We start from the raw sequence: 102,504 nt of genomic DNA on the forward strand, positions 1-102,504 counted from the left end.
CCCAGCACAGACATGTGGAAGAGAGGCTGTTTGGTCCTCAGCCTGCCGTGAGGATGCAAGTAAGGATAGAGAAAGAGGAGGAGGGTACCAGGGACTTCAGAACTTCTCTTCCCAACAGAAAGAGTGGCCAGAATGGAAAAATCTACTCTGTTCCAGACACCACTGTCCTTCCTAGGGTGGGGTTCTGGGATACCAAGCTAAAATTTCCCTGACAGAATACCTCTTGGAGCTAGGTCAGCGGGAGCAGGCAGAGCTTCAATCTCTGAATTCTCTCTGAATTCTTCCTGATCCTTCTTTCTAAACTTTAGCATCTACTGAGCAGTGACTCTCATAGGAATTCAATGAGAGTAGCTCTCTAGAAGAGGAAACAGATTCAGAGAGGCACAGAAACCGGGCCAGTGCTGTGGAGGGAGACTAAGGCTCTCCTCCCAGCAGGCAGGCGTGCCTCCCTCTTCCCTGAGACAGTCCCTGTCAGCTGCAGTGTCCACACCAAATGGAATGCTCAGAGGACGCTGCTGCTGTACTCCTTGGTACCCCAGTCTGATCCCTCAGGCTGCATGGAGACATCCTCAAAACTCAGGACCTTGGGGTGCCCAGCAGCTAGGATCCTGCTGTGGTGGGAACCCTAGCTTTGCAAAGCCTTGAGCTTAGATTCTGGCTCCTCCGTGTCCAGCTGGGCAATCTTGTCAGTTTCTCTAAGCTCACTGTGTGATCCTGTCCCCACACCTAAGATGGCTCTGCATGGTGACCAGGGTTGGACAGCTCACCATTGTGTACCATCTAGCTAGCATTCCTTCTGGACATCAGCCCTTGCCAGACTCCTAAGCTCATCCCGTCATGACTAGTCCTGAGAGGACGCCAAGGCTGCCCAGCCCCTGGGGAGACTGACTCCTTACCTAGCCACAGGGTTGAGCCAGGGAGGCTGGCAGCTCCTGAAAGCAGCAAGACTGGGCACCAGGCAAGTGGCAGGAGAGGAGTGAGCTGAAGGAGGAAATAGCTGTCAGCCCAGAGAGTGGGGGCGGGGACACTACATTCAAGGTCTTTCATCTCCATCCTGGCCACCAGGCCCTGGTCCGCCCCTTCTCTTCACGGAAGACTCTGTGACCCAGAGGACAGTGTAAGTCCTTGACTGCCCATACCCTGACACAAAGATTCTCTGTAGAGAGCTCCCAAAGCAGCATGGGCCCCTGTCCCCAGAGGACCAGAGGAAGCAGGGTAGGGCCATGGGAAGAGCACAGAGACCCTTGGCTAGGAGTTCAGTCGCTTCCCCTCGCTGGGTGCTGTCGACTGTGAACAGGACAAAGTCTTCTCACAGCACATGGTAAAAGCAGGATGAGGGGAGTCACAGGAGCACCTGACACGTAGTAAATGTTCACAAAAGCAGCTTCTTTCCCACCCCCAGAAAAGCTGCTATACACTGAGGGTTCTTATTGAAAATAGACCACAAGTCCAGCGTAGGAGAAGGCTGAGTCTTACCAGTTTGCATCTTATTATTCCCTAACTTGTGTGAGTGTGTGTGCAGGTATTCGTGCAGGTGAGGATGTGCATGCATGTGAAGGCCAGAGGACACCTCAGCTGTTGTCCCTCAAGGGCCATTCACCTTGGTGTGTGTGTGTGTGTGTGTGTGTGTGTGTGTGTGTGTGCATGCGCACGTGTGCATGCATGTTTGGTGGTGCACACGTGTTTGTGTGCATATGGAGACCAGAGAGCAACACCAGGTGTTTTCCTCAATCATCTCCACCTTTTCTTTCTTCGTATTTTATTTATTGTATTTTATGTGTATGGATATTTTGCCTGCAGGGGCATGTCTGTGCATCGTGTGCATGCAGAGCCTATGGAGGCCAGAAGAGGGCATGGATACCCTGAAACTGGAGTTATAGACAGTTGTGAACTGTCAAGTGGGTGCTGGGAGATTAGTCAGTGCTCTTAACCACTGAGCCATCACTCCACCTTATATATTTTTAAAAAATTTATCTGGGGGCTGGCGAGATGACTCAGAGGTTGAGAGCACTGACTGCTCTTCCAGAGGTCTTGAGTTCAATTCCCAGCAGCCACACAGTGGCTCACAACCATCAGTAATGAGATCTGGTGCCCTCTTCTGGCCTGAAGGCATAGAGGCAGGAAGAACCCTGTATACATAATTAATAAATAAGTTTTTTTTAATTATCTGTGTGTGTGTGCATGCGCACACCTGCATGAATGTGTGTGCACAGCATATATACCAGTGCCAGCAGAGACCAAAAGACAGCATCCAACACACTAGAACTGGAGTTGCAGACAGTTGTGAACTGTGTGGGAGCTGGGATCTGATTCAGGCACTTTGCAAAAGCAGTGAGTATTCTCTCTTCATCTCTGTAGCCCCTTCGTGCTTTATCTTTTAAGATAGAATTTCTCGGACTAGAGGTGGTGGTGCACACCTTTAATCCCAGCACTCAGGAGGCAGAGGCAGGGGGATCTCTGTGAATTTGAGGCAACCTGGTCTAAAGAATGAGTTCCAGGACAGGCTCCAAAGCTACACAGAGAAACCCTGTCTCGAAAAACCACACACACACACACCCCAAAAAGATTTTTCACTGAATCTAGCACTTACAAATTGGCTGGACTGTCTGGTCAGCAAACCCAGGTCCTCGTGCTTGCATGGCAAGCACTTTACCAACCAAACCCTCTAGCCCATCGCCTAAGTCCTTCTCTCCTTTGTTTCTTGGAGCCAGGGACCTTCCTTCAATTTCAACACCCCATGCCCAACAAAACATGTGACAAAATGAGTGTCCCCGGATTGTGACAAGAAGGCCTTGTTCACTGGAGGGCTGAGGTCTTGACACCCTTGTATAAGGCAGATGTCAGGGTTAGACAGTGAGGACAACGCTATGCCAGCAGGAGTGTTCCTCAGAGCGACTCAAGTCATGGGTCAGCAATGGCCTCGGTTGTCCAGACCCTTAGCCACCCCGAATATTTCCCTTCCCCTGAGTCATGGATGCTGGCAGTCCTTCCTAAGAGTGCATCATCCCATACGCTCTTGGAACAATGTTCATCTGTCCCTGCCATGGCCTGAGTCTGGTGCCCATAGGCTCGTGTTTTGATTTCCAGCTGGTTGTGTGTTTGGGAGGCTGTGGAACCGAGCAGGTGGATGTAGGACAGTAGGGGCAAAACTTTATGGTTAGACCCACCATCCGTTCTGGACTCATACTTGTTTGCTATTCCAACATGATACAAACAGCCCCCCTCCATATACTCCAGTTGCTGTGAGCTTGACCTGCTCTGCCATGCATTTCCTGCCATCATAGCTGAAACTCTCTAAAACATGGACCCAAACAAACCTTTCTTCCCTTAAGCAATCATATCATGTGTTTAGTCACAGAGATACAAACATAACTAATATGCTGCCCAACCTATACAAGCATGGACAAGGCCATAAGGCAGTATGGTGTGGTGGTTAGAGCAGGACCTTTGGGCCAGACTACCAATATTTGAATCTGGCCCTGCCAATCCCTAGCTATGTGACCTGGGGTGAATGACTCCACAGCAGTAATATATGGCTCTTAAAATGTCTTCCTGGGGCAGAGAGATACCTCAGCATCTGAGTCCGATTGCCAGCACTTGTCTGAGGAGGCTTCGAACCATCTGTAGTTTCAACTCCAGGGCTTCCAATGCCCTCTTCTGGACTCCACAGGCAACTGCACTCACACCTGTATGTGGGTGGGTACAGTGGACATATGCACATACACACATGCACATACACACATGCACATACACACATGCACATACACACATGAACATACACACATGTACATACGCTCATGCACATACGCTCATGCACATACACACATGCACATACACACATGCACATACACTCATGCACATACACACATGCACATACACTCATGCACATACACTCATGCACATACACACATGCACATACACACATGTACATACGCTCATGCACATACACTCATGCACATACACACATGCACATACACACATGAACATACACTCATGCACATACACACATGCACATACACTCATGCACATACACTCATGCACATACACACATGCACATACACACATGCACATACGCTCATGCACATACACACATGCACATACACACATGCACATACACACATGCACATACACTCATGCACATACACTCATGCACATACACACATGCACATACACACATGCACATACACTCATGCACATACACACATGTACATACACACATGTACATACACTCATGCACATACAGTCATGCACATACACACATGTACATACACACATGTACATACACTCATGCACATACACACATGTACATACACACATGCACATACACTCATGCACATACAGTCATGCACATACACACATGTACATACACTCATGCACATACACACATGTACATACACACATGCACATACACTCATGCACATACAGTCATGCACATACACACATGTACATACACACATGTACATACACTCATGCACATACACACATGTACATACACACATGCACATACACTCATGCACATACAGTCATGCACATACACACATGTACATACACACATGTACATACAGTCATGCACATACACACATGTACATACACACATGTACATACAGTCATGCACATACACACATGTACATACACACATGTACATACACTCATGCACATACAGTCATGCACATACAGTCATGCACATACAGTCATGCATATACAGTCATGCACATACAGTCATGCACATACACTCATGCACATACACACATGCACATACACACATGTACATACACTCACACTAAAAACTAAAATGAGTCCCAAGGGCTTCCTATGCCCAGTCCTAGCCTCAACAGGGGTTTGTGTGCAGCCTGCTGACTGCGCTAAGAGAGGACTCCTTCCTTCCCTATTAGACTTATCTCAGCATGAGGCCTGTACAGACTTCCCTCGGGGTCTCAGCCCACCCCTGAGTCCTCCTCCGAGTACCTTTGTACAGTGAACATCTTGTACAACTTCTGTGCCAACCATAATAAGGGAGTTTCTTTCCAGAAAAAAAAAATCCTTTCTCTTCTGACTTTTCTAGATTCTCAGTTTTGATCTTGTCGTCACTCCCATGGCTTGTTTCCCAGCCCTCCCTGAGGATGTCTTATGGCTAAATGGAAAAAAAAAAGTCCTAATAAAGTTACAAAAACAAACCATAAAAAGAATTCCCTGGAATAAAACTCTGAGGCATTTCTGAAGACGTGAAGGGCACGTACCGTCTTCCCCTTGTCCCGGAGGGCCTTGTGGGATCCTGGCTAATTGTGTCTGGCAAAAAGCAGCTTCTACGTGTGTCCTCAGAGCCAAGCTTCTCCAGCCTCTGTGGCAGAAGTGTCAGGAAAGGATGTTGGCAAGCCTCATGCTTCTTAGCCTGGAGTCTCGGGAACGGATTCAACATTGGCCACTCCAAGAGGATGAGTGTCCCTGAAGTGTGTCAGAGCATTGGGGGTACTGGTCACCAGGGTCACTGGCTGGGAGTAACAGGTCGAAGGCCTGACTGGCCAGGAGTCCTGCTTACCCTGAGTCGAGGAGGAAAAAGACCAGCCAAGGCTAGCCCTGGGGACAGGAGGTTATCAGCCTTCCCTGAGTGCAAGCATGATGACAGTGATCAGAGCCTTAGAAAGGAGTGGGCATGGCACAGACCAAAGCTCCCCAGGCTAGGGAGAAGACCCACTCTGTAAAGTGTTTTGCCACACAAACAGGAGATCATAAGTTTGGGTTTCCAGAATCCACGTGAAAAGCCCAACACTGCAGCACACATCTGTAATCCCAGCGCTGGAGAAGTGGTGACAGGGTCCCTGGAGCTCACTGGCCCTCCAGCCTAGCCAAGTTGGTGAGCTCCAGATTCACGTGACAGGCACCTCTCAGAAGACAAATATGCTATGTATTCACTTACATGAATTATTAGCTGTTACGTCGATGATAACCAAGGCAAAATACATAAGACCACAGAGGGTGGGTATAGAGTAAGGGACTAGAGGGAATGTAAGATCTCATTAGGAAAAGAAAAAGAACAGATAATTATGGAAGGATTGGGAGGGACTGGAATGGAAGGATCAAGTGCTGAAGGGTGGGGAGAGAGGGAGTCTTGGGAAGGAATATGAAAAGAGATAGCTAATATTAAGGATCATTTGAGGGGTACTATGTACCTAGTACAGTAGAAACTTTCTAAAATACATACATATATGAAGGTAATCTAAGTTAAGTTGCCAAATAATTGAGAAGATGGAGTTCCTTCAGGACATCCCTTGTCACCAAACAAAGCTTCCAGTACCAGGATTGGGTTACATATAATTGAGTTGTTGGTCAAAGGAGCCCCCTGGAATTCCTAAACAACCCAGGCTGTTGCCAAGACTGTAGGTTGCTCTCCACAAACTGGCATCAAGGCCCCACTGCCGATGACAGCACCCACACAACTCACTGAACACGGAGCTGTCAGGCTGGTGCCTACATACAGCCTTCACCCTAGGTTCCAGCATCCTTGGTACAGGAAGATGCTCTGCACACGATCAAAAAAGAGACACGAACACCAACCCAGCCACAAGCTTCTTATCTCCAATGGTGTGCTGCCTGCAAGGTATGCTTGCGTGATGGTGGCACAAAGCTGTGGAGTCTGATTGGACAGAAGGCCCACTCTACAAGATGAAGCCCACTGATGCTGCTTGGATGACCAAGAGTTGCCATAAGATGACTCCTAATGATGCTTTATCTATTCTCATAGATCAGCGCCTTGCTCAGCCAGCATCAGAGAAGCCTCCTCCTGCAGCAGACAGGAACAAATGCAGAGAGCCACCACCAGACGATATGCAGATAGTGAAAGACCTTAGAAGACTCAGCCCTAAATGGGATGTCAGATCCCTCTCCTCAGAGCTCAGGGAACCCACAGGGAGAGGAGGCAAAAAGAGCCTAAGAGCCAGAGGGGATGGAGGACACCAGGAGACCAAGGCCCTCTAAATCAATGTAGCAAAACTTCTCTGAACTCACAGAGACTGAGGCAGCATTCACGGTCCTGCACAGACCTGCAGAAGGTGATCTGAGCATACATTATGGCTTCCATTTAGTGTTTCTGTGAGATTCCTTAATGTGTGAACAAGTGAGTCTCTGATTCCTGTGTTCTCTCTTGGGCTCTTTTTCTTCTGTTGGTTTGTCTTTTTCAATGTGACAGATTTTGTTTTATTTATTTATTTATTTATTTATTTATTTATTTTTTGAGGAAGGTTTTCTCTGTGTAGCTCTGGTTTCCCTGGAACTTACTCTGTAGACCAAGCTGGTCTCAAACTCACAGAGATCTGCCTGTTTCTGCCTCCCAACTGCTAGAATTAAAGGTGTGTGCCACCACCACCTGGTCTTGTTTTATCTTCTTATATTTTATTTTGTTTTTTTTTTTAATGACTAAATGAATGAAACCTAGGCACTAGGGTAAAAGTCAGCAAATGAACTGTCATTTATCCCTACTGGGAGAGGGAAAATCAGTTTTCTCAAATGAATGACACTGTGTCTATCAAGACTTCAAGGCAGGACTGGCCTCATGTTCAAGAGTGGTTGGCCAACATATAAATGGACTCCGTAGGTTTTTTTTTCTTGTTTGTTTGTTTGTTTTGTTTTTCGAAATAGGGTTTCTCTGTGATTTTGGAGCCTGTCCGGGAACTAGCTCTTGTAGACCAGGCTGGTCTCGAACTCACAGAGATCTGCCTGCCTCTGCCTCCCGAGTGCTGGGATTAAAGGCATGCGCCACCACCACCCAGCCATCCATAGGTTTTGTGTGTGTGTGTGTGTGTGTGTGTGTGTGCACTTTTATTTGGTTGCAGTTGGTGATTTTTGTTTTGTTTTGTTTTTGAGTAGTGTTTTATTTCATTTCCTGGTTTGGGGGCATTTTGTTGTTGTATTGGGTTTTTGTTTGTTGGGTTTTGTTTTGTTGTTTTTGAGAAAGAACTTAAAGTTGGGTAAGTAAGGACAGGGAAAGGATCTGGAAGGACTTGGCGAAGGGGAATATGATCAAAATATAATTAAATTTAGAAATTGTTTTAAAAAGTAAAAAAAATAAAATTTACTTGTTAGTTCAAAGAAGAAGGGGAAGAAGAGGAAGAAGAAAGTAGGGGCTAAGCGGTGACTCTGTGGATAAGAACACTTACTCTACAAGCCTGAGGACCTGGGTTTGAATCCTTAGCCAACGGTGTGGATCTCTGTGAGTTTAAGCCTAGCTTGGTCTATAGAATGAATTCCAGAACAGTCATCAGGGCTACATAGAGAAACCCTGTCTCGAAAAACCATTAAAAAAAAAAAATCCATGCGGTGTTGGCACGTGCTTTTAATCCCAGCACTTGGAGTCAGAGGCAGGTGGGTCTCTGTGAGTTCAAGGTCAGCCTGGTCTACAGAATGAGTTCCAGGACAGCCAGAGCTACAATGAGAAAAACCAAGAAAAAAAAAAAAACAGCCAGGTGTGGTTGAGCATACCTGTAACCCCAGCACTGAGAGGCAGCGACAAATCCTGAGAGCTCTCTGGCCAACTAGCCTAAGCCGAACCCTCGAGCTTCTGATTCAGTGGGAGACCCTGTCTCGAGGCAAACCGGGTATGAGAAAGGAAGACACCAGTGTGCTGCTCAGGCTTCCACCTGTACATGGAAAGGCACGCTCATCCACATACTCATGTGCCTGAACCACACGCATACACATAAACATACATGAGTATGTGCACATGCCCATACAAACATGTACATACACCACACCATCTCACACACACACACACACACACACACACACACACACACGTTACCACTCTGGATAAAGCCAAGTATCTGGGTCTACCTTATCTGCTAGGGTGTCTGACCCAGGAGGACTTGGTGGCAGCCTGGGAATCTGCATTTGTCAAGTTGCAGGAGGGGCTGTTGCTACTGGCCAGAAGATCACACAAACCGCATAAAGGACTAAGCCATTGTAGCAAGAATGTGGGACCCCAAAGCTTGTGTAGGAGCCACATGTTAGACAATGCCACTTCTCTCTGGACCCGGGTAAAAGAGCCAAGTAAGTGCCTGGTCCCAGCCTGGTCCAAAGGGAGGACACCATGGCTTGTCTTGGTGTTGTCAAGATGAGGCACATCAGCGGGGCTCAGCCTGCCTGCTGGCATGACTGGACTGAGTGGCTATAACTGCCCTGAAAAAATGACAGATTAGCTGACAAGAATGGCTTAAGTAAGTGGCCTTGACTGGGCAGGGTTGCTGTTGTAGAGTTGGCCTAGCTTCCCTATGCAGCTCGGGGACAGGGAGGAGGAGGCCTTCAGCTCCATCATATGCCCTGTTCCATGTCTGTGATCTCTGACACCTGCAAAAAGATATTGCCCACCCTCCCACCCACTCCCTCGCCAAGTCCACCACCTCCAGTCCTGGTTCCTGAATGCAGCACTTCTTCACGGCATCCAGCTCAGTGTTACAGGAATAACAGGCAGCAGGCCAGCGGGGCCCCAGCACCCTCTTCTGCCTTGCAGAATCAGAGTCTGTGGTTTCCTAGTGCACGGGTCCCGGAGAGCTTTGTGTGAGGTGTAGTCCAGATACCTAGCAGGGGCATCCACAGCCCCTCTGAATCTAGCACTGTCTCTCCCCAGCCCCTGCATCCTGTTCTCCACACTCAACTACCCTACCCTTCTCCCTGCCTGTTGCCTTTGCCTGGAGCTTGCTGCCTGGAAAGCCCAGCCATGTTTTCACCTTCTGAAAACACCCCGTGCTTCATACTTGCAATGGGGGAAAGAGGCTAGTGAAGTCTCCCGGCAGAGCCAAACTTCCTCTCTTGGGCCCTGCATTGGGAAGCAGGTTTTATGAGTTCCTTTCTAGCCACTCTTAAAGAAGTCAACCAAAGAGGAAGTGAGAGGCAGTCAGGAAACCCTAAATCTTCTAGCCCCAGTTTGGCAGGTCCTGAAGGTGCCCAAACCCCACAGAGGAGTGGCCTGGTGGGGTTCTACATGCCATCTTGTGGGAGACTGACGGGGGCACCCAGAAGCTACTACCAACCATGGAAAGAGACTAGCACCTCACATGGTCAGTAGTTCACGCATCCCTCTGCCTTCCCCACCCCTTCTTATGAGCTCTGCTACAGAGGGATTTAAGGCCAGCCTTAGGGGAAAAGGAGGAGAAGGAGCAGGAGAAGAGGAAAAACAGCCAGGCCTGGGCTCACCCTAAGGCTGGCCTTATGGGAAAAGGAAGAGAATTTAACAGTTTAATCCTCTCCAGACCAACCCAGATATTAGTTGCTTAGTGATGTCATAACAAATCCTCACGCACTTGAGGGCTTTTGACAGTAGATATTATTCTCATGTAATCTGGTCTCTCCCAGCCACTGGTTTGAGCTGAGTAAGCTGATAAGGTGAAAGGCACAGATAAATGATTCTCAAATCTCACTGCATCCAGTTATGTTCGTTTATTATTGTTGGTTTGTTGAGACAGGATCTCATGTAGCCCAGGTTGGCCTCAAATTCACTCTGACCATCCTCCCTCCTCCTCCCAAATGCTGGGGTCACAGGCACCCACCAACACACCTCATTCTCAGTCCCACTGTGCAGGTTAGGCTACAGGAGATGGCCCCAGTACTGATCTCTCGAGGTCCCAAGTTTGATTGTCAGCACTCACGTCAGGTGGCTCACTACCACCAGTAACTCCAGCTCCATGGACTCCAACACCCTCTGCAGGGTCTGCAGGCATTGCACTCATGCCCACAAATCACACACAAACACAAGCCTATGCACACAATTAAAACCTAGGAATAAAAGAGAAAGAAAGTGAACTGCATCCCGGGTCCTTTAATCTCAGCATTGAGGAGGCAGAGACAGGAGAATCTCTATGAGTTTAAGGCCAGCCTGGTCTACATGGCCAGTTCCCAACCAACCAGGACTACATAGTAAAACTTCTTGGAGAAGAAGGAGGAAGGAGAGAAAAGAAGCAAAGTGCAGCTTTTAAAGGTAAGCACACTGTGTGCAGTGGTGCACGCCTTTAACCCCCAAGACTTGGAAGGCAGAGGCAGGCAGATCTCTGAATTTGAGGCCAGCCTGGACTACATGGTGAGTTAATTAATTAACTCATTAATTAAGATAAGAAGACAAGTATAGTGAGAGACTCCTGTAATTCCAACACTTGGAGACAGCAATAGGAGGAATATCACAAATTGGGGCTAACCTGGGCTATACAGCCAGTTCCAGCCCAGTCAGGGGTACAGAGTGAGACAAAGATACATAAATATAAATAAATAAAATTTTTATTGAAGCCTGGGCATTTTGGCTCATACCTATAATTGCAGCACTGGAGAGGCTGAGTTAGAAAAAGCCTGAGTTTAAGGCCAGCCGGTCTACAGATGAATAAAGAAAACCTCTTCCTAGCAACCCTATGAACCGAGCACTGTCACGCTCCCCATTTACAGAGGAGGGAAGCAAGTCACAGAATAGATGAGAGACATGTCCAACAGCCTCCAGTTGGCAGATTGAGCAGCTGGATCCCTGGTGCCCCAGAAGGCTTACAAGGTTTGTGGAATTGTAACCAGGATGGCTTGGTGCCATTTTCTCAAAGGCATCTGCATGAGTCTGCTCTTCATGGCTGTGATGAGGCACCTGAAAAAAGTCAACCCATGAGGAGCAAGGTTTTGCATTTTACCTCACTATTCAGAGCTATCATTCCACGGTTCATCACCCCATTGTCTTGGGGCTGCTGTGAGGCGGATCATCGTGACAACAAAACCGCTTCTCTCCTGAAGCCAAGAGGCAGAGCAAGAACAAAGACTGGGGTCCCAATGTCCTTATCAAGGTCACACCTTGAGTATCTGTCCTAACTCCCTTCTACCCTTCCCTCCCGCCTAAGGGGTCTAATACCCTCCCAACAGTGCCATAGGCTGGCAACCTGTCCTCTGAAGGACATTCAAGATCCAAACAAACAACATATGCCCGGGCAGTGAGCCAGCTATGGTTCCTTCTGCTTCCTGTTCCCAAGGGCCCACAGTCAGAAAACACCTCTCTGGGTATCACTTAATTCTACCCCGGCCACTACTATTCTCATTCTTTTTTGTCTGGAGAGGAGAGAAGAACGGTTACGTGACCTCCCTTGTCATTCTGCTCACGCATGGCAATGAACACAGACAAAACCCAGGTCTGGCCACACTTTAGTTTCTGCCTTCATTGAACCTAACCGTGAGAAGAGCGCTCATCACACAACAGGAAGGCAGTAGATGAAGGAGGGACATTGGAGCCAGAGGACCTATGCATCGACCCCGCTCCACACTTAAGACAAAAATGTCCCAGGAGGGGCAGAATATGTGCGCAATATCTCAGCATCTACTTCTAAGATTCTTGACAACTATGTAGAGCCCCGGTAACTTTCTATAGAGAAACCTAGAGGCCACTATTTAAACCCAGTGACCTGAGGAACCGAATGTAATCTGGCCAATGTCCTTATAAAGCAGGAAGCTGGGGCACCCAAAGGGACATGAGGAACTCACACATACAGGGAAGATCAATTCCAGAGCATGGCAAGAAGTTAGGCAGCTGCAGACCCAGAGGGGCCTCGGAAGGAACCAGACCCACTGCTATCTTCACCCTGGTCTTGCAGTCTCCTAAACCATGAGAAAATAAATACCTCACATAAGCATAATTGATGTAATCCAATTCCCTAGCCTAATCGGTGAAAACATCAGGCAAACTCACACAGCCAAGTAGCTGGTCCAAAAGTCAAGGGTGTGAATGACAAGACACACACACACACACACACACACACACACACAGAGAGAGAGAGAGAGAGAGAGAGAGAGAGAGAGAGAAGAGAGAGAGAGAGACTCACTTGAGTCTTTATCAGAACAAATGTTACATGATAAAGTTTATAGATTAGACAAATGAGCTTCAACCAGTAATTTCCTGATTTTGATCATTTTACTGTACATCTATCATTTTAAAAGAAAATGTTCCTTTAAGTATTTAGAGGTGTTTTGTACAGTCTGAAGTGGTCTATGATAGCTGTGCTCTTGGCTTTGAATGAGTGAGTTTAAGTGTAAACCAAAAGTAAAAGAATAAACAATGAGGAGCAGATGAAGAGCAGCAACAGATAATAAAGCACCCTCAAATCAGTCATCAGAGCATCCAGCATAGATGAGCGCAGTAGCCCAAATGAGAGAGAGAAAAACAAACGGTAAGTCATCAGATTTGGGGGTTTACAGACTTCCAGCAGGAAATGGCTGGAGAAACAGACAGCTGGAGTTCCCAATTCAAAGAGTCCGAAGCAGCACACAGAAGCCCCACCTGGTTGAAATTGCCAAAGAAAGAACCAATTAGCGGCAGATACTACCATCAAGCCAGCGCATGTGACAACAGCAGAAACCACCTGTGGAGCCCTGCTTACAGGGGTGTTAGAGCTCTGGGCAGCACACACCTCTCTGTACGCCGGCATCCACCTTCTCTTTCTCACCACAGGCGTTTTCCACTCTGTACACCAGCATCCACCTTCTCTTTCTCACCACAGGCGTTTCTATGTTATGGGGTAAGCAGTGGCAGCCTCTGCTGGAAACAGTTTACAAGCCAGCTAGTCTTCAGGGTGCCCTGTTTTTATTCCTGGGCTTTGCTCTTTTCCTTTCTCCTTGAGAGAGTTAGAGGACCAGCCTAACCCAAGTCAGGGAAGTTTGGGGGAAACTTGACATAAACGTGTTTGGGTCTAAATGGGGGTAGCTCAAACAGTACAGCATGTGACAACTTAACCAACATACATAGCTAATGTACATGACAAGACGTGAAGAGTCCATTTGCACAGCCCTACAATAGCACAGAAGAAGATGTCTGTTTGCACACATATGCGCACACAGATACTCAGAGAAAGCCAGGGCTAGACCCCTGTGGGAGAAGGCTACATGAAGTTCTCTACTATGAACGTGAAAAGCCTGAGATTATTTTTTATTTTTTTTATTTATTTTTTTTTTGTTTGTTTTTCGAAACAAGGTTTCTCTGCAGCTTTGGAGCCTGTCCTGGAACTAGCTCTTGTAGACCAGCCTGGCCTCGAACTCACAGAGATCTGCCTGCCTCTGCCTCCCAGGTGCTGAGATTAAAGGCGTGCACCACCACCGCACGACTCTGAGATTATTTTTAGTAGCTGTTTACAACTGGGGATGTGACTCTCATGGTAGAGTACTTGCCTTGCACCGAAACGATAAAGAAAAACAAAACGTCGTTCTCATGTTGCTGGCTGCTTTCCCTCTCTACATATCTCTCCATCCCCATCCTTTTCTACCACGCCCTGAATGTGTGTGTGGTTTGGGATTTTTTTTCCATTTGTTTGTTTGTTTGTGGGTTTGGGGATTTTTTAGGGGGGGGGGGGGTGTATGTGTAGTTTGTTTGGTTGTTATTTCACAGTCTTACATAACCCAGGCTGGCCTCAACCTCCTGCCTCCACCTTCAAAAAAGTGCTTGAATTACAGGTGTATACCACTGCCTCCAGTTTATTTTGTGCCAAGGATTGAACCCGGGACCTCATGCATGCTAGGCAAGCATTCAACTGAGCTACATCTCCAGACCTCAGCCCCCACCTTCTTTTTTTTAGCTTGGAAATATTTCTTTTTCCTTCATCTTTTTAAGACTGATTCATTTAGTTAATGCATATGAGCATTTTGCCTGCATCTATGTATGTGTACAAATGTGCCCGATGCCCACTGAGGGCAGAAGAGAGTACTGGGGCCACTGGAACTGGAGTGACAGGTGGCTGAGGGCCATGTGGGCCCTGGGAACTGAATCCAGGGGCTCTGCAAAAGCAACAAGTGGTCTTAACCACAGAGTCATCTCTCCTGTCCAACACCCTGTTCTTGAAGTCACCTGTCCTTCAAAAACACTTCCAGGAACTCCATTTCACCCCACCCGACTCCAGCTGGACACCCCTCCCTTCTCTGCTGGAATAGCCACCCACCCCAGCTTCCTCCAGCTCAGCCTGGCCACCAGAGCCATGCATTACGTCATTCATTAAGTTATTGCCGCATAGACTCCAGCACACCCATTATGGGGCTCTCTGAATCTTCTTGCTCACCCTGCCAGATAAGCACAATTTATTTGCAATTCTGAGGCTTGGGGAAAAAATGGCACACACCCCCCCAGGTCACAGGTGGGAAGCCATAGCAGCTAGATTGCAGCCAGCCTGTAACTACTAACCACACCGTCTCTGCAGAGCAAGGAAACTGCAAACACTAATGACCATGTTATCAGCCTTTCCTGAGCTCAGACTCTGCTGGGCTCTGGGTGAATCAGTGCCCTGAAGTGAGAATGATACTGTCGCCCAGAGAATGTGGGGAAAAGAGGAGCAGGCACAGCCTTGGTAGCCACCTCTTCATTCTTGTGTGTTCATAGATGTTATCTCTTACAGTTGTTGAAAAGAAAACTGAGATACGGTTAGGTGACTGGCAACCCCTCACCACCTTCTTTGCAATTATTGCCTTCTAAAAACATCAGCATTTATTACTGTCAAGAAGCCTGGTAGACTCAGCTCCTGAGCTTTCTCAGTGGCTATTTAGGAAGTCACATTAATTCCATTATCTATTCTTATTAGCTTATTTATTATGTTTAAGCACCCCTTATCTGAAGTGTTTGGGACTAGAAGTGTTTCATATTGTGTGTGTGTGTTTCCTCATGCATAAGTAGAAGCCAGTGGAAGATGCCTGGTACCCTGCTGTCTTACTTTAGTTTCTGCTACTAAACTAAACACCATGACCAAAAGCAAGTTGGGGTAGAAAAGGTTTATTTCATGTTATGCTTGCAGGGAAGTCTGGACAAGAAGAAACCACAGAAAAGCACTGCTTACCAGCTTGCTCCTCATATATCTCTCCCCTCGCTTTTTAGATAACCCAGGACTACCTGCCCAGGGGACGCACCACCCACAGTGGCCTGGACCATCCCACATCAATCATCAACCAAGAAAATTCCCCTCCAGGCCAATCTGATGCAGGCATCTTTTCAGCTGTGCTTTCCTCTTCCCAGATGACTCTAACTCGTGTCAAGTAGCAAAAAAAAAAAAAAAAAAAAAAAAAAAAAAAAAAAAAAAAAAAAAAAGGAACAGGCAAGCCTGCTTTATCACCCTATGCCGTAATCCCTCAGGACAGTGAACCAGGAGCTAGGCTAGCAGCCAAAGGCCCCAGTGATCCTTTTATCTCTGGTCCCAAGAGCAATGGGGTTACCGATCCCTGGCTTTTTACACAGGGGCTGGGGATTTGAACTCAGGTCCTCGTACTTGCACAGCAAGCGCTCTCGCCCACTGAGCCACCTCCCTAGCCCCCACATTTTCTATTGCTTTGGTAATGTTTATATAGTCACAATGAAATCTCCTGGGGGTGGCACCTTAAACAAACTATTCACTTATTTCCCATACATGTTTGATGCACACAGCCTGGAGGTATTCTTAGTGGCGGTGGTTTGGCTTGCTCTTGTTTTTAAGACTGAGTCTCCCTCTGTAGTCCAGGCTGGCCTCAAACTCATGATCCTCATGCCACAGCCTCCCAGGGGCTGGGTTTGTAGGCATGTACCAACACGTGGACCTAGCAACTGGAATGTGATTTATACCATTGTGTGTGCCCACGCGCAAGTGTATATGTGTATTGACTGTGACCCACCACAAGGTCAAGAACAGATTTCCTCTTTTGTTGCCATCCCGGTGATCAGAACATCTCAGATATTCGTGCATTTGGAATGTCACATTTTCAAACAGAGGATGTCCACCTGTGATAGCTAACAACGACCCGGCCTAAGCCCAGAGAACCCTGAAAGGTGTTAGCACTGGTCTGATTGCTCACCAGCCCCCACCCTGCATACTGCCAGCTCTTCTAGGAGCTGGGGTTAGATGGGGGCAGGAAGTAACCTTGCATTCAGTTCCCAGGGTCCTGAGGCCCAGGACAGGAAGGCGATCCTGGAGAGATGCATGAACAGGAAGCTCCCACACCCATGAGTGACTTTGGAGACTCCCAGCCAGTAGACTGAGGCGTTCAGGAATGGAGCTGCTGTCCTATGTTCTGCCTGTAAGCTCTTGGCTAGAAATCCCTGGGAAGTCCCAGCTGCCACAGAAAACCGGGTGAGGGATCAAGAGCAGCTTTTCTGAAGATCTCTGATACCCAGGATGGAAGGTGCCTTCTGCTGCTTCGGGAGGAAGAAGTTTCTCCATAGCCCCTTGTATCCTAAGTGGCTGCTCCTCCAGGTGGATCTCCTCTGCCCTCAGAGGCTGCCCCTTGCTACCTGATCCATATAAGGGCCATCCTCCCCTGACGTGATAGGGAGGCCCGAGGAGTTGTGGGTGTCTGTGGTGCGTGCTGGCCGGAGCCTCCATCATGACCTGGGGTTCCTTTGCAGCCCTGCTTCTGCTGCTGGTGGCAGCTCCCCTGAGATTGAGTCAGCATCTGCACCCCAAGCCTGGCCTTGGATACAGCTACGACTGCGGGGTGCAGGGTATGCAGCTGCTGGTGCTCCCCAGGCCAAACCAGACTATCCGATTCAAGGTTCTGGGTGAGTGCTGGCAGAGGCCTGTCTCAACTTCCAGCCCCAGTCCCAAGCCCAGCCTGCTGCAGGGAGGCAGCTAGAGCGCTTTTCCTGGGACAAGAGCAGGAAGAGTAGAGGCCATTCAGAGGATTGCAGGAGCCAGCCTCTTGCCCTGGCACCACCCAGAGATGGGGAGGTAACCACCAGAGCAGAATCTCCCCGGTGCCTGCGTACAGGGATCAGCTGTGAGGAAGGCAGGGACTGACTCAAATCCGCTGGGCTCTGGATCTCCAGCCCTATCCGGTGGCTGCAAAGCTCTGGGCTGGCAAACCACTCTGAATTTGATTGCCCTGAGGAATGTGATCTAATACAGAGACAGGTGTGGGGGAATCTGAGACAACTTGAAACTGTAGCTTCAGAGCCATAGCCAAAGACGACCCCCTGTTCCCCCACAACTTGCCCTGTGCACTGAAAGGGAAAGGTGGGGGGCAGGCCCACAGGATGGAGGTGGTTGGTGCCCACTGTTCTGAGAAGAGCGCCTAGCAGGATCCCTAAACAACTGCAAGAGCCAGTTAACATGACGAGCAAGCTTTGTTCTTTCACTCTGCCCTCATTCCACCCCTTATTATATGTGCCTAAGAAAGTTCTGGCTCCTGGGGATTCCTAGATGTCTCAGTCAAGAGCTGAGGATAACTAAAGGTAGACTCTCAGGTGTCCAGACCGCCTGACACACTGTAAACAGTCTTCATCCCCGCTACCAAGAACCAATGACCACTTCCCACAGAAGCCAAAACCAGAGAGGGAAAGATACTTGTCTAAGGCCTCACAGCCAAGCTAGCAAGCAAAACTAGGTCCTTGAAACAAGCCTGCCTCTGTCCAGAGATTTTCAGAGGCTCCCAGCAACCTCTTTCTCTCCAGCACTTGCTTTCCTCCCTACCCCCACCCTCCAGATGAATTTGGGAACCGGTTTGAGGTGGATAATTGCTCTATCTGCTACCACTGGGTCATCTCTGAGCCCCAGGAGCCCGCAGTATTCTCAGCTGGCTACAAAGGCTGCCACGTGCTGGAGAAGGTAAGGGCAGAGGGAGCTTGTCCTAACAGCCCCTCGGGGACAGAGAAGAACGGAGCCTGCGATGGGTGGAGGAGTGGGCAGGTGACAGATTAGGTCCTAAGACATGCCACAAATCAGCTCCCTCTCTATCAGAGCTGCTCAGTTCCCACTAATACCACAGGCACCCCGGGGGCAACCACTCCAAGGCTGGATGTACAGGTCAATAGCCTGGCTCCAGGCTCTGGCCTCTAGCCCAGCGCTCACCTGCAGTGCCAGGTGGCCACCCTCAGCTGCTCTCTAAGGCTCTCTCACCTGCAGGATGGGCGGTTCCACCTGAGGGTGTTCGTGCAAGCTGTGCTACCCAATGGTCAAGTGGATATGGCACAAGATGTCACACTGATCTGTCCCAAAGCAGACCACATTGGGACTCCGGACCCCTACCTGGCTCCCCCCACCACACCTCAGCCTTTTACACCTCAGACTTTTGACCCCCGCCCCAATTCTGGCCACACTCTTCTCAGCACATTGTACCCAGAACACAGTTTCATAAATGCAACTCCTCCTCCACCATCCCCAGGACCCGGACCTGCTGATCCCACTGTGCCGCATCCCCAGTGGGGCACCTTGGGACCCTGGGGATTACCTAAACTGGATTTTGTAGGTATGTGTGAGTTCTGTGTGCACACGCCTGTGACTGGGACCCTTGGGCTCTAAGTAGTCATTTGCTTACGGCTCTGTCACCAACCCTAGGTACACATCTACCCCAGGAGCAGTGTCAGGTAGCCTCTGGGCACATCCCCTGCATGGTAAAAAGTAGTTCCAAGGAAGCCTGTCAGCAGGCTGGCTGCTGCTATGACAACACCACAGAAGTGCCCTGTTACTACGGCAACACAGGTACAACCTCTCATCCCAAGCATGTTCCTGGCATGGCGCGGGGAGTCTCCCCTCCAACTAGCTGAACTGCCTTGCAAGCAAGCAGTTTAAGGGAAGTCCAACTCCCAAGTGCAGGCAGACACCCTCAGCGGGAAGAGCAGCTGCCCCAGGGAACTGCTAGGTTCCTCCTCACAGTCCCTGACCTTCAGACCTCAAACAGCTGCATTAGATAAGTCACATAGAAGCTTTTACAGCACTCAGCACTCCTCAGCCCTTTGTTTCAGCAGCTCATTAGGGCATTTGCTTAGGCTGACACTGGGAAGAAGAGTGTTTGGGTCCCTTGACCCCTCGCTAGTGATGAAATATCGATTGTCACCCAGGAGCCCATCCCCAGTCTCTGCACTGAGAGACTCTGAGTCCCGATGTTCTGATCTGCCTTTGTCCAGTCACTCTCCAGTGTTTCCGAGGTGGCTACTTCACTCTGGTCATGTCCCAAGAAACAGCCTTGACCCACAGGGTCATGCTGAACAATGTCCACCTGGCCTATGCCTCCAATGGATGCCCCCCTACCCAGAAGACAAGTGCTTTCATGGTCTTCCATGTCCCCCTCACCCTCTGCGGAACAACAATCCAGGTAGGAATAAACCGGAACTGGAGGTGAGTCCCACCATTTAAGAGGCCTCACCTGGTAACTACTTCTCCCTCCTCAGCTGAGGTAGGCTGCAGGCTGGAAATGAGTCCCACCACTAGGGGGTCTCACTCACTACCCCCTCCTTAGGTGGTTGGGGAGCAGCTCATCTATGAGAACCAGCTGGTGTCTAACATTGATGTCCAAAAGGGGCCGCAGGGTTCCATCACTCGAGACAGTGTCTTCCGGTGAGTGGTAGCGGGGCTGCAGACTTGGGTGTGAGGTGCGGGAGAACTCAGCACAGATTTGGAGGCATCTGGGACAAATCCTAACTCTAGTATTGCCTAGCCTTGTGACCTAAATGAGCTAGTGAATCTCTTGGAACTCCCCTACCATGCAAATGAGAGGCTAAGTCCTTCTCACTTATCTGTGTATGCGGCCCAGGCAGAGCCAATAGCAGGCTCCCAAAGAGCCCTGCCTTTATCTAAGAACTAAGGCTTCAGTACTTGATGGCATCCCTTCCAGGCTTCAGGAAGGAGCTGTGGTGGTTGCCACCAGATTGCGACACCACAGAGGACACTACACCTCAGTCTGAAGCATCTGAGGGTGCAGTGGAGGAAAGGACTGGGAGAGGAACCCTAGAGGGAGAGGCCTCCTGGACCTGTTGGCTCAGGGGCAACAACCATCCCAGCTACCTACAGTGACAGTAGGGGTGACCCTAAGGGAGCCTGCCCCTGTAATACCTGGCTTTGAGCTTTTAGGGCAAGGCAGCTAGCCAGTGTGCTCTTCCAGAAAAAGCCAGTACATCAGTCATGGGCTGTCTGGGTCCTGGGTTCTGTGCCTGGGTCCATGTGGGTGCCTGGTAGCCCCTCTCCCCCGCCACTCTATCTGCCACAGGGTTAGGGTGTGGGATTAGTGTCAGAGTAAAAAAGTCTTTTGCTTTACTACAAAGTACTTCTGGCCCAGAGATGGAGACACGAGTCTGTAGCATGCTTTAAGCTTTTGGACTCAGCACAGCACTGGGGACTTTGGGGAGAGGGAGCAGAGAAGTACAGGGGGACAGCTGGAGTCTGTCGGGATTAGGATAGAGGGGCAAAGATAGCAGAACCTTCACTAGTGCGCTTACTACAGTGGCATAACACACACAACAATCCTCACTAGAACCTCTCAGTGCTGCAAAGAGGATAAATGAGGTTTAGGCACTACGTGGTTGTTCCTGGCTCCACAATCCAGGTCTTCCCACCAGGCTTCAAAGACTTCAAGTGCCAGGATAGAGCCATGTTGTCTTGATACCGTGGTACTTGGCACCTAGACTAAGGTCTGGGATAACTATTTCAAGCTGGTGTAGAGCAGTAGGCAGAAGGGCAGGAAGGGTGAACAGTGATGTCCATGTCCCAGCGATGACTCTAGAAGCATCTCTACTCCCGCAGAGGATGCTGTCCTTGGCATCCCTTGCTGAGAAGTGAATGATTAAACTCTGAGATGTGACCTCCTCCAACCTCTCGCTCTTGGACTTCAGGCTTCATGTTCGCTGTATCTTCAATGCCAGTGACTTCCTGCCCATCCAGGCTTCTATCTTCTCGCCTCAATCACCTGCCCCTGTGACCCAGTCTGGACCCTTGCGGCTGGAGCTGAGGATTGCCAAGGGTACAGCCCCCTTCCCTAGCCCCACCCACCCACTGCTTTTTCCTCCGGACTCTAATGCCTGACACACACCGCACACCATCTGCCCTAGGCTCCTAAGTCCCTCTTCCCACAGATAAGACTTTCAGCTCCTTCTATCAGGAGAACGACTACCCCATTGTGAGACTGCTCCAGGAACCAGTCCACGTGGAGGTCCGTCTCCTGCAGAGAACAGACCCCAGCCTGGTCCTGGTGCTACACCAGTGCTGGGCCACTCCCACTGCCAGCCCCTTCCAGCAGCCCCAGTGGCCTATTCTGTCAGATGGGTGAGTGGCAGCAGGTAACTAGGCTGCACCCTGGGAGGAGGGCTTCCTGCCAGCCACACCTCCCTAAGAAGGCTTCTGGACTTCTCTTTGATCTAGGTGTCCCTTCAGAGGTGACAACTACAGAACACAAATGGTGACCTTGGACAGGACAGAGCTGCCTTTCTGGTCACACTACCAGCGGTTCACCGTGGCCACCTTCACTCTCCTTGACTCCAGTTCCCAGAATGCCCTTAGGGGACTGGTAGGAGGCCTTGTGTTCCTCGCATCCCACCCCACCTGTTCAGTGCTAGTTAGGAGGTCACTGGATCTGGCACCCTACAAGATAATACAAAGATTCCAGCACAGGGGCTGGCTTTCACCAAGTAGGGTGGACAATCCCAAGGGGTAGGAGGCAAGGGGTATTGGAGAGATAACTAACAACTTGGAAGAGAAGGAAGAAAGTAGCTGACAAGATGGATGGTTCAGCAGGGAGAGGTAACTCTTGCCAAGGCTGCTGACTTAGGTTTAGTCCCTGGATTGAGTCACATTATGGAAAGAGAGAACTGATTCCCAAAATTTTCCCTGACCTTCAAATGTGTGCCCTGGCATGCACAGTCCCCTACACATGCAAACATGTGTGAAAGAAACGTTGGAAGGAAACAGACTACAATCAACCCTAAATCTGAACCCCAGCTGTGGTGTTCTCGTGTGGCCTCACTTCTGATTCTAGAAATGATAATGTGTTCCTTGTTCTTCTGCTTTGGTTTATAACATAGCAACTTCTCCAAAAGATAAAAGCTGGATGCACTTAGGGTGTTTAAACCTTGGGTTTTTCTGTATGGTGTACAAATGGCACCGTAGGTAACACACTAGTATGGTCCAACCCGTGCTTCATCGCACATCCTGCCAGTTCCACACTGTCCACAGAGCTCTCATGTCTAAATCACTGCCCTTAACTGATCAGGTGTGGACTGGTTCCACTGGTAGGCAGAGCTGAGGGTGGCGCAGGGTGGCATCGCTCCCACCTTGTCTGTGTGCTGCCTCCCAAGCCAAGAGGCACTGGCCTGCTAATTGGAGGGTACCATGGCTGAGGTCTACGGTGCTGCCTCTGGTCACCTCCCCTGGGCTGTCCTGGGAGCAATGGTGCCTTGACTTCCCCTCTGCCTCCAGGTATTGTCTTCAGGGGTACAGAGAAGAGAGCAGACATATGTTGTCTGGCTCTGCGGCCAAACCTTACCTCCTGTGAGTGGGTGTGTGGGAAGAAAACACCCTACCTCCCAAGAGTTCTGCTCCTAGGGGCAGAGGGCAGAGGACAGGCAAAGGACTGTAGCTCTCTTGAAGGCAGCAGTTCCTGCCTTGCAGGGGATGTCTTCTGCAAGTCTGGGCTCTCAGGAAGAGGAAGATCTGAGCTCCAAATTGGGAACAGCACAATTTGCATACCCACCAGTATGAGACAGCTGTGGTCTTAGTCTGCTTGCCCATGTCTCTCCCTAACTAACACAGTCCTGCACCTGAATCCCTCCCTCACCCCTGCCTCTGTGCTGCCAGTCCAGCTGCACAAAACTAGTCCACCCCTTGACTGGCTTTCTTTGTACCAGGTCTATTTCTTCTGTAGTGCCTCTGTCTGCTACCCTGAGGGGCCCGAGGCATGCTCTACTATCTGTGACTCTGGGATGTCAAGTGAGTCTGGCTGGGGGTGGTGTTATTTGTTCTCTAATGCAACCTTAGACCTGTGGCGCTCAGACCACCGGGAGCTGGAAGCCAGACAGTTTTCCTCTTCGGCAGGGCACCGCCGATCCTCTGGTCACAATGGCACTATCCGGGCCTTGGACATTGTGAGTTCTCCAGGAGCAGTGGGCTTTGAGGATGCTGCTAAACTCGAACCTTCAGGTACCGGGGCTTGGGGTGCCCCAAAGGCCATGCCTTCTCTCTAAAAATGTTGATAAAAAACAGGAAACAGGGAAGCTCCGAGGTGGTGTAACTCCACTAGATGAGGAACTAAGATAGCCCAGCCCCTTATCTGCCTGACAGACAGCTCCAGGTGGACCTTCCCCATCCCTTCTCTGACAGGCTCCACCAGGAACTCCAGTTCAAGACCCCTGCTCTGGGTACTCCTCCTGCTGGCTATCACCCTTGTCCTGGGGGCTGGTGTCTTTGTGGGGCTGAGCTGGACCTGGGCCCAGAAACTCTGGGAAAGCACCAGATGTTAAATGGGCTTAATAAACCACTGTCTGAAAACTACTGAACACAAGTATGTAGGGAAGTTGCTTATGAAACCCAATGTATGTCTTATCCAAGGGTGTCTGTGTTTGAGGGGGAACAGGGTCTTACTCTATAGCCTAGACTGGTTTTAAACTTGGTGATTCTTCTGCCTCAGAGCTCTGGGATTACAGGGGTGAGCTACATGAGAAACTTGTTCCTTGAGGTCAGATGTGTTCTTCCAGAATCGTGAGCCCCCATTCCAGTCATGTGCCCTGTAACACTTTAATCAACAGCTTGCCACCTATAAGACAGTGTCTCTGTTAAATTATAGAGCTGAGATGCTCCTGTCACTCCTGATGCCATAGCCACTGTTAACAGTGCGATGTAGTGTCACAGATATGTACAAGTGTGGGCCGAGTGTATACTTGTGGGGCATATACATACACATGAGTGTACCCACAGCACACAATACTTGACTGTACCAGCACTGTCAACTGGCTTACCTATTTCCTATACTATTCTTTGACTTTTTTTATTACTGTACATGTGTGGGCTGCACAGGGGAGGACAGACGACCTCGTAGAGTCGGTTCTCACCTTGACAAGAGCTCTGGAGCTTGAACTCAGCTCCAGACTTGCTCAGCAGGTGTCTTTGAGTCACCTCACTGGCTTTTGCCATTATTTTAGAGTGTACTCCTGTTTGCAGAAATTGACCGTAAAATTGAACACTGCTACACCAACTGTAGCTTCCCACGTCTCACGTTCACTACATGCTTGACTGAACCAAAAGGCTGCAATGAAGCAGGGCATGGTGGCCCATGCCTTTAATCCCAGCATTTGGGGGTCAGAAGTAAGCGGATTTCTGAGTTTGAGGCCAGCTTGGTCTGCATGAATTCCCAGACAGCCAAGGCTCCTAGACCCTGTCTCAAAAAGCTGAAAAGACAGACTACGTGGAGCGATTGACATAATCTGTCTTATTACTGGCAGAGAGGTGGACACATGCAGGAGTCGGATGGCAACTGTGGGATCGGTTCTCTTCTTTGATCTTTGTAGGTGCAAGGGATGGAGCTCAGCCTGTCAGGTTTACAGAGCAGTTTTACTGGCTGAGTCACTAGTCCACACAAAGAGGATATCTGATACTGTCCTCTAAACAAGTCCTGAGAGTGTTTAACATACTTAACATGCCATAGCCTGGCATTACTCTCTCCCAGATCAGGGTCTGGGAGAGTGCCTCTAAGCAAGGGAAGGTGGTCTTCCGGGCAGGTCAGCACGAGTAGGGGAGGGTCAAAACCTGGCAGTCAGCAAATGGCAGCAGTGGGAAGTTGGTGAGCTGGCAGGAGCCTGTCTAGATGTGGATATCCTCAGAGCACCTGCAGGGAAAAGTCAGAGGTCCCAGGGACAAAAGCATCAAACCTGAACTACTCAGTCCCACTGCACCAACCAACCAAGTACCAAAGGAGGCAGGATGCACTGCCAGCTCCAGCCTCCAAAACTAGCACATGCAGAAACACCTGGCAGCATTGGATAGCGACAAGTTGGCCTTGACCCTGCCTGTCACTTGGGGATGGCCACCAGACGGGTCAAAACCAGGCTATGTTCCGGAATGTCATGTTGATCTTGGCTGGGAGGGAGGCAGGCTCAGCAAGGGGTACAAGAATTTGGAAAAACTCTGGCCCTCTGACAGGGCATGAGCTTAACTGTCACAATGGTAACAAGTCAGTGGTCTCATTTGACACAAATCCCTTCTCCACTCACGGCTCTGGCCTACTTGATTGGTCTTCAAGTTATGGCCAAACATGAAACTCCAAAGCCTGACTCTAGGAACATCTCTTTCTCCCTGGCCATGTGGCATTGCTGTGCTTTCCCAGGCCTGTTTCCACATGCTAACTGAGCCTGGTGTCTAATTCATAGGAGTAAGTTTCAACTAGCTGAAGATACGTGGCATCATGGGTGACACCAGCCAGTACTTTCTGAATGCTGTCTCATCCTCACACCCGTCTAATGCATACCTAGCATTCTGGGTTTCGTTTAGTTTTGTTTGGGTATGAAGTAAAGTGCTTTAGGCCAAGATGCAGGACTGAAAACTGCTGTCTCCAGGTTTTTCTAGAAGAGGCAGCACAACATCAAGACTGGAGACCCAGACACCAGCCATACAGGCGACTTCTCTTCCTGGGCTGTCTCCCAGCTGTGGCTGGCGATGGCATGACACAGACGGTGTATCCCATATTCGTGAAGCCCAGCGTGGCTGGGTTAGAAAGCCGAGTCCACCAGCTCTTCCTCCTGAGGTGGAATCAACATCCGTGCTGTTTAAATAAAGCATTACCCCGCAGGTGCCAACTCACGTCACGCGGCCACTCTCAAGTTTTTAAAAACCTTGCATCATTCTTTTATTTGGTTTCCTGCTCCAAGATTGTGTATGACTAGAGGGCGATGCGTGAGCACGCATGGGATCCGCGTGGAGGCCGGAGAATAACTGAGTCACTTCTCTCCACCCCAGTATGGATTCCAGGGATCAAATCCAGGCTGGCAGGCTACCATATCACTTTACCCACTGAAGCATCTTGCTGACCCATGCCCCCTTAATTTTTTGCTTTTGAGGTAATCACTCCTCCAACCCTGCCCATATACACTTCCATAGCCTGTGTGTGTGTGTGTGTGTGTGTGTGTGTGTGTGTGTGTGTGTGTATTCCTAGATATATAAATACAGCCTGCTCAGTCCATATGTTATGTATAATGTATGTTTGGAGAGTTCAGTCATCACTTTGCTAAACCAGCATCATCCCTAACTACATTGAGTATTTTTATCCTTATATTCCTTTGTTTTTTGAGACAGGGTCTGATATAACCCAGACTGACCTGATGACCCTGAACTTCATGATCCCCAGGCTGGGATTACAGTCATGGGCCACCATGCCAGTTTTACTCAGTACTGGGTGCAAGAAAGCTCTTTCCCAGCCGAGTGAGCTATGTTCCCTGCCCCAGTGCCCCATTTTGTATCATTTTAAACATCTGTGTTGTCTAGCTTTCTGTTGAACTAGGGCACATCTGATCTACCGAAGGAAACCGAGCCTCGCACATCAGATACCAAGTGCTGAATGCAGTTACGTAAGAGTGGGCTTCCTTGTGTGCTGCTTTCTACGTAGAACTCCTGGGTCAGATAGCAAACCGCATCTCTTACGTCTGTGGGCTGAGCCTGTCCTCCTCACCCCTTCAGATCATTCTAGAACTTTGCCCATCTGAGTAAGCAGAGGCAGCCACTACTGTGTCTTGAAGTGATTCTGTTGCTTTTCAAACTTTAACTTTCACTTTATGTGCATTGGTGTGAAGGTGTCAGCTCCCCTGGAACTGGAGTTACAGATAGTTGTGAGCTGTCAAGTCAGTGCTGGGAATTGAACCCAGGTCCTCTGGAGGAACAGCCAGTGTGCTCTTAACTGCTGAGTCATCTCTCCAGCCCCTGGTTCTGTTGTTAGAAGCTACAAATTTTCATAGTTGCTTGCATCTTATGTTGTTTTTCCTCTCCATTTCTTCTTGTCCAAAGAGCAGTCACAAACCCAAGGGGCAACCTCCTCATAGTTCCCAGCAACTGGTCATAGGCTTTTCTTCATGTGTTTCAGCTCTCTGAAAAAATTATATAGCCACAGCTTTTCCCCTCACATTTTTACCTTTGGATATGGCAAAGACCTTCCCCTGTAACCATAAACATACCCATTTGCCCTTTGGGGCTGTTACTTTGCCAATGCAATGGTTGCCCTTACTTTCAAGTTACATGAGCATGTGATTTTCACAGAGAACTCTGTAATGATTACTGAAATAGTATATAGGTTCTGCCAATACTTCTGTGAAAGGGAGTCTATGGACAAAACACATAGTAAACACAAACAACAACAAAGCTCTCTACAACACTACCTTCCTACGCTCTCAATGGCAGGAAGCATTTGGTTTCCAGGAAGGTATATTCCTAGATACCAAAATCTCACATGAATTGTGTTCATATGCATACCTTTAATTCCAGCAAGAGAGGGAGAAGAGGGGGAAGGAAGAAAGAAGGAAAGGGGAAGACAGGAAGGAAGAAGAAAACAGTTCATTTCTACCTGCTGGCCTGAACAGGCACTGGAACCTCTGACAGGCTATATCAGACCCAATGGGGAGGCAGGCAATCCAGCCTTCCTGACCAGAAAGCGGGGCTGCTTGAGCCCATTAGATTTCCTCTTCCTGCCTTTGGGTCACAGTTACCAGAGACCCAAGGGGTTTCCTGCCTCTCCACACTCCCCACTAGACACTAAGAGCAAATTATTTCCATGTGCTTTGACTTACAGAAGTGAGGGCTGACCAGACAGCTCAGTGGCTCAGAGGGTAAACAAATTTGCTACCAAGATAGCCGGCCTGAGTTTGGGCCCTAGGACCCATGTGGCAGAAGACAATCAACCCCTGCAAGCTGTGCTGACTTCCACATGTAAGGGCACAAGTCACACACGAGATAAAAAGAATATTTCAGAGTTGACAGCTATCTTTCAAGGTGTACTTCACACATGGCTCCTATTCAGGCATTCCTGCAGGAACATTTATGCAAAAGGGCCTTTTCTGTTCCAATAATGGGAGATTCCAGACCAGCCTTTAGAAGTAAACAACAAAATGCCAAATTAAAAATATTTTTATATGTACTTAAGTCACTGTTGAACTAGTGGGGGGGGGTCAAAGATGGGATTAAAATAAAAACAAAAGTCTGGGAAGTAAAAACAGCTTCTATTTTGGGAACTTCTACAGAATCCCGACAATGCTGACATGCTGGCTAGATGAGAACAGAGACCACAAATGAAGCTCAGAGCCTGCCAAAGGCAGGATGTAGGCTCCCAAGGAAGGAGACTGGAGAGGCTCAACGCAGAGCAAGGCAAGGGGGAGGACAGACCAGTGCACTGAGGTGGGCAAAGAGGACTCTTGCCTATCTTGGGGCTGATGAATACAAGAAAACAACAACCTGTCCCAGTAACAAGAAGTATAAGTCTCTCTTTCCAATGTGTGCCATCCAAATTCTTAGTATGGGGGTGGAGGGGCAGAGGAATCGTTCATATTTCAGTCTTGGATGTATTCTGCTTTATCTTGCCTCCCTGCCTGGATTGATGAGCTTTTGTTCTTTTTGTTTATTGGAGACAGGGTTTCTCTGTGTAACCCTGGCTGTCCCAGAACTTGCTTTTTAAACCAGGCTGGCCTAGAACTCAGAGATCCTTGCTGGGATTAAAGGTGTGCACCACCATAGCCAGCTGGGTTGATGAGCTTTAATATCAGGCTTAAGGATGGGAAAGTTAGGCCAAACTTTAACACCATAGGTGTCAAGCACTGTAACCGTGTCATTGGCAGCCATCATAAAGCAGGGAAGCAGTATGTAGTTACCGAGGGCCACCCTGTATTCACTTAGCACTCACAGCCCTACCAGGTAGACACCACAAACTGACAGACTCACTGTAAAAAGATAGAGCTGGGAGCCAAACCTGGGCTTGAAGTGAGAGCTGATACTAATCATGACTCCCAGAGACCTGAGGAGTTCATTAGCTGTCCACTGTTGCCTCAGCTCTGTCTCTGAAACTAGGTTTAAAAATCCCAGTTCATGGGATGCCTTAGGACAAGATGGTTCTCTAACACTCTCACCTGCAGAACGGTAATAGCACCACCTGCTGGCCAGGGGCGCGACATGCAGGAGCTCCACCAAGGCGCCAGCTTAGTTGGGAGCCAGAGTTAACTTCACTGCACCAAAGAGACCTCCTTGGTTGGTGCTCCAAGTTCAAGCACAATATAGACTCCCTGTCAGCTGCAGAGCAAAAAGGACATGGCTTTGAACATCCAGAGACTCAAAAACTCATAGAGTACAGTAAGCATCAATCCATTTAATAGCAAACACAGTTTCTTTGGTCACCAGACCCAGTGAGGCTCCTAGAACTTAAATACTAGAAGGGTGGAGTCCATTAGGATTCATCAAGCCTGCTTTTACATCAGAGCAGCTGCATCTACTAGTTAGGGACCCTCACGACTGGGCCTGCTGACTCAATGTTCTCATACTAGTGGGCGGAGAGCCATTGGAGACGCTTGCTCCAGTGCCTCCTGGCCATCTGTACATAATTCCGCCTTAACTGCACACGATCTCACTGTACTAAGTACTATGCAAACTGGTACAGTATAAAGAAGGGTGGCTGTTTGCATTTCTGGTATATGCCAGGGCTCCCCGACCTGTGCACTTCACACTATTTCTGGCTTTTACCTATTAGGTGCTGAGGCTAGAAGTCAGTGCCACGTGCTTGCCTAGCAAGCACTTTACCAACTGAGCTATCTCCCAGGCCGCTTAACAGCTGACTGGGCCCACGTCCAGGGAGCAGCAGGCTGCACAGTAACTACAACAGATGCTTGTCTACTGTGAGCTTCCATTCTGGCAGATAAGGTAAGTCCGAATTTCCTGGACCACAGGACTGCCTGGTATCACATACCCAGAGGCTTTGTTCTGTGCTCACAGGAAGTACCACCTTGACTTGCCCACAACCTCTAGGTGACACCTCACTTCTCCGCTCTTCCTTCCTAACGGTTTCTCAACTGTACACAGCAGTTAATTTTACCCTTCCTCACCTCTTCTCTGCACACACCTAAGCTCACAGCAGGATCCCAACACCAGCATTCCATTGGGATGGCCCTAAGGCCCTCCTGGGCACACCTAATGGTAACTTACCCCAACCATACTTAACTCCTCCCACTCCACACCTCCTTCATCTCAACCTCAGAACCTACCTTCTTCTCCTCTTCCTACAACTGTCCTCTTCCCCTACAGCGCCCCCCCCCCCCCCCAGGTAACTTCCAACTGTAGAGCAGTCACAGGACCCTACATTAATCTCCTTGTATTATCATCTAAACATTTTTTTTGTTCTTTTGGTTTTTTTTTTTTTTGAAACAGGGCATCTCTGTCTAACATCCCTAGAACTCGCTCTGTAGACCAGAACTCGCTCTGTAGACCAGGATAGGCTGGCCTTGAACTCAGAGATCTGCCTGCCTCTGCCTCCTGAGTGCTGCGAATAAAGGCATTATCAGCTAACTTTTTATTTACTGTGCATTAGCTGTTTCCCCTGGGAGCAGCTGTCAATCAAGAAAGTCTCTTTAGTCAAGCCAGCTGGCAACCAGTTTGTATCACCTACAACTGAAGTACTCCTAGCAATCCTCTCCCAGAAACCCATTAGCAGGCTAAGGCTAATCTAATTCCCCACCACCTTTCAGGCTGTGAGAAGTCAAGCCAGGGGCAAGCACAGCATAAGAGGCAGAAGCACTGAAAACAAGGTCAAGGCCTGCCTGAGCATGAGAGACTTGACAAATGAAATGGCTAAGCTTTTACTTTACTTCTCGTACAGTGGAGGCATCCTGATAGCCAGTGTCCCACACCGTGCTCCCTCCCCATGACCTTCCCAACTCAGGGTCTCTCTGGCAGACAGACTCAAGGAGATGGCAATATATTTACTGTGTGGGTTTTTTTTTAATGAAACTAGATCACTGCTTACAAAAACCAGCACGAGCCCTCCTGCCCCTCCCTTCACAGTTCCCTTGGCTCACCTCCCTGTCTCAGAAGAGCTGAAACAGAGCAGGCATGGAACAGCTGCCACTACTGGGAAGAGGTGCTGGATTCCGACTCTGAGCACTTACAGGGTGACAGTTCCTCCATGTTCGTTCCCTGGGGCCTGAAGGCTGCATGGATAGCGGTGTTCCATGTGCCCTGGCTCAGACCATCATCCAGACCAGAATGAAATGATGTGAATGTCCCCCCCACCAGACCTCCCTCCTCCTAGAGTCCCCCCACCCCCCTAAATCTAACCCACTACTGAGATGAGGCCCAGAATTGTGAGAAGGCATAGGGCCTACAGACTGTAGAATTTGAGGCTCCTGTCCATGCCTGTTGAAGCGATGAACTTGGCGTGGTGCCCAAAGGCCACTCCAGTGGTCAGGCCACTATGCTCTGAGGAGAGAAAAAAGGGAACTATGAGAAGGCTGTTTCTTCTTCAGGGCTGAACAATGACTTTGGATGCCATGATCCTGGCAAAAACCCAGATGTAAGGGTCAGAATGCACCCTCCTGAGGCAGGATTCTGTTCACCACTGATTTTTAGCCAGCACTCAGCACCTGGCAGGAAGTGGCACTCAATCTTTTGTAGGACTGGGTAAATGAACAGATGAATACCAATCCCCTTTCACCTGAGCTTTCTGGGCAAGCACACAACAGCTGGAAACCTCAGTGCTCACTTGGTATGTTTGGCTTTAGCTCTTGTCCATTAGCCTGTTCTAGCTCAAAGATGTCAAAGTCCAGGGCACACAGCACAGGGCTGCATTCAGTACAGACAATGCTGAGCTATCCTCCCAGGACTCAGATAGCTGGAGACCTAGGGCAAGTTCCTTCTAGACTTTGGAAAATACCCGTGCTCCCCAACTCTCCAGAGAAAAACCCTCTGTGCTCCTAGTTGGCCTAAACTCAAGATCATTCTCTAGCTACCAAGAGTTGGCATTACAGGTGTGAGTTACTATACCCAGCAAGATACCCTAAAGTCGAAGCTATAGCTACCCAGGGCCACAGGTGAGAAAGCCTCTTGGGCAGCACTGTGTCAATCTGACTTTTCTTTATTATTCTAGTTGCCCTAAGTATTTGTGTTGGGACTTGAACACTTGCTACTGTGGGAAAGGCCCTGGACTCCATCTCTATACAAAGGAAAACAAACTACTAAACTAGCTTCCACCAGCCCTTCCTAACTTGACTACAAACCTCATCACTCACCCATGATAGACCCCAATAAAGTTCACCAAAAAAAAAAAAAAAAAAAAAAGTGCTGGCTATAGTGGTGCACGCCTTTCACCCCCACACTCAGTAGACAGAGACAGGCGGATCTCTGTAAGTTCATCGACAACCTGGTCTACAAAGTGAGTTCCAGAACAGCAAGGGCTTGTTACACAGAGGGACCCTGTCTCCGTAAAAACAAAATAAATAAAACAAACAAACAAATAATAAAAACTTCATTATTGCCCTGACTGGTTCTTATTCATTGCTCAAATCAAGACCCAATACCAAACATCCCATAAGACACTTCTGACCTACAGGTAACAGGCACTTGCATGTGAATCCTGGTATTTCCCAGAGTGTCTGAACTTTTCATTCCAATTTTTCCCTTAACACAAATTGGGGCGAGTACAGCTGATAAGTGAGTCAAAGAGACTCACAAATACTTTTCCTAGGCCACAATGCTCTACTGCCCCCAAACATAAGTAAAAGCAGCCTGGGGGTTGGACTCAGTAGAAAACTTGGCTGGTTCTGCCCCCAGGACAGCAAATGGAGAAGGGAAGAATAGTTTGGGCATATCTAGGCCAAGCCAAGCCAAGCTTCACCCTCAGTGAAATTTCTCCACTCTTCTCTAGAGCAGATGTACAAGGCCCTGGTAAGCCACAGCCAGCCTCTACCTGTAAAGTGAAGAATCTCTGTCCACTGTTTGCAGATGTAGATCTGGACATCTGTACCCCCAAGAGCCAGGTAGGTTCCACTCTGGTCAAAGATCAGTGACTTCACCTGCCAAACCCCAAAGAAAGGCAATTACACAAATGACCAAAAGCCACAGAACTGGGAACAAACAGAAGCAGCTTACATGAACTTAAACTATCGGTGAATGAGGAGAAACAACTGAAACTGGGGAAGGGCGCACCTCAAAGTTGTTGTCCAGCTGCAATGTCTTGAAGTTCTTCAGCTTGCGCAAGTCCCAGAGCTTGACTGAAGAGTCATCGGCTGCTGTGGCCAAGTAGTAGCCATTCTCAGAGAAGGCGATGCTGGTAATGGGGCCAGAGTGGCCAGGAAAGTTGGCCACATTGGTACGCTCCTACAGGTGGGAGTTGGGCAATAAAATTATCACTCACTGGTCAAAACAGGAAGAAAACTTCTGAGACGTCCTGTGCACCCAGTTACTTGGTGACATTCAGCATGCCACACAAACAGAGCCAGGCTCTCCTAGGCCCTGAGGTATCCCAGGGCCTACCACCACAACTCATCAGTTCCTTCTCCCTCTGAGTCACAGAAGAGGCCTCATTGTCCTACCTTCAAATCCCAGATCTTGATCTGGGAGTCCATGGTTCCTGTTCCAAAGATGAGTCCATCAGGGTGGAACTGCGCACAGGTAAGAGCTGAGTGAGGAAAGGGGAGAGGCATCTGGAGTCAATAGCCACTATGGCCACTATACTGGTGCCAGTGGTAGGCACTGTCTTTAGAACAGATAAACAAATGACTAGGTAAAACTTAACGACACACTGCAAGAGCTCAGTGCCTCTAAGGCCACTTACAGCAGCCGGATGTCTCATCTGTCACCTTGGTGAGCACACGCCCTGTCTGGATGTCAGAGAAGGCCCAGTACTGGAGATGAGACAAAGAAGACAATGAGAAAGTGGGTCTGGTGGCCCTAGAGAGACCCTGGTTCAGCATCTGCTGGCAAAGTTAGCTCCCACAACAGAGAAGAAACATTTTTAGAACTCTGGGAATCTGGCTGCCCCACAGCAAGATGCCCCCCCACCCTCCTAAGGGCCCTGGCTGGGACTGCACCTGATCATCAGAGGAGCTCAAGAGATAGTCTCCAGTAGCATGGAGGCTGAGGCCTGTCACTGCACTCTCATGGGCCCGAACAACCTGTACACAAGAAGTGTTTGGGACCGACCAAATCCTGATAGTGGCATCTGGGGATGCAGAAAACACCAGTTCCTGAAAGGAAAGAGACCAAGAATCAGAGCCCAGGAAGTGAAATGTATAGTCACAACTATGAGCAACTGCTTCTCCTTCTAGCCCCTGCCTAAGACAGCCAAGAGAGAATGCTGCTGAAATGGCCAGAGACCTCAAGGGCGAATGACTGTCCAAAAGACATGGGGCAGATAGAAAGCTTATTTAGTTTTCATAACAAATTATTTTGACTAATTAGGAGTAAGAGACAGAAGATAAAAGCAACTATCATCATTCATTAACACATATTCATAAAAATCAAAACACCAAAAAAAAAAGAGAAAAAAAAAACCACCAAATAAACAGAAAATAGTGCTTTCATTTTGAATTCGTTTTTCAGTTTGCTATAATTGTGGTGGTTTAAATAAAAATGGCCCCTACAGGCTCATATATTTGAATGCTTAGTCATCAGGAAGTGGCAGTATTTGAAAGGATTAGAAGTGTGGCCTTGCTGGAGGAAGTATCTCACTGGCGGTGGACTGGTTTTGAGGTTTCAAAAGCCATGACAAACCCAGAGTGTGTGTATCTGTCTCTTTCCTTGCAGATCAGGATGTGCCCTCAGCCACTGTCCTACTGCCATGCTTGCCTCCGTGCTCCCCGCCATGCTGAAAATGGACTAGCATGTGAAACTAAGCAATCCCCCAACCCCCAACGCTTCCTTTATTAAGATCTGCTGTGGAGCCGGGCAGTGGTGGCGCACGCCTTTAATCCCAGCACCAGGGAGGCAAAGTCAGGTGGATCACTTTGAGTTCGAGGCCAGTTTGGTCTACAGAGCAAGTTCTAGGACAGCCAGGACTACACAGAGAAACCCTGTCCTTTTTGTTTGTTTGTTTTTTGAGACAGGGTTTCTCTGATGCGGGAAGGTCATACGTCTATCTGTTGCTTTCACTGGTTAATTAATAAAGAAACTGCTTGGCCTGATAGGGCAGAACATAGGTGTGTGAAGTAGACAGAATAGAATGCTGGGAAGAAGGGAAGTGAGGTCAGAAACGATGGAGCCAGCCACCAGGTCAGACATGCTGAACCTTTCCCGCTAAGACACCACTTCGTGGTGCTACACAGATTATTAAAAATGGGTTAATCAAGATGTGAGAATTAGCCAGTAAGAGGCTAGAGATAATGGGCCACCAGTGTTTAAAAGAATACAGTTTCCGTGTAATTATTTCAGGGTATAAGCTAGCCAGGTGGCTGGGAGCCGGGCGGGATGAAAAGCAGGCCTGTCTGCAGCTCCTACTACATTTCTCTGTAGCTTTGGAGCCTGTCCTAGAACTAGCTCTTGTAGACCATGCCAGCCTTGAACTCACAAAGATCCGCCTGCCTCTGCCTCCCGAGTGCTGGGATTAAAGGCGTGCGCCATCTGGCTTGAGAAACCCTGTCTTAAAACACCAAAAAAAAAAAAACAAAAACAAAAACAAAAAACCCAAACAAACAAAAAGAGTTGCTGTGATCTTGGTATCATCTCTTCACAGCAACAAAACATTAAGACATATTCCTCTTATTTCTCAGTTCCTTATGTCTAAGAGAAAGACTTAACTGGGAGGCACTGCTCCAGCACCCCATGCAGCTGCACACCAAGCCACTGCACTTTTGTCTCAAGTCTTATGAGACCATTAATCTCCTCTAATGAGCAACCTTTATCCTCTAAACCAGTGGTTCTCTCCTATTTGAACTCATAATACTTTCAATAGTCAATATTAAATTTTGAGCCCAACCCTACAGGATCACGTGAACCTGGCAGTCAGGACTACATGGAGTTTTACTGTCTGTATTTATCTATAAACCCTTTAGGATGGTTGTTTTCTTTTACTAATGCAAAACTGATGTGAATATGGTTTGTTGGTTGCATTTTCTTTCTCCTTTGGTTTGAGGGCCACTGCTCTGGTGTTCTACACAGAGACCCATCAATGCCCGCTTCATCAAGACAGTGGGAGTTGGGCAATTAGCTCTGAGACTCCAAACCACTGGAACTGGACGTAGGAAAGGACGAGAGTGGCTGTGAGAGTGGCTTACCTGAGAAGGATGAAACACCACGCTGGTGACCTTCTTGGTATGGCCTTTGAGAGTGGCCAGGATCTGCTCAGTACTCTTATCAAAGACAACAACGTTTTTATCTGCTCCGCCTGGAGAAGATCCAAAAAAGACAAAAAAATGAATCACAGGATCCCTGTGCTAAAGAAGGTTTTTCTGTCCTCAAATCCATGCAGAGGATCAGGGCATGCGCCTCCCTTGCTCCTGCCACCCCTCACCTTGGCCTGTCGGGCCAGGCCCAGACTCACCAGTGAGAATCTTGTTGGTGTCTGAAGGACAGAGGTCCAGAGCAAGGATCCCAGGAATACTAGCACTGTGTAGCCCCTTTGCAGACAGATTCACACAAAACCCAGTCACAGCCAAATCAAGGCAGGCCAGAGAGCCACACAGCTCCTGCACTCCCCTTCCCCACACCCTCATATTCCTCCCTAGCCAAGGAACAAGTGGATTTTATCCCTTATCTATCTAGCTTGGCTGGCTGCCTGGATGCAGCAACTCCCTCACTGCATGGCAAGACACCATGCCAGAGGTCTGAGCAGTATTTCCCCCTGCTCTTCACACTGGCCTACCTTGCCCTAGAAACAGTAAGGGCCATCTCCAGCTACTTACCACATGGGATGCCACCTGCCGGTACTTGCTGAGCTCTTCAGGTTTCACTAGCTCCTCAGGCACAGTCTTTCCTCTCTGAGAAAAGAGAAAGCCCCCAAAGAGCAGCCATGAAAGCAGGCTTCAACTAGCCCCTCCTCCCAGAAGTCAAGTGCTCACACCAGGCATCAACTCACCTTCTTACGCTCTGTGGTTAGCACAGTAGCCTTGTCTTGAAGCTGTGGAGAACACAATTTTCTGAGACAAATGATTTTGCAAAAACGAAACAGACTGGATGCTGGTAAATCTGGTGTCACAATCATCACCAAAAAATTGCTATCTGCCACGCTATGTGCTAAAAGCTGACACATTTCCACTCCAATCTTACAAGGTGGGGTATCCATGACCTTATGGTATAGCTGAGGAAACTAAACATCAAAAGAACCCCCGTAGCACCTTTAATCCCAGCACTGGGGAGGCAGAGGTAGGTGGATCTCTGTAAGTTTGAGGCCAGCCTGGTTGATAAGGTGAATTCCAGGACAGGCTCCAAAGCCACACAGAGAAAGAGCCCCCTTGCCAAGGTCACTAAAATGACGAATGGCAGAGCTAGGCTGTTGTGCTCTGGGACCAAATATGAGAGCTCATACACTGTTGGATCCTACAAATGCAGACTATACATTCAAGAGAACCCTGGGTTGCAGTCTGGAAGTTTCAGCTCTGACTTCCAGCTTCAGATAACTTATATGTTGTAGGCAAAACCCTCAAAAACTGTAACAAAGTGGCAGAACATCAGCAAAGCGCGCACGCACACACACGCGCGCACACACACACACGCGCACACACAAAAAAACCCACCAAGAGCTAAGAGCCACCCTTATCAGTAATTACATCTTTCCTACAACAAGCCTGTGAAGTAGACGCCTCCCTTTATTCAGAAGCAAGGGAAATGAGACAGACAAGGTAGGCTACAGTAAGCCTAGTAGTCAGAGAGCTCAGTAGCAGTGCAGGCTCTTCCCACTGCTCATTGTGAGATTCTTACTCTGGCCCCAGGGCCCATGGCACTAAGGGAGGGCATGTGGCAGTCCCAACAGAACAGTGTATGACTCACCTTCTGGATAATCTCAGGGGTCATTCCCACCAGCTCACCCAAATCCATGGGTTCTCCTGCACCCTGTAGAAAAGAAAGAGAGAGTGGGAGGAGCTCACAATACCAAAGGCACCTGTGGAAGGACAGTTACTGGGCTTGGAAGGGAACACTTACCACAACACTGGGCTGTGAGCTTGGCACGGCCTGAGGTACAATAAGACCAGCCTGTGGTTTCAGAGTAGCCAGAGCTGAGAGAAAAGATTATGTTAAAAATGGGACATTACAAAGCAGGGCCAGCAAAGGTGGGGGACAGCAGGAAGAGACACCTTCTCGAGCAGCAGTGACTTCCTTGGTGAGACGGGCAATGACTCTGCAGGCAGCATCGTGTTGGTACAGAGCATGGGACAGCTCCTGGCGGGTTGTCTGCAGCTGCTGGCGAAGGGTGAAGCTGTGCAACATGACTGCATCCTGGGAGAGGGTAGGCAACTGTGAGGACTAGGGGAGAACTTGGCCAGGGAAGAGGACACCACCTCCTATTCTACACTGAAACCAACTTGAGCAGCTCAGAGACCCAAGCTATCATCCGAATGACAATCCCCTGTAAGGCATTGAAGCTCCTACAACACAAAACACCCTGGACACACAGACAGAAGTGAGAGCTAGCTCCTTCCCACCCTCATCTTTGCTAGTCACCAGCAAATCACAGGTGTTAATGCCATCACTTCTCTGAAAGGAAAGAATAACACTGCTGTGGTTGTTTACTGGCTACCCTCAGCAAGTGCAGTGTTCAGTAGTGAAGAAGAATCCCTATGTCACAACGCAAATATGTCAGTTTTATTCTACTTATGGAATTCAGACAGACAGGACTAATCAGTGTCCTAGTCAGGAAGGTCAGAGACTGAGTAGTATGCCCCATGTCACAAAGGCTGACAGTGGAGAAAACTTTGGAATCCAGGTGTGCAAGAGTTCCAACAACCAGGCTCCTCTTGTGCTGCCATCCTGCCCCACACAACGAAGTGCAGCTGGCAAGAAGTGAGGGGCTGCTCAGCAGCACAGCACTTACATTGGCCCTGTGCTCAACCCCACGAAGAGCCAGGCCTGGTGGTGGGCTCTTGTAACCCTAGGCACTAGGAGGCTAAGGAAGAAGGATCATGAGTTCCAGACCGGTCTAGGAACCGGTCCTAGCTCAAGAAAGTAAGAGGGCCTGGAGAGAAGGCCCAGGAGTTAAGAGCACTTGCTGTTCTTCCAGAGGTTCAATTCCCAGAACCACATAGTGGCTTACAACTGTCTGTAACTGCAATTCCAAGGGATCACACAACCTCTCCCTTCCTCCCAAGCACCAGGCACATAAGTGATACGCAAAAGACCCAAACATAAAATAGAATAAACAAGTTTAAAAAAAGCAAAGAGGGAGGGAGGTCCCATCTTCAATCCCAAGGTTCAGAGGTGCATTCCCTTCACAGAACTCACCCACTCATCCTGCAAGGCTTTCAGAATGGCTGGGATGCTGGTGGCAGAGGGAGGCTTGGGCCGGATTGGGTGAGCAACTGCCAAGAAAGGCAGCAAAGCAGATATGAAGAACCAGAACCCAAGGACCCTCCTCCTTCCCTCTTCTCTTCATTCATTCACAGCCACCATCTATCTTCTCCATCAGACTGGCCCCACCTCCCACTCCTGAAGGCTGCGCTGAGCTGGCCCTGGACTCAGGCTATCGGGTAGGCACCTTTGATGTCGATGAGCTGCTCCTCGGAGAGAGGCTGGTTGTTGATAGGATCTGTGCCATTCTCTGCAATGTACTTCTCAATGAGTCGCCGCTCATACACATGATTAGAGACAGGGGACACGCATGGATGCTCTGGCACTTCGTTGGAGACTATAGAGAAAGCAGGTAGTGAGCATAGGGTAAAAGGAGACCTGGGCTACAGGGACTCTTTGTTGTGTCATCCCCTAAGAAGACCCTGTCCTCGTACTCAGCTATCAGGAAGCAACGTCTGTGACAGCAAGCTAGCTGGTTCTTGGTTCTACAATGCTTGCCAACTACTTAACTAGATTCTCTAGTCTGCCAATAATAAAAGGAAATAAATAATAACTGCCCAGATCCCATGTGCCAGTCCTGTAAAGAGTGAGCAGTAAGCTCTGCCCACCTCATGTTTGAACAAAGATGACCAGGAACATGACAAAGAAGTACACACAGCACAACTCAAAGCCCTGCCATTCCTCTGGAGCCCTACATGGATCAACAGGCAGAAAAAGCAACGTAACAAGCACTGAAAAATTAAAAAAAAAAATTAAAAAAAAAAACCTTTCCATAGTGTCTGCCACTATGTGCCAAGCAATATTCTATTCTAGGCACTTGACAGAATGGTCTGTGTACCCTTGAAGATGGGCGACACAGCTGTCACTGACCTCCAGGACAATGCAGACACTAAAGTATGGGACCTGGGCATCCTGAACAACCTAAAATGAAGGCCTCAAAAGCAAGCTCAGAATCAAGGTCTCTGTGACCTTCTCAGGCCCTCACGTTTCTCTAACTTCCCCTAAGCAGGGACAATCGGTTTACCTTAGCAGACAAGTGAAAGCCACCTCCATGCTCAGACTCTCCTGAGGCCTGCTCTAAAATAATATTTACAGCTTGAGAGACTTAGCACATAACAAAACAGCTCCTATTCACCACATAGTTTTGCTCACCCTCCCAGAACCTGTGAGTCACATCCCAAGGCTTCAAGCTCTTATTCTCTTCTGTGGCACAGGTTCTGGATAAGCTTCCCTCGGAGTCACCTATTTCTGCAGGACTCCCAAGCGTATGTAATCAAGTATGGAAGGAAATAAGGCTTTCCTGTGCTATCCTGTTGGCTTATCTCGCATAATGGACACTTGAGGGAGCTTTCCCTCCCTTGCAAAAGGAAGGATGGCCCAGGGCGTGTAAGAGTGCTCTCTCAAGATTAAAAGGAAACAAATCGTTCGAAAATACTTTGTAAACTGCAATTTCTTCAGTGTGAGATTCCCTTTTCTGTCATTTCCCTCCTTCCTTTCCCTCTTTGAATTAATGGCAACGTTCTGAGACGAGAATAGAGGGAGGGGAAGCTAGTAATGTAGCAAACAACAAGAAGGTAAACACCCGCAATGCCGTAATAAAATACCCAAAGACAAGACAGTGTACAGCATGGATCCCGGCTCAAAGAACCGAGCTCCATCGCCCAACTGTGCCACGCATCCCTGGATAACCCCCATTCTTCCTAAGACTTATGACGCCCTCTCTAAATCACAGATCTTTATTTCCCTTCAGATAATTCTTGTAAGCATAAAATGAGATCATCGTTTGGAGATGCGTCGTAAATCAATACAGGTTTTCTAAACGTTCGCTGTTTTCATTAGTCATACTGCGCGAGGCTAGATGCCAGACACCTGGCTTCCAGCCCTGTCTCGAAGTCACTGCGTGTTCTGCAAAATCGCAGAAACTCCGATTCCTAAGCGACGTTTCGAGCAATACCCACTGCAACGCTTTCAATGCTGCAGATGGGGAAACTGAGGCCCAGACCGCCATAGCCCAGATCACAGTAGAAGGTGGATCGTGGGCAAGTCCTAGGATTTCCGACACCAAGAGCTGTTTTTCCCTGCACCACTCCCCCCTCGCCCTCCCCCCCTTGCTCTGTTTAGGCCTGTCTCGGCTCAGTAAAACAACGACAGTCATTCTTCCCAGCTACATGAATTGCGCAGCACTGCGCAAATGCACCCCACACGCAGGGTCGCGGGCTCCGGGTCCCGGGCCGCAGCCACGCTCCCGCCTCCCGCCGCAGCCAGCACTCACTCGAGCAGATCAGGGACATGGCGCCGTCGCAGCGCTGCCAGTCGCCTCGCAGCGGGCTCCCGGACTAGCTCTGCAGCCTCCGCGGGCCACTTCCGGTCCCCCGCGGCTTCCGGGGCGCTCGGACGCGGGTAGACAGCTGCCCGGCGTGGCGATGCTCGCACAACTGCTTCACGTGGGGAGGTGGCCGGTGGCGCGCCACAGCCTTCAGCAGCTAACGGAAACTGCCCTTTCCCAGCATGCAATCGAGCAGGAAAAGGCCCGCCTCGCAACACTCGGTTGTTTCCGCATTGGCTCGGCTCCTTCCGGCGAGCTCTCCAAAAGGTCAGAGGCGGGAAGGCCAGCCGAAACTACATTTCCCATGAGGCGGCGGGAACCTTAAACCCAGGAATTTGGCGAAGGCGGTTTTTGACTTGCTGCTGTCACCCAGGGCACAGTAGTCGTTGAAACGTTCGTGTACCGGACAGTTTCCTCAGGAGCTTGTAAGAATGCGGATTTCTAGAGTCTGCCTCAGAGACCCTGTTGGCATGATTCTGAGGCCTGTGTTCCTTGGCTGCCTTTTGAGAAACAATGCCAGGTGACCCTGTAAATAAATTTAGCACAATTAGTAAAGAAACTAACACTGCCCAGGTTCTGTTTCTACTCTTGCTCTGTGAATTTGTTCAAGTTATTGGCTGCGTTGCCTGTTACGTTTTAAATACAGTCTGTTTTCTACACTGGAAGGAATTTAATTCCCAGCGTCTTATGTGACTATTAAAAGAACAGAAAGTTGCTGGGCGTGTTGGTACACGCCTTTTATCTCAGCAGGCAGCCACAGAGGACCTCTGTGAGTTCAAGCCCAGCCTGGTCTACTAGTGAGTTCCAGTTCAGGACAGTCAGGGCTATGTAGACAGATATAGAGAAAGGCATGTCTCTAAATGGATGGATGGATGGATGGATGGATGGGTGGGTGGGTGGGTGGGTGGATGGATGGACGGACGGACGGACAGACAGATAAAAAGAATGGGAAGTTAGCATGACTATGGTGTTTATCGGTGGGATCTTTGGAATTAGAATAGGTCGCTAGTGTGCAGGCCTGTGCAAGGATCCTGGTGGTGACTTTATAGGGAACGTTAGAGTGACAGACACAAATCTACACCTAGACTCCCACAGTAACGTGACACCCGAAAAGAAGAGAGCCCAGCCAAAGCCTGTATCATTCTCTTTGAACTTTGTGCCTCTAGAACTTTGAGCCAAGAAAAACCCACTTTTCTTTATAAAGTAGTCTGCCTCAGATATTTTGTTATAGTAATGATTCCCTGCCTCCTACTAAGTTCCTTTGTTTTCTGTGACAAAGACCTGCTGCTGAACCTGTTACCTGAGTTCAATCTCCAAGACTCACCTGATAGAAGGAAAGAACTGGCTCCTGCATATTATCCTCCAACCTCAAGACAGACAGACAGACAGACACACACACACACACACACACACACACACACATACTAAAATAAATGGCACATTGAGACCTTGCCTCAAAAAAAAAAAGATAAATAAATTAAATTAAATCTAAAATGGAGTCCCTCAAATTGAAGTTCCATGTTATCGAATTAAAACTAACTTTCTGACCTTCTAAGAAATCAGGACGGAAAGAGGCATTGGCCAATTTCCTAGCCAGGCCGATTCCAACTAACATGATAACTACATTCTGCCTGCCTTAGTCCTTACAAAAAGCAGCCTGGAGCCCGGTGGTGGTGGTGCACACCTTTAATCCCAGCACCTGGGAGGCAGAGGCAGGAGGATCAGTTCGAGGCCTACTGGTCAACAAGTGCTAGTTTCAGGACAGGCTCCAAAGCCACAGAGAAACCCTGTCTCGAAAAACAAAACAAAACAAACAAACAAACAAAAAAGCAACCTGGAATGATCTGATCTATTAGTCAGTTGCCTCTATGTGATTCCCTCTTCCTTTCCTAACCTCACAAAGAAAGCAGATGTTCAACCATTTTCTTCTTCTTGTTGTTGTTTTATTTCTGCTTCTTTGAGTCCTTTTTTGGTGTATTGTTGTGGAATAATCTTTTTGTACATTGTGAAGATATGTCACTCCGATTGGTTTAATAAAAAGCTGAACATCCAATAGCTAGGCAGGGTTTCCAGGCACAGAGGACACTGGGAAAAATAAAGGTGGGATCTCCAAGCCAGATGAAGAAAAAGCAGCATGGTTTACAGAGAGAGTTCCAGGACAGGCTCCAAAACTACAGAGAAACCCTGTCTCAAAGAAAAAGAAAGAAAAAGAAAAAAGCCCTAAGCTATCGTAATTAATAGTAAGTCTGTGTTGTTATTGGGGAGTTGACAGTCTGATGAAAAAGTTCAACTCAGTTTATTAAATCAGAACACATTGGCCGGGCGGTGGTGGCACACACCTTTAATCCCAGCACTTGGGAGGCAGAGGCAGGAGGATCTCTGTGAATTCCAGGCCAGCCTGGTCTACAAGAGCTAGTTCCAGGACAGGCTCCAAAGCTACACAGAAACCGTGTCTCGAAAAACCAATAATAATAATAATAATAATAATAACAATAATAATAAAAATCAGAACACATTCTAGCTCATGGAATGAAGTGTTCCCCAAGTCTAGAATCACAAAATAAAGCCAATGTAAATCTTTAAATGATCTAATTGGTCTGAGGCAGAAACAAGATAAAAAAAATGCTTATGTAGATTGCAGTCTGTGGGGTGGTGGGCACATAAACAATAAGCAGAGAATTCCAAAAAGGGTTGGGTACTCTAAATACAAGATAAGTCAGAGTAGATTGAGAAGAAGATTGGGGGGAACTACTTTAGGCAGGATATGCAAAAGGTATACATCTGGGCAAGTGTAGGAGGAGTTTTTGTCAGGACCACTGGCTCCCCAATAAATGCACAGAGACTTAATATTGATTATAAATGCTTGGCCGATAGCTTAGGCTTGTCTCCAGCCAGCTCTTACAACTTAAATTAACCTGTTTCTATTCCTCTATGTGCTGCCCGAGGCTCATTTACATCATCTTTCAACTTCCCATGTTACTTCTGCATCTGGCTCAAGACTCCTCAGACTCTGCCCTTCTTCCCGGCATTCTCTCTGTCCCTAAAATCCTGCCTAGTCAATCAGCTTTTTATTAACAAAGAGAGCGACACATTTTCACAATGTACAGAAGGATTATTCCAGAGCAGGGAATTGATGATTACCTTTAGCACTTAAGATTTTTTTTTAAATTATTTTAGAGAGAGAGAGTGTGTGTGTGTGTGTGTGTGTGTGTGAGAGAGAGAGAGAGAGAGAGAGAGAGAGAGAGAGAGAGAGTCACAGCACATATGTGGAGCTCAAAGGAGAACTTGGGAGAACCGATTCACTCTTTACCATTTTACCATGTTGATCCTGGGATCAAAGTCAGGTCATCAGACTCTGCAGTACATTCCTCTCCCTAGTAAGTCACTTCACCAACCCAAAGGGCAGTGTGACATTTTTGCTGAGACCTAAACGAGGGACAGGTGTCAGTCCTGAGACCACAGGTTTCTGGTGAGCCAACCTCTTCCATAGCCTCACCTCGTCTTCTCAGACACGTTGGCACTTCGATGTCCCCAGCATACCTGCATCTGGTGGCTCAAAATGTTTACATGACCAACTTTTATCAGCTCCTCCCCCTCCCTGGCCTGTAATTATTTATTTAGAAAGTCCTTTTGGTATCTGGGTTCTCAACTACATTGTTCTCTACCGGTTCTCAAGAGTCCAAGAGTGCCACCCAGTGTCTGACACCTCTCAGGGACATTGTCACTATTGTTTATTGAATGGCAGGCTGCCTGGCAGACCTGGCATCTCAAGTATTTAGATGTATGGTAGGAAATAAATCAGTCTAGGTGGGGCCGCTGAACCCAAGGCCTAGCTTGGTCTGGCAACAAAGTAGCATTTGATTGCATTTTGAACTGGGAACTGATAACCATACTTTCAGGAGTTTCCTCTGGAAGATACATACTATGTAATTTGGAACGGGAGAGTATTGTGTATCTATTTCCTCTGAATTGAAATATTTCCTCAAGAGGGAGGGGGGCCGGCCCTAAAATTCAAGGAGCTAGCAGCAGTGACCAGGTTCAATAAATTCGGAATGTTACAAGAGTCTCTAAAGCCCCTCCTCACAGTTATAAAGGCAGCAAATGGGAGAGGAAAGAGGAAAGACTCTTAGGGGAACTGCCTGCAAGTTGACCAGGGGGCCCCAGGGAAGCAGCTTTTGCAAGTTCTCCCTCATGTTGGTGGGCTTTTTAGTCATGCAGTGACTTTGCATCACCCATGGGCCTTTAAGTGACACCTTTAAACTTACTGCTTCACCAAGCTCGGCTTGGGTGGAGTTGATTCTTTGGCCGTCTTCCCAGGAAAAGTCACACAAACAAATGGAATAAAAGCAAAGAGGCCTGGCATGTTGGAAACTTGGCCCTCAATACAGCAGTGTTGAGAGAGGGGGCCTTTGGGAAATGTCTGGGTGGTGGGAGTTCTTGTCGAGTATGGGATTAACAGGTTAGTGGGCTATTAAAGGAGTGGCTTTTTTTTTGCTAGACAGGGTTTCTCTGTGGTTTTGGAGCCTGTCCTGGAACTAGCTCTTGTAGACCAGGCTGGTCTCGAATTCACAGAGATCCGCCTGCCTCTGCCTCCCGAGTGCTGGGATTAAAGGCGTGCGCCACCACCGCCTGGTTTAAAGGAGTGTTCTGTAGAGCTGGGGGCAGAGCTCAGTGGTCAGAAGCAGGCTCAGAAAGCAAAGTCTCTTGACCTCTAGGCCCTTCTGTCTCTTGTCCTCTTTCTCTACCCCCAAGTGCTTTCTCTAAAGTACTCATATTGGCCTAAAGATTGTCACACACACACACACACACACACACACACACACACACACACAGGGTGTGGGAGGTCCTTCTGTCTATGTGTTGTTCTTACTGGTTAATGAATAAAGAACTGCTTTGAGCCTATGGCAGGGAAGAACAGAACTAGGCCAGGAAAGTTAGGCTGTATGCTGGGAGAAAGAAGGGCGGAGTGAGGGGGACGCTATGGAGTGGCGGCCAGAATCAGACATGCCGAAACTATACCGATAAGCCACTGCCACATGGCGATAGAAATGGGTTAAATTAATATATAAGAGTTAGCCAATAAGAAGCTAGAGCTAATGGGCCAAGCAGTGATTTAAATAATATAGTTTCTGTGTAATTATTTCAGGTCTAAGCTAACCGGGCAGCCGGGAACCAACAACTGACCCTTCTTACTACACACACACACACACACACACACACACACACACATAAAGGAATCCTGTTGTCATAAGCCCCTTGCCTGGGAATCCAATCAGTCTGGGAAGGTTCCCTCACAGGAAAGAAGACGTGTCAATTTAACTCTCTCCCTTTTTTTCTCCTTCCTTCCTTCCTTCCTTCCTTCTTTTCTTGTTTGTCAAGACCAGATTTCACCATGTAGCCCTGGCTGTCCTGGTATAAGACTGGCCTTGAACTCAGAGATTCAACTGCCTCAGCCTTCCAAGTGTTGAGGTTAAAGCTGTGTGCCACCCTTGCCTGGCTTCTTTCTTGGTTTTTGTTTTATTTTTTGTTTTGAGATAGGGTTTCAGACAGCTCAGGCTAGCCCCAACTCACTGTTTAGTTGAGGATGACCTCAAACTCGTTCTACTTCCACTCCAGGGCACTGAGAAGGCAGGAGTTTACTGCCAGGCCTGCTTCAGTGCTGAGGTGGTACCTGGGGTTTCATGCACACTAGAGAAGCCATTTTCTAGCTGAGCTATGTCCTCAGTCCACAATCACACTTCTGAAGCATCCTCAGAGACAACTTTTATTATCTGAGAGACTGTGTGTGTGAACCCCATGGCCTTGGTAAGAGAGGCAAGTGATCTACTCTCTGCCTCTGAGATACAGCCCCAGGGCCCCTCTCCACCATGATTTATCCCAAGTTCATTTCTCCTCTTTCTTTCTCAGTACTTATCACCAGTTCATACCCAGAGGCCCTGAGCCTTCTCCCTACTGCAGCCCAGGGTGGTATCATATCCTCATTCACCTGGCCCTTCTCTATTATATATTTTTGTGGGACTCTGATATATATATTTAAAAATTGTTTTACTCTTATTTATCTACAAGGATTTTATTTCATAGCCTTAATTTTTTTTTTTGTTTTTTTGAGACAGGGTTTCTCTGTGGTTTTGGAGCCTCTCCTGGAACTAGCTCTTGTAGACCAGGCTGGTCTCGAACTCACAGAGATCTGCCTGCCTCTGCCTCCCGAGTGCTGGGATTAAAGGCGTGCGCCACCACCGCCCGGCCCATAGCCTTAAGTATTAAGGCTTAAGAGAGTCAAAAGTTTTTCTTTTCTTTATACCCTGAATCCTTCCCATTGTTGGAGGAGCTGGCCTTCGACACTGAAAAGACTCCAAGAGGTTCCCTTTTCCCTGATTTCTGGACACCATTTATATCACAGCTATAAGCTCCGTAGTACAGACACACTTCCGATGTTGCTCATGATATCACCAATTAGTAATACACTATCTACAAGTCAATTAATCACCAGGTGTCATAGTCTGTTTTCTGTTGCTGTAACCAAATCCCAGAGACTAGTTATAAAACATTAGAGGCTTATCTAGCTCCTGTCTTTGAAGGCCAGGAAGTTTACGAACAGGGTTCCACACCTGAAGAGTGCCACAACATAAAGCACAACACAGAGAACTGCATGGTAACGCCAAGCAAGCGTGCCAGACAGCAAGATTTGTGTGCGTGTGTACATACCACTGTGAGCATGTGGCGGTCAAAGGACAACTCTGTGGAGTTGGTCCCCCCCACCCCCTTTTATGTGGGATCTGGGGATTGAACTTGGATCATCAGGCTCGGACAGCAGATGCATTTCCCTGCTGAACCATTTGTTTAGTTCAATGTACCACACAGGTTCATTAGTTGTTGCTGGTGTTGGTCATCTTGTGTAAGAGGGTCATCTGGGAAGAGTGAACCTCAATTGAGAAAGTGCCTCCATCGGATTGTCCTGCAGGCAAGTCTATCGGACATTTTGTTACTCTATGATAGAGGTAGAAGGGCCTAGCCCACTGTGGGCAGTATCATGGATAGATAGTTCTGGGTTGTGTAAGAAACCAGGTTGAGCAAGCCAGGGGAGCAAGCCAGTAAGCAGCATTCATCTATGGCCCCTGTATTTGTTCCTGCCTCCAGGTTCCTGCTTTGATTTCCTGCCCTGACTTACCTCAGTGATTGACTATGATCTAGGTATGTGAGCCAAATAAACCCTTCCCAAGTTGCTTTAGGTTATGGTGTTTATCATAGCAATAGAAAACAAACTAGACCATATGCCAAAGTGCCATACTTTGGTGAGTCATTTTTCCTGAATTCCAAAAAGGATGTTTGGGTTTAGAATAAATAAAAGAAGCCATGATGGAAAAGGTATGTGCATAACATGTTGTGAGCCACCAAAAAGGGAATTCTATGCCTTGTTCCCCCAACTTGCACCTCTCATGCAAGAGCTGCTGCTGCTACTGCTTAGGAAAAATGGGGGTACATTGGCGAAAATCCCCAAAGCATCTGTTTCTCAGGAGATTCGGTAGCCATGGGTGTGGACTAAGAGCAAAGGATTAGCTAAGGTAGCAGCTGAGACAGCTGACGGGGGTGGGGTGGGGGCGGATTAGATGAACTTGTTCCCTTTCCTTGGGTCAGTGGTAGCAGGGACTAACAGCTCCACACTGCCACCCACAAAACTTGCAGACTTCCTTTAATCTTTCAGGGATTCTGACAGGTAAAACTTCATCCCTTTTTCAACACAGAAAAGATGGCTAACTAGGATAAAGCAGAGTTGAAGTTCATTAAAGATTTATATATATATATATATATATACACACACATATATACATATATATTTACACATATACATACATATATGGAATGAGAGTTAAGAGAGTGATACACCCAGAGAAAGAATAAGGAAGGCATAACCAAATGTGTATACAGGATTCTCAAGAGAGTCATAGTTAAGTGTCATAGCATTAGCCCATACAAAGCATTCTGGTAGATCACAAGTCACACTTTAAAGGGTTACTAAGAATCTTCTTCTTTTTTTTTTTATCCTTTTCTCTCTTTCCGGTGAGTGATTTTATAGATCACTCCAGAAGTGACTAAGTTAGTAGTATAATCTACTAGGGTTGCACAGAGTTGGGGAAGATTATGACATGGCCTTCTTATTGTAAATGGGTGTTTCTAGTGAAGTTCCTAGAAACTTACAGGCTTACAGCTCAGAAGAGAGAAAGGCCCTAAGTAGTGGTTATCTGTGTTGGAATCTTGATTCTTAGCTGGTGGGATGCTTTAACCAGACCCCAGAGTGAGGGCCTCTTTCCCTTCCCGAGTTCCCAGACAGTTCCATTTCTCTGTCCTACCTCAATGTTTAGCCCTATGTTAATTTCCAAAGGTACTTGAGCCTAAAACCAAGGGTGGTAAACCACCACCACCACATCACTACCCCTAAAATCTTTTCCACTGAGACCAACTGAAACTGGAAGAAGACATTTCACAAGCAAATGTTAAGTTGCAACTATTAGAAGGCCGCGGAATGAAGGTTCTACCAGCGCCGATTCTGGAAGGAAGACTCCTAGCTGAGAGGCAGGAAGCGACCAAAGGTGCAAATGAAGATGGAGGAATCTGGGAAGCATCTGAAGGAGAAACGACTGAGTAAAGTGACTGGAAGGCTGAAACAAGGAGGGGGTGCGGCATTGTTTGTTTCGGAAGGAATTTTAACATGAAAAGGGCATGCCATTGATGGGAATTAAAAACAACAGCAACAACATTGGGCAGCTGAGATGGCACAGCAATAACGGTGCTTGTTGCCCACCCTGACAACCTGAATTCTATGCAACCCAACCCACATAGGAGAGAACTGACTCCGGTAAGTTGTCCTTGGATCTCCATAGCTGTCCGATGGTGTGCACACCCAAACATACACACAGAAAAACGAATAAATATATGTAAAATTAAAAATTTAAATCTCTGCGTCTACCCCATTCACAGTTACCTCAGTGGTTCTAAAGGGGAGGGGAAATGGGGCGTCTTCCTTTGTCTACAATTCTAAGCAAAGCTTTGGGGGTCACCTGCATAGTAGGGGTGAGGTTTCACATCCACCTGTAGAGAGAATGTGTTTCCCCAGGACAGTGCACCACTAATGCGTCCACTAAGACCTTTGCTTTTTCATTCTTGTGACTTTTTAGCGAGAAAGGTTTCTCAAGCCTCCAGGTGCTCTTCAGAACCCCGCCTAAGAATTACGCTTCCCGCAGGAGAAGCAGGCATGGCTCGGGAAATTATGCAGCACTAAATGCGTGGCAGACTCGGATCAGCACTGAAACCTGCACCAAACACCGACTCTACCCACGCCACAGCCTCGACAGATTCATTTTTTTCCCCTTTCCTGCCAAAGGCTTCGCTTCCGTTCCAGCTCCAATTTCCGACGCCATTCTTCTCTAGGAAAAGCTTGGGAGGGAAACAGACACACACAAACCATGATGGAGTGAGCAAAGCGCATGCGCCCACGGTGTCCGCTCGGGCAGCTAAGAGGCCCTCCAGTCGCCCAGCAAAATCGCCCGCGCATGCGCAGACTCTAAACCAACACCCCGGGAGTTCAGGCGCGGGTTTGCTGGCGCGTTTTTTAGCGAAGTCGCACGTGAAGGATAGCGGTGGCCGGAGCAGGGTGAGTGCGGACCGAGATCCGGGCTGTGGACGCAGCTTAAGGGAAAGATTTGCAGGCGGCAATAGGGCGGAGCCGAGAGGCCTGTGAGCCCGAGTCGGGAGGGGTCGAACGTGGAGCGTGGGATTTAGCAAGCCTGGGACCCGGATCCTCGTTGCTATGCAACCGGGGGCGTTGTTACTAAGTAACCCAGGAGGAGAGTGTTTGGAAAAGCGGGTTCGAGCACTGAGGTCCAGTAGAGGGAGCAGCTACTAGACTTGGGGATGAGGCCAGTGCTGAGCCGTACACCTCCCCTAACCCCATGGTCCCGCCTCCTGCCATCCCGGTTGGAGCCCCCCTCTGGGTACCCCGACCTCACAGGCCTTGCGACGCCACTATGAAGCGCTTGGCAGGGCATGTGCTGTTCGAAATAGCACATGCCACTGACACCCTGTCGTCGGGAGTCTGGCCTTGGGAAGGGAGCGGCGCTCCCTTTTGCAGGCACCCTGCCCCCCCATACAGTTGCTGGGTAGCAGCTGTCAGGGGTTTAGCTAGGGCTGCCTCCAACTTGCCAGAACGCTGACTTCATTCTCCTTAGTGGTGACTTCGTCTCTTTTAGGAACTTGCACCTCAGCAATGCTTCTCATATGGCTGTTGTATATTTGGATTCACTGTTCAAATAACCTACCCCCCACCACCACTTCTTCAAGTCTTTATGTCTTATACTTGTGGCTTCTTGGCGGGTTTCTGATATTCTTTTAGCAAGTATTTATTAATCATTCTATACGAGGTGCTGGTGATCCCAAGAAAGTTAGTGTCAAGTTTGACTGAGTTGTTGGGAGGCTGTGGAACAAACCCTGAACATGGTGCTTGCACAAACGGTTTAATTTCTCAAAGCCACTCTTAACCCACTTTCAACAGGATTTACAGTGGAGGAGATTGAAAGTCAGATAGGTTAAGTAACAGGTGTAATGGCGGTGACAGATAGTTTGTGATAGAATTCAGCCTATGTCCTTTGTACAGAGCCCCTTAGGACGCTTTGCTTTAAAGTGCACTTTTCTTCTCTGGGCTGCTGACCTTTGCAACTGCTGTCTGATTCTGCCACAGGAATCCTGGGGCACTTTAAAAACAACAACAACAAAAAAAAGGTTCTGAACCCCTCCCTGGGAGAGTCTGAGTGGGTTGCCTGGGTGGGGCAGACATCCTTGTTTAACAGGCTGTGCCGGCAGTCCAGATGGGCAGTCCGGAGCTGAGGACCGCTGATTCACAGGACGGGTGTTTGAGTAGTGAAGGGACTGTTGGAGCCAGCAGAGGGCACCAAGTCAGTTCCTGCCCTTGTAGTGATTTATAAGTGAGAAGTGAAAAAGAAGAGGAAGGAGCCCGAAGGGGGCTGCGTGGACAGCTCCACCCTACTCTGGCTGAGCAAACCACAGCTGAACTTATAGCGACTTCTTACCACCATAGTAAGTAAAGCAGTTTCGCCTAGCTGAGACTGCTCCTGCCCAAACCGATCTGCAGCTGTCTGAACAGGTGTGGCCAGTCTCAGCAGCGCTATCCGAGGCTGTCCCCTATCTTACCTCCTAGGTTCATAAACTGTAAACTCAGCAGGTGGGCCATCTTTTAGTGTGAGGGCTCCTCCTCTTGGGAGATTTGGGGGTCTTCTGCTTTGAGTTTGATGGTGGTCGGTGGAACTGTATGTTTCCGTGGGCAGAGAGCAGGCATTACCAAGGCAGTATTGAAGTGTGGACAATTGAAAGGGCAAGCCTGAGCTCCTGGGCTTGGGGATCAAGTCCCACCTCTGCTCTGAGCCAAATGGAGCATAATGCTAACTATAAGGTAATTACGGCTGGTGAGATGCTCCACGGGGAAAAGGCACCTGCCGCTAAGCCTGATGATTACCCTGATCCCTGGGACCCACGTAGTAGGAGAGAACCAACCTGCTCGAGTTGGTCTCACTTCCACGCATGCATCCTTGTACACACATACTGGTCTTTTGTTTTGTAGTGGTAGGGTGCTTGCCTGTCTGATAGCTCTGAGTTTTATTTGCAGCTACACACACACACACACACACACACACAGCCGTCAGAATTAAATGAGGTAGATAGTAAGCACTTGGTACGTATAAATCACTATACAAACAAAAAATTGATAGCATATACTTATTACTTATTGAGTACCGCCCGTTTGTCTGTGTAAGCAAAAAGGTTTCAGACATGCTTCCATCTTTTAGAGGCCAAGACTGTTTGGCTCTTAATGACTATAGCATCTTTGTGGATTAATAATTTGATAAGGAACTGGGCCATGGTGGTACATGTCTTTAATCCTAGCACTCAGGAGGCCGAGGAAGGTGGATCTTTGTGTTTGAGGCCAGCCTGGTCTACAGAGAAAGTTCCAGGACAACCAGGGCTACAAAGAGAAACCATGTCTCAAAAAGCCAATAATAATTTGGTGAAGGCTGGCATGTGCCTCTGTTGATAGAGTGCTTGCCTTTATTCACAAAGCCCTGGGTTCAGTCCCCAGTGTGACATATGGGAAGCACATGCTTGTAAACTCAATACTTGGGAGGAGGAAGCAGGAGGAGTTCAAAGTCATCCTCAGCTGCATAAGAAGTTCAGGTCAGCCTGGGCTACATCAGACCCCTGGCTTAAACAACAACAAAACTGTAAACTTCTTTTTTGAGGCGGGGTTTCTCTATCCTGGAACTCACTTTATAGGCCAGGATGACTTCAAATTTTCAGAGCTCCCCCTGCCTTTGCCTCCTGAGTGTTGGGATTAAAGGCATGCACCACCAACTACCTAGCAAAAAACTGTGAAATTCTTAAGAGGCATGAGGAAGCATGACGGTGGTGGTCAGATTCCTATTGCCTGGGCTTAGGAACTGGTAAAGAAAACTGGCACAGAAAACCCAGCAGGCTGCCGTGGGAGTTGCAGCTCACATCACCCTGACCTTCTAGTAGGGAAGAGGTGACACCTGATCCCTCCTGTTGGAGGTCCTTGGATATAGGATCCAACCCAAGATAGCAACCCTGCTCTTTAAGGCCCAATGTGACCCAGATAGCTCAGAAACTAGCCTACGTTTCCCACATCTCCCACCAGTGACAGGTGGGAGCCATCTGGCTCTTGGTTTGTGCCAGAGGGTAGAATGCTTTCCCAGCCTAAGGTTCGTCCCCTTGAACTCTGTGTTTTGCAACGCCACTTGACCTTACAGGCCTCGGGAGGGGTGGCGGGCAGCTGTTTCCGGGCCAGAAGTTACCCCAAATGTAGTATTTTTAGAAGTCTTTTTCTAGAGCCTTTTCTGCCCAAATGGGAACATCTTCTTTTCCCTCTCTGCTATCCAGATGGCTCTAGATTTGCGGCCAACTCCCCCAGTACCCTGGCAACCACAAACACTTCAAAACCTGGCCTTTTCTCCACCTTAGAGGCTTGCCTCTTAGCTCTGAATCACAGAAAGTCTGGAGCTGCCGGTGACTTGTTGAGCCTGAGAGAGAACAGGATTTGCTAGAGCCTTTTGACATTGCTTCAGTAGAGTTGCCAAAAAGGTGGGCCTGCAAACGTTCTTCCTGCCTGCTCCTCACCTGCTCCAATAAGTTGGTACTTGCTGAATCGTAACTCATCCGTGGCATCATATCACGGGTGAGATCAGAGCACAAAGTGCCTGGGTAAATTTTCACATAATTCCCTGAGATGGTTGGTAGATGCCAAGTGTGTTTTGGCTTACGGATAATCTATTATGTGACCTTATCAGTAACTTCTAAATTGAACACGGCACACCAGAGTGGTTGTGGACAAAGAAGGAGAGCTCTTTAGAGGCACCTGAATTCACAGCTGGGTTTTCCCACATACTGCCTATTCTTCCTGGATTTCATCATCAGGGGATAACAATGCCTACCTGGATAAGTACCTGTGAGGTTAAGATTAGTGCACACAAAACCAGTCCAGTGTCAGCTTTTCATTCACAGTAATCTTCCCTTAAGGGCTGTTCCTTAACCCTTTGCTTATTTTGGCTTTAGGAAGTTGAAGTCATTGTGTCAATGGTGTGACTTAACACACACACCAGCAGTTTACACACAGAGACACACACAGAAATATGCCCCCAACACACACACACACACACACACACACACACACACACACCCCTCCAGTTTCTTTTTCATCTACCCTTTCTGGTTCAGGGCTCACATATCCCTTGTAATTTAATACATGGGAAGATACCTTTTATCAAAATCATTAGCCTTTTGGCTTGGCTTTCTGCAATATCTTCAGAGGAGAAAGGTGAAAACAGCCCTTTCAAATATACCGTTTATGTGACTAACGCCATTTTCAGAAAGCTCTCTAGATCACCGCAGGATTGGAGTGGGGAGTTGCCAAGGGGACCAACCATGTCTTAAAGAGTTGGTGCCTCTGAAGGAAGAGTGGCTAATGATGGAGCTGATTCCAATGCCCAGAGATTTGGTTTATTACACATATATAATGAAACATCTAGAGAAATCCAGAAAAGACAGGGCTTGGCGAGCTTCCTGATCACTAAACGTACAGAGGCTTTCTGATGGTGGAATGCCCAGAGAGGGCACAGAATCTCTGCACTCCTTCCCCTACCATGTGCTGCCACCCCTTACAGCTGGTGTATGTCACTGTTCTTTATAGATACCTGGGATTATCCAGCCAGTGAACCTAACTGCTTCCCTGTACCAGTGTTTTTTTGGGGGGTAGGGGGTGACCACCAACCAGCTTCCAAATCATGACACAGAGACTTATTAGTTATGAATGCTCAGCCTTATTTTATGCTTGTCCCACTAGCTCTTATAACTTAAATTATCCTGTTTCTCTTCATCTACATTTTGCCTCGGGACTTTTTTTTTTTTTTTTTTTGTATTTTCGAGACAGGGTTTCTCCGTAGCTTTTGGTTCCTGTCCTGGAACTAGCTTTTCTAGACCAGGCTGGCCTCGAACTCACAGAGATCTGCCTGCCTCTGCCTTCCGAGTGCCTCAGGACTTTTTAACCTTTTTTTTTTCATATCTTACTTTCACTACTTCTCCATGTCTGTCTGGCAGCTGCCTAACTTCTGGCCCCGGTGGGTCCCTCTCTTTCTCTCTTGTTCTCTTCTCCTTTCTTCTCTCCTGAGCCTAGATTTCTCCTCCTACTTATTCTCTCTGTCCGCCAGCTCCACCTATCCTTTCTCTGCCTAGCTATTTAATAGAACAATTTGTAATAGAACAATTAAGAGCCTTAGGCAGGCAACATGCAAGAGCAAAACATCCTTATATAATTAAACAAATGCAGCATAAACAAATGTAACACACCTTTGCACAGTTAAAGTCCACAGCATAAACAAATGTAACACACCTTTATATAGTTAAATTTTCACATTTTCCAGAACTCTTGACTCTCCTTAGCCAATTGATGGAACCTGATAACGGGGTTGCAGGAACCTTGATTTACATCTAGACAGAGAGTGACGGCATCTGAGGTTGTGGACAGGGGTCCCTTGCTGCTCATTGCTTGAAAGCAAATACTCAGGAGAGAATTGGTGGGAAGGGAATCAGATTCACTTAGGGCCTGCCTCTGAGAAAACAGGGCACTGTAGGCCTCAAATCTCTGTCTTATGGAGTGCAGATAAGTAAAAGGGTTTTGTAAAGAGTGAAATATGGTGTGGGTGCTGCATGCTGAGTCTCTTGTGTCTTCTCATCCAGGGCATGCAGCTTCCTCTTTTTCTTCCTCTGGCCAGAACATCATGAGAGAGACCTTGGCTGCAACCTCCTGGGGCCAGGTCCTGTAATTCTTAGATAGACATTACTTGTAGGAAAGTTGGACTTCATATCCATTTATTCACATGTTTTGTATTAGTTGGAGCATGGAATTAAAGAACAAGGAAGGACAGTACACACCCTGATGTAATCCAAACATTACCAGAAGTTATGGATTCTGTAAATATAAAGAGTACTTAGCAGTTACCTAGCTACTGTTTTAGGGGTCAAGGCCATGCACATGCTAGGCAAGCCATCTGTCACTGCGCTCCCTGCCCTCAGCAACAGTTAACATCTTAATCATTAGGGAGCAGCCTCTCTTCAGTTGTTAATAAGGTGTCAGTGGGCATAAGAACAGGAAATAACCTTGGAAAGGATAACCCACTAAACAATGGTCACTCTGTGTGGACGCGTTCAGCCAAACCATTGGTCACGGGAACCAACTCCATCATTAGCCGCCTTTCTTCCTCAGAGGTTGAGGATGAAAGTCTCGTCCTTCCAAAGGCGTGGGTGGTTCCCCTGGCAACAACCTCTCTGATCCTGAGGTTATCTGGGAAGATCTCTAAAAATGGCCTCATTAATGTAAACTGTATGTTGGAAAGGGCTGTCTTTCACCCTTCATCCTCTAAAGATGTTTTAGGAAGCTGGCTAAAAGGCCATTTATTTTGACAAAAAGGTATCTTTTTTGTTCTTTCCAAACAAGTATTAAATTAGATGAGATATGTGAACTCTAAGCAAGGAAAGATAGCTGAAAAACCAAACTGCTGGTGTGTGTGTGTCTGTGTATCTCTTGTGTGTGTGCACTATATCATAACCATTGACACGGAATGACCTCAACTTCCCACTCCCAAATAGACAAAGGGATGAGACTCTGCCTCCGGGTAGGCAGTGTCAAAACCAAGTGGAATTACATGTCCAGTGCAGAATGGATTGCTTGCTTTCTGGGGATGAGGTCAGAAAAATAAAATAAATAAAAACAAAACCAAACCGCACAGCTAGTCACAGAAATCTTGCAGTGACTGTGAGTGACAGTATAGAAGGAGCAGAGTTTAGCTTTCCCTATGCTTAGAACTGTTCTCTACCTTGGATAGTTGAATCATCGAGGGCCTCATGTCCAAGACCAGGTCACAGAGAGACAATGCCATCAGTACCAGTGTGCTTGGATACAGACATTGACACTTTGTACCACTCTCAGGCAGTGCCACTGAGGAGCCCAGCTTGAGATCTGCTGAATACTTTGACCCCCAGAGAGGGTAGGCTTTGGAATCCGAGGCTTGGGTTGAAATCCTTCTAAACCCAGTGACCTTGCGCCAGTGCTGACATCTGTGCCCACGGGGACAGGGAGAAAAAGCACCTTGTGTAATGGCCCTGCAGAGATACTGCCGCAAATGCAGTCCTCCTTCTACGCTGTTAACCGAGTGCTTTATTTTACATTGGTGTACGGTGGTAATCCTACTTACAAGTTATTTTTAAGTTACTTTTTCTATCAGCTTTGGCTTTAGTACGTTGTAAGCTTTTGGGATGAAGCCTTTAGAGACTTACAATTCCCTCATGACCATGGTGCCTAAGACCTACGTAGAGACACACCTTCAGATTTTGGAACTGGAGGGATAGACTGCAGTGAGGTCTTGGCCACGTTAAGGCATGGAATAGTAATTCTAGTGAGTTGATCTGGTGGAGAATACAAAAGAGGAAGTTGTGAATCAGATGACTGTGCCTAGCTTAGATTGCAAGTCCTGGTCCATCCTTTTTCGGCACACAGCTCTTTTCCGTTTAACTGGGATGCTTGCTATGGACCAGGGGTGGAGAAGGGAAGGACAGACAGCTGGAAAGTAAAATTATCCATCAGGTCTGGTTCACTGCTTACCCTGTGGCCCTCTCTCGACAGACGCAAACATGGCAGGCTCAGACAGCAATCCATCCTGGAGCCGGCGTCTGTCCAAAGCCGTCCTAATGGTCCTCGTGGCCCTTTTCCTCGTCCACTCATCATCGTCCCAGTCCTATGGAGACTTTGTCTCACCTGGCCAAGAGAAGAGGGAGGCCTCAGCTGATCTTTTGACCCAGATTGGCCGATCTCTGAAGGAGACACTGGATTCCTGGCTGGGGCCGGAGACCATGCATGTGATTTCAGAGGTAAGGAAGGTGCCTGTCGTGGCTGTGTACTTAAACAAAAGGAGAGACATATGAACGCCACCTCCCTTGCCCCCACAACCTCTCTGTCCTAGTCCCCACTGCGGAGAGCCCCACCTTCTACAAATACAGCGCAGCAATCCTGCCTCTAGCTGGCTGATTGCCTGGTTCTTACCTTCTGGCCTTTTAGCCCCACCCCATCTTCCTCCAGCTTCTGTCCATTTGGTCAGAAAGGCTATAAAACGGCCAACTCTTCCAAACTCATGTGGGTATCCACGGAGTCTTTGATCTGAGCCAGACCTAGCTGGCGGTGCACAGAGAGTCCAAGTCTTCACCTCTGAAGGTGAGGTAGGGCTCATGAGGGCCTGTGACAGAGTCACTTTTTCCAGCCAGTGCCATTTCCAGTGTGGTGTCCCTTCTGAGAGTTAATACCAAAGTGCCCAGCCAGTGGTTTATAAAATCCACAATAGGCACTGGAAAAATGCTCAGTGGGTCAAGTGCTTACTATGCAAGTATGCAGGCATGAGTTCCAGTCTCCGGAACATATGTAAAAACTGGGCATGGTGTGCATGTTTGTAACCTTCAGCAGCGGAAAGTGGGGTGCGCAGAGACAGGTAGATTCCAGGAGCTTGCTGGCTGGCCAGTCTAGCAGGAACTAGAGCTCCAGGTTCAGTAAGAATCCTGTCTCAAAAAATAGAGAGGCTGGAGAGGCAGCTCAGAATTAAGGACACTTGCTACTCTTGCAGAGGACCAGAGTTTGGTTTCACTACCCATAGGTGATTCACAACTGATTGTAACTCCAGCCCCAGGGAATCCAACACCCTCTTCTGGCTTCTTTGATCACCCCCTCACTCCCCCACACATATTCATTCATGTATATAAACACACATGGATACATAAATAAAAATGAAATCTTTTTTAAAAAGTTACGTGGAAACTTGAGGAAGGCATTCTGATGTTAGCTGCCAGTCTCATGTGGGCCTGTGTGGGCACACATGCAGACATACATGCAAAACCATAACATAGTGCACACATGCAGACACACATGCAAATCCATAACGTAGTGCACACATGCAGACACGCATGCAAATCCATAACGTAGTGCACACATGCAGACACGCATGCAAATCCATAACACAGTGCACACATGCAGACATGCATGCAAATCCATAACATAGTGCACACATGCAGACACGCATGCAAATCCATAACGCGGTGCACACATGCAGACATGCATGCAAATCCATAACGTGGTGCACACATGCAGACACACATACAAATCCATAACGTAGTGCACACATGCAGACACGCATACAAATCCATAACGTAGTGCACACATGCAGACATGCATGCAAATCCATAACATAGTGCACACATGCAGACACGCATACAAATCCATAACACAGTGCACACATGCAGACACGCATACAAATCCATAACGCAGTGCACACATGCAGACATGCATGCAAATCCATAACGCGGTGCACACATGCAGACACGCATACAAATCCATAATGTAGTGCACACATGCAGACACGCATGCAAATCCATAACGTAGTGCACACATGCAGACACACATACAAATCCGTAACGTAGTGTAGTTGATTGGCTCCTCCTCTCTCACAAGGCCCAGCCCTGCATGGACATTCTCTCACACACCTTCCTGATTCTCTAGGAGGCTTGGAGGCCTCCAGTTTCATAGCGTGGCTACCGTGGGTAATGATAATTCACCCCCATTCACACACAACTGCACCTCCTGCCACCTCCAAAACATCTCAGCTGACCAGATGTCCTGGATTCTGGGTCAGGAAGGAGACATGGCAGAAGAGCCCCCTCACTGGACTTAGAGTCCATGAACTTTTGACCCAAACCCATCTCCACTGGGGAAGAGACTGGTCAGAGATTTCCCTACAGGTAGTATCTGGGCTGCGAGGACCAGACAGGAGAAGAGCCTCATTCATGATGAATTTGTCTCTTTCACAGACCCTGGTCCAGGTGATGTGGGCCATCTCATCAGCCATCTCTGTGGCCTGCTTTGCCCTGTCTGGGATCGCTGCCCAGTTGCTGAGTGCCCTGGGGCTGGATGGTGAGTAGCAGAGAATTAGATAGCCAGGGCTACGTCTGACCTTGTTGTCGGAGGGAGTTTATCTGTGTGGGACTAGACATTCCTCAGCTGTTTGCAGATATCCCTGGAAGTGCAGTAGAAGGGGAGGCTGGAGATTCTTACCTCTGTCCCGGGGGGTCACTTGTGTTGACATTGTGCAAAGGTGTAGTATTTCCTCTTTGGTTAACCACAGCCCTGGGAAGCAGACTGACTGTCCCCATATAATAAATAAAACTCAATGTCCACAAAGAAGTAGTCTTCCAGGAGTCCCGTGGCCAGGAAACTGGGATTCATACCTGTCTCCCAAGCCTGCAGGAGTGGCGGTGCCTCTGCAAGGCTCTCTCTCCCTCCTGCTTCGCTGGCCCTCGTCCCCCTTTGCCCTCACCACATGTCGAGATTGCTGACTCTGTCCTTTTCCTTTTCAGGTGAATATCTCACCCAGGGCTTGAAGCTCAGCCCCAACCAAGTCCAGACTCTTCTACTGTGGGGGGCAGCAGCACTGGTCATCTACTGGCTGGTGTCCCTACTCCTAGGCTTGGTCTTGGCCTTACTAGGGCGGATCCTGGGGGGTCTGAAGCTTGTCCTCTTTGTGGCTGGCTTTGTGGGCCTGGTGAGGTCTGTACCTGACCCCTCCACCCGGGCCCTGATGCTCCTGGCCTTGCTGACGCTCTTTGCCTTGCTGAGCCGGCTCACTGGCTCCAGGGGCTCAGGGGCCCACCTGGAGGCTAAGGTGAGAGGGCTGGAACGCCAGATAGACGAACTGCGTGGGAGGCAGAGGCGAGCAGCCAAGGCACCCCGGGGTATGGAGGAGGAATGACAGGGCTGTCCCACAGTGACACCCTCACCATACCAAAGAGCTGAGCTGTTTCTGGGTCTCGTGGCCCTCCTTGCAGCCCCCTGCCCTTTCCTTGCCTTGTGTCTGAACCCTTGACCCCTTGACCTCTGCACTAGCCCCTAGTCGAGAGAAGAGAACCTGCCCTCTGCAGGTGCTCAGTCAAGGGATGGCTCCCTGCCCTTTCTCTGCTCCCAGCCTGCCTCCCCCAGGACAGGCTGGAAGGGCCTCAGCTCCAGCTTCTGCACCCAGCCAGCACCACTGCCACCGATCTCCGTGATGATTAACCCGCTGTTGCCTGGCTTCCTTACAAAAGGCCATCCCAGGCTGAAGCTCCTGTTTGACTACACTCCAACTCTCTTCTTCCTACTCAGTCTCCCATCACTCCACATCCCAAGTCCCTCGAGACCCTCACCGTATTCCTCATTGCACAGCAGTGGGAAGGGGCAGGAGATGCTAGCTCTGAGGATAAGGGAAAGCAGGGTCCCTGGGGGCCTGCGCATCTGGGTTCTGTTACAAGTGCCTTAATAGGAGTCAACAGCACCCGCCCATTGCCCTTTGCCATGTAGGAAAGTGTGCTATGGCTACTTTGTGTTCAGAGAGAGGAATCCTTCGCAGAATTTCAGCTCTCCTGCAGCCAAAGCAAAGGCTAACTCTCCTGCAGCTGGGGCCCTGCAGGGACTGTCAAACGCCCTTTGGGGATTTCAGGGATTTTGAGAAGGGCAGGAGGACCCAGTGTCTTGCATTTCTCCTCCTGTCCACTCTCTGCCATCCCCAAGCAACTGTTGATCAGTGTTGTGTCCCAGCAGCTGGGAAGAGCATGACCTTGCCCTGATCTCTTCTACAGAGCCCAGGGCGAGCCTGCCACTAACCCTTTCCACCAGGGCACTTGCTCACTCTTGGCCTTGGCCTTTAGGGCCCTCGTGGAGGGAGGTGCCCTGTGCCAGGTCCAGCACAAGATGTGAAGACTAAATGCCCGTTCTTACTGATAAGGTTTGGTGTGGAATCACGGCTGCAGTGACATATATTTTTATCGCGCTTGGTTGGTTTTAAATAAAGTGCACGCTATTTTATTATCTTCTTCTGAATAAAATGTATTTACTCAAAGTCCCTCTGCTGCCAGACTCTCTTCTCTAGCAGGGAGCTGCTGGGAGGAAGGGAGACTCAGGAAGGCAAGCTGTACCTGGTACCCCTCCCTCCAGTAACTTGGAGGGAGGCCAGCACTCTTGTAAAACTTGCAGATCTGGCAGCAGGCTGGAGAACTGAAGGTACTCCTTCCATTGGGGAGCTGTGATGCCCCGCGCTGGCCTAGGGAGCCTAGGAAGACTGGCTTTCCCTCCCAGACTCAGGAATTTACCACACCAAGGGTTTCACCGTGGTTCCAGGTGGTTCTGTTTTGTGGATGGCCCAGGCATGTCTGTGCTGCTTTTTCCTCTTTAGGTTGCCTTGGAGATACCAGATCATCTTCTGAACCTCTCCCAACACTACCCGGGGGCAAGGTTGGGTGGGACCTGAAGTCAGGTCTTCTTTAGAAGGGTTGACCAGCCTGCACCCTTTACCTCTGGGACTCTCCCTGGGGTGGGGCTGACTGAGCACAAACTGTCTCTACGGAATGGCCCAGGGTTGTCGTCTGGCCCGGTTTGGCCTCTCCTTTTCTGCCCCAGAAGGTCCCTGAATTCTATCTCTGATTCTAAAGAGAAATGCCTTCACAGCTGAGATTCTTGTGGGGAGGGCATGAGGCAGAGGAAACGTTTTTCGTTTTTGGTTTTTGTTTTTTCCTTGATCGTCAGCTTCCAAGAGAAATCCCAGAAGAACTCACCTTGTGCCTCCTGGCAGAGGCCATCAGTCTGCTCAGTCTCCAGGGAGACTTCTTCCCGATCTGAGGCGCGGGTGCGCTCTGGGTCTGGGATCCGTAGGGCACTAGGACCCGGCGGGGCGGAGGGGGGGGGACAGCCCATGTGCCTGCGTTCCCTCCCACCCTACTGCTCCGGCTCCATTGTCTGGAAACTGCAGCCGCGGGCGGGCACAGGGAACTGGCTGGCTAGAGGGGCCGGCGCGGAGCAGGCGCGGGAGATGCGGGGCCGGAAAGCAGGCACCTGAGCTGAGCGCTTGGAACCCGCCTTCGACGGGAAGGATGCGCGCCTCGATGGCTGGATGCGCGGCTGCGGCCCCTCGGGGGCCCTATGGTGTCTGGCTCTGCCTCCTGGTGGCCCTCGCCCTGGAAGTCGTAAGAGGTCAGTGGGAAGGGAGGGGAGGGGTGACCCGGCTTGGCCGAGGCCGTGCGCCAGTGATGCCCTCAAGCCTTTGGGCCCTGGAATTAAAACCCAGAGTGATGTTCTGGAGAGGTCCAACCTTGGGAAACCGGTTCCCAGCCAGCTGCTCTTCTGCCTTCTTCCCTGTGCATCATCTGGATGCTCCTACCTGGGTCTAAAGTCTTCTTTCTCCCATCCGCACCTGCCTGGTCCCAACTCCTCAGCGAGCCTCCTCTCCAGTTCTAGCGTCTAACCTGCTGCACTGCTTCCCGGTGCACCCCCCAACCTGCTGTTCTAGCCCCCCACCAGCCCGCCCACCAGTCCCAGGAATGCAAAACAGCACCTTTGCCTGGGATCCGATAGATTGTGCGTTTCTCCCTGTCCCAAGGAGATCTCTGACCTTGGAGTCTTCAGGGAGAGTCCCAGCCTTGCTTTTCCGAGCTTTTGTGGGTGTACCCATCACTGGGTAAGGGTCAGCAGCTACCTCGTGCCTGACACGAGCTGGGGCTGTAAGGTGGAAGATGCTATGGGAGACTGGGAGATGGTGAAGCATTCTCTATCCTCCTGCCGCGATCAAGAGAGCTGGACTCCCAGTGATGGGAGACCATGGGAGTCCGTGGGAGTTGGGCTACTGAGCATCTTGTAATTATGGAAGCAGTGAATTAGAAGGTGGACCGTAGCCACTCCAGGGGCCAGCAGTCATTCACTTGTTACCCTTAGGGATATGGGAGTGGTGATGGCGATGCTGGGGAAGGGTGCCCCCCCACCAACCACCACCACCATCCCGGCTCAACTGTGGGGCTGAGGCAGCTGGTTCTAGAACTTCTTTCAGACACCTGCTCCCCACCCTGCAGACCCAGTGGGAGCCCTAATAACCTCTCCAGAAAGGGGAGGGAGAAAAGCTTTGTCAACCATTCCGCTCACCAACAATGTCACTTCTCGTGGGATTCTATGATTCTACACTGTGGGATTCTACCGCAGTTTACAAAGCCCTCCCCTGCTCATAGGTCATGAAATACTCCCACCCCCCTCTACTGCTGAGGATACCTCAGCTTCAAGATGTTGGTTACTGGCCAGTCTTTCATGGTGTACAGCTAGGCGAGAACGTCAGCTCCCTGGGCTCCCCGGAAGCCTCTCCAGGGAGAGATGAGGGAATTCCAGAATGAGTAATACAGATTCTGTGGTTGTCAGAAGGCTAATTCAGAAGAGGCAGCAGAACCAGGCATGTCGTCTCGTGGGTCCAGCTAGTCTGGACCATGGGAGGATTATCCCCTATCAGAACAGCAGCAGCAAGCAGAGCCTGAACAAGGAGTCTGGTGAGGGGCACAGACTGAATGACCACAGAAGGCTTCCTTGAGCAGGCAGCATTTGCTCTTGGCCCTGAAGGAGGGTGGCGGCACTGTTTAGGAGTGAGGCTCATGTGGCATAATGGTGTTGCATTGGATAGAAAGGCTGGGTAGCTTGGTGGTGAATCCCTTACTGGCCTCTCAGGTCCGTCCTGAGAGATCTTTAGGTTGGAGAACCCTCACAGATCATTTTCTAAACCCATCAAGAGAGTATGTCATAATAGAACTTAATCCACAGAGCTGTGTGAGAACAGAAAGAGTTAATACATGTAAAGTTGAATCTGTCTGGGGTTAAGTGCTTACTCTTTTGGGATTATAGGATAAATCAATACAGCCTTAGTGGGCCTTAGTGGTTTTTGTGATTGAGTATTCCATCTCCTTGGGTTTGTGGTTCCCACCGTTGGTGAGTGCCAGTAGCCTCATGGACCTCCTTGGTATCCTCCCCAAGTCTCACTACTGAACCCCAACCCCCAGCTGGGGCAGAGAAGAAGGGATCAAGTTTGGAAGTTTGGTGTGGGTGTGCCGTGGCAATAGGTGAACTTGGAGGTGATGTCCAATCAAGTACACCAAAGGACCCAGACACAACAAAAGTCCCCATTTCTACAAAGCTCAGCTCAGAACTATCTTTCACTGAATAGACCCCAGTACAGGAGTCCTGCCCTTCAAATGTGGTTTCTGAGGCAGCCAGGTAGTAGGCACATGTAGGGGAGACACTGAAAGACCTCTGATGGAGAGAGAGGCAATGTCTGTGGAAGGTAGAAGGATCGGTGGGGAAGTTTACTTTCAAATCCTGACTCTCAAACTCTGCCTTTGTGAGGCTCCCTGTACCTCAATCGCCTCATCTGTGAAATGGGATTATTCTTCTACATCCGAGAGATGGCACATTTGTACCCCATTTCTCCCTCTCCTGCCCAGCCCCACAGTGAGGATGGAACTCGGCTCAACCTCTGCTTGCTCCAAAACCATCCCTTATCTACCCCCATTCTTCTTCAGTTGGCAGTAACCAAGACACCGGGGACCCCATCTATTTGCCAGTGGCCCTGGAACTCCTGGATGCCCCTGAGCATTTCCGTGTGCAGCAGATGGGCCACTACCCACCTGCCAACTCTTCTCTGGGCTCCCGCTCTGAGACCTTTCTGCTCCTGCAGCCCTGGCCCAGGGCACAGCCACTTCTTCGGGCATCCTACCCACCTTTTGCCACTCAGCAGGTAAGGATAGGGCAGTGACGACTAGGCAAATGAGACTCATGAGTTCTTCTGTCTGGGGTTCTGGGGCTCTTCTCGTTCTTCTGTTTAAGAGTTAACCAGACCTAGTCTTGCTTAACTAATGAAATCAGGCACGATTTGGTACATCAGGGTAGTATGGCAATAGACAGCTTTACCCATTCTTCACTCGGGAAGACTGAGGCCCTTAATCTCTTTCCATGCTAAGATCCCGTCTCTGGCTATCATTGTTATCTGCCTTTCCACCCACCCTGCAGTTGAGCATCCTCGTTCTTTTCCAGGTGGTCCCTCCAAGGGTCACTGAGCCCCACCGGCGACCTGTCCCTTGGGATGTGAGGGCTGTTTCAGTGGAAGCAGCTGTGACTCCAGCAGAGCCTTATGCCCGTGTCCTCTTCCACCTTAAAGGGCAGGATTGGCCGCCAGGACCTAGCAGCTTGCCCTGCGCCCGACTGCATGCCACGCACCCTGCAGGCACTGCCCACCAAGCCTGCCGCTTCCAGGTGAGTGTTTCTGCTGCTGTGCCATACAGGTGTGCCAGGGTGGAGAGGGAAGAACTCGACTGCAGTCTGGGAAGTCTAGGGCATGAGCCCCCAGGCTCTGTTTTGGGTCCTGATAGCTCTAGGAGAGGTTCCTTTAAGAATTTCAGTCCATGGTGCATGACTTTGGGCACATAATTTAATCCCTCTGAGCCTCAGTTTTTTCTCATCTGTAAAGTAGACTAACAACAGTTCCCGCCTATTGGGAACTGGAAAAGAAATAAATGAGCCAAATGTAAGAGTCCCTGTAACAGAGCCATCAACCTTAGTGTGTGGAAACTCAAACTTTTGTGGGTTCTACTTCTACTATTGTGGAGCTAGGCCCAAAGACCCACAGGCGATCTGTTTCTTGCTCTGATATTCTGAGCTCTAGGCAGGTCCTGGATGTGGTCAAGATTGTCGCATTTTGGTACAAGTCTGTCCTGGAGATCAGAAGCATGACCTACAGAGTATTATTCTAAACCCTAGACCTGGTGGGTCCCGAGATTATTGTGGCACATGGAAAACATCCTTGGTTCTGCCTTTCATAGAGCTCTCCAGCTTAGGTTTCTCTGCAATGGGAGTGAACCTCCTTCCCACCCTGCCTTCGTTGTTTTTGCAGCCATCTCTGGGCGCTTGCGTGGTGGAACTGGAGTTCCCCTCTCACTGGTTCTCCCAAAGTGCCACCACAAGGGCTGAACTGGCCTACACGCTGGAGCCCGCGGGCGAGGGACCTGGGGCCTGTGGCCTTGGCACGGAGGAAGAACCCAGGGAGCAGGCTCTCCCAGTGGGTGGTGTGGAGCTGCACCCGGCCGACCCCCCACAGTACCAGGAGGTACCTCTGGATGAAGCAGTCACTTTGCGGGCACCCGATGTACCCATGCGGCCTGGCCAGCTTTTCACCGCCACTCTCCTGCTTCGACACAACTTCACGGCCAGTCTTCTTACCCTTCGGTGAGTGGCATGGCAATAGGTACCCTACAGTCCTCACTGGAGCTCTTGGCCTCTTTAAACCACGAGTTCTGCATAAATGTCCCCAGCAGAGAGTTGTAAGACCCTGTGATGATCACAGCCCAGAAGTGGGGAAGCTTCCCCAGGACTTTATGTCTTGTGGTAGTTGAAGTAGGAGAGGCTTGGGGCGCGAGAAGTGTAGTGTCCAGTGCTGGGCTATGCTCAAATGCTGACGAGACAGGTATCTATGGGGATCGACCACCCACAGGATCCTCTGCTTGCTACTGTTGTTGTAGGGGGCTGGCGCTTTGGACAAAGCCTACTCCTGCACATCAAAGGCCCCATTCTATACGTCCTTGTCTGTAGGACGTTAAACCAAAGCATCCTCCACCCCAAATCAGTGAAACTGACAAGGATCTGTAATGTCACTTTTCCTCTACCATAGGGTGGGCATACGGGAGTCCTACCCAACGTGTCTTCCTACCCGTCATGCCCACTCAGGCTCACTCATCCGCTGAGTCCACAGATATTACAGTACCAGTCCTGTGTCTCCACACCGGAGAGGCACAGAGGTGGAAGGCCCAGCGCTCACCTGTACCAAGGACTCAGAGAGAGGGCATGAACTAGATTGGGTTGGTTGTGTGGCTGAGGGAAGTGCCCTGAGAACTTGGGTCCGTGGGCAGAGTAAGGGAGAAAGCCATTTACTAACACCTACAAGAAATTGTGTTTGGGAAGAAAGGCAGACTAGACTATAGGTTTAGTCTGAGCAAAGGCCTGGGGTCATGACTGTGTGTTGGGCTGAGGAGGGACAACTCTTGGTGTGGCACCAGCCCAGAATATATGGAGAGATGTCGCTGCCCCTGTTGAGGCTGAGCTAGGACCTGGAGGTTCTGGAATGCCAGCTTGTGGACAGTAGAGTTGTAAGTGGCCTTTGGGTGGGTAGAGGAAGGAATGTGACGTGACCTGTCTTGAGGTGAGGTCCTTCTGAGAGAGATACGAAGAAATTCCAGGTGGAGGAAAGCCCGCCAGGAAACTGACATCTTCAGTGCTTTGTCTGCCTTTCCCCTGCAACCTGCAGCTCAGTCTTTATCCAGACCAAAACCCATCTGCTCTTTGCAGGATCAAGGTGAAGAAAGGGCTGCAGGTGACAGCTGCCCGTCCAGCCCAGCCCGCCGTCTGGACTGCTAAGTTAGACCGCTTCAAGGGGTCAAAGCACCACACCAGCCTGATCACCTGTCACCGCACTGGGCCTGCAGGACCAGATTCCAGGTGGGCACAAAAGAGAGTTCTAGGCCTAGAATGCTAGAGAACAGGTATGGGGGTCCAGTGGATGCCCCCCACCTCAGTGAGCCTTTGGGGCTCTAAATCAGTGCCTCCTGTGGCTCTTAAGAGGGGCCTGGAGGCCAGGTTGGGCTTTGTAGCCAGGATGGAGGTTTAGGCTCTGTCATTTTACACTGTGATCTTAGGAGAGCTGCATGGTCCCTATGCCTTGATCTTCTTGTCAATCAAATGGGGATAACCATAGAGACTGCTTATGAACACAGATGCTACCTGGCAGCTGGCAAACACTCAGCTCTTCTCTCTTCTGCCAGCAGTCCCCTTGAACTGTCCGAGTTCCTGTGGGTGGACTTCGCGGTGGAGAATAGCACTGGTGGGGGTGTGGCAGTCACTCGCCCAGTCACGTGGCAGCTGGAGTATCCGGGTCAGGCCCCCGAAGCAGAGAAAGACAAAATGGTCTGGGAGATCCTGGTATCTGAGCGGGATATCAGAGCCCTCATCCCCCTGACCAAGGTAAGAAGCTAACCTGGGCTCAGCCCCACGGAATCCTGATCCCAGGAACCCCGGGTGAGAACCCTGAAACTAAACAACCCTTGCACCTTGCACCCTCAGGCCGAGGAGCTGGTGAACACGGCTCCACTGACAGGAGTGCCCCAGCGCATCCCGGTGCGGCTTGTCACTGTGGACAGTGGGGGAGCCCTGGAGGAGGTGACAGAGCACATTGGTTGTGAGTCAGCCAACACACAGGTCCTGCAGGTGAGTGGCAGCGCCCATCTGTGTGAGCATACACAGTGAGACGTAGCTTTGTTCTGTCCTGTAGTACAGCTCCAAGAGAATGGCTTCTCAAGCACAAACTTCATGGGCAGGGCTGTGCGACGTCACCCTTTCTTTTTTTTTCATCCCAATCATCTGTCTAGTAAAGTTTAACTAAAGTTAAAAGTGGTAACTCTAAAAGTGCGGCCTTAAGCTTATTTCCACATTCATTGTCCATCGCCCATTTCGGCCCCGGCCAGGGAGCTGAGCTGGAATCATGTGTGTCCCTTGAAGTCAGGACATTTTTGTGGAGACCTGTGTTAGTTACTTTTCTCACTGCTGTGACAAAATCCCTGAGGAAGGTGACTTTAGGAAGGAGGAGTTTGTTCTGGCATAGCTCAAGGCTACAGTTCAGAGCTTGAGGCAGGCTGGTCATATGGCACTGTTATCAGGAAGCAGAGAGCGGAATACTGGTGCTGAGAAAAAGGGATTTCTCCTTTTTATTCGGTGGTAGTGGGCGGGGCAGGAGGCGGGGGACCCAGCCTGTGGATGATGCTGCCCATAGTTAGGATGGGGTTTCTCATCTCAGTGAACTCAATCTAGAAATTCCCTCACAGACATGTCTAGAGGTTTGTCTCCTAAGGAGCTCTTGATCTTGTCAAGGTGTCAATATGAATCATCGCAGCCCTTCTTTGTTATAAACTAGCTGTGTGGTCGTGTGCAAGTGTCTTAGCCTCTCCGAGCCCCTGGTCCCTCAACTCTAACATATTAGGCTGTTGGAAGTGTTAAAAGTCCCTGAGACAGTATCCAGCAGATAGCAAGAACCGAAGCATCAGCAGTTACTGCTCTTATCGTTTGATGAAGATTAATATAATAATCACTGCTGTAACGACCTGTGAGGTTAAGAGGGTAGACAGCTTTCTCCATCTTGATGTGTTAATGAGGATGCACTGACCCAGATCCCAGACAGCAGGGACAGCACCCTGGGCTCCCTGGGTAGGTGGGCCTGTCTTACTCTTTAGCCTTCACCCACTTAGCTGCGTCTGGTTGTTAAGACACCCGTGTTAAGACACTCTGGCACCCGTGTCTGAGACTGGTACTGAGGGGCTAACAGTGACACCTCTGTCCTGATCATGCTAGGAGGAAGGCTGTGTGTGTTGCATGCAGATGGCCCGGCTCATCCACTGGAGAACCCAAAGTATGGCCCAGTACCTCTGGGGTGGATTTTAGCACAGCAAAATGTTTAAACTAAGAACAGCCACCACAACACACATTTCTATGCCGTACAGAATTGAATCTGAGTTGTAGCCCTACTTATGGTTGCAGTAGGTGATGCCATCTTACAGCCTGTCCTTTGTGTCTCAGTCCATCTCTGCCGTTCCATAGGTATCTGAGGCCTGTGACGCCGTGTTCGTGGCGGGCCAGGAGAGCCGGGGTGCCAAGGGAGTGCGGGTGGACTTCTGGTGGCGCCGACTGCGGGCCTCACTGAGGCTGACTGTATGGGCTCCACTGCTCCCCTTGCACATTGAGCTGACAGACTCGACTCTGGAGCAGATCCGAGGCTGGCGGGTCCCAGGCCCAGCGGAAGGGTGAGTTGCAAGCCTGCGGGAGCCCTAGGATTTGGTGACTTCCTTTGGGGCCTGAGGATACACAGTGAGCACCTCCAGGGACCCAGGCTGGGGTCTGAAACACTGCGTACTGCGCACTTAAGAAACGGGTTTATTTGGCTCACCATTCAAAGCACAGCCCATTATGGCGGGGCAGTTATAGCAACAGGAGTTTAGAGAGCTGGACTGGCCACATTGCATTCCAAGTCAGGAAGCAGAGGGATGGACGCTGGTGCTCAGCTCACTTTCCTTTTACTCAATACTGGGACCCAAGCTGATAGGATGGCGCTGCCCATAGTTAGTTAGGGCGGGTCTTCCCACCTCGGTTACCCTATTACAAAGCTGCCCCACAGGCTGGAGAGATGGCTCAGCAGTTTGGAGCTCTGCCTGCTCTTCTGGGGGACCCGGGTTCAGTTCCCAGCACCCACATGGCAGCTCACAGCTGTCTGTAATCCAGTTCCAGGAGACCTGACACCTCACACAGACATGTATGCAGGCAGGGTACCAATAGACATAAAATAAAAATAACTTATTAAGGAAAAAAATGACCTCACTGTCGTGCCCAGAGATTTGTCTCTTAGATGATCTTGGGTTTTGTCAGGTTGACAATATTAGCCGTCACCTACCTTTGACCACCAGAACCCTGGGCACTGTAGTCTAACTGGCAGCCTCCATAGCTCCTCTCCCCCGGCTTCCTTGTCGGCTATAACACGTACGAATTATTTTTGCTCGGTTTTCTGTCCATCCTTCTCCAGCTCCACACTTCATCCCTGAGAAGGTTCACTACTCTATCCCAAAGCCTTGAATGGTGTGCACTCTGTAAAAACGAACTATACTGGGTAATGGGGAAGCTCACCAGACCTTGAGAGCAAGGATGAGGTGCCTAGGCTCTCATGCCCTGTAGAAACAGAGTTGTCACCCCATTGTCACCTTCCCACTCCAGAAGTATCCAACTGTACAGATAGGCACATTTCACCAGCCAACACGCAACACGGGTCTGGTTATCCCTGACTTGAACAGAAAGACTTGGGTATTCAGGACAAAGTTTGAAGAACATGAGGCATACACCAGTCAGGCACCTCTGGTTACTATTCTTGCTTTGTCATTTGTGCAAACTGAGGCATTAAACTTCAATTTAGAACCTCTAGATGGGTGGCTGGGTAGGGCCTTGCTGGGTTTGGAGTTTGGGCAAGGCGTGGTCTCTAGTGGGCGGGCCCATCACTGATGCTCCGCCCTGCAGACAGCCTGAACCTGAGGCCACCGTTGAGGAGGCCGAGAGGCGCTCCCGCGGCTGTCGCCTGCAGTACCAGCGAGCTGGTGTGCGCTTCCTGGTACCTTTTGTGGCCCATCCGCTGGACGGTGGCCGCCGCCTCACTCACCTTCTCGGCCCTGACTGGCTGCTGGATGTGACTCACCTCGTGGCAGCCCACGCCCACGTGCAAGATCCTCGCATAGCCTCCTTGGAAGGCGGCCGCGTCCTAGTGGGACGGGAGCCTGGAGTCACCTCTATTGAGGTGAGTCACCACAGGGGATGCTAAAGAGTAAGACTCCGCCCCCTGCCCCCAGGGCACCTCCCCAGAATGTTCCTGGTTAGCTGTGAAGACTGTAGTCGTGGTTGGGGAGGACAGGTCTAGGAGGGCTAGGAGGCTGAGTGAGAATGGAGCTCACTGCAGGAAGTGTGGCAGGTGTGAAGGACGAGGGAATAGATGTGTGGGGAGAGGCCACCAGAAGGGCCCTGTCCTCTGCTGTGGATTGGAGTCTTCAAGTGTATTAGAGTACAGAGATGCTGGTAGACTGTGGGCAGGATACCCCACCCACCCCAACTTTCATTTGCTTCCCACTCTCTTAGGTTCGTTCCCCGCTTTCTGACTCCATCCTGGGGGAACAGGCACTGGCTGTGACAGACGACAAGGTCTCAATGCTGGAGCTGCGTGTGCAGCCCGTGATGGGCATCTCACTGGCTTTGAGCCGAGGCACATCCCACCCTGGGGAGGTCACAGCCACATGCTGGGCCCAGTCAGCTCTTCCAGCCCCAAAGCAGGTGATGGCTGGGGATCAGGGAGCATGGTCAACAGCTATTGATGGGGGCTGATGGTGGAGGAGGAGGGGAGGAAGTAGGTCCTGGTACTTGGACCCTTGCTCTAGGGTTTTCAAAATAAGGACTACTTCCCATGAGGTAGAGTTCTCTGTGGCTGGAAGTGGTCCAGCAGAGACTGGCTGGAGCAAGGCATTGGGAGGTTCACTAGGCTCTCTTGAGGACTCAGACTCCTGGGCTGAGTGGCAGACAGGTGATTGACACGCGTCCCCTCTCTCCCTGTGTTTTGTCCATTTGCCTTGTGTCTCTTGTTTCCTCCGTGCTTTTTCTTCCGTGTGGCCTGTCACTGTGGGAGTGGTTTGTGTGTGCATGCGTGCGTGCCCTCGCGTGTCTCTGCCTGTGTCTGTGTGCCCTGCAGGAGGTGGCCCTCTCCCTGTGGCTGTCTTTCTCTGACCACACTTTGGCCCCTGCCGAGCTCTACGACCGCAGTGACCTGGGACTGTCGGTCTCAGCTGAGGAGCCCAGTGCCGTCCTGCCGGCTGAAGAGCAGGGAGCCCAACTTGGTGTGGTGGTGAGTGGGGTGGGTGCCGAAGGGCTGCCCCTACACGTGGCTCTGCACCCACCAGAACCGTGCCGCCGGGGCCGACATCGTGTGCCCCTGGCCTCAGGCACTGCCTGGCTGGGGCTGCCCCCTCTGCCCACACCAGCACCTGCCCTTCCATCCAGTCCCGCCCGGAGCCCACCATTCACAGAAGCCACTGTGGGGGGAAAGCGGCGGGTAGCAGGTGGTATGGGGGGCCATATGGATGTCAGAGGCAAGTTTGAGCGGGCAGAGGAAGAAACTGGGAAGGAAGAGGATGAGGCCAAAGAAGAGGAGGAAGACGAGGAAGAGATGGTGCCTGCCCCTCGGCGTGTCACCGACCTAGAGCTGGGAATGTATGCTCTGCTGGGTATCTTCTGTCTGGCCATCCTCATCTTTCTGGTCAATGGTGTGGTCTTCGTGTTGCGCTACCAGCGCAAAGAGCCTCCCGACAGCGCTACGGACCCTTCCTCCCCCCAGCCCCATAACTGGGTCTGGCTGGGCACCAATCAGGAGGAACTGAGTCGTCAGCTGGACCGATGCTCCTCCCCGGGCCCACCCAAGGGGGAGGGGGGATGCCCCTGTGAAAGTAGGGCAGGAGGGGATGCCTCAACTGTGGCCCCCAGTGCTTCAGAGGGCACCGTTGGCTCCTCAAGCACCCTGGCCCGCAAAGACGCTGGGGGACGTCGAAAGAGAGTAGAGTTTGTGACATTTGCGCCAGCACCCCCAGCCCAGCTGCCTGAGGAGCCTGTAGGGGCCCCGGCTGTACAGTCCATCCTGGTGGCAGGTGAGGAGGACATCCGCTGGGTGTGCGAGGACATGGGCCTGAAGGACCCGGAGGAGCTTCGTAACTACATGGAGAGAATCCGGGGCAGCTCTTGACCACTCCCTGACCTGCCATGGTGCAGCTTCAGCCACCAACCCAGGCAGTGGGACCAGTGGGATGTCTGACTGGACTTCTTACCTGGTCCTCACGCTCATCCTCTGGTGCTTTTTGATCCGAGTCCCCTGCTGGGACCCCTTGGGGACCCGAACCCAGGCCCCCTCCACCCCACCCCTTGTCGTGGACCATGGTCAAGAGGGAGGGTGCATGCCCCTTATTTATGGGAACCACTTCATTCTAATGTTGGGTACAGAATAAATGAGAAGAGAATGGGCACAGCAGGTATTGCGATGGTACTGTCTTTCCGGGTGGGTGGCGATGGCACTGTCTCTCCGGGTAGGTGAAGAACGGATTCAGCCCCTGAGCCTGCTGGATACGCCCTGGGAGGCTGGGTTCTGACGAGTCCTCTCATAGTGACCAGCAATCCAGAGAAACAGGACAGCTGTGACAGCCTGAATGCCGGCCAGCAGGAAGAAGTAAAAGTCCATGTGGCAGTTGTTGATGTTCCCTGAGGACAGGAAGGCTGACATGTGGGTGGGGAGGGGCTAAAGCCACACACCAGTGGGTGTGGTCTGAGAGCACTGGGTAGAGAGCCCTCTGATATTGTAACTCCCCAAGTGTCTCTCAGTGAATCTCCTATTCCTTTATTTGGAGACTTGAACCAAACACCAGTAATGGCTGAGTTCCGGAAGTGGGAAGGTGCCTCTGAGGGCCACCGAGTCTAAAGCATGACTGCTCACCCCATCCCTACACCGCCCTCCATGCCTATCTTCTCCTGGGGGTCTCCTCTCACTCACCGTAGTCCTTGGGGCAGTGCATCCAGCCCCCAGGCAAGGACAGTAGGGCCACCAGGCCAGAGCCCAACAGTGAGCCTACCCCCGAAAGGCAGAAGAAAATGCCCATGATGGCACCCTGCATGGAGCGTGGAGCTTCTGAGTAGGCAAACTCCAGACCTGTGGGAGAAAGAAGGGAGGGACTTGGGCTACAGGGGGAGCAGAGATGGACCCCACTGCTAACCTCCCAGTGTGTGGGGGGTCACATTATTCTCTCTTTTCCAAGCCTCTATCCTAATTCCCTTGGACAGTGTGTCCCCATGACTGACAGTACCTGCATGCCTGTGACATGACACATTGTATCTGCCCTTCTCATCTGATGGAGCACCTCCCCCTGGACGTTATGAACGCTACCCAGAGCTCTGACTAGTCTCCTTCCTCCTGGGCACCCCAGTGACGGGGCATGAGTGACATCTTAGCAGCTGCTTCCGCTTTTCCTCAGCCACTTTCTGTGCTGACCTTCCACAGCACCACCATCACTTCCTCTCAGCATCTGAAATAGTTTCCAAAGGTTGGCCTCCCTGTCTCCTCTGTCCTGGGCCCTGACTTCATCACCCATACATGGCTGAGTGGGTCTCTGGAACTTTTGTTTGTTTGTTTTTGTGAGATACGGTTTCTCTATAGCCAGGCTGTCCTGGAACTCGCTCTGTAGATCAGGCTGGCCTCAGACTCAGAGATCTGCCTGCCTCTGTTAGAATTAAAGGCGTGTGCCACAACTGCAAGCTCTCTGGAACTTCTTGGAGGCTTCCATTTCCTATAGAACCGATGGGAGGATCGAAGGGTGTTGTTGGCCTCGGGAAACTCCCCACCCAGGCTCAGCCATTGGCCCCACTGTGACTGTCCTCCACACACACACACCCCCCCCCCGGCTCATGCTGGTTCCACTACATTGAAGATCCTTCCTACACTTGCTGACTTTAACTTCCCCAGAAGCCCATCTCCTCACCCCTCCCAACCTTACTCATAGTCCAGCCACACTCTCCAGTCCCCAGTCCGAGTCTGGTGGTTTTTTGCAACTTAAATTCACAGGGTCAGATTTATCATCAAGGTCTAGAATTCCCTCCATAGCCAAGTGGGAGAGCCTACCCAGCTCTTGTAGTTTTGGCTTCCTGACTAAGTTGGGACAGGGTTGGTGTGTGTATGTGTGTGTGTGTGTGTGTGTGTGTGCGCGCGCACACGTGCGCATGTGTGCATGTGTGCATGTACACACTATAGGACACAGTGCTGAGTTCCAGAAGGGAAGAGCACCCAACCCAGGGGATTTTCAAAGAAAGGGGCAGAAGGAACAATGACTACAAAGGCAGAACCCACAGCTCAGGGGACATATGGAAAGTGCCTTTTAGCCCCCAACTCCTAGGGGTCTGTTGCAATGGCTGGCTCAAGCCTGACCCAGTGCTAGAAAGTCCCTCGACCTCACAACCTCACCGGAACAGAGGTAGACCTCATTTGGCATCACCGCTGCCCTCCATACAGAAGCCAGAGTGCTATGCCTATGGTCCCCCCGATCTAGAGGGACATACACCCAAGCAGAGCTTAGCAGCAGTCTAAGAGCTGGGGAGGGAATCCAGAATACCTGCAATGCTGGCAAAAATCTCACTGATGCCGATGAGCAGGTACTGGGGGATTTGCCACCAGATAGACAGTGGTGCCGCGTAGTACAAGTCCTTCCCAATCAGCTGAGGCACTGTGTGGTTGTCTTTGATGTACCTTAAGCGCTCTTTCTCCAGGACTCCTGGGGGGTTGTGGGGTGGGGAGCAAAAGAGTATAGTCAGAGCACCCCAGGCAGTTTAGAGCTTGAGTTCCAATTCTTTTTTTTTTTTTTTTTTGCCTTGGCTGCTAGGAAGCTCAGCTAGGTTTTGTATTTCACAGGAGTTCTTATTAATCTGGAGTCTGTTATGACATTCTTTGCAAATGAGGAAAGTGAAACTTAGATTGAGCAACAGCCTAGAATCACACAGGTAATAAGCAGTTGGGACTGAATCTTAGTCCCAGTCTATTTGGTTTTCAGCTGGCCTACTTCCCGTGAGATCACATGACTTCTCTAGGGCAAGGTTGGGCATTATGGTAGTGTTTCCAACCTGGCCTTAAGTTTTTGTCTTCTCCCCTTCAATGCCTGGGAGAGCCCTTGGCCCTGGTGAACTAATCACAAGCACATAGGCACTTGCATTCCAATCCTGGCCTCCCACTGGTTTGTTGTGCAAACCTGGGCAACTCACCCAGCCTTTTGGAGACTCTATCCCCTTACCCAAGAAGCAATAAAACTCCTGAGATTATTGAGGGTGGAACAGGACAAAATTAAAGAAGACAGCCACATCTAGTTTGTGTTGCACGTGACCAATAAGACAGTGTTCATTTAGCTTTAATTTCTTCAGCCTCTACTTATCTATCTATCTATCTATCTATCTATCTATCTATCTATCTATCTATCTATCTTGGTTTTCAGACAGTCTCGTGTAGCCCAGGTTGGCCTTGAACCTTCCTGAGTGCCAAGGACTCTCAGTGTGCACCATTTCACCCAGTGACATTCACTCCCTTATACTGTGTCTTGAAGGCAGACTCTCCTAACTCAAGGTCTGAATGAACGTGATGTACCACGCACCTGCTGCAATGATCGAAGTAAACCCAAAGAACATGCCCAGGGCCATCTTCTGCAGAGCTGATGGCAGCAGCTTACACCGCAGCAGTAGAGGATCAATCAAGTGGTCCTTGACCGGAACCAGAACCAGTACCACCACAACATTGGCCAGCAGGAGCCAGGCTTCTGGGATCTGGGTGGAAGGGGGCCAGGAGACAGGTTGGCAGAGCAGAAAGAACTCTGGGCTGGACCATGCCCCTTAGTAACCCAGGGCTAGTATTCCTGTCCCATTCCCCCCCCACCCCCCAGAGTACTCAAGTCTTCTCAGCTGTGTAACTAAGGGACAGGATTATATCAGGGAAGGCAAAGTTCTTCTGGGTACACAACTTTCTATCATGAGCACAGCGTGGAAAGGGTCCCAGGGAAATAGTGGGAAGGCAGATTGAATAGGGCCCTGTGTGTGCACTGGAGGGTGAGCAGCAGCATGTCGGGGGTGGGGGACACCAAGCCTGAGGTCCTGTGGGCAACTGGTCATGCTGAGAGAGGGACTGGGTATTATGTTCCTCCATCCTGCTGGTTATTTTCTTGTGTCCTAAGCATGCCACATCACTGAGGGGTTGGGGCGGGGTGCAGGCAGGTCTCACAGGATGCTCCCAGCATGGCTGGGGCTGACCGCACACTTATTCTCTTACCCTGTAGCTACTGTTCTCTGTACTCAGAGCCAAAGAGCTATTGGTAGGGTAGGTCCGCAAGAAGTTGGGGATATGAAGGTGAAGACCTTGCAGGACGTAGGTGGACTGCATCTGTGGAGAGATGGAGGCAGGTTGGGACAGAGCTGGTCACTGAACCTCTGGCTCCAGAAGGCTTTGGGACAGGTATTCCTCAGCAGTATCCCTGGGCAGCTGGCCCTTCCCCCGGACAGGAAAAGGCACTCCCAATCCACTTCATATTGAGAGACAGCCTTGACGATGAGGTTTTCTGATGTCCTTAGGCTACGAGCAATAATCACAGACATTCCCAGAGCCTGGCTGCAGCTGCTCAGATGGCCTTCCCATTGTGTCTCCACATCTTACACAGGGTGGGTATGGATAAGTGTTCAGTGAAGTGGGGGAATAATGACATGACTGTCTCCATTGGAAGTTGTCGTCTGACACTGAAGCTGAGTCCTGAAGACTGACACAGCCAGGGTCGAGGTACTGATCTGCCAGCATGGCTTTGGACACAGCCGCTGGAAGGGACAGGTTTGGTGGCCCTGCCCCTCGCTATCCCAGACGTTGGCACTCTAGCTGTCATGAAGTGGAGGGGTTCCAGGAGACTTCTGGCAGGGTACCAGACAAGGGGGTGTTTTGGGGGTCACCCAGGGCAGCAGCTACTTGTTAGCCATTGTAGAAGGATGTCAATGTCCTGACAGTTGGTATGGACATCTTCACCATGTTCCTCTATCTTATGGGACAGTCTGTGCCACCCTAGAGTAGCAGGCTATGATCCTATTTTAGGCTTTCTCCATCCAACAAAGAGGGTGTGGGAAGCAATGGCCTTGTTACTTGGGGGTAGGAGCTGGGAATGGAATAGGCTGTGGGAGATTTGTACACTATGTGAAAATGTATTGCTGTGATTGGTGTAATGAAAAGCTGAATAGCCAATAGCTAGGCAGGAGAGAGAACTCTGGAAAGAAGACGACAGAGTCACCAGTGAGAGGCAGAGAAAGCAGCGTGGCAGGATGGGGAAGACAAGGCAACAAGCCACACAAAAGAACATAGATTAAAATAAATGGGTTAATTTAAGTTATAAGAGCTAGTGGGACAACCTAAGCTAAGGCCAAACTTTCATTATTAATAATAATTCTCTGTGTTGTTATTTGTGTGTTGGAGGTCCAAAGAAGAATCCAACTACAGGATTAAGTTGCTGCCCTGGCTCCACACATGTGAAAACGCATGTACACATGTATGGTGCACACACATACACTCATATGCACACTAAGTCTATGTACACATGCACATGTGCACACACATGGACACACACACATGGACATGCTTGCACACACTCACACACACCATTACCCTGGGGAGGTAATGCTGCAGGCGTTTACAGCAAAGGCTGAGCCTATGAGGGGCTGGGATGCCAGGCCCCAGATCAGAAGGTGGGGTGCCTACCTGGAAATATACCATCCAGTAAGGCACGAGAGTCACCATCACAGGCAGGAGCTTCACCAGCACCTGGAAGTTGGCCATGTCTTCTTGTGGAGAAGGACCCCGTGGGTGAGACCTCTGGTCAGGCAGCAGAAGGGCACCCTCAGAGTCTCTGTAAGGCCATAGGAGAGAAACAAAACAACAGCCACAGCTCAGCTCTCTCTAGCACTAGAGCCACCGTTTCTACCTCAATCATCCTCCTTCCAGGATCCCCATTGAGAGGCCAATGAGATGACTCAGCCGGCAAAGGAATTGGCCTTTAATCTCAGTTTAATTCCCAGGGCCCACACAGTGGATGGAGAGAACCAGTTCCCAGATCCCTGAGAATCCTAGCCACTCCACCACCCTTCCTGTCACCCCCACTGGTGATGGTGTCGTCGATGTCACCCAAACTATCACGAGTGGCTTCAGACTTTCACCACTCTCAGGCTAAAAACAGCTTTTGGGTTTGAGGGACGTGGAGTAAACCCAGAAGAGTCTTCAGGGATTTTGTTTTTGTTTTTGACTTGTGGTATCCATTTGTCATGAGAACCACAGGAGTCCCAACACAATCTAACTCAAGAGTCTCCCACAGATTTGATGCACCCCAACTCCCTTGCTGCTGACCCAGGTCTATCCTCAGTGGACTTAGCAGTGGGGTGGAGAGTGGAGGGAGAAGCAGAGATGGAAGAACCATTACCAGGAGACCAGATAGTCTGACCAGCACTATGACCTTTACCCTTTGCCCTCAAGCTTTCTGAACCTTTCTCATCCAAAAGCCCTGAGCTGTCCCCCGAGACTCCAAAACGAAAATGTCCAGCTGGTCTCCTTCAGGGACAGCTGCCATGAACTCCCCCTCCCAGCAATCAGTGCTGTTCCTCAACAGTGCTGTGGTCTGTTTCTCTTGCCAGATCCAGCCTGGCTTTGTGACTCTTTACTCCACAGAGAGAGACTGATGTGATGTCATGCTTTGCAAAACCTGCAAACCTTAAGAAAACCCACAGCTGCTTCTATCACCCACCTTCTGGAACATTCCTCCTTAGAATGCTCCTTTTCCCATCCCAGACACCATCCCCGAGAAGTGCAAGCTACAGATGAGGCCACGGGAAGAAGGCCAAGGGAAGGGGAGACTTAGGCTTCCACCATCAGTCCCAACTGAGCTCTGAGCTCACCATCTCCTACCACCGTGTGAGAAAGTGCTAGAATCTAGCCCTTTAAAGCTCCCAAATGACCTGGTGATGTTAAGAGCAGCGGAAGCCACACCCCACTAACCATAGTTGCCCACAGCATTTGAAAGAGAATGAAAAGCTGATGCTTGAGTGGAAAGTTGCAGTGTGGTTTGTGAGGCAGTAACGGCTAATTAAAACCACCAGACTCCTCGGCACCTGTACCTTCATGGACTGACCTCCAGCAGCCCAGCAGGCTGGGGAAGGCTGGCGCATCACCCTTTTCTCGAGACTCCACTGACCCTGGCTGGAACTGGGCCCAGCCTGGAACTAGAGATAGATTTGCTTGGCATAAGTGGTCAATTTTATGCAATAGAATTTTTTTATCTAAAGCAATGAAATTATGAAATCTGAGGAAAATGGATGGAACTGGAAAGCATTATGCTGAGTGAGGTAACCCAGGCCCAGACAAATGCTGCATGGTCTCCGTCATAGGGAGATCCCACCTGCTAACTATTACATATGTGTATGTATGTATGAGTGTGTTTAGATGTTAGGAAACTAGAAAGGGGACTGGGAGAGAAGAAAATAAAAAGAGGCTTTAATGAGAGGTTAGGAAGGGTAATAGAATACGTGATAGGAAGGGAGAAGAGGGACTAGAAGAGTACAGTAAGGAGTGGGGTCAGGGAGATGAGGAAGGGGAAAAATGTATGAAAACGTCAGAAGGAAACCTGCTGTTTTGGAAGCTAATTTAAAAAGAGATTCACACCTTTAATTCAGCACTCAGGAGGCAGAGGCAGGTGGATCTCTGCAGCCTGGTCTACAAAGTGAGTTCCAAGACAGCCAGGGCTGCACAGAGAAACCCAGAGACTGGAGATACAACAAAGGAAATAATAGGTTAAGGCATTTGCGACCAAGTCTGATGACCTGAGTTTGACCCCTGGGCCCCACATGGTAGAAGGGAGAACTGACTATCACAAATTGTCCTATGATCTTCATATGCATGTTGTAAGCAGGCACACACACACACACACACACACACACACACACACACACACACACACGTTGTGGAATATTTTGATCACATTCTGATACTCCCGATACTGCCAATAAAGTTTACCTTGAATCAAAGGGCAGAGTTAGCTACTAGCTGACCAGAATCAGCCATAGAGGTTTTAGAGAACCCAGGACATAGAGAGACACAGGAAGTAGGAGGGAGGGGTTTAGAGAGATTCACAGTCCTTTTGGATGGAGGAAGGAGAGAGAGAGGTCACTGGTCACTTCTCTGATACTTCTCTGATCAATCAGGTTTTTACCCCGATATCTGACTCCCAAATTTTATTTAATTATATGACAATATAAGTAATTGCTTCACACATACACACACACACACACACACACACACACACACACACACACACACACTACATTAAAAAAAAACAGACCAGATGGAAGGGACAGACGTAGACTACCAAGCATTTCCAAGGACACTTGGAATCAGTTTCTCTCAGTTGTGAGCTCATGATATAGGGAGCCATGAAATTACTTTCTGAAGACTATTTCACCTGATAACAGGGTTGTTTATTTTGGAATAATTAGATCAGCTGTAGCTACACCTCTGACCTTTGCTCTTCGTCTTTTGTCCTGAGACTATCTGATCCTTTTCTTGTCCAAGAATGTCATCTTCTGAGACTCAAGAAAGGAAATAACGCCAGTGTAGTCCTCTCCAACGTGCAGTTCATATCTTGGGGTGCATCACTGTGCCCATCACGTTACCCACCCGTCCTGACTGTCACCATAAGATCACAGGCAGTGTTTTTTTACTACCAATCCCATCATACATCTCCACTGCTGCTGCCAAGACCATCACTGTGCTCTGCATTTCTCTTTTCCTTCTTAAAATTGTGAATGTGTGTGTACACATTCGTGTGTGTGTGTGTGTGTGTGTGTGTGAGAGAGAGAGAGAGAGAGAGAGAGAGAGAGAGAGAGAGAGAATGCTTCTGTGTTTAGTTCATGTGTGCATGTGTCTCTGTTAGCTTCAATTGCCAACTTCTTCACACGGCTTAGAGTCACCTGAAGAAGGGAGTCTTTTGTTTTGTTTTGTTTTTTAATTTTCGAGACAGGGTTTCTCCATAGCTTTTTGGTTCCTGTCCTGGAACTAGCTCTTGTAGACCAGGCTGACCTCGAACTCACAGAGATCCGCCTGCCTCTGCCTCCCGAGTGCTGGGATTAAAGGCGTGTGCCACCACCGCCTGGCAAGAAGGGAGTCTTAATCGAGGGGTTGTTCAGTTAATATTGGCCATGGTGTCTATGGGAATTACCTTGATTTTTAATTGATATAGGAGGACCCAGATCACTGTGGTGGGAACCATTCCCTAGGCAGGCTCTATAAAAAAGCCAACACAAGCCTGGGCGAGCCTCAAGCAGTGTTCCTTTATGGTTTCTGCTTCAAGTTCCTGCCTTGACTTTCTTGAGCGACGGACTGTAACCTGTAAGCCAAAATAAGCCCTTCTCCTTTAGCTGCTTTTGACCGTGGTGCTTGTTACAGCAACAGAATGAGATTAGAACAGTGTGTGCACGTTCCTGTGTAGGCTGGGGGTGCAGTGAGTTTCTTTCTTAATTCCTTCTCCCTATTAACATGGTTTTAAATGTATGTGTGTGCGTGTGCGTGCGAGTGTGTGCAGGTGCCCATGTGTGCATGCGCATGTAGAGGCCAGAGAATAACCTCGGGTATCATTTTTAGGAATGCTGTCTGCCTTCTTTGAGATGATCTCTCATTGGCCTGTAGCTCACAAATTAGGCTAGACAGGATGTTAAGCAATTCCCAGGGACTTACCTGTCTCTACCTCCCCAGTGCTGAGATTGTAGCTCTGTGCCACCATGAAGGGCATTTTTCTATTGGGTCTGGGATGAAACTCAGGCAAGCCTTACTGACTGGGCCATCCCCACAGCCCAGTCCTTATGATTTCTAATTAGAAGATCATCGGTAACACTACTACCACCATCACCCCACACTTCTGCCACCATCACCAGCAGCACCCCCGTCATTTTCCCCTTAACCACCATCCTTAGTCACCTGGAGGGCAGGTTCTCATCAGTGCCAGCCCTCAAACGGAACCCAAAGCCCAACAAGCTGCATCTGGCATCCCCCAGGGGGCTTGGCAGCCACCTTTACCCTCTGTTACCTGGAAGGACGCCAGGGACAACAGTTTTGGAAGGCAAGCTTCAGCATAGATGACACTTGGCTGCCTGTTGGGGGCTTGGTGATGAAGACAGGGGTGGCAAAGAGGAAAATGAAGAATGCCAGGGCCACAAGGCCTACGATGATGCCGTAGCCCCATAGGAAGCTGATGTTCTGCTCAATGAAGGCCACCACCAGCAGGGACAGTACAGCACCCAAGTTGATGCTCCAGTAGAACCAGTTGAAGAAGCGGCGAGTGGCATCCCGTCCAAGATCCATCACCTGCCATCCAGCCAGAGATGAGAGTGAGGAAGGACGCAGGAAGTCCTCTGGACTCATACATCCCACAGGGATGCTTCTTGGGTCAGCAAATAAGCATATTCCTAGTCTCTGATTACTAAATATATATTCAATAAATATCCATTAAGTGAATAATGAATATTCTTTTTCATGTATGTGGTGTGCATATGTTTGCAAATATGTTTGTATGTTTGTAGGCACACATGTCCAGAGGTGCACACACACATATATGGAGTTTTGAGGTCAGATGTATCAATTACTCTTGCACCTTACTCAGTGAGGCAGGGTCTCTCAGCCAAACCCAGAGTTCATCAATATGGCTCATCTTCCTAGCCAGGTTGTTCTGGGGATCCCGTCTCTGTTGTTTAAGACAGGAATTATAGGCAGGCCACCAAGTCCGCTTGGCATTCTGTGAGGGCTCTGGGAACTCAAACTCTGGTCTTCATGCTGGCACAGTAAGCAAGTCACTTGCTGAACAATCTCCCCAGTCCATGCACACATACGCCCTTCTCCTGAGAGCCAGTTAACGACGGAAACACTTTTACCCAGCTGTTTTTATATGCTCATGACACACATTGTTTTTACTGCTAGGCCATGCAGCAGATGTCTTCAGGGCCATGTTGTTCACTTCTGGATGATTTACCCCTTTGTCTTTAAACAGCCCATGCTGTGTGTTACTTTCATAATCAGCAAAATGTCCATAAAAAGTCTCTGCTCATCCCACACTATTAAACGTGATGGATGCCTACCACTGAAAGATTAGGCCGAGACTGGTTAAGAGTTTTTTTCTGAGGATCGGGTTGCAGACTGAGTATTGCATGAAGCTTACCCCTCCTGATGTGCTAACCTCCCTTCTATTCGTGGCCAGACAAAGATAGAGAAACTGGAGGTGGGTGGAGGTGGTTCCTTGGCAAGGGCAGATCTCACCCCAGGAGTTAGGCCGCTCTACAAACAGTAGATCCTCTACTCTGTCCTGCTGTCTCGGGCTACCTGCATTGGCCTCATTCCCACTCCTAGTCTATGGCCCTTAGATTCTGATTCAGCAGCTCAGTAGGAAGACCCAGGCCTTCTTTCTGAAAAGCCAGAAGAACTGGGGGTTGCTTCTTAAATGACTCTCTCTGTTCTTGTTTGTGCACACGTGTGTGTGCATGCGTGTGTGTGTGCATTTGTGTGCAAGTATACTGAGGTTTATCAATGTGTGTGTATGTATGTGTGTGTATGTGTGCATGTGTGTATGTGCATGTAGGCATGTGCGTATGTGCATGTATTGCTAGGGTTTATCTACATGTGTGTGTGCACTGGGGTGACAGGCATGTGTGCTCACACTGTGCTTTTTTAAAAAAACTTATTTCTTTTTATGTGCATTAGTGTTTTGCCTGCATTTATGTCTGTGTGAGGGTGTCAGATCCCCTGGAACTGAGTTACAGACAGTTGTAAGCTGCTATGTGGGTTCTGGGAATTGAACCCAGGTCCTCTGGAAGAGCAGTCAGTGCTCTTAACCTCTGAGCTATTTCTCCAGACCCCACATTGTGCTTTTTACAGGTTGTTGGGATCTCACTCAGGTCTTGATGCTTTTGTAGCATGTACTCTTACCCCTTTACCCGCTGCCTTCCATGCTGAAGATCCAAGTAAGGGCCTCAAACACGCTACACATGTATTCTACCATTGAGACACATCTCCAGCTCTCTTTGACTTTTATTTTGAAACAGACTCTCATTAAGTTGTGGAGTCTGACCTTGAATTTACTCTGTGGCTTCTGCAAAACCTGTTATCCTCCTTCCTGAACCCCCCAAATATCTGGGATTCCAGGTCTGTGGTACCAGGCTGGCTAAAAGTCATCTTTCAACAACCACCAAATCTTAGGATTCATCACCATCCTTCTAACACGGAATACATATTTCCACTTACTAAGAGGATTCTCCCACGCTTTCCTTGCAGCTGTTGTGCTGAGGAAGCGAAAAATGTTTTCCTCCTTATCTAAATGTAAAATTATAATTCATACAGATGTGCTTAAAATTGCACTGCCTTTGGGATTCTCCCTTGGAGAAGGAAGGAGCGGCACTGCCGTGTCAGCTTACTGGGAACCCTTGCCTGGACCTTCAAGCAGAAAATTGAATACACCCCATTATTAACAGTTACTTCCATTCATTAATTGGAAGTAAGTACAGATGACAAGTGTAACTGGAAGGGGCCGGCCAGGCAGCCCATGCGGGATATAAATGAGTCCTTCCAGAGTAAGCGAACGCCGTGTGGAGAATGATGGATGGCCCTTCCTGAAATCAGCAACTCTGCTAAACTTGCAGTACCTATGCATGGCTCTCTTCCAGATGGTGCCAAGCTCCACATATCCCTAGACCGCCTACCTAACCTCCTGAGTGTTGCGGCAGCCTGTCCTGTGCTCACCCAATCCTGTGGCCCCACCCATATTTCCACCACAGTAGAGCCATTTTTGTTTGTTTGTTTGTTTGTTTTGTTTCCGTTTTTTGAGACAGGGTTTCTCAGTGTAACCTTGGCTGTCCTGGAACTCACTCTGCAGACCAGGCTGATCTTGAACTCAGGGATTCACCTGCCTCTGCCTCCTGACTGCTAGGATTAAAGGCGTGTGCCACTATCGCCCAGACAGTAGAACCATCTTTAAAGAACTCAAATCCAGTAAAGTCTACCTTGCCTCAAGCCAATCCAGTGTCTCTGCACTATCCTGGGAAGCAGGTTACCAAGACAGCAAAAATTACAGGGATGTGGGACAGGAAAGGAGCCCTCAACCCAGAGTCTGGTTTGAAGCCACTCACCAGATGAGAATCAAGAATTCCAGCACAATGAATGGTTGTTGTGATGGTTGCCAACATAGAAACTGTATTCATCTTATGGACAGTGATTTTATGTTTAAATAGCAATGCCCGAGTTGAAGAGACAACTCACTGAATAAAGCTATAGATGTCACAGGAGGCTCAGTGATCTGGCCTCTGGGCAACCAGTTCTGCCGCCAGAAGGAAAGAGAGAAGAGGTGCTTGGTGGCTAAGGCCCTTGGAGGGATGATGAAAAGGCCATTGATGAGAGATCAGAAAACAGAGATGGCCTCCTTTAGGGAATTTTCATAAGCTTGGTCTAAGAATTCCAGACTGTTAGTGGCAGAGTTCTCTGAGCTGACAGAGCTGCCCTTCTGACCTGAGCTTTGATGGGCTGAATCTCCATCAACAGGAACTGCCCAGATTTGCATGGCTCTTATTTGCATAGGTGATATTGCACAAGTGGATGTTCTATACACAGCAACTTGTGTAACCTTCCAGAACTGTACGCTACCAATCTGGGCCTGCCTTCCCTCATGGGGCACAAATCACATGCCAGGAATTGCCCATAAGGAGACTCCCCCTAACCAAATGGAGACCCACACATCATCACCCTGTGCTGTAGGTGGCATACCATCTACTCCCCTGCCAGCTCTTCTTCACAACACACACAATATCAACAAACCACTCTCTATATTCTGTTTTGTAGAATAAGCTTGTTCCTTGCGTTCCAGCCCTTTGTAAGAGCTGGCCACCACTATCTACACCAGGGTTGCAGGGCAGCTGGGAGTGGGCAAGTAGTGGGATGTCAATGAAAGAATAAAGCTGGTAGAAGATGGGACATTCTTTCTGACAAGTATTGGGAATCTCCTGGTCAACACCGAATGGGAGAGAGAGAAGAATGCCTGTGGTTCAAGCTGTCGATAAACGCCTGTCTCTCCAGTTCCAAGGGACCCGACACACGCTGCTGACCTCTGCTGTGCATCTGCTCACACACAAACAAATACAATACTTGTTGCTAAAAGGGGCAATCCTCGGCAAGGACACAGGTTACTGTGAGGTGCCAGGCTGTGGATACCAACTGAAAGACATAGCTCATTTGGAAACTGCCTGACTGAGGAGTGCTTTCTGAGGGAAACAGATTGAATTAGAGAGAAAGTACGATTCACCCAGCGGCCTGATCACACTGCCAGCATCACGGGTCTCTCTGCGCATGGACACCTTGCCTTCCCCATGCCTGTCTATGACTGTTTCTGCATTCGGCCTGTGATCTTGCCGCTGTCTTTTAATAATATTCTCTCCTAGTTTATTTTATTATCAATGGTACTATTTGTGCATAGCTACCAAAACAGGACCATGGCAGCAAGGCTTAAAGTTCATCATTTAGCAAGTATTTATTTTCTGGTTTTGTTTTCCCCATATGCCACCTCATGTCCCAGGGGAGTGTCAAGGACTGAGGTCGAGGTATATATCTGGCTGCCCCTCTGACAAGGGGCACAGTGAGATCTGAATATGTGTGCCCACTGCCTCTGGTGTTGCTGGGTGAGCAGAGCCTGACTGGCCCCTGCACCAGCCGCCAAGTCCCAATAATACATTAGGATTCAATACAGGGTTCAAGGACCTGAGGCTCAGTGGCCTCACCAACCCTCCTGACCTGCTGCTCTCTGTCATCTGAGGTAAGCTGAGAGATTACAACACTACCCAGGCCTGGTGAAGGTAAGAAGGCCAAGTTAAAACATGGAAAGCCACCACAGCTAGGCATGGTGGCTCACAGCTGAATCCCAACACGTAGCAGTCTGAGCCAGGAGGAGAGGCATCAGCCAACCTGGTTACTTAATGAATTCTAGACCAGGCTGGTGAGACCTTGTGTCAAAATAAGACACACACACACACACACACACACACACCCCACTGGGGCAGGCATAGTGGCACACCAGCATTTGGGAGGTGGAGACAGTAGGTTCAGGAGTTCAAGGCCTTCCACAGCCACAAATTTGGAGGCCAGCCTGGAACTCAGAGAACCTGTCTTTAAAAAAAAAAATTAAAGGCACTTGGCCTGAGGCTTGGGGCATGGCTTAGAGGTGGGAGCTATGTCTAGTCTTACTAAAGATTGCATGACTGTCTTGAGAGCAAGCAGCTCTTCTGTTTTTATATAAGGAAACTGGTGCCGAGAGGGGAAGTGGTTTGTCTGAAGTCACTCTGGAGGCTAGAACCTCTGGCCACTCACCTGGTCAGCTCCAAACGAAGTGAGGTTGCTCCTGACAGAGCTGGCAGCCAGCGCCAGGAGCAGCAGCACCAAGTAGAGGGTGGTGGCGCAGTAGGGGCTGGACCAGGAACCTGGGCAGTCTGCGGATGGGCAGGCGGGTTCCAGCGGCGACAAGGGCATCTCTCCGCAGAAGGATCTGCGGCCATCGTCGGTGATGGTAGTAAGCAACAAGCCCGAGGCAGCCAGGTAGAGTACCAGGCTGAGCGAGATGGTGAGAAAACGGCCCAGGTACACATCAGCCAGCCAGCCTCCCACAGGAGACAGCAGGTAGGAGGCGCCCAGGAAGAGGAGTGTGGCCCTCGACGCCTGCTCGCCCTCCCAATTGAAGTTCAAGCTGTTGAGGTAGAGCACAAGATTGGAGGTGACGCCAAAGAAAGCAGCGCGTTCCAGCATCTCCACCAGCAGCACCGCTGCGGCTGCTGTCCTTCTCCATCGTCGGGGACCCCGAGGGCCTTGAGCCACCAGCGGTCGCCGCTCCTCAGATCTGCTTGGCTGTTCCTGAGCTCGAGGTGTGGACATCGTGGGCCTCCTGTCTCGGTGACCCAGAGCCTCTCCTCTACTGCCTTTTTTCCTAAGCCAATTGCCCTCTTTTCTCCTCTTTTTCCCCTCAGGTCCCTCTCCTTGCTACCCAGATTCGATCTCCACCATAATTTTCCATTCTCTCCTTCCACTCCCTAGTTCATCTCCGCCCCAGTGCTTCTACCCCTCCTCCACTCCCTCCTCCACTGCGGCCTTGTCTATCCCCACACGCTATCACCCCGGCTCTCCACTTCTCTAACCTTCCCCTCCTTCCTGCTAGTTCACCCCTGCCCCCACCTCCCCTGCTGCCTTTTCTCAACTGTTGTCCCCTTCTCTATGACACCTGAGCCTCAATGCCTCCCCCACGGGTCCTGCAACCACCTCCTCCACACCCCTCTTCGCTTCACTGCCTCCCTTCCTCCCCCTAGTCTCTTCTGTCTTTTCCTCCAGGCTCAGACTGTCCGTCTCTCTGCTTCTTAAGAAACTCCGGACTTCCCCTCTCACTGGCCCTGTGGCTGCCTGCGTCACCCAGTTTTTAGGAGAAATGAAAGCGTATGGGTCACAGGGTCCCTTGTCACTCAGCTTTCTAAAAAAAATCTCCCTTCTTCTGGACTGTCGTTGGCCCACTAGCCCAAGTCTGCCGGCTTTCCCAGGACTAGGAGCATAAGCAACTTTCGCTTTCACTCCACCCCATCCACCCCCCATCCCATTTGGAGCAGCATCCACTTCCACCAGAGTTTGCTTATCACTGTAGTTAGGGACTTTGGGTGAGGCAGGCAGACACTGAGGGACAGCCTCTGCCTAGGGAGCCACCTTTGGTGGACGTTCAGGATCCTTCAACACAAACATGAGGTAGTGACACTGAGTTCAGACATGCAGAGCTGTGAAGGCCACATGGTGCATTTGGTGGCTGGATTGTCCTTTACCAGAACCAGAGACAGCCCAGTAGGAGTGGGGAAGGGAGGAAGGAGGTGACTGTTTCCTGATCTGAGCCCCAGGGTCCCCCACTGCCTCTGCCAACAGAAGTGCTCACTGGGCACTCTGCATTGCAAAAGCTGAGAAGGGGAAGGAAGTGGCGCCATATGAGAGCCACAAGATTGATGGGACACTGACCTCAGACTCAATCACAGTCACCCCCTGCATTCCCCTCCGGCGGCGTGTAGGAGAATAAAAGCCAGCTACACACCGACCTATAAGCTTAGAGGGATCTGACTGCATCTCAACCCACTGAGTGTGGTCTGCTGACCTTTCTGCCCCCCCCCTTACTTTGCTGTCACCTGTCCAGACAGGCTCTTCCTCCAGTCCTTTATGTGGCTACTTTCTCTTCCCTTGGGTGTTCCTAGGGGTCTTCCCAGATGGCATGAGGTTAACAACTGCCCAGAAGGATTTTCACCATTGCATTCAGTAGGTCAGGCTGTTCCAGCTCAGCTATGGCTGAGCTACTGTTTTTGCTCTGCTCCATGGTGGGAAAGACTCGCTATCAAGGCAGGCACCTTTGAGAACCTTTTGCCATTCATTCTGAGTACTTTCCAGTGCTTGGGAATGGCAGCTGTTCATAAAACATTGGTTGAATAAATGAATTCAAAAAGGAGCAAGCTTAAGCAGCCACATTTACAAGAACAAAACCAGGAAGCTAAAAGCTAAAATAAGCTGCCTTGGCAAAGGCAGAGTCAACATCAAATACCTGGGCTTTAAACTTGTGTGTGTGATTTCATTTTTTGTTTGCATATATATATATATATGTGTGTGTGTGTGTGTGTGTGTGTGTGTGTGTTCATATATATCATTTTTTATTTTATGTGCATTGGTGTTTTGCCTGCATGCATGTCTGTGTGAGGGTGTCAGATCCCTTGGAATGGAGTTACAGTTATAAGACAGTTAAGAACTGTCCTATGGGTGCTGAGGATTGAACCCAGGTCCTTTGTGAGAGCAACCAGTGCTCTTAACACTCCAGCCCCTGTTTGCTTGGTTTTTGAGGTAAGGTCTCATGTAGGCTAGGTTGTTCTGCAACTCACTATGTAGCCAAGGGTGACCTCGAACTTCTGTTCTTCCTGCCTCTACCCTCAGAATGCCACCATGTCCAGTATATGTAGTGCTTGGTAATTAAACCTGGACTCTGACCATGCGTGGCTAGTACTCTACAGGTTGAGCTACAGCCCCAGCCTGGGTTTTATTCATTCTTCTACTTGATTTTAGAGATGTATTTCTTTTATGTGTATGAATGTTTTACCTGTATGTATGTATGTATGTATGTATGTGTGTGTGTGTGTGTGTATGTATGCATATGTGTGTGTGGGTGTGTGTATGTATCTATACCACATTGAGTGCCTGGTCTTCTCACAAGTCTGAAAAGGATGTCAGATCCACTGGAGCTGGAGTTACAGACAGTTATGAGCCACCATATGGATTTTGGGAACCAAACCTGGGCTTTTTGGGAAAGCAACCAGTGTGCTTAATTGCTATGCCATCTCTCTAGTCTTTCAGCCCAGTTTTTTAACATTATTTATTTATTTATTTATTTTATTGAAAAAAAAATTCCGCCTCCTCCTAGCCTCCCATTTCCCTCCCCCTCCTCCCACTTCTCTCCCCCTCCCCCCACCAGTTTTTAACATTTTATATCAGGGAAGAAGCCCAGCTGTAACATAGAAGGAAAGTCCATGGAAGCATAAGGCTCAGGGTTTGGTGGTCAGAAAGGGGTGGGGATTGCACCCTGATTTTGCTTTCCACTGTGGGGAAGGATAATACACTTTGGTTAAGACAAAGAGAAGGCAGGGAGTAATGAAACATATCATCAACCCCAGCCCTTAAGAGGCAGAGGCAGGTGGATCTCTTGAGTTCATGGCCAACTTGGCCTACATAGCAAGTTTCAGGACTGTTAGAAAAGAACTACATAGTGAGACATAGTCTTAAATTAAATTAAATTAAATTAAATCGGCAGAGACAGTGACAGAAAAGGCTGCTCTCAAAAGCCATCTCTATCGTGGAATATTCCTTTACACTGTGTGAAGATGTGTCACTGTGGTTTATTAAAACGCTAAATGGCCAATAGCTAAGCAGGAAGAATAGCAGGAACTTTCTGGAGAGAGAGAACTCTGGGAATAATAAAGGTGGGGTTGCCAGCCAGATGCAGAAAGAGAATAAGACATACAAGAGGGGATGTAAAAGCCAGGAGTCACATGCAAATATGTAAATGACTAGGAATGAGTTAATTTAAGTTATAAGAGATAGTAGGAGTAGCCTAATCTATAGGCCAAGCTTTCATAATTAATAATAAGCCCTGTGTCATTTTTTTGTGAACTGACCGCCCAAAGAAAATTCATCAGCACACCTCTGCCTCTCTTGGAAGATGTTTCGATGTTTCAGGATCCTCGGATACCAAGATGTGGTGATGAAGCTCAGGTCACATCAGACCCAGCTCTGTCCTCCACTAGCCACAGAGCTAGGCAGACATGACACCCCAATCCAGGAGAGTGAGACAAATGATAAAATTCACTAGATGTCACTCATCTTCAGGGAACCACGAAGAGAAAGTTTCCTCTTCTGCTGAAAGAAACCCAAAGAAAGCAGCAGAGAATGACGATCCCGGAGGCTGGGCATGACGGTGTGCCCCTGACACTCCGGACTTCTGAGGCGGGGCCTTGAGAGTCCTGAGTTCGAACGAGACCCTGGGGGTGTAGAAAGAGAAGGGAAGGGCATGAACACTCTGTTCTTGGGAGGGGAGGTGCAAGTAAGAGAAGGCAGCCATTCACTTAGCCGGCACAGAGCAAGCTTCAGAAACTTTGTATCTGTTCCCACCACCAGGAGAGCCAGATGGGGCAGAGCAGACAGCTCAGAGCCAAGCACAGCTTTTTCTAGGGATGGGGCACAGACTGTAGGCTGGCCCACAGAAAACAGCAGTTGAGAATATACCCCTCTATTGTCTTCTCTGTCCTCTTAGCTCCCAGGAATGAGAAATGTGACTAGCCATGTACTAGGATTAATGGGGGCAGCAATGAATTACCTCCCATCATGGTGACGAATCGCCTGAGGTCTGGAAACTTTTAAGGAGAAAAAGTTGACACTTGGCCCATGGGTTTAGTTCATAATCCCTTAGTCCAGATGCTTTGGGGCCGTGGTGACTCAGGAACCGTATGGCTGGGAACTTGTGGTGGATGGTGGCAGCCGGGAATCAAAGGGTGAAACAGGAAGGGCCTCCTGTCCCAAAATCCCCTTCACGGACATCCCGTTTTCTAATTTCTTTCCACCAGGCCTCACTTCCTGAAGGTAGTGCGAATGTTCAGAAGCTTCAGAAGTACCAAGCCTTGGACACTTGGACCTTTGGGGAAAACCTTCAAGATATATACCGGCTATAGTGATAGTAATAGTTGTTTTTTTTTTCAATAATTTTTATTTATTTATTTATTTTTGTTTTTTGAGATAGGATTTTTCTGTGTAACAGTTCTGGCTGTCCTGGAACTCACTTTGATGACCAGGCTGGCCTCGAACTCACTGAGATCTGCCCATCTCTGCCTCCCAGGCACTGGGATTAAAGGCGTGTGCTGCCACCGCTGGATAATAACTTTAAGTTTTATTCTCTTTTACATCTTGTGTGTGTGTGTGGGGGGGGGTGGCAGAAATTCCTGTCAACCTGGCACCAGAGGGTTAACAAGCAACTCCTGCTGGGCCTTACCTGGTCTAGCTCTGATGTTAGCACCCAGCCCTAATCCATTTTTGTTACAGATACTTTTTGTTACCCTATGTAAATCTTGTCTGAGAGTTTCCCATGGATACAAAGCCAATGCAAAACTTGGTTAAGGGCAACCCAGAAAACCATGGAACCTCATGAATCAGGTATTTTCACTTGGCAATGTATTTTTGGAGGCTTTATTGAGGTTGTTTTGAGCATATGAAAATCTACTAGTTAAAGTGTAAAAATAGGGAAAAATAAAAATGTCAAAGGGCTAAGGGAAGTGTTTCAGTCCACAGAGACTGGGCCTCCTGCCATTGTTAAGGCTAAGTTCATTCTCAAAGTGTCTCTGAGTCTTCATTTCACCAACCTGCATCACATTACCTGTGACATTTTGGCACCCAACATGGGGCTTAAAGAAGGACAAAGGATCTCCTGAAAAAAGAACACAGAATCTGGTCACTTTAAGAACTAAAAGAACAAGTGCCCTCAAAGTAAGGGGACTCCAGGATTGGCAGGGCCATGGGAAGCTTCCTATTTCAGGAGCAACAGTGTGTCCAGTTATTAAAATGCCTGCTCAAAGGAAACTGAGTGAAAATAAAGAACAAACAGCTTACAGAGATATTTAATTAAGCAGCATTGCCATTGGTCCCAGGCAACTCCTCGTGTTCAGTTGAAACTGAAGGTTGGGAAGAAGTTCTGAGAGCTTTGAAGAAAGCTCATCAAAAAGGAGAGCCCATGCTTTCCATTACTGAAAATTTGGCTCTGCTCTTTAAGTTATTTTCTAAAAATTTGTGGTTAAATTCTATAAAAATGTAACACCTGAAACAGATTGAGTTATTAGGTTATTAGATACTATGGCTACTAAGGTAAAAGCGCATAGAAGTAATCTTTTACTGATAAAGTGGTTACAGAATTGTTTATCCATTAAATAAAATGCAGGTAAATTATTTTATCCACACTATCAGTAACTGGCAAGCTGCATTAACATGTTACTTGGAATCTATAAGATTTTATAAAAATGCTCCATGAGTATTGCCTGAGGTTACCTTTAAAATCCTATAGAGATTGCTTTAATGTTTTCATAGATGGCTTGTGTGAAAAAGACGACGCAGATAGAAGCTGGTGATAGAATTGCTTAATTGTCATTGCTCCCATATTTTAAAGGTAAAACAGCTCTAATTATATGATAAAAGGTTTTCAAAATACTGGAAAGAAGGTGTTTTAGCAAACTGTTCTTTATGATGTGAGACCAAAGCTAAAGTTACACATAAATGACATTGAGATTCAGGCCTACTAAAAGCTAAAGCTGATATATCTGTAGTTTTTCCAAATCCTAGTATCCCGGTTGGCCTTTGTAAGAGGTCTCCACTCAGTTTTTAGACACTGAAACCTTATCTCAAGTGGAACAAAATATAAAGTTGATTAAATGTATAAAAACTGAAGGACAGGGACAGATGTTAAATCCTATGTGGGTAAAAATTGCAGGCACTTAAAAAACTAATAAAAGGGATTGGAGAAATGGCTCAGAGGTTAAGAGCACTGACTGCTCTTCCTGAGGTCATGAGTTCAATTCCCAGCAACCACATGGTGGTTTACAACAATCTATAATGAGATCTGGTACCCTCTTCTGGCATGTGGGCATACATTCAGGCAGAATACTGTACACATAATAAATACATCAATCTTTAAGAAAAACTAATAAAAGAACCGTTAGATGCTAAACACACCAAGGAAACCACTAGCCCTTAAATTCTCCTATATTTGTAAGAAAAAAGAATCTGGATGATGGAAATAGTCACTGATCTAAGAGCTATTAAAAAGATAACTCAACCTTTGGGATCTTCAGCTTTGGATTCCTTTACAAGAACAGGATAGGAAAATTTGCCTTTACAGTAGCTACTTGTAATAATGCCTAATCTGTAAAGAAATATCAATAAAAGTACTTCCTTAAAAAATGCTAAATAGCCCAGTTTTGTGTCAATATTTTGTAAATCAACCATTGGAAGTGGTATGAAAACACTATCCTCAGTCTATTTTTTATAGGACCCAGCCATGATAAGCTTGATAGAGGCCTGAGTCTCAGGAGCTTTCCCTAAGGCAATACCTGGTTGTAAGACTGACCATAAACTGAGACCACCCAGGCACCACCCAGGAACAGACCATCCAAAGGAAATTCCTAACTTTCCAACCATTGTAGATAGGATCAACTGCCAGCTCACACCCATCACTGTTCACCAGGACACCCCTAGACAAATGTCAGCCAATCAGGACTGAACCCGTCACCCCAAACCCTGCTAATGTAACTTTTCTGGTTTTTGCCTTTAAATAGTCCTCTCTAGAAGAGCAGGGTGCCTCCTCTCGCTGCTGTGCTGATGAGGTCCCTGCCGGCTTGTACACATGCACGATAATAAATTTGCTTTTACATTTCAGCGAATCGGTCTCCCTGGTAGTCTTTTGGGGTCCCCACTGACCGGACACAACACTTGGGGACTCATCTGGGATTCCCAGAGACCCCTATCCAAACCCCTGACCCGAAGGTTTATTCTGATCAACCGTGGTAAGTCTGTGTTCGAAGTCTTGTCTGTCTGTTTTCTGTTTTTGTCAACAGCAATCTCTGAATTTTAGTCTGAATCCGAATCTGAATCTGAACAGGTCAATTTGCCCTGACGAATGCTCTAGAGGGCCAACCTGGAGGAATGGGGCAATGTCTCCTTTCCTCGTCTAGATGGGGGTCTTTCACCTGAGGTCATCCCGTTAGAGACCCAGTCAGGTCCCATCTGTAAGAATCTGGGGATCAGGTAGCCTTAACGGCTCCTGTCCCATCTGTATGGTTTTGGTCTTGTCAAGGCTGAAATCTCTGGGCTCTCAACAAATGGGAGTCTGTCCTGGGCCCTTTGTCTAAATGTTGTGTTTGTTGGTCTTGTGTGTTGTCTTTGTATTTCTGTTGATGGTTGACTTGGCCAGATAGGCCTTTCCTTCTGGCTAATCCGATTGCACCCCCTTCGCCTTTGCAGGTTTTTCCCTTAAAACTCCCATGTTGCATGCCACCCTGCCCCCTCCCATGCCGATGGGTGGGTTCCCTCAGCCTGCCCTGGAGGCTGTGGGTCTCCATTTCTGGCCAAACCTGGCCAAGGTTTGGCTCCGCGCGCCAAAGGCAATGAGTTGCAGTCACTGGCTGTAGGTGTTAAGCTGCAGTAGCCGCGCTGTGACACTATAGCCAGACTTCCCTCTACCGGAGCTGCTTTGGTCATTCAGATCCAATGGGTTATAAATATCTGTCATCATTTAGAGGGGCTGGTTACAAATTTCTATTGGTTAGCAAATGGGAAAAAACTACTCTTAGTCTCAGATCTTTCATGCTGGTACAGGATTTTATGTGATGTAAATTTGAAGTTATTTTTGTTATAGTATATGAATGCTTCTGTTCTTGTTTAAAATATTGTAGCCATACAATACATTATATACCACTGAGGGAAACCATAAGAAAGACTTTGGTAAGAGTTTTTATGTTGTCTGAGAAGCAAGAAAGACTTTGGTATGTTGCCTGGAAAGCGAGGGAGAGAGCAGGAGACCGAAAGAATGAAGAGAGGAAAAATGGATTGAAGGTTTATAAAAAATAATAGAAGGTCAGAAGGGGATGTGAACTATGTTTGCTGTTGTTTCTCCTATCTGCAAATACTGAATATGCTTGTTTTGTTGCTGAGACAGAAATGGTTTTGATATTTTTGCTGTCTCTGCCACCCATGACTGCTGTGGCCACATTTACGGGCCTGACTTCAGAATTTATCTCTGAGCTTTGGTTACTGGATTTGGGTTAGCAGAAATTCAGATGATTTTTAGGCATAGATAATGTTAAAACTGTTTTATTAAAGCTGCACCTTCATGTTTTTTTTTTTTTTTTTTTTTGGTTTTTCGAGACAGGGTTTCTCTGTGGTTTTGGAACCTGTCCTGGAACTAGCTCTTGTAGACCAGGCTGGTCTCGAACTCACAGAGATCCGCCTGCCTCTGCCTCCCGAGTGCTGGGATTAAAGGCGTGCGCCACCACCGCCCGGCCACCTTCATGTTTTTATACTCAAAAATGTACCTTGCTCTGCCAGCTAGGCTTTGACAGTCACCCAGAGGACAATGGTTATAAAGACATAAAGGGATCATAGGAAACAGCTGAGGTTTATAAACGCACTGCAGGACTAGAGACCCAAGGAATGTGCAGTTGCAACAATGGACCTTAACAGTTTTAGAAATGCTAATGCCGGGTGATATCACCACAAGTGCCAGCTACAGTGAGCAGGCTGAGATCTCAGAGACAGGCTATGTATATGCTGTCAAGGGTGGGACCAAAGAAGTATTTTATCTTTGATATTGCGGGAAGACGTTTAAAAGATTTTAATTTAAAAAGTTTTTAAATAAATTTATAAGGTTGTGGGACATCTGTGCTTATAAAATGTTTTATAATATTCATATTTGGACTTAATAAAAGGCTAAAAATTAGGGTCAGAGCCATAAGCACCAAAAGCTAACCAGAAACAGAAATGTTCATTTCTTGTGATGAAGAAGACAATGACCTAAGCAGTTTGACAGAGGGCGTGGAACAGCATTGAAGCCTGTGGGTCTCAATCTTTTGGGGGTTGAACACGTCCTGGCTCACTCTGCCTACCTCTGCTCAGCTTCCAGTTCCACCTCATCTGCATCTGGACCCATGCTGTTCCTCAAGCCTAGAACTTTCCATGACTCAGTATTCTTGGTCCCTCCGGACTTGACCCAGTAGTCACCTTTTCTGAAAAGTCTCCCCTAATTTCCCTGGGGAGGTTGGGTTACCTCTCCGAGCCCCTGTTATAGCTCATGTCATACTATTTGTTCATCTGTCTATTTCTCCAGGGCTTAGAGACTTTGGGGAACTTTTTTTTTTCCCCCATCGAAATGAGATAACCTAGCACTATGGTGAGCATGTAATAGAGGACCAATAAACGTCTGTCTTAGCTAAGGTTTCTATTTCTGTGAAGAAACACCATGACCATACAACTCCTATAAAGGAAAACATTCCATTGTGGTGGCTCACTTACCGTTCAAAGATTCACTCCGTTACCGTCATGCTGGGAAGCAAGGCAACATGCAAGCAGACATGGTGTTGGAGGAGCTGAGAGTCCTGCATCTTGACAGGCAACAGGAAGTGGTCTGTCTCATGGGCCTGACTTGAGCATATATGAGCCCTCAAAGCCCACCTCCACAGTGATACTTTCTCCAAGGCCACATCTAATCTAACAAGGTCATACCTCCTAATAGTGTCACTCCCTTTGGGACCATTTTCTTTTAAACCACCACAATGTCTGTACCTTAATTAGTGTGATAGTTATCTGTGCCAACTTGACACAACCAATCACCTGGGAAGGAAGTCTCCATGAGGGATTGTCTGCAATGGGTTGACAATCCCCAATTTATTTATACACATATATGTATATATATAATATCTTATATATAATTTATACATATATCTTATATAAAAACATTCCAAAATACTACATTCTAATATAGAATATAAATACGACATGCAAAATATTGCATTATATATCATATAATGTTATAATTGCACACAATATATAATATACATTATACACAATACTAAATATGTGATATACTATATAATATATACTGTGTAATATATATTATACAGAACACTATATATCACTCTGGCCAAAAGCACCTCTGCTGGGG

General features: G+C 48.9%; 5 protein-coding genes across 7 annotated transcripts; 3 read left to right on the top strand and 2 right to left on the bottom strand.

The window, feature by feature from the left end:
• The first annotated feature begins 17,325 nt into the window (after positions 1–17,325).
• Positions 17,326–24,163, top strand: Zp1 (zona pellucida glycoprotein 1). The gene is made up of 12 exons (XM_041662180.1): positions 17,326–17,500; positions 18,424–18,545; positions 18,843–19,185; positions 19,275–19,418; positions 19,844–20,031; positions 20,176–20,273; positions 21,545–21,672; positions 21,785–21,974; positions 22,071–22,215; positions 23,552–23,633; positions 23,739–23,843; positions 24,024–24,163. Exons 1-12 carry the CDS (start codon positions 17,326–17,328, stop codon positions 24,161–24,163), a joined length of 1,860 nt encoding a protein of 619 aa, XP_041518114.1.
• A 7,472-nt stretch (positions 24,164–31,635) lies between these two features.
• Positions 31,636–42,658, bottom strand: Prpf19 (pre-mRNA processing factor 19). The gene is made up of 16 exons (XM_041662210.1): positions 42,421–42,658; positions 40,336–40,485; positions 40,083–40,159; positions 38,939–39,080; positions 38,787–38,860; positions 38,634–38,696; positions 37,723–37,764; positions 37,550–37,624; positions 37,189–37,264; positions 36,923–37,032; positions 34,742–34,897; positions 34,486–34,555; positions 34,244–34,329; positions 33,858–34,028; positions 33,619–33,724; positions 31,636–32,132 (listed from the first exon to the last, which is right to left on the bottom strand). Exons 1-16 carry the CDS (start codon positions 42,437–42,439, stop codon positions 32,035–32,037), a joined length of 1,515 nt encoding a protein of 504 aa, XP_041518144.1. The 5' UTR covers positions 42,440–42,658; the 3' UTR covers positions 31,636–32,034.
• Positions 42,659–52,012: 9,354 nt separating this feature from the next.
• Positions 52,013–64,029, top strand: Tmem109 (transmembrane protein 109). 2 transcript variants are annotated; one of them, XM_041660860.1, is made up of 4 exons: positions 52,013–52,123; positions 59,732–59,976; positions 61,957–62,059; positions 62,503–64,028. In XM_041660860.1, the coding sequence occupies exons 2-4, from the start codon at positions 59,740–59,742 to the stop codon at positions 62,892–62,894; spliced, it is 732 nt and encodes a 243-aa protein (XP_041516794.1). In that variant the 5' UTR covers positions 52,013–52,123; positions 59,732–59,739; the 3' UTR covers positions 62,895–64,028. The 2 variants fall into 2 exon arrangements, with proteins under 2 accessions (XP_041516794.1, XP_041516795.1); XM_041660861.1 differs by lacking the exon at positions 52,013–52,123 and adding an exon at positions 53,369–53,562 and having other exon boundaries at positions 62,503–64,029.
• An 872-nt stretch (positions 64,030–64,901) lies between these two features.
• On the top strand, positions 64,902–76,642 carry Tmem132a (transmembrane protein 132A). 2 transcript variants are annotated; one of them, XM_041660857.1, is made up of 11 exons: positions 64,902–65,143; positions 67,501–67,715; positions 68,012–68,230; positions 68,868–69,199; positions 70,316–70,465; positions 70,789–70,987; positions 71,087–71,230; positions 72,614–72,816; positions 74,075–74,348; positions 74,684–74,875; positions 75,288–76,642. In XM_041660857.1, exons 1-11 carry the CDS (start codon positions 65,044–65,046, stop codon positions 76,329–76,331), a joined length of 3,072 nt encoding a protein of 1,023 aa, XP_041516791.1. In that variant the 5' UTR covers positions 64,902–65,043; the 3' UTR covers positions 76,332–76,642. The 2 variants fall into 2 exon arrangements, with proteins under 2 accessions (XP_041516791.1, XP_041516792.1); XM_041660858.1 differs by having other exon boundaries at positions 70,792–70,987.
• On the bottom strand, positions 76,524–92,738 carry Slc15a3 (solute carrier family 15 member 3). Its single transcript, XM_041660859.1, has 8 exons — positions 91,569–92,738; positions 86,260–86,537; positions 81,894–82,041; positions 80,433–80,543; positions 79,765–79,933; positions 78,739–78,897; positions 77,130–77,285; positions 76,524–76,840 (listed from the first exon to the last, which is right to left on the bottom strand). The coding sequence occupies exons 1-8, from the start codon at positions 92,124–92,126 to the stop codon at positions 76,686–76,688; spliced, it is 1,734 nt and encodes a 577-aa protein (XP_041516793.1). The 5' UTR covers positions 92,127–92,738; the 3' UTR covers positions 76,524–76,685.
• Between the last annotated feature and the right edge of the window lie 9,766 nt (positions 92,739–102,504).

Source organism: Microtus oregoni, unplaced genomic scaffold (genome assembly GCF_018167655.1).
Source record: "Microtus oregoni isolate MIOR12 unplaced genomic scaffold, Mior012 000012F_ref0000307, whole genome shotgun sequence".
NCBI classification, from domain to species: domain Eukaryota; kingdom Metazoa; phylum Chordata; class Mammalia; order Rodentia; family Cricetidae; genus Microtus; species Microtus oregoni.

Excerpts from the sequence above, each read along its gene's own strand:
- Zp1 (XM_041662180.1), top strand. The coding sequence starts at position 17,326 with ATGACCTGGGGTTCCTTTGCAGCCCTGCTTCTGCTGCTGGTGGCAGCT. Across the intron at positions 21,673-21,784 it reads GGAGCTGAGGATTGCCAAGG|ATAAGACTTTCAGCTCCTTC; the intron begins GTACAGCCCCCT and ends CTCTTCCCACAG. Across the intron at positions 23,844-24,023 it reads TGCTAAACTCGAACCTTCAG|GCTCCACCAGGAACTCCAGT; the intron begins GTACCGGGGCTT and ends CTTCTCTGACAG.
- Prpf19 (XM_041662210.1), bottom strand. Across the intron at positions 37,625-37,722 it reads TAACCACAGAGCGTAAGAAG|AGAGGAAAGACTGTGCCTGA; the intron begins GTGAGTTGATGC and ends CTCTTTTCTCAG. Across the intron at positions 32,133-33,618 it reads AGAGATTCTTCACTTTACAG|AGCATAGTGGCCTGACCACT; the intron begins GTAGAGGCTGGC and ends TTCTCTCCTCAG.
- Tmem109 (XM_041660860.1), top strand. The coding sequence starts at position 59,740 with ATGGCAGGCTCAGACAGCAATCCATCCTGGAGCCGGCGTCTGTCCAAA. Across the intron at positions 59,977-61,956 it reads CCATGCATGTGATTTCAGAG|ACCCTGGTCCAGGTGATGTG; the intron begins GTAAGGAAGGTG and ends TCTCTTTCACAG. Across the intron at positions 62,060-62,502 it reads GAGTGCCCTGGGGCTGGATG|GTGAATATCTCACCCAGGGC; the intron begins GTGAGTAGCAGA and ends TTTCCTTTTCAG.
- Tmem132a (XM_041660857.1), top strand. The coding sequence starts at position 65,044 with ATGCGCGCCTCGATGGCTGGATGCGCGGCTGCGGCCCCTCGGGGGCCC. Across the intron at positions 65,144-67,500 it reads CGCCCTGGAAGTCGTAAGAG|TTGGCAGTAACCAAGACACC; the intron begins GTCAGTGGGAAG and ends ATTCTTCTTCAG. Across the intron at positions 72,817-74,074 it reads GTCCCAGGCCCAGCGGAAGG|ACAGCCTGAACCTGAGGCCA; the intron begins GTGAGTTGCAAG and ends TCCGCCCTGCAG.
- Slc15a3 (XM_041660859.1), bottom strand. The coding sequence starts at position 92,126 with ATGTCCACACCTCGAGCTCAGGAACAGCCAAGCAGATCTGAGGAGCGG. Across the intron at positions 86,538-91,568 it reads CTTCGTTTGGAGCTGACCAG|GTGATGGATCTTGGACGGGA; the intron begins GTGAGTGGCCAG and ends GCTGGATGGCAG. Across the intron at positions 76,841-77,129 it reads GCACTGCCCCAAGGACTACG|GGAACATCAACAACTGCCAC; the intron begins GTGAGTGAGAGG and ends TCCTGTCCTCAG.